General features: G+C 40.6%; 3 protein-coding genes and 1 pseudogene across 7 annotated transcripts in view; 2 read left to right on the forward strand and 2 right to left on the reverse strand.

Moving 5' to 3' along the window:
• The window catches only part of LOC108896747 (tissue factor), an 18,828-nt gene extending 12,077 nt beyond the window's left edge, over nucleotides 1-6,751 (reverse strand). For both annotated transcript variants that reach the window (XR_001963163.2, XM_018695986.2), the window contains exon 1: nucleotides 6,419-6,751. Coding sequence is in view for 1 of the 2 variants with exons in the window: in XM_018695986.2 (XP_018551502.1) it covers nucleotides 6,419-6,485 (67 nt within the window). In the remaining variant the exon portion in view is untranslated. The remainder of the gene's footprint in view (nucleotides 1-6,418) is intronic.
• A 25,014-nt stretch (nucleotides 6,752-31,765) lies between these two features.
• Nucleotides 31,766-92,975, forward strand: LOC108896748 (protein FAM110B). Of its 2 annotated transcripts, XM_018695987.1 has the most exons (6): nucleotides 31,766-31,896; nucleotides 63,404-63,486; nucleotides 67,713-67,865; nucleotides 73,973-74,646; nucleotides 82,903-83,315; nucleotides 85,725-92,975. In XM_018695987.1, exons 4-6 carry the CDS (start codon nucleotides 74,524-74,526, stop codon nucleotides 86,629-86,631), a joined length of 1,443 nt encoding a protein of 480 aa, XP_018551503.1. In that variant the 5' UTR covers nucleotides 31,766-31,896; nucleotides 63,404-63,486; nucleotides 67,713-67,865; nucleotides 73,973-74,523; the 3' UTR covers nucleotides 86,632-92,975. The 2 variants fall into 2 exon arrangements, with proteins under 2 accessions (XP_018551503.1, XP_018551504.1); XM_018695988.2 differs by lacking the exon at nucleotides 63,404-63,486 and having other exon boundaries at nucleotides 31,767-31,896.
• Nucleotides 92,976-97,097: 4,122 nt separating this feature from the next.
• Nucleotides 97,098-101,059, forward strand: LOC108896745 (ubiquitin-like-conjugating enzyme ATG10). 3 transcript variants are annotated; one of them, XM_051070204.1, is made up of 7 exons: nucleotides 97,098-97,381; nucleotides 98,017-98,123; nucleotides 98,213-98,365; nucleotides 98,661-98,847; nucleotides 99,490-99,587; nucleotides 99,719-99,769; nucleotides 100,069-100,087. In XM_051070204.1, exons 2-6 carry the CDS (start codon nucleotides 98,019-98,021, stop codon nucleotides 99,764-99,766), a joined length of 591 nt encoding a protein of 196 aa, XP_050926161.1. In that variant the 5' UTR covers nucleotides 97,098-97,381; nucleotides 98,017-98,018; the 3' UTR covers nucleotides 99,767-99,769; nucleotides 100,069-100,087. The 3 variants fall into 3 exon arrangements, with proteins under 3 accessions (XP_050926161.1, XP_018551493.1, XP_018551494.1); XM_018695977.2 differs by having other exon boundaries at nucleotides 97,100-97,597; nucleotides 99,672-99,769; nucleotides 100,069-101,059; XM_018695978.2 differs by having other exon boundaries at nucleotides 97,100-97,381; nucleotides 99,672-99,769; nucleotides 100,069-101,059.
• A 2,126-nt stretch (nucleotides 101,060-103,185) lies between these two features.
• LOC127142343 (uncharacterized) lies at nucleotides 103,186-107,506 on the reverse strand (annotated as a pseudogene).
• Between the last annotated feature and the right edge of the window lie 36,673 nt (nucleotides 107,507-144,179).

Here is a 144,179-nt window from a genome sequence, read left to right on the forward strand (position 1 = left end):
AGTTAAAATGTGGGAACAAATTGTATTTCATGCGCACATTTTGATTAATTTGTTTGCACATTTTGCTGTTCTGTTTGCACGTTTTACTGTTTCATTTGCACATTTAAAAAAAGGAGAAGGAGGACAGAAGGGACACTGGTGTTATAATGGTGATATGACGAGTTAAAAGTGGCTGAGAAAACTAAGCTATGACCAAGACACCAACTTTATGTCTGCAGTGTATCCACTTACACATTTTATAGCAGCGGGACAGTTATTGCATAACTGCTGCATTACTCGGTTGAGCCAAAGGGATAGAGCAAATGGTAGAATGAACTAGCTAACGTTAAACCAGATTTGTATTTGTATTTGGCATTTTTATCTGTCTGTCTCTACCAGCTCTCTGTATGTGTCAGTCCTCTGTCATTCGGGGCTGTGTCCACTGGGGCATCTTCTTCAGTAATGCTGTTGCTTGAGTTTTCATTAACATTTTCAGTCATCATTTTCTCTTTTTTCTCGGTCTCTGTTCCAGCCACATGATTGGTTTGGCGCAGCACTATTCTCATTATCATTGGCTTTTCATGCTGTCTGTCAAAACACAGGTGGAATGAGTTCTATCAACCATGTTTTATATGTATATCCAGGAAAAGTTACATCGCAATATACAGTGGGAGAAATAATTATTTGATTCCCCCTGCTGATTTTGTAAGTTTACTCCCCTTACAAAGACATGAACAGTCCATATTTTTTATGGTACGATTATTGTAAGAGAGAGAGCCAGAATATCAACAAAAAATCCATAAAGAAAAAAAACATTAAATAAAGGTTCTAAATTAATTTGTATTTGATTAAGTGAAATAAGTACAGTGGTGGAAAAAAGTTTTCGGACACCCTTAAAATTTTACACATTCTCAAATATTATCATAAAATATTTTGGGAAAAATCTGTTTGTGTTTCAAAAGGTGTGGCTGCATTAGACAGACACAAACAAATACAACCGATATTTTTTTACGTGTGTTGTTTAAAAGGAAAACTAACAAAACTAAATTCTTGACAATATTTCAATGTGTCAGTTCTCAACACTGTTGGTATCAAAGTCAACAAATAACAGAGAATGTGTTCAAAACTGAACAAAAAATAAACCATCACATCATCAAATTAATATTTAGTAGTCCTGCCATTAGCACGCAGTAGAGTTCTTATCCTGGCTGGCATGTTCTCCACGAGCCTTTCACACTGTTGAGGGGTAATCTTGTCCCATTCTTCTTGAATTACTGCTTTTAATTCTTCAAAATTCTTTGGTTTATGCTTTGAAACAGACCTTTTGATAATCCACCACAAATTTTCAATTGGTCTGTCCGGGGATTGAGCTGGCCACTCTAAGACCTGGATACAGTGCTCCTGCAGCCAAGTTCTACCTGCCCTGGATGTGTGGCAAGGGGCATTATCTTCTTGAAACATCCAGTTTTGACCTCAACGGAACAGTGCACATGCAGAAGGGAGCATGTGAGTTTCGAGAATGGCACAATACTTGGCAGAGTTCAATGTGCCATCACAGACAGTGAGATGACGGACTACTAGCAACACTTATGCATCCCCAAACCATGATACTGCCTCCAACATGCTTGACAGTAGGTACTGTACATGCTGGAGGTAATGTTTCGCCTGGCCTTCTGCGTACCCTCACATTATCAGGAGGAGGATAAAGCTGGAAATTGGACTCATCTGACCACAGAATCTTCTTCCACTTCCTGGCTGTCCAGTTCTTGTGTGCTTGGGCCCAATGACGCTGGGCTAACCTCTGTCCTTCATTGATCAGGGGCTTCTTGACAGCCTTGTAGGACCTCAAGCCATGATCTAAAAGTCAGCCACGTGCAGTGCAGGTGGAACACTGGACACCAGTTTGGTTTGACCACTGCTGCTGAAGCTCCTGTGATGTCATTCTGCGGTTTTCACAAATGCATGGATGTCCGAAAACGAGCTGAATACAAGAATAGCAAGAGAAGAACATAGCATAACACGGGTGATGCCAATAATACAGTAGTAGTAATGATAATAGTAATAATTAAAGTATTAACTGCTAACGTAGCACTAAAACTAATAGCAGTATAAGTGATTTCTAATTCTAGCAGCAGGTGTTGAGTGGAGTTGTAGGAGCAGCAGGAGACTTGTCATCACAGATCAGACTCTATAGCTCCAGAAGCAGAAATACCTGCAGAAAGTGACAGAAGAGGAGAGAGAGACGGAAGAGCACATCTAAATGTGCTTCTTCTTGAGCTACTCCTTGACATGCTGGAAGACCCATCCACGACCCATCTTCAGTGTTCTGGCTGAGGCCAGAAGTTTCTCATCCAAGATTCTATGGTACATGGCCCCGTTCATCAGCACCTCAATGCGGTGAGGTCATCCTATACCCTTAGCAGGGAAACACCCCCAAAGCAGAGTGTTTCCACCTTCATGTTTGTCAGTGGGGATGGTGTTCTTGGGGTCATAGTCAGCATTCTCTGCCTCCAAACACGGTGAGTTGAGTTGATATCAAAGAGCCCAATTTTGGTTTCATCTTACCACATCACATTCTCCCAAGCCTTCTCTGAATCATTCAGGTATTTATTGGCAAACTGCAGGATCTCAATCCATTACGGCGGAGTTTGTTACCAATTGTTTTCTTGGTGACTCCCAGCTCCCTTGAGATCATTAACAAGCTCCTCCCGTGTAATTCTGGGTTGATCCCTCACCTTTCTCAGAATCATCCTTACCCCATGAGGTAAGATCTTGCATGGAGCTCCATAGCGAGGACTGTTATCTTGTATTTCTTAATTATCGCACCAACAGTGGTCTCTTTCTCACCAAGCCTCTTTCTGATGGTCTTGTAGCCCATTCCAGCCTTGTGCAGGTCTACAATCTTGTCCCTGATGTCCTTTGACAGCTCTTTGGTCTTGCCAGAGATTAGGAGTACATTCCTCTCTCTCTTTGTTAAAATAAACCTACCATAAAAAACTATGGACTCCTCATGTCTTTGTAGGGGGGTAAACTTACAAAATCAGATAATCTCTCTCTCTTCTCATTTTATCACCCAGCCCTAGCCTTATCGACATTGCAGCAATCACCAGCCATGACTTGGTGGCTGGTGATTGGCTTGGTGTGACTAGAAGGATTAGTGTGCTGACTGATTTGGTTTTGGTTGGGGTTTGCCTATGAAAAAATATGAAAGCCGCACATGGAATAAGACAGTCTTCCCTGAAAAATATTTCAAAAGATCACATTTTTCTGACCTGCATAAAGACTATGATTTTAATATATTGTATTACCAAGGCAAAGGAGATGGCTTGGCAAAAAATTGATGATAGATTAAATGTGCAAGTTATAGTCAATTTGTTTTTGTTTTTTAATAAACAAACATTGTGATTACTAAATATCATAAGTCTATGTTGATGTTTAAAATTAATGATTGAAGTTGGCAATTATGGTGTCAGCTAGGCAGAACTGACATAACTACAATGCATTAGTTAACCTAATTCAGTGAAGTGTTTGAAGCCTCTCTGATGTAATAACTCTTTACCTATGTTCATTCTTCGCTGTTAAATCTCAATTAGAGCAATTTCAATAACCAAAAAAGAACATGGAAACAAGTGCAAATTAAGTATGCAAGCCTGTTACAGAATGGTAAGTAGCCTATAATAAAGTGTGATATCAGATACCATTCCCTAAAGTGCTCAGGAGCAACATATACTAGGCATTGTCTACTACTTTTCCTCAATAATTATTAATTACTATATGCCTCCTGGATCCCCTCACTGCCTGACCCACCTGTGAGTAGTTCTTATTAAAAAAAAATTAAAATTAAAATTAAAATTAAAAACTGTATTTTATGACTGACTTTCTTCTGCAACTGCAATATTCTATTTGCTGCCAGCATGTCAGGGCCCTTGATGAGGAAACTATTCCTGCTGTCACAGAAAGGCCAGAAGTAAGACCAAATTTTAAATGTTTGGGCGTGTCTGCATTCTTCAGATTTGGTAAGACTATACATCTTGCTGCAGGATATCACAGGGAACATTCTAGGAAGTCTCTCATCATCTTGCCTTATGCAAACCTCTGTGATAGTGCTAATGCTTGAAAAATTTGTTAATCATGGACAAAGCCAGGGCATTGTGGCTTTGATATTGGAAATCAAACCACTTCTATTGCAGATCATCTGATAGGAATAGATGGTGACTGTCAATAACGTGGCCCACCTTGCTTGGTGGAGCGCTAGCTTAAAAATCTAGTTATCTGACCATTTGTCTCACATTCCAGAAATATTATTATTCAACTTTGGGTGTGACATTGCCTAAACTTCAAATCTGGTTATGCATAGGCATTCAGCAGCTACATGTTAGTGCTATGACATATTTGGTTAGGAAAGAAAATAATATGTGTTTTTTTAATTCGTCTATCTGTGCTAATAAGGTAAAGGTCAAACACTACGTAAAGTAGTAAAGTACAGATGCTTCTCTGTGTAATGGCTGAAATTGAAATGGATATTAATGTGGACAACTGCCTGGGTAACAGGATTTAGATTCTGTTTTGGTCTGTTGAAAATTCTTAGAAACACAGCCAAATTTAGCTTGACCATTAGCCCACTGTAGAGCAGGCTAGTTCAGCATTGTAAGGTAACTTGGTTACAGAGCAGAGAATCCTATAAACCACAGTAATGGAACGGAATTCTTACTTAAATTAGCAAGATTTACCAAAATAAGCCAGGATTTTACTTCATCTGACTTGATGCAATAGAGCCCTGATGTAATCCAAGAGAGCAGCTATAAGGATGGATGAGTTGGGCTGCCCCCGCTGGCCAATCACACGTAAGTGGAGTGGGGCACTTAGATCCCTCACTCTCATACAACCCAAGGTAGGAACAGGAATAAAAATGTTGAAAGTGTGATTGTCTGTCTTTCTTTTCCATTTTTCTGTTCAACATTCCATAGATAGAAAATTGGAGAAAAAGTCAAAATCTTAATTATATATTAATTTGACAAATGTAATATACCTTTTTTGTTTGTTTGTTTTTTCTTCTATTATTTGTCTTATATATTGAGACCTCGACTGATAACATGAAGCAGGTGGTTTTCAGTACATCCATCTGAGTAGCATTTTGTTTGGTTCATTGGTTTCATCAACATTGCCATGTACAAATCAAATCCTGCCTCATGATTAGATAAATCCCATCAGAAAATATGCCTTGACTCCCACATTTTTAAAATACTTCCACAGAAAAACTGGAAAATGTTACAGCTTTATGCACAGCTCTGTAGAATTCTTGTTCCAGCGATCTCATTAGGTTCCTCACTTTTTAAATACAGTCAGCCAGACTCACTGCATCTATATTATTCGAGCATTATTTCCATTTCCAAGAAAAAGCCTATATGTATTTTCCCTGCAGTGTGTATTAGTCTAATTCTGAACCTGTAACATCTAATAGTTTTGTTTCATTTAATATACAAGTTCAGAATCTGTAACACCAAACTTGAAAATGATTAGCATCCTCCAAAATACAGAGCTTCTCTATGTTCATTCTCTCTTAGTGCGGCTCAGCTGTGAAATAAGTGGCATTACATTGAAACAGTCTTCCTCTGGCACATATTTTAAAATTCTGTATATTTGATGAGCCAAACTTCTTATTTACAAAGGTGGAGCCAAGGGGTGAGCAGTGGTGGCCATGGTAATGTCCACACAATGGAAAAAGGATAATCTGTGGAGTGCAGTGTCCAAAATTTGCATGGGGGCTATATCTACTGAGGACAACTGTCAACAGTGAGGTCTCCCATTGGCCTCCATTGTATTTGGATGAAGGCAGAAATCTCAATATTTCAAAACTTTGACAAATGAGAGAAAACTTTGTGGCATAGCTTTGTGTCTCATCTGACACAGGCCTACCTTTGTCTGAAATACTGTAACACCAGACATAGTTACATGTCATATAAACTCCAAACTTTGAAGATCTGGTTAAAGCTCTGAAAGGACTGAAAAGTACAGTGCAGAATTTTGCCATAAGCAAATATCTTCCCCTAACATCTGTACAGCACCATGCCATCCAGAAAGAGTGGACAAAATACAAATTTCTGTGGCAAATGTAAGTACTGGTCTGAGTCTGGCCACCAAAAAAAATAAAAAAACGAAAAAACTGAATGTTGTATGGTGGCCATCTTGTCTTTTGTACGCATTTGTACTGAATGTCTGCTATCAGTAATTATTTTTTTTTAATATCATGTCAATTCATAAAATTATTGGCAATTAGATTTTAATTTTAAAGCTAAACTAGAATTAATCATAAATTAGTAGTAATGTTAAAAGTAATGTGAACCACAAGGGAATGTTACATACATTTTAAACTAACACTAACTCTAACTCTATCTATCTATCTATCTGTCTTTCTGTCTGTCTAATCATGTGGTTTTACCTGCAGTAGTGGCGATCCAAGTAATCATACAGACTCCCAGATAAAGCACAGTTTTCAGAGATGCCATGTTAGTTCAATCCAAAAGCCTTCTTTCTTTGGTCTTCGATCGTGTTCAAACTATCTCACTCCAGGAAAAGTAGCAAATAGCGTCAGATGTTCCTCTGGGTTGAAGCTGTTCAAACTGAGTGTGGTTTCTGTTCAGCGGGACAGAGTGTGGGAACTGCAGTTGGGGGAACAGGGGGATTGTTTAGGGTTCCGCCTGCTTCTGCCTGCTGATCCCTCCTACTTGCCTGCCTGCTGATGGGGGTTTCTATAACAATTTGTTCTCTTCAAACTCCTCTCGATTAAGAATATGAATGACCATGGGCTGACACACTACACCCCTTTCAAACTTGCACATTGTTGCTCTGTGACTATTTAGTGTGTAAACCCATAGAAACGTGTAATTAGTTAACAGTAGTTACACCCACCCTGACAAGAAACAAATGGTTGATTCTTCCACTGTGGGAGGGGGATTCTCAGAACCATGCAAACACATGTGTTCAACTGTGTCTGGGTCTGAAAAGCAAAGCTTGGTGCTCTGTTGCCTTGACAGTTAATAGGCTTTGTCCCAGGTGGTCCAGTACAAGTAAGTCCAGCACTGGCTTATAGTTTACCAGGAAACTGGTGAAATCTTTTTCTAACCTCACACAGTTACATAAGAGACACAGTACATATGATATTATCTAGTCAGATATGGGATGTCAGTGCTTATTCATAGTAATGACCCTTCAGAAAGCTCTGCAGTTTCCCCCTCATTTTTAGTGTTTTTCAACTTGTTGTTTCAGGCTTCCCACAAACTCTGGTCTTACCAATCTGGTTATCGGCAGCAGCCTGCAACTCATGTCAGTGAAAAAGCTAAACATCAAGAAAGACACAGTTAGAGACTAGCTAGTGAAGAAAGTGGAGCATTTAGCAGCTAAAGAGCCAGATATATACCTCAGGTGTTGGTAGAGACAAAAACACAGCAAAAAAGAGAGTTAATATTGGCCTTAGATTAATCAGATGGACACAAACACCACTTCAAATGAACAATACTGTTATTGTGTGTCTGATGCATGGATGGACGCATGAATAGGCAACTGTTGTGGGTTGGGTGTGTTAACACCCCACAACATCATTTTCAGGTGGTAACATCTCGATCAGGTATAATATTAAAACCAGTAACTGGTATTAATCTTGTGGCTAATCAATTTCATCAGTGTTAATGTTGTGTGGGTTGTAGAAGTTGCCTTAATGTTGCTCCAATCTACAAAAATATTAAATCACTGGTACAAAATGTTCAACATAACATAACATTCAAGTGATAACGAAAAAATGAAAAAATTAGGGACAAACAATTTTTTGTTACTGAAATAATTTCCAGTAAGAGTTAAACCTTTTATTTATTTATGGACACTTAAACATTACATTAATGTTATGTTGTTTATTTGTATTCATCCCAGAAACATAAATGGAAATAATGATGATTTTTTTTTTTTTTTTTTGCATTTACTATATAAACCCACACTTTGTAGCTCTAAGTTAACTAATTCTGTCACAAATTTGAAATATTACTTTGAACTTTACCTGCCCTCTGCTCTCCATCTATAATCCCCATGGGACAGGAGAACAGGGAATGAAGCCAGGGAATGTGGGACTGAAGAAGAAGACCACAGCTAAAGCAGTGTGTATTTTGGAATCTTGTGGGAATCAGTGATGCCTGTTATTTCATCTGTTTAAGGTAATGGCATTTGGATCGATTGGAGAGCTGCAGTAAACTTGTGTAACCTATTTATACGGATATAATGGCATTGAGCAACTGCGTGGGAACATTGCAGCAATGTGTGTCATTTGGGGGAAACCTCCTGGTAGCAATTAGAAACCATGTGACTGTTCTTGTTGGGCCTTGCCTCCACAGACATACTCAGAAATGTGGAGAAACACACACAGAGACAGAATGAGACACTATGGATGTTTTACACTACCCTGTCCCCTAAAAATGATGTGTACACTATGAAGGAAAAAATGCCACAACATAAATGGGAAAACCTTTATACTAACAGTGAACAAACTGATCACTTCCAATGCCAAAATGTTCATATTAAACATATGTGCATTCATGGTCAACATTTCATTAATGCAATGTCTTCTAATAGCATAAAGCATCATTTATATTTTATATGGTTATCATCAGACAATTTAAGGCACTTGGTTATAATTGGAAAACGTTAACAAGATCTTTATTAAATATTTTCAAAAGTCTCTTTTGACTTAAATATAGCTAAATATCTGTAACCTGAGTAGCCTTAACCTAACAACAGGAGGGACACAGGCTATACAGTCATAATCCTGTGTTTTATACAAATATCACCAGCCCCCTCCATATGATATCAGACTTCCTGGACTGAGCATTGCAATTATGTTTCACCTAAATTAAAATAATAGAATAGAAATTGAATAGAAATGATTTTTTAAACTGGGGGTGACAATTCTGTGTCCACCTGCCTCACTGTGTTCAAGCTAACAAGTTTGTGTGTTTTGTGATATGATGCCCCTATTAGCAGGACTACATAATTTGCCAGTGATTTCCAAAACTCTTACAGTGATGAATTAACAATTCTAAGGGCTAGATTATGCTAGGAAATAACTAGCTTTTTTTACTGGCCCTCTCTGTGTTGCAGACCATGGGACTGGGCTCACTGGCCCTCATCAACCCAACCTGAGCCTCCCTTAATATGAAACAAACTAAATTATATCTACTGTCTAACTGTTTCAGCTTGTTTAAAAGCGACCTCAGCTACCCATGTCTCCACCTTCACCAGGACAGTGGGCGGTAGAAAGAATGTGAAGTTTCCCCAATTACTGTGACACAGATCAACAGTGTAAACTACTACCTTACATTTATGAAACCTGAAAGGTAGTAGTACTTACTCTACTGTAGTATTTTTTCTACAGCTTCTTTCAGTTTCACACTCTCAATCTTTCCATACTATTTGTCCACACTGCTAACAAGTGATTGCTGTATTCAGAGGTTAAATTGGGCCAGACTTCCCAGAGTTAAGTTACTTGCTCCTGCTTATGCATCAGCTGAAAAGTTACCCAACAACAGTGATTAACTGAAGCAATTCCATGATACAAAGTTTCTGATATTTTATTTTGTTTCATTTTAACATTATGATGGACAATTGGAGGTGTAACAAACTGCAGAAGTTTGCTATGTAATGATAAACAGCCGAAGTAATAATAAATGACATGAGGCTAGTAACAGCAATAAATGGTGGAGTACATACCAGATTTCTGCTTTTTTTCATTGGTCTACTTAAATGACCCCCCTAACATCAACATCTGGCAAACAGGTCATGGTCATGTGATACTGGAATATCATGAAAAGAAGCCAGTCACCCTATCACCACATGTCTGCTGTTTGTTGGTGGAGATGTCGGAGCTGAATAGGGCAGCAGAGAGGAGGGGCTGAACTCTATCCAGACTGTAAAATCATTCCAACACAGTGTGGGAGGACTTTACCCAGTCTTTTCTAAAACCTGAAAATAAATAATGCTGTATCAGATGCATCCCACTCCGACATTTTAAAGTAAATCAAATTATAAATACGTTTATTTATTGCATTACCATAGACAAAGTAAAGCTCATTAAATAAAAGTTATTGTGCTACAAAGGAAACAGAGTAACAGCTGGTTTAGATAAGTGAGGAATTTTATTGCTGATCGCTGAAGTTTTATCCTAAAGGCAAACATTTGGAGGAGTTTAATGTGGAACAATGTGGTCCAGAAAGTACAGTGCATCAAAAAAAGATATAATTACTGCTGCTACATCAGAATTAGGGTTCTTTAGTTTTTTTAACTCAGCAGACCGTTGTGGTTAAATGTGTTATACTCTGTGCAACAGGGGCGTGTCTAATGCACTTTTGGCTCTTTAATGGACAGGTTTATATGGTGCACCTGGAGCTCATGGATATGGGATGCTATGAGAAAGAATACATTATCTTATATTTTTTTGGGGCATGTTAGAGGTTGTGACAAATTTCCTGGCAAGAGCACATCGATGACTCTGTGTTTTCTGTGTGTGATAGTGTCCAATTTTATTTGCCATTTTAAAGGTATTCTAAATAAACATGTGGAGTTCCTTGTGTTACTTTGATCAGACTTGTTAAAAAGAAATGAGGCATGCAATGAACCTAGAAACCTTGTTATGAATTGTGACCATCATGACCAGTCAGTTGGTTGAAAAATGTGCGATAAAAGTGGAAGGCAAAAAAAACATGATCTATTACATCATCTATCATCTACTCCGAAGATGACTGGGACCGCCTCAATAAATATTAAACATGTTCAATAGTTATGATTGAAAATCCTGTTGGACGTGCTGCGGTAAGCGTATTTTGTCACTTCCGGTTACCTGTGTCTTGAGATTATCGTTTCTTACCGGTCTGTCTGAGATTAGATAATTTCTCTTACCAACGCAACATCTGTGTCTTTATCACCATTTAATCTGCACATTCACAGTAACAGTAGAAAGAATGTGGCGTTCCACCAAACTGGAGGAATCCCACTTAGCTTGGCAAGATAGTCTTAAAACAAATAAGAAGGCACCTCTGTAATACTAGAGGCGCCTATTACTCATCATTAATAGAGGATAATAAGAACAACCCCAAGTTTCTTTTCAGCACTGTAGCCAGGCTGACAGAGTCACAGCTCTATAGATCCATGCATCCCTATAACCCTCAGCAGCAATGATTTTATGAACATTTTTAATGTTAAAATTTCTACTATTACAGATGAAATTCATCACATCCTGCCTTCAACCAGCACTGATTTATGTCAAAACACAGGATCCATAGAATCAGCTGTGAAACCTAACTTAGACTGTTTTTCTCCCATCGACCTCCACCAGCTCACTTTAGCTATTTCAGCATCTAAACCTTCAACCTGTCTGTTAGACCCCATTCCAACTAGGCTTCTTAAGGAAACTCTGCCCTTAATTTGCTGTTCTGTATTAGATGTTAAATCTGTCCTTGTAATCAAACCTCTTCTAAAAAAGCCCACTCTTGATCCAGACATATTAGCCAGCTACAGACCTATATCTAACCTCCCCTTTCTTTCTAAGATCCTGGAGAAAGCAGTTGCAAAAAAGTTGTGTGATTTTCTACAAGATAATAGTTTATTCAAGGATTTTGAGTCAGGATTTAGATTGTATCATAGCACAGAGACAGCACTTGTAAAAGTTACAAATCACCTCCTAATTGAATCCGACAACAGACTTGTTTCTGTACTTGTCTTGTTAGATCTTAGTGCTGATTTTCATATGACTGACCATCACATCCTTGGCATTAAAGGTACCGCACTAAAGTCCTATCTATCTGATAGGCTTCAGTTCATGCATGTTAACAACAATTCTTTCATGTACACAAACGTTAGACATGGAGTTCCACAAGGGTCAATGCTTGGACCAATTCTCTTCACCTTGTATATGCTTCCCTTGGGCAACATCTTTTTTTTTTTTTTTAAATCTCAATTTATATTTGGTGCTGCTGTAATTTCCTGTTAAGGATCAATAAAGTATTATTTTATTCTATTCTATCAGGAATCCATAAACTTCCATTGTCATGCAGGCAATACACAGCTTTATCTGTCAATGAAGCCCAATGAAACCAATCATTTAGCCAAACTTCAGGCTTGTCTTAGGGACATTAACACTCAACAAGCAACTTTTTACATTCGAACTCAGACAAAACCAAAGTTATTGTACCTGGTCCCGAACACCTAAGAAATACATTTTCTAATGATGTAGTTCCATTAGATGGCATTGTCCTCGCCCCCAGCTCCACTGTAAAGAATCTGGGAGTCATCTTTGATCAGGATATGTCCTTTAACTCATATATAAAACAAACTTCTAGGACTGCCTTCTTTCACCTGCGTAATATCACCAAAATTAAACATTTTCTGTTTCAAAAAGATGCAGAAAAACTAGTCCATGCATTTGTTACTTCTAGGCTGGACTACTGTAATTCATTATTATCAGGCTGCCCCAACAAGTCTCTAAAGACTCTGCAGCTGATTCAAAATGCTGCAGCACGATTACTGACAGGAACTAGGAAAAGAGACCATATTTCTCCTGTGTTAGCCTCTCTACATTGGCTCCCAGTCAAATCCAGAGTAGAATTCAAAATCCTCCTCCTCACCTTAATGGTCAGGCACCATCTTACCTTAAAGATCTCATAGTCCCCTACAATCCCACTAGGACTCTGCACTCCCAGAATGCTGGTTTACTGGTGGTTCCCAGAGTTTCCAGGAGCAGAATGGGAGGAAGAGCCTTCAGTTATCAGGCTCCTCTACTGTGGAACCTTCTCCCAGTTTGGGTCCAGGAGGCAGACACCCTCTGTACCTTTAAGAGTAGGCTTAAAACTTTCCTCTTTGATAAAGCTTATAGTTAGGGTTGGCTCAGGCTTGAACCATCCCTTAGTTATGCTGCTTTAGGCCTAGACTGCCGGGAGATCTCCCATGATGCTCTCTCTCTCTCTCTCTCTCTCTCTCTCTCAAGTCAAGTCAAGTCAAGTCAGATTTTATTTATATAGCGCCAATTCACAACAGAAGTTATCTCGAGACGCTGTACATATAGAGCAGTCTAGACCGTACTCTTATCTTATAAGATTACAGAGAAAAACCAACAGATCCCACCATGAGCAAGCACTAGGCGACTGTGGCAAGGAAAAACTTCCTTTTAAGAGCAGAAACCTCGAGCAGAACCGGACTCAAGGTGGCGGCCATCTGCCTCGACCGGTTGGTTTAGACAGAAAGAGAGGGGGGGGAATGGGTAGGAGAAAGACAACATTGCACATACACAGACTAAGTCAAAGTGTAAATAGTAGTAGTAATAATAGTAATAATAATAATAGTAATAATTATTATTACAGCTAAAGAATATCAGTATAGATTCATATCCCATATTACATGTTACTAATTCAATATCTTCCCTTTCCCATAGTATTGTGCTCTTCTGTCTCTCCTCTATTGTCACTTTTTGCAGGTACCTCTGCCTCTGGAGCTGTAGAGTCTGTAGACTGTAGAAATTACTAGTATTGGTTCTAGTTTTATTGCTACTTTTGCAGTTATTACTTTAATTATCACTACTTTAATTACTACTACTGTATTATTGGTATCATTTTACATTTATTTTTTACATGGAATCCATGTTATGCTATGTTCTTCTTTCGCTATTATCTTGAGATGACTTTTGTTGGGGGGAACTCTGAGGAGAGCTGAGCATGCATCTTCTCATTGTATGTCACACAAAACTGAAATCTGACATTATTTGTTGTCATGTGTGTGTTCTTTCATATTTTAGAAATCAGGTAAGATTTTAAAAAACTTGTGTGTGCCAGGCTTTAGCAGAATATTCCAGATACCTCTCCCACTCTGCTTCAAGTTCCCTCTGGATGTCTGAGCTCCACACCTTATCTCTAAGGCTGAGCCTAGCCACCCTACAAAGGATACTAATTTATATCCGCTATCTCATTCTTTTGGTCACTACCCAAAGGTCATGACCATAGGTGAGCATTGGAACATAGACATTGACTGGTAAATTGAGAGCTCCTTCTTTACCACAACACTCCAGTACAACATCTGCATTGCTGCTGATACTGCACCAATCTGCCTGTCAGTCCAGCTCTGACAGCTCTGCCCTTCTCTTCACTCAAGTGTCCAAGACATACAGCTGCAAATCAATCACAAAATCAATCATTGATTTTTGGTCAAAGGTAATTTGGCACCCTTGTGCTCTAACATGGTATTTTGTATGGCCAATCTATGACTAGCACAGAGGTCCAATAGGTCCACATTGCCCAGGTTCAGATCAAGCCGGCTATTCCTTCCAATCATGCCATTCCAGGTTTCTCCATCATTGTCCATGTGTGCACTGAAGTCCTCCAGCAGAACTATAGTATCCCCACATGAAAGGCAGATACTCTACTCTGCTCTTTGGTGCATATGCATACACAACAGTCAGAGTCCTCCCCTTAGCAACTTCAAATTGAAGAGAGGTGACCCTCCTGTTCTCTGGGCAGAACTCTGGAAACGGACAGAGTCTAGCTCCTCTCCAGGAGTTTGGTTCCAGAACCCATGCTAGAACCAGTCTGCAATGTCAGGCATCAGTGTGCCTGGTTTCCCACCCTTGTCTGTAGTTTTTCTGGACTGAGCCCAACCTCATGGCTACAGGCCCAGCCACCAGACGCTCACCAATGAGCTCCCCTCCCAGGTTTAGTTCCAGTTTGGTTCAAAGGGGGCCCCGGTTTTCCTGACCCCCAGCCAGTTCTTTCCCAGTGATTCTCTATGGAAAAAGTGCTGGACATCCTCTGTTTGAGCATCATTTTATTTGTTTTGGCCAATAACAGATGAGCATGAAAAAAAAGTCCAGTAAATTGATATGAGAGATCCCTCCCTAAGGAGGACAGCAGGAGCCCACCCTTATCTGCTACCACTTCACAAAGACTGCTCTTTCCCTTCCTGCCTGCCCTGTAAGTGTCACTGTTGATGGAGTTAAATTGGAAATTAATGGATTTTTACAAGGAAGAGAGAAAATTTCACAAATGATACTCTGATTGGGAAATAGTTTGTTTCAACCAATTATTATAATATATATATTCTGATCTCCCTCTTGCTTCTGAAAAATAGCGGAGGAGCAATCTCCTCTGCCTCTATGGATGAGCCTCAGGGAAGTTGCTTGGCATAAAACTCTACTAGGGCACAGGCCCCCCACCGCTAATCGATGTGCCCCGCTAAATAGGGGTCTGGCGATGCAGATGATGAGCCTCCTCTGATGTTAATGTTTAGTAGGTAATAGTTACCATCTTAGTTTATTGTGCTTACATGCTAACATTTGTAAATTTGCACTAAACTGTAACTACAGCTCAAAGTGATGGGAATATCAATAGTTTTACAGGTCATTTGGTCATAAACCAAAGTATAGGACACATATATATTTGCCTTGATAATAGCATCAGCAAAATAATTGCAACTCATCCTGGGGATCTGAACCAAATCTCATGACAATTTATTCAATCGTCATTGAGATATTTTACTATGAATCATAAAATGTCAGTCTCACTGTGTCACTGGGAAAGAAGTTGGGAGATCACCAAAGTGACTGATCAAAGTGGTGGACCAGCTGGCCAAAATTACTCCCCACTGCTTGAGAAAAATGCTATATACATTATTAGGTGTAGATTGTAAAAATGTATTCTTTCAATGGCCACCAGGACATGCACTGAGCTCCAAACATGTTGCCTACAAATCTGCATATTTTTTTGCAGGAATCTAGTCTGTGCTGCTCTTGACTGAGCGTATACCTGTGGGATTTAAGAGGCACCTCAGCCTGCCGTATTACATGAGGGAAGGCAGATTCCAAAAAATTAGACAGCAAGTCTGGAGAAACTCAGACCTTTTATGAAAAGCCAGCACTGAATATCCTCCCGATCTTTGGGTGTGGAGAACTCTGTCAGTGATATTCATGCATGGAATGCCAGTTTCCTAGAAGTGTGCTGTATGGGAAGGCTCAGCATGCTTTCTCATAAGCATGATAAGTGTGTGGATCAACAATGTAGAATGGAAATTTAATAGCTGACTCACTCCAGCTTCCTGTTATATTTCACTCATGCTTTTGACTCAAACTCTGAATAACTGCACATATTTCTCAACATTAGTTTGGTTGCAGGAAATTGTTTTCAGCAACCATGTTGCATGTACAGATGACTTCACACAGTGACTCCCACTTCCAGTCACTGCTCTGTGGGATTTGGATGTTGTAACCTTGTAGTCATAAATGACTATCAGCTGCAGCATCTGTGGGATGCATCAGAACACGCCATAGCCACGCCCCACCCCACAACCCACAGGACCTGATTCTCTGCCAATGTCCTGTTTTGGGCAGGGCATGAGGGAACTACAAAATATTAGGTATTGAAAGGAAAATTATAGTTTCCATTAGTTATGGTAGTACTTGCCAACATAATTATGCTAACTAAAAATGATCCTTTTCTAATACTATCTTCAACTGTTGTTTACACAGAGCACAGAGTGTGTAAACAAGAGATGCATAAGCTATGGGAAATGCATAAGCTATTTCCCATTTATGAACATAGGAACACACATTCACATGACAGACAATGTGTATACCTGTCTCAAAACTCCAACCCTGGCATACAAACATTTTTTAGTCTGGGGATTAAGGACACAGATGTTAGTAGTAGTAAGTAATGAACTGAAGCTATATCATATATTATAGTAAGCCTTTTCAAAGGTTGAATTTCACATCACATCAAACCAACAATTCAGACCCAGAATTTTCTGTTGTGTTTGTGCTTGTAAGACACTAGTTGGGCCATAATCTTCTCTCTGTTTTGAAAGATACATACCAACTGAAAGCTGAACCATTGTGATTCATTAATAAACTATTATTTAACTATTGAGTATCTGTCATTGGCTCATCTCCCTTATTCCCAAATCCTCAGAGCTCAAAGAGAGGGTCGGCCTATAATGCTCATACTGGGTCCTGGTCAGCTGAGGGGCAGACACACTAAGAATGATGCCAGGACCCTCATATTTAACAGGGTGAAATATTAATCACTACAATCACACAAAGAGTACAGAAAATGATTTATAAATAATACACAATAAATAAAATCAGACTGAGGATATACTGTAAATAAGTATAGGAATTATTATGAAGTTTCTTACTGAGTGGGGTTTTTGGCATTTTTCTGATGATTAACCAAGTGTTATGAACATGAGATGTGGATGTGTTTTTTTTTTTTTTTTTTTTTTTTTTTTGCCAACTGTTTCTTCTGACAAAGCACAGAGGAGAGGTTAGAAGTAGTTGATGTCTGATGAGGTAAATCTGACAGAAATTTTCATTTATGATCATGGGAAATATTTAACAGTATATGGATATTTTTTCTAATAAATGACATCAGAGGATTTAGTTTTTATTTTCAGTTATCATCACAGAGTCTCAATTCTTCTTCAATTAAAATGAAGTTAATAGTTATTATGTATTTCTTAAGTGTGATAGATTCGTTTGTTCATTTGTTAGAAGCTCTGTTTTAAAACCAGAGTGAACAATAGCACAATAATGGGTAAGAATGATAAAGTTACATTTGACAATTCTGCTCAGGCTATTAGGTCTTTTCATTTGTGCATTTGTGATTCCGTCAGTATCACCCAGACCTATATGTATCTACCTGACACTAAAACTACAGTGCTAATAAAAAAAACTTTCTTTTCTTTTCTTTTTTTTAATTACATGAGTTTGCCCAGTTGACTAGGCAATTATATTAAGACTGTATTAATTCAAATAAAACATGTGTACTTTAAACTACAGGATGTATGATAGTTTGTAATAGTAGATGAAGGAGGAATTGGGTCTGTAAACCGTGAATAATATTTGACACAGACCTGTTGGTTTGTTTTCAAACTGTCTGATCATCTGACTGCTCATGTTTCAAAATAAGGCCATAGCTCATTCCAGACACAGAATTATCATATACTCAACTGTAATTTTTAAAATCTACATTATGACCTCATCACTCCCCATGAGGAAACAGTTTTACTTCTAGCCATGACCACTTTGGTAGCCTACTACTACTCCTAGCCACTTTATTATGTTTACACACACACACACACACACACGAAAGAGACAGAGACAGAGGGAGAGGGAGAGAGGGTAATAAGAAACCATCTCATGACTGCATCAGATAAACACAGATAAACATGACCTTAGTCAAGCCTGAGCCACCCAACCTAGATTCTCACACAGCATTTTTTGGATCTGTGCTATGCTCTTCAAGAGAGTCACGAAAGAAAGAAAGAAAGATTTAGCAAGCTGAAACTGAAAGTCCCTGAAGAGTTGAAACATTTGAGACCTTAACCTGACAACAGCCATTTTAATCAAATTTTAACTGTATGTATCTAGTAAGTATATATGTATCTATTTAAAATGTGGTGGAATTAAAAGTAAATATTAAAATAAAAATAAAATGTAATAAATTTGATTATTAAATAGCATGTACTCTGTATATTTTGACACTGAAGAAAGACTTTAGATCAGAAGTGGACAACTGACAAATGTATGACTGCATAATTAACATGTTAGCCAGGTTTATTCAGCTTTGTCCGATTCAGAGCCAGAAACATGAAAACAAGCTTTAGACTTCAGCACTTGTCTTAACATCAGTGGTGATAATTGTAAGGAATGTTGCATGATGTAGCCCACATACTGAATTTTTTTACGGCCACTCTACCATGTAAATACACTATGATCACAGCAAACAAGTGACTGCTTTATTTTACGGCCTACATGCCATGTATGTGCATGTGTAACGTGGAAGAGTTCCACTCACTTTATGTGTTGGGAGATTAGCTTCTGTGAGGCCTGTCGTTGTACCCAGTCTATCAAGATCAAGACAAAAGTGAAGGCTGACTGTCTTGTAAAGCTCACTTGGCTCACTTGAACATCCTTCATACCATGCAGCCATTGCAGTAGACCTATACCAGGATCCAGTCCCAGGTGAGTGGAATGAAGCAGCCTTTTGGGCCAATTGCATGTCGGGCCTTTGGATGCCCCAGGTATCAGATGAGGCAGCAAATTGTTCAGGGCATAAAAGCTCATGTGCTGCCAATGCTCTGGTGCCAGACACCACATGTTCATGTGTTGTATATGTGTAGATGATTAATGTATAGTTTGTAATGTATTGATGTATTTTTCTGTGCTACATTTGCAAATGCTATGATTCAATTTGTTTTTTTCAATGGTTTCAGTCTTTCGAACCGTTCATATGTCAACACTGGTCTTCCTTATTGTTAATTCTTTGCATATTCTGAGGAAGAAAACAAAGAAAAAGAAAACTCTGACTCTAATTTTCCAACTGCAATCTGCCCTCAGGGCAGTCAGGATGTTATTAAAGCTCAGCTCAGCTCTAAACAGTGCTCCATTCCAACTTCAACATGAGACATCTGCTCCACAGCATAAGAATAACAAGATGTATTATTGTTACATCACTGAGAAAAAAGTGTGTGAGCAGTGAACATACTTTCAGATCATGTTACACTCCATCCATTTAGTTATGCAAGAAACCTTCACCAAAAAGCATTCCTCCCTGTCTAACTGACCACAACATGATACAGAGATGCTTTTTTCATTACTTCTAAGATAGTGGCCCATATTTTTAAATGTCTGAGGATTGGATTTTAGAGTGCCCTAAATGACATAGATATAATTCAACCCAGATGCAAGACTGAAAAAAACTCTTCATATTATTATTTGGACCTTGCTGCCAAACTGAGTCATGAGGTTCATCTCCTGATATCTGTACAAAGAGCTCAGACAGATCCACAGGCTGTGAAAACAAAGCTCAGGTTAGAGATGAATCAGGGGACCCGTCATGACAGTACATGCACAAGGACTGAATTACACACAGCACAGAGACAAAGCCTATCAGCAAGAGCATGTCAGGCTGTTTCTCTATTTGCTGCTCTCTTGTGGCTGCTCAGTGAATTACTATGTTAGAATATCAGGCACACGTAAAATTCAAGTTTCAATTTAACTATCACTATCCTACACAAGATTGAATTAGGAAATTAAAGATGTTGTCCCTTTATGCTACTCACAAGAACAAACATTACATAAATGAATAAATAATTAGATTACATATTAAGTATTAGATTCTAGATTCTAATTTTCATTTTTATGCAGATGACTCTATACTGCTGTGTGTCAACTGTTGTATAGGCCACTGAATATTTGCAAAATGGTTTTACTCCCAAAATATCCTTCTTTAGCTGAAAATTGCTCTTATGGCAGATAAGACCAAACCTATGCTGTTTACTGGCTCTAGGAATAGACCACAAAATATCCCCTCAATCTTCGCTCTTAAGGGAGGTGAAACAGATTTGGTTAACTCTAAATGAATACCTGGGTATTTTGATTGATGACTCACTCTTAAGCCACATGTGCAGTACCTGGTGAAAAGCTGAGGCAAAAACTGTGTTTTTGTGTCTGAAACAAGTTGTGTTTCTCTTTTGATATTAAGAAGCAACTTGTTGCCCCCACTTTGACTATGATGTCTTGTACATGCATACCTCTGCTCAATGTCTTTGTATCCTTGACACATCTTATCATGCTTCCCTGAGGTTCATTACTAAATGTAAAGCTGTAACTCACCACTGTACATATCTGACTATGTACCTGAAATCTTGAAATGTGACACGCTTGTGCTTGTTTTTTGTTTCTACTGATTTTGTCTTTTGTTGTGTTTTCTGTTCACAGCTTGGGACCCTCCTGGGCAACCAGGAGAACAGAATGAAAACTATCCTTAGTCCCAGTAAAAGCTGTGTTGTACAGATCCATTATGATTATCTATGATGAAGTAGTCTGTAACCCTGTCAGTGTCTCAAAAGTTTTTTTCCCCCTTTGTTTGTTGTCCTTGCTCTTTTGATTCACCTTACTCACATCATTATGCTAGTAATTCAACAACCAGAGGCTCATACTCTATTAGATGCAAGTAAATTTTGCCATAATAATTTTAAAAAATCATTTGTGAAAACATTTTTCAAAGGAATTTGTTTTGTAAAACTGTTCTGACCCATTCATTTGCAATAACCTGTGTAATTTAAATCATGATCTTTCTTTAAACATATCCACATTGTTACTGTACCCAAACCTAACCAAACCTTTACCATAGCATTGTCATATCATAAACGATAACAGTTTATTTGTGGCATATCTTCTGCCCAAATTCAAGAAACACTCTTATGGTGTGTATCAGAGAGTATGGACACACAGTGGTCATTAGGGTTGGAGGACTTGTTGGGTCAGTGTAACATGATGAATCAAGTTACATTTCAGCTTCAATCAGGCTTACAACTTCCCTCTCCCTCTCTCTTTCTCTACACACACACACACGTGTATTGAACGTAGTGTAACCCTGTGAGCCTTCTTCATCGGGTAAGTGTGCCAGTGCCCCTTGGTTTCCATGGCTACCATAAAACCCTGTCACCACATTAATCTGGAGCTATATCCCCTGGCAGCAAGAATCATTTATGGAGGAGCAGTCATGGGCCATCTCTGTCTCTGTGTCTCTAACACACACAGAGAGAGAGAGAATGTCTGATGTGATGTATCTCACCTCCTAACCCCAGTTAGAAGTCTTGTTTTTTATTTGTTTTGTTGAAAACATCTGTGGCACACCGATGGCCCAGTCATGTTGTGCAGCCAAACACTGTTCAAACCAGAACTTTAATTTGAAATCGATTCATAATACCATTAATACCATTAATATGAAAAATGGAACCAAATCAATACTATTCATGTATTTTAAACCTTCATCAGGTAAGATACATACAAACAATACCATTCCCAGAGATTTATTCACAAAGGCAACAAAGGGTAATTTCACAGTCTTTAGTGGGTGATTATGAGGTATGAAATGTAAAAATGCCCAGTATGACTCATATAAACAAGAGCACATGCTGATACACATGGTCCTCTGCTGCTGCAGCCTTAATCCTGGATGCGAGCTTTGCGACTGCAACTTCTCAGATGAAAGCAGCGAGAGCAGTATGAATGCTGAACGAGCATCAACTCAACCCTGCCATGATGTTTGTGACAAGTAAGTAAATTATTTTACCGCTGTCAACTCTGCACAGCCGTAGCACATCACATGCTTTCTACAGCTAAAACTTCTGTCATGAACAAGGGCAGTTCTAGGAACCCCCTCCTAAATCACTAATTTTGCTGGTTAGCAATACATTTTTTTATTTCGTATAATAGAATGTGCTGTTTGCAAAAGGATTCATCCCCCTTTACTGTATAATTTCTGATAATTTAATGTGATTGCACTTCCTATTGATTAATATTATATCCACTGTATGTTTTAACACAGCAGAGTCTACTCTTTGTTGCACAGAAAATAGAATTTCTGTATGTGGATCCATGCACACACAGCACAAATGACTAGCTCGTATATATTCAGGGAGCTCGGTATGTGCTAATGCAATTATCTGGATGACTAAAGCTGGCCCTGGGTCAATGATCTTAATACACTAACACACACACACACACACACACACACACACACACACACACAGGAGCAGTGGTAGTTTCTATCACATCTACTGTCTTGGTAACAGGTCACTGACTGTTCAATACTGTTTGCGTATTCAGGTCCTGACTGCACCATGATAAAAATAATATCACCAAGGCTAAACAGAGAAAATTTTTTACTCTTCTAACAAAATACTAACAAAATTGTTAATTGTTACAACCCAAACATAATCTATATTGTAATATTAGTTATCAAAGTAAGGAACAACAATGGGACAAGCAAATGGTTAGGGCATACCATGTGGGCAAATATGCTCGGAGCAGCTGGTCCCTGGTTCAACTCCCTTTGCTGCATGTCATTTCCCTGCTCTCTCTCCCAGAACTTCCTGTCTATCTCTATATTCACTACCAATTAAAGGTCTTATATAGACGGATTAAGAGCTGAAAATGTATTTAATACTTATTTATTAATACCACCAGTGTGTGTAAGCATTCCTCTGGAAGCCAAGCAGAAACTCAACAGCTCAGCCCAGCTTTATGTCTACATTATATCAAGCTTATGCAGTTACCTCATCTTAGCAAGCAACATATCACTAACCAAATACTTTTGGTCGAAGCATCATGAGCTCACTGTACAAGTTCTGTACTCATCTTTCCCCCAGTCACTCATCCTCTATGCCACAGCCATTCACTGCTGCTTAAGGCTCAGCACTTTTATACTCAGTCAGCTCCAGATCCAGTTTTAGGTTAGTAGGAGCTATCTCAAGAGGGACTATGTGCTGTTTCTCTGAATCTATTCTGCTTTGCCAGTCCTCTCCCTGCCTTTAACTGCCCTGCATCAAACCTGTTCAAATGTTGCTTGCTGCTGGACTTGTTCACCCTCACATCCAGTGAGTTTACTACAAATTTAAGCACTTGGTTATGCCCCCAGGTTTATCACTCTTGAGATAGACTTATTTTACATCCTGATAAAGTGTGCATGACAGCCACGCAAATTCCATTTGCTACTGAAAACTGTGAGATATGGTTCATAAATGTTCATAAATTGTATCTTATCAGGTCTTTTGGTTTGCACTCCTTGTGTTATCGTACTTACTGGTTCACCACACTTGTAATGCTACTTGTGTTCTCAGTTTCACCTTTAATAATAATGATGAGACTGATAAAAATTTAGGAGGGTCCTAAAAAGGCTTGGAGCTGGGCCTGTCTTCTGTCTTTTGCCCACTGTGTGGGAGGTATGTGGGAATTCATCAGAGCATGATGTATGATGGAGGAAGATGCTGTGTGAGTGGATGTGATGAGATGTGAACCCAGCAACTACACTTTGCCATTGGTATGTATATTGCAATAAAAAAAAATTAAATAAAAAAGACAAAAAAAAAAAAAAACAGACACCTATTCTCTTGCTCTGATGTGGCCTGTAATAGCAGCAGGTGAGTCTGTCTGGAGCAACATCCACTGTGGCCTCGCATGGCTTTTACACTTTTACATTTTGGCTCTACAACAACTGTCTGCATGGCCTGATTTTGTGTGAGTCTTATGGATGCTGTGTTTGTAGCCTGGTCCTCCACCGTTGCTAGGAAACAGTGTGGGGGTTTGCCTACATGACAACACAGAGCCTCAGAAGCTGTGTAAGGGTGTGTGTGTGTGTGTGTGTGTGAGTGACTGTGTGGGTGGGTGGGTGAGTGTATTAGTGTCATGGTAGAGAAACAACACTGTCTTTCAGTGAAGTAGGCACGCACTTACAGACTCTCAACACGTTTCCCCCTCTCTTTCCTCCTCTCTATCTGTGGAGACCATCCTAACCACTTCAGGAGGTTAACATTTTTTAGGAGCAGTTTTGTTTCTCAGGTGTTTTTATCTTGAAGAAAACAATATATATAATAGCAATAATGGTTTCATAAATATATTTATTATTATATAATTCTTCTTTATGGGTGAATTCTCCTCCAGCTGCAAAGCATGTCCATGGAAATTATTGTTGATGTACTGAAATAAACAAATGGAACCTTGCCATAGCATCCAGCAGGTGTCCATATCCACTGACAGCTCAAAGTTGCCCACAAGGAGGTCAAGGAGCAGTGCACAGCATTGGGTTGTAAGTTAGGCTCTAGTGTTAAAATCCAGTCTTGGTCTTAAGCAGGGGTGTTCAAACATTTTATACCAGAGGCCACATGGAAATAAAATATAGTCCTTGGGCCATGAGTTTAAAGTTATTTGTGCTATACACTTATATATGCAGTAAAATTGTCTTATGTCTATTCAGTTTCACTCAGCAGTAATTATCTCTCCTAATGGGAACAGTGATGTTGGGCCTTGGACTGAAGAGTTGATGAAAAAGGTGATGCAAACAGGGTCATGCTCTTAACAATGACAGTTAAATCCTGAAAGTCCTGGTGAAAATCTGTGATTGGTGATTTGACCATAGTCACATATGTCCTCATTTTCGCCAGCATGTTGGTATTTGGGAAACTAGAGATAATTTCCCACCGAGTTTGGAAGTGTGCAGGAAGTGACAGCAAAACCTCTCAACAAATTATTTCATATATGCACAGATTTGCAACACAAGCCCAGTGAGATAAACTATAAAAGCATGATCTGCCAGTCACTCAGGGTTGCTCAGTTCAACAAGGCTGTGTTCTTTTTCCTTGGTACATTTTAGATGTCAGAGAATAGAATTGTTCCAGAGCTGTCCCACGACCAGGCCAGCACACATCTGAGTGATAGATTATGTTACTGTATTATTCAGTTTCAAATGGAAAGTCTAAAACAATGCAATTTCATGGCCTTTCCTCTAGACTCCCAAACTTAACTGCAGACCGGGGATGCCCTTCCATTCTGCTCACCTGTCATGCCTGCAGCAACAATCATTTGTAACGCCACACAATTTCTCCCATAGGAGATTGACTTTGGCTGTAAATGTCAGAACTGCTGGGAGGAGCAAAACACAGACTCACTAGACAGGTTGATGAAATGTAATGAAAAGTAACAGGCTTACTGCATGGTGCAGTTCCTAATTCACCGGGTCACCTGTTGCCAATTGTCATCCTGCACACCTGCTTCTCATTGAGCTTTTTTTTTCTCAGCAGTATAACAACCTCTGATCTTCACCCATCTAGTTACTACATTGCTCTGCTTGCCATGTGGTAACTCTCCAGGCTGCTTAGTTTTCTCTTGTTATCTCCAGCGAGCTTAGTGCTGTTGCGTACACGTCTCTCATGTGCCTTAGTCTCTGCCTGCTCCTGCTGAGTCATCTGTCTCATTGCCATTATCCACCATGCCACTCACCCTTACGCGTCTCCATTTCCCACTGCTACACCAAGTCAGTCGCCAATCTCCTTTTCCCAGATCATTCACCTGCTCCACACCATTCCCAGGCCTCCAAACCTCTCTGGCTACCATATATTTCTTGGCTCCCTTTTTTCTGCAGTCTGGCAGAAATATAATGCAGCAGTGTGTCCATCTATGCAGTAGAACTGTACTGTATGGTCTGGAATAGTACTTACAGACATAAGGTGATGCTAAGAATCCTGTCTTATTTGTGATGCCACAGTAAAGGTCGTCATGTAGATACAACCAGATTATTGCGTGATGAGGTGTCTTTGGTCTGAAATAATGGTACAGCACGGGTGGCACGGTGCTGCAGTGGTTAGCAGTGTTGCCTCACAGCAAGAAGGTTCTGGGCTCAAGACATTGTTTGCATGTTCTCCCTGTGCCTGCATGGGTTCTCCAAAGACAAAGATATGCAGGTTAGGTTAATTGGTGACTCTAAATTGCCTGTAGGTGTGAATGAGTGTGAATGGTTGTTTTTCTATATGTGTTGGGCCTGCGATAGACTGGCAATCTGTCCAAGGTGTACACCACCTCTCACCCAATGACAGCTGGGATGGTATAGCATGTATAATATCACTCCTGTCACTTTTATTCCAGGCTACCAATATGTTTGTATCATTGTTTTGAAGTGCCTGGGCTACCTGCTCTAAAAACAGGTCTGGGTCATACTCATCAGCATTGTCAGGATACCACTGGTGAGAGAGTTCTCTGGTATTAGTTTGTACTGCCTCCAGTTTGATCATCAACAGTCTCTGTCCCATCAGTCATCTCAATCAATTTATGGCAGCCACCTTCACCATGAACATGCCCTCTTGATTTAAACCAATGTCATTCTCTTTTTCAAGACAAGAGAGACCACGTAGTTCAATTTTATATAATCATATCCTAAATATCAGTATCCTCAATTACACATTGTTCACTATATAAAGATACCACATCATCTATTTTATCATATCAATCATTGTGATTATCCAGCCAAATCCAGAAATAATGTCTTCAGAAAGTCTTTGTCTGTAATATGGACCAAAGGTAATGAGCAAAACTGTGCAGCTACCTCTTTAGGTACTGTCATACAGGTAACATCATCAGTATTCACTTCACCATCCAAGACTTACCATTTTCTCTCTGCATCACAACCACAATTAACTGATGTACATTGTCTTTGGGAGGCATGATGAATTGCTACATATGGCAAACAACCATGTAGCAACAAATACAGTACTGTGCAAAAGGTTTTAGCACTAAAGGTGAAGTGAGGATGCTGTCAAAAAGAATCCCATTATTAATTTTTATTCATCAATTACCTCATGCCAAGTGCAGCAAACAGAAAAAACCTAAATCAGATCCCAGACTGACTCTGTGATGTTGAGATCAGGGATATGTGGGGGTTAGACCATTTATTGCAGGACTCCCTGTTCTTCTTGTCTCTGAGGAGAATTCTTTATGATGCTGACTGTGTGTTTGGACTTATTGTCCAGCTGCAGAATTAATCTGGGACTGATCAGACACCTCTCTGATGTTACTATAAAGGAGAGTAAAAACATTTTTGCCATGCTTAGGCCTGAAGCTAGGCTAAACCCCAAAAAGCAGACTCAGGACACGGGCACAGATAGGGTAAGGGAGTTTTGTGATCCCAAGGTTTATTGAAAGAGTAGGGTGGGGGTCAGAACTAGGCCAGGTGACGAAGGGAGGAAGTCCGGGTTGGCCATGTGCCCGGCTGAGGGACTGGGGAGAGCGCAGAGGCCAGCTGGGAGACCAGGGAGACCGGCAACCAGGAAGAGTCTGGAGGCAGGGGCGGACTACAGTGCTGGTACAGACAAGGCTGTGGCACAGGACAACAAACGACAGTGAATAACTTTCGCCAGGAAACAAATGTTACCACATGGGAAACTGTGATGATCTGGCAGCTTGTAGCTGGAGAACCGAGCTGATGAGGATCAGGTGAGACCAGCACAGCCATCATGCCCCTGCAGGGAAGGAAAAAAAAACAAAAAAAACACACACATACACACCACCCAAGGGGAAGCAGCCATAACAATTTTAAGTGCCTAAAACTTTTGCACAGTCTGGGCTGTTTTGCAGGAGGTACACCAGAGCCCAAATTTTTTTATAGCAGAATTTATTTTGATAAGTTTTTTTTATTGAAATAAAACTATAAAAAATAAAAAACTTTAAAAAGTAAACTATACAGGATACTTCTCCTAATCTCTTAATTCTCTAAAACTCGTCATATATATATATATATATATATATATATATATATATATATATATATCTCCAAAGGCTGATGAGTACAGTACTTTCCAGTGTCAAAAATTGTGAGGCATACTTGAATGACATAGTGGTTTATTCTTCCACCTGGTCAGATCATGTGGACACTTTGGAGGAAGCGTTCCACCGTTTAAAGGCTGCTTCTTTGACTCTGAACCTGGCCAAATGTGAGTTTGGTAAGGCTGTGGTCACATACCTGGCAAAGCAGGTGACAGGGACGGGTGCGTCTCCTGATGGCCAAGGTCCAGGCCATTCTGGATTTTCCGGTACAAGAAATGCGGCAGCAACTTCACTGTTTTTTGGGAATGTGCGGTTATTATCTTAGGTTCTGTAAAAACTTTGCCAGTGTAGTTGCGCCACTGAGTAGCTTGACAAACCCTTTCAGTCCATTTGTTTGGACAAGAGTGTGTGAGGACTGTCACAGCCCGGCTCGACAATTGCAACAAGAGAGGGAGACGGCACGAGTTGGCAGATTAAAACCAGCAATTTATTTTTACAAAAGGAAAATTAATCAACTTAGCCAAACACATGAACAACCAAACTAACAAAAAGAAAACGGCAGCTGCCACCACGGTCAGCCAGGACCAGGAACCATCCTCCGAGCCCCCATCGGACTCCAGACTGAGGGTTAATATAGGAAAGAGCACACACTGGGACAAGGTGTGGCTCAATCAGCTGATGACCCTCCACCCTACACCTACAGCAAGAAAGAAATGCAAAGGAAAACACAACAGGGACACCTAGTGTCCAGGTGGAGGAGTCCTCACAGTAAGCCTGTGCTGGTTGCACCTGATTTCACGTGTCCCTTTAAGGTGGAGGTGGATGCCAGTGCTCACGGTGCGGGTGCTGTTCTTTATCAGGATGATCATGGAATTGATCATCCTGTGTGTTACTATTTAAAGAATAAATAAATAAATTTAAAAAAGGAGGAAGCCCTGGCATTGCTCTGGGGCTTACAGCATTTTGAAGTTTATGTTGGTTTGAGCTCCACCCCAGTTCTTGTATACTCAGACCACAGTCCTCTTATTTTCCTGTCCCGCACGCATAACAACAGTGAGCATGCTGCATGTGTGTGAATTGTACATGGTATAAATAATTGCCTAAGAGCAGTTCAGGTAACTGTAGGGGTGAGAAGCCTTTTTTGTTGTAACCTGTTTTCTCCTGTTTATGTTAGGAAGTTAGGTAAGATATTTATGTTTGTTTTCTTTCACTGGTCCACATATGGTAGTGGAACTTCTAATAGATTGTTTTGTTTATTATTTTGGCTGTGCTCACCCTGACGCCAAGTTTACCTGTGTAGATAATAAATCACTGGTGTTTAGACTGAAACTCTGTTGTGGCACGAGTCATCTTTGGGAGCGGGGAAAAGGGAAAGTCACGTTTTGTGCTGTGCTCCGGTTTCCGCTAGGCTGGGCGTAACAGTAACCCAACCACCTATTGTCCTCCACAGCAACGCAGCCAACAAAGGCTCACCCCATTGGTAGGGGATACCATCATGTCACATGACATGTTAATAATCACAGGTACCCTTTTTGCGAGCTCCCCACAATTGTACACAATCCCCTGTATTTATGCACACACACTGTCACATGACACATCCACTGTGATGCATGAGACCCCCATCACATGCAGACACATGGAAGGTTTTCATTACTTTTAACTGGAGCACCTCAAACAATGAAAAATACAGCAGCACAAAAGTACATTAACTGTAAGCATAAACTTGGTCTATTTTTGAGAATAATTCATTTTCTGGTCCTTATCAAGTCCAAATCATGACATGAAAAACCAATACAGGGTGAAAAGGTAGGCTTATGCCATTGGTTAAAATGTTAAAATTCAGGAAATAATAATAGTAATAATAATAATAATCATAATAATAATAATAACAATAATGAATTTGGTATCGTCTCTGCAAATAATCAGAATGGAGATTTACTCATTTTTTGGGGGAGTATGTCAAGTTTGTTGTCACAAACACATCAGAAAACTGGGTTTGTAAACTAGAAAGCAGTATGGAGGCCAGTGACTGTGTTGCATGGGTGTATCCAGGCTGTGCTGAGGTGGCTACATTCTTATATCTTTTGCCTCAGTCTCTTTGGATGGAATTTGTGACTGAAATGGAAAAACACAGAAGTAACAGAGGCAACAAGCCATCATTGATAGCTAGTGCTGATAAGTAACCCTAACCCTACTCCCCTGACTGGCTGTTGCCTCAGAAAAAAGGAGAAAATAAGTGTGTCCACCCAAGTGTTATGTCTCCATTACTGCAGATTGAAGCTGGAGCCTATAAATACCTGTTACTACTGCAGAGTCCTTTTAAATGAATGCCAACTATACCCCTCCCCAGTGAAGACAAAAGTCAGATGCTAGTGGGTGATGATGGGATTTTTGTCTAGTTCAAAAGAGGCTAAAGACAAGACACGCACTGGCCCTTTAATGACTGGACCGCTCCATTCATATCCACAGGGGAGAACTGACTGGTTGACAATTACATGGACTCAAATTTCCGAAAAATACTAGGAGTCTCGGGGACCTACTGAAGAAAGTCACATACAGAGTCTGCATGTGAGAATATGAATGACTACAGCTGATGTGAAATGTTGTGAAATGTTGTAAAGGAGCACTCAGCCCCAGTCCGCTCTCCCGCCCAGCTGCATCTATCTGTGTCAGTGCAGAGAGTGAGCTGCATTAGGACAATGCTCACCGGAACATGTGACTTTTATCTTCAAAATAAGAGCCAGGACTCGATTTCTGGTTGTTAGACGTATCTCATGCAGATGGAAGAACATCTTCAAACATATGATTTATTCTGGAACTTGCCTGAAAGTAAGTATTTAAAATTTGCAGCAGGCTTTTTTTTTTTTTTTTTTTTTTTTTTTAAATAATAGCATATTTGGACCATACGATAAAACAGTATAAACATGATGCCATCAATAGGAGTAGGACACAATATAAATTTTGCAGGTTCTTACACTGAAACAACAAACAACAAGGGACACTGATTTCAAGTGGCTGACTTAATTTTATTTGGTTAAAATTTGCCAGGTAATGCACCAGCACTTGGGTCTACAACGGTTTTGGGCCCTCCACTTATTTCTCTATTATTTTATCTTGCCAGTATCGTAGAGCTACAGCATCTCTAGCACTGAATCTCCAGTATACATGGGGCAACTACTCTGAAATAGTAAGCAATAAGTAATTATAGTACTCTATGAGCCAAGTAATCTGCTCCATGTTGTCCTTGATATCATTCATTCACTAATTAAATAACAATACAGTGACTTAAAAGTTTTAAATCAGGTGCAGCATATAGCCTATTGACTCGATACATCTATGTTGCATTTCTAAGTTTAAGGTATTGTTATGGTGCACTGTGATGGACGGGGCCGCTTATACATAGCCTTACGCAGATTTTAAAATTTGTATGATGACAGTTCTAACATTAATAATAGTACCAGCAATAATATTATAAGTAACACTGATGTGAGACTTTTTCTCTGTTAGCAAAACCTTTGCCAATAGCCCGATATAAACGTAGGCAAAGTTATAGTAAGTCAGATTGAATCTTAAGCAACACCATTATTGTGGAAGCAGTGACCGGAAGTTGCAGCCTTGTTGCCGTGTGGTGTGACAGTAAAATTGTTGGCTGGGAACAGGATGCTGTCAGGCCGAATAGACGCACCGATCTAACGGAGAGAAACCGCAGCAGCATCCTTTGTTTTCTGGGGCTGGATATCCAGGTAAGGACGGCTAACTAGCTCAGTTGTACTGCTAAACTGGCTGCATGACATATTTATATTGACCGAAACGTTATTGACGCCGTTGACGTCACGTAGGACCTGTCTTTTTCTTCATTTCCAGTCATGTCGAAATATGGCTATTGTTTGGCATACTGTCAGTTAGGCAGCTACCAAGACCAAGCCATGTAATGCAAAATCTGTCCACTGAGCTTAAGAGGTGATGTTGGTGGTGGTTGTGTGGTAGCCTGTTGTGTCACACACACAGCACTCGTGAGTGTCGGTGTGACGGTACAGAGCTCGTTCCCAGCTCAGCAACACCACATTTTCGTGCCGTAGCGCATCCATGACTGCGCTGCTGTGGCGGTGGGGGTTTGGCAATGCATTGCACCACCACCAGCGCGCGCACGCATGCACTCACGCACACGCACGCACACAGGTGTAGCTAGTGTCGGTGTTATCTGCTAATGTGCAACTCCTGACACATGTCTGTTCTGCTCTTCCAATCTGTCTGCTGCAGATTGGAGCAGTTGCTTCTGTGGTGGACAGTGATGGGTAGATATTTACATTATCAGGTGTGTCTAATATCTTCAGGCTTTTAAAGTGCTTTGTTGACTTTCGTCTCCTGTGTCTCGTCATATGATCCTGTGTATATCCCACTGTTACATGAGGTGACAGTTCTCTTTGTATTTATATTGCGACTTAAGCCACCCGAAGACATTGCTGTACATAACTGCGTTCGTGTGTATCTTATCATGTCAGTTAACTGTGCTGTAGTGATACATACTTCCAAAGAAATGTTCCATAAAATCAGTACAAACCAGTTGACCCACAGCAAACATGGAGATTTTGGAGTCACTTGAGTTTTGGGCCCCAGGGCAGTTGCCTGCTTTGCCCAGCTAGTAATCCATGCATGGTGCCTGGTCTGAAAACTTGGACTGAATATTGGATCCAGCACTCCTCATGTTGCCTGTCCCAGAGTTAATGCAGAGCAGTATAGATAATATACACAGTGATCTCAGTTAAAAATTTCCTTGATAAGAAAATTAGAAACTTTAATAAATAATTTACATTAGGTACTAATAATCAACCACATCACAAAACAAAGGTATTTCTAAGCAGACTACCGTCAAAGAAATTTCAGTTCAAGGGAATTGTTAAGCTCTATACTCACAGAATTAGTGACTGTATATATGTTTTTAAAAGTGTTGCCATGTTTTGACCACATCAGCACACTGTTGTACATCATGCTCTATTAAACTGTCTGATTTGACTATTTTTGAGAGAGGTGGGACTGAGACCATGTATGACTGCATGAGTGACTAATTGGTCATGATCCCTAATGATTATACTATTGGAAAAATTGATTTGTGAATTGAATCACTGATGTGGCTCATTTATTTTACATTAAAGTAATGGTAGATAGTAGCCTACTACATACTGAGTAAGTACAGCCTTTGTGAAGTTGTTGATGCAGTATGTTTTTCACACAATATATCTTTTCCTTTTTTCAGTATTTCTCTTTCTGTTTTTTTATTGTAGCCTTTTCCACCATGGCACACTGTGTGCTTAAGGTAGTATCAGACAGTGATGCTCTGCACTGCTCTGATCGGCCCAGCAGATTGAGTTTTAAATACTCCAGATCATCCCTGCGTCCACTGGGCGTGAGGTGGGGTACACCCTGGATAGATATCCAGATCATATCCACACGAATGATCTGTGGTTTTGTGCTGATGCCTTTTCTGCTCTGTGAAGTTTACTGGACAAATTATGATGAGAATCTCATAATGTTTTTCTGTTAAAGTAAATCAGAGCTATCAGGAAAGTGTAACCTCTGCCTTCAAAATGACACACTTTACTAAAATGACACTGAAACTGGCCTAAAACAGATTTAATACGCAGATTAAGTTTGTATAAAATGTCAGAGGGGTCAGATGTTCTTGCTATGCTTAGGGATGAGGCAAAATTAACTGTTATCGTTGCATCCAGCCTCCCTACAACCCTAAAGGATAAGTGGTATAGGTAATGGATGTGTTCTACCGTATCCAACACCTAAACAGTGGGATACAGTTACTCTTTTGCCCTCTTCTAATTCAAATTTCAGTAGCTGTACACTGTGGTACATTGCAGTAATAGCTGTAGCAGTGTTTCCCCTAGGATCTTTTCAGTTGTGCTGTTATGTATGCATCCATGAGTGTCTTATGCCGGACCCGTATTTACATATATTGTATAAGAGCTGCTTAAAATGACGTTAGAATGGTTATAGATGAGGTTACTCATGTTCGCCTTGTTGTGAGTGTGTTAATTCACTGTGAGGTTTTGACACTTGAAGGGCTGTGGAGGCCCAGATAGCTGCAGTAATAAATGTCAAAGAATTAAATGCTTCAATGCAGAAAATTTCATTATTTTGAAAATACTGTATATAGCAATAGATGATAAATGTATTGTGTCAGAGTTTTAGACTTATTTGAAAATGCTAATAGAATTTGTGTATAGGACAAAGTTGCACCAGTTTAGTCAAAGTTTGCACTTCTTTGAAGCTGGCCCATACAATCGGGATATTGATGTAACCATTTTAATTCATTTGTGTACATTTGTGCGGGCAACATAAAAAATTGTGCTCTCACTGTTTTTCAGAAATGAATCATTACATCTTCAAGCATAGACTCAGAACATAGTTAATATCCAAATTACTGATTTACTTGCACATTGTTTGTGCATCAAAAGGAACATCTGTACTTAATTACTTCTCAAATTATGAGTGATATTAGATAAACTGATAACTTGAGAAATAATGAAGCACAGATGTTTGTTTTGCTTGCACACATTTACAAATGTATGAGACCACTTTAGAGTCATTTGGGCATTGATGGGGTGCGGACATAATAGACAGATGCTTCAAATTTTAGTTTTTAATTTCTCAGAAATGATTTGAGCACAAAGGTGCACAAATGAATTTAAATAGTTTTTTTCCATATCATATCTGCAATGGCATTAACGTGTAGTCTAACATTATTAACAACTAATCATGTAGCTTGGGTTTTAACTATCACTTGGCCATGGACATTCAGAAATGTTCACTTTTTTAAACATCACTTTTTTTTTTGTTCTTGTACTTCTGTCATATTTCTACTGCCTTTGCCAAAGAAGTTAACACAGCAAAATACATTCTTTTAGGAGAGGTAGGTAGGTTTACCTTGTTGCTGTATGCAGCTTGTCCTGAAGTTTAATTTTCTGGCTGCTGCTCATGCACACATAAACAGCCTATGCTGGACTGCTAAATGGTGACAAATATGTGCCTGTATTTGTTTGTGTGTGCTTGGTAGGATGCCCTTTGTTTCATACTAGCCCCAGTCAGCTTGAATTCATACACAGCTGAAACAGGAAGTGAGGAAGGTAGTTAAATTTGCATGAAAAGGTCTGTTTAAAGCAGGATTTCATTAACCTTATGTTTGTAAAAATACAGTACTGTGCAAAAAGTTTTAGGCACTTAAGATGTTTTTACTCTTATCCTTCATCAGTAGCATCAGAGAGGTGTCTGATCAGTCCCAGATTAAATCTGCAGCAGGACAATGAGTCCAATCACACAGTCAGCATCATAAAAAACTTTCCTCAGAGACAAGAAAAACAAGGAGTCCTGCAACAGATGGTCTGACCTCCACAGAGCCCTGATCTCAACATCATGGAGTCAGTCTGGGATTACATGAAGAGACAGAAGACACTGAGACAGCCTGAATCCACAGAAGAACTGAGGAAACTTCTCCAAGATGCTGGAACAAACTACCTAAGTACAGGTGTACTGAGGAGAACTGGAGCTGTTTTAAATGCAAAGGGCGGAGGGGAGTCATAGGAAATACTGATCTGATTTAGTTTTCTTCTGTTTACTGCACTTCGCTTGAGATTAATTAATCATAGGATTCTTTTTGACAGCATCCTCACTTTACCTTTAGTGCCTAAAACTTTGCACAGTACTGTACATTTTTCCATATAGTTCAGAAACCCTGGTTAAACCTACAATACATAATTTTTGTCTTTTGTCTGGAAATCAGTTGCAGCATCTCGTTTTAGCCGGTGCTGAATGTTGCCTTTACTGGTTAAAATGACGAATGTCGCTAGCAGTACATTATATCAGCTGTCACTAATTAATGTTGATTCTGTCAGCAATGTGATGACAGGACAAAATTAAACTTGTCTGTTGTCACTGTGTGTGCTCTCTACACATTCCTCTAGTTAAAGTTTTAAGGGAAGAATTATCTGTAACACCACTGTGACACCACTATAAAACCACAAATGAATTGAGTGTTTCTTTAGTTCCAACAAATCCAACAGAGTGAACCCTTCTTTCTTAAGGATCACGCCAGGTCAGTGTCAGGGGTACAACTCCCAACTGAACTTATTCACATCATACCAATAATTTTATCTTATAAACGTAATATTTTATCCATGACCTTCAACATTTGTATCTGTAATGAGTCATAAATATACAATTATTAAATAAATTCAGTTTGAAATAAGAAACAAAATAGAAATTTTGTATTCAAATAGATTAAATCATTTCACTTGTAAATGGTCCCTCATACCCTAAAGACAAATTATTTGATACATTTTCATTGTGTCCCCTAGGTTCTTTATTTGCTCATTGAAGCAACCTAGTTACAGAGTCCGGAAAAAGACATGGAATTTCACATGGGGGCCACATTGAGATCCGTGCTGACAGTGCACTGCTTCTGTCTGCAGTCTTGATGAGTAATGCTGGATAATTTAGTCCGGGCAAACACAAACAGTCCGGGTTTTTCCTGGCTCTGAGTGGAGCTTCAGCTTTAGGCCCAGAGCTGTAGGGCCCAGGAACAGTTTATTTGATCAATTTTATGCAGTACTGGGGGGTGAAATATTTTTCCAGTAGGCTATTGTTGCATTTGACAGGGTAATAAAGCACACCGTTTCCCCATATATAGATTTTGTTTGGGTGGTACATTGAAAAAGATTTTCACCTAAACAAATTCTGACTTTATAGAGATCTGTGTGGAAACAGCTAAAATTACAGACTGCTAAAGTGGTTTATGTGCAGTCATTCACTACAAATCTTAATGTTAATTACTCATCTTCATGTTAATTTTTTTCAGTTTCCAACACAAAGCAGCTTGCTCAAGAGTTTTTTAGAATCAAGTCAAGCAGTCAAGTTATTTACAAGGTCAATGATTTATTATTCTGTCCTGTTAGAAGATATACGTTTAAAATAGTAACAGAAAATGCAAACTGTGCAAAAATGATGCATCCTGGTTTTCAGCTATTATTGTTCAGGTGTTGACTACTTGATTATTTAATAAAATGGCATAATCACAGCTTCCCACAGTCCATATAGGCATCAAATATCCTGTTTTGTCCAGTCAACAGTCTAAAGATAAAAATAGACCAAAACAGCATATCTTTACATTTGAGAGGCTGAAACCAGAAATGATTTTTGTTCTTGACAATGATAACAAATTAACCAGCTCTCAAAAATGTTGATCGGTTTTCTGTTTGTTTTTTCTGTTGTGACTGACTAATAAATTTATTGATTCAACACTAATTACACCCCATTGACTCATATAGAGGATGACACAGCACTGAGGTTATGAAGTTGAAAGCATTCATCAGCTGCTGCATTTGTCTTGTTCACAGGACAACCCCCCTGAAAAAACCTAAAAAAGAAGAGGGATCAGTCTGCACAGGTTTTCATCAAAGTATAAAACTGAAAAAGTTACGTGATTCATAAATACCTACAATAATGACTGCTTTTCCTCTTGTCAGATTTATATCTTTTTAACCCTTTTGTGTACATTAGTCATATTGTGGCTGTTCAATGAGCATAGCTCCAAAGATGTTGGTATATTGATTAGAGTGAAACCTTGACCCACTCTGCTTTGTTAGTGCTGTCAGCTTTCACAGCAGAGCTCTGCATGCTCAGTTTGCATGGTGTTGTTTTCTGCAGTTAGTTTTCAGTATTTTTAGCTTTTCTCCTAGCTCTGCTGCAAATGGTCAGCTTAAGGGCCTAACCACTGTCTTGGCTGGAAATACTGTTCATCTATTCAGAAACCATATTAGATGAGCCATTGTAAGGAATCTCATTTCAAATAAAGAATAGGGCTGGGCGATATGTGAAAAAATCATATTGCAATGTGATTTTTCATATTGCTCGATATCAATATATATTACCATATTATTTTATATAGAAATAATTATTTTATTATTTCTGTTGAACTTAGATGTTTTTACTCCTAAGTGAGATGTGAAGATACCATAAGGTCAATTTTAGGGCTGCCCCCTAAATGTTGACTATTTGATGCCTCAGTCAGGAAGAGCCTGATTCAACTCACAGAAGTGAGTCAGCAGGTGACACTTTTTTTAGCTGCCTCACAGTTCACACAGAGAGCACAGCAGGAGCAACAGAGTGACAGGCTGTAAACTTTACAACTAGATCTTGAAATGACCAAACTAATTGTGGAGTTAGATACTGGAGTTAGACACAATGACAGCGTGAGAAAGGCAGTGTGAGTCGCTCTGATTCTCTGCGCTCTGGTGTCAGGTGAGAGCTGTATGCTGGTCGTGAGAACAGACACTGGCGTTATGACGGTGTTATGAGTTAAAAGCGGCTGAGAGAACTGCGCTATGACCAAGATGCCAACTTTATGTCTGCAGTGTCTCGGCTTTATATATTTTATAGCAGCCTCCCACCGCAGGACAGTTATTGCAAAACTACTGCATTATTATAAATTTGCAAAATACTCGGTTGAGCCAAAGGGAGAGAGAGAAAGAGGAGACAAAGAGAGCAAATGGTAGAACAAACTAGCTAACATTAAGCCACATTTGTATTTGTATTTTGTGTTTTCTATTGGTACAAATCCCAAATCCCCCCAGTTTTTATCAGTTGTGTCTGTCTCTACTGGCTCTCTGTACGTGTCAGTCCTCTGTCATTCAGGACTGTGTCCGCTGGGGCATCTTATTCAGTAACGCTATTGCTTGAGTTTTTGTTAACATTTTCTGTCATCATTTTATATATATATATATATATATATATATATATATATATATATATGTGTGTGTGTGTGTGTGTGTGTCTGTGTGTGTGTATATATGTATATATATGTGTATATATATATATATATATATATATATATATACAGTTGCAAGAAAAAGTATGTGAACCCTTATATATATATGTATATATATATATGTATATATATATCTGTATATGTATATGTATATGTATAATTTTGTTGGCTAAATTTACTGACCTTTGGCCTAACTCTGCATTGGTCATTATTTAATTCTTTTTGTAGATAATCATTGTTCTGCTGTACTGTACTGTATGAAACTCTACTGTTTCATACCTACTGAAATGTGACAGTTGCTTTAAACAGTACCAAATATATAACCCTGCCTACCTCATGTCCCTTTCTACTGAAGACATGTCAGAAAAGGGGTGATTTTATATTCAGGTATCTGTGGTTGTTTTTGCTGCCAAGTTAACCTCTGTGTTTTGATCACCCTACACATGGTTGGGAAAATCCTGATATCAGAGACTGATGCCGCAGGATCATCCTTTAGCTTTGACTTCTGGACAGGGATGTATGTTGTCCATGTTGTGAGTTAATAATGTTACATAAGGCAGATTTTTTCTGCAACATCTCCAGTACAGTGAGGACGCTGAGGCTGCAGAGAACATTTGCTCTTCACTGTATCTGCCATAGTTTACTTAAGCAGCTGCACTTATGGATTTTTCCACGAGATGAGAGTTACAGTGACATCATTGAAATTTTCTTGTGTTATATTACATTTCAGCAACTATTTCATGCATATCAATTATGTGTAATAACATGTAAATATTGAATTCATGTCGTGTGGTATGACTGCGTATAGCATGGTATTATATCAGTTTGTCTACTGTCAGCGATTATGTCATTTTGTTACACCATTCATACCATGGTATTTATCCCTGTAATATCTTTTAGTAAATTAGGCCATTGTGGACATTGTTACAAATCAATTAGCAAGACTTCGTTATTGGATTTGATTTTCTTGAAGGTTTACCTTGTCAAAATTCAAATGGGTGACAAAGTACAGTAAAAACCAGAAAAATGAGTGCAGGAACAGGATGACAATGGTCCCATTCATAGGGCTTGAGGGGTCACTGAATGGTTTTGATAAATATGAAAATGATATAAATACTAAATTGACTGCATTGTTTATATAACATCTTTTTTTATTATTTTTAGCATATTTTCTTGTTGTGTCAACCACTCAGTGCATTACACTACAAGTCACATTCATGCATACACGCATATAGTGCTTGTTCTACACATAGAGCACTCTTAACACACACACACTCACATACCAATGGTACAAGGATACGTTGGCACACAGACTGGAGGAGCAAGGGATTGAACTGCTGACCCTTTGATTAATGTGAATCCTTAACGTTCACCACAGATGAGGGAATATCTTCACAATCTCTAGTACATAGTAGCTATGGCTCAGGAGGTAGAGTGGGTTGCCCACGAATCCAATCCAAATTGCTCCTGATGGCATTGGATGAATGTGTGTGTATGTGTTAAGAGTGCTCTATATACACTGAACAAGCACTGTATTACTGTGTGTTTTGAATGGGTGAATGTGACTTGTAGTGTAAAGTGACATGTAGCTTTGAATAGTCAACATGATTAGGAAGGTGCTACATATGTGCAGTTCATTTACTGTTTACCAACACCTAAGACATTGGTTTTTCACCCACGTGTATTGATGTGTATCATGATATAAAGTTACATATACCATGATAAAGGACTATTTTCATTCATATTACTCATACCTTATGTCAACAATACAGTTAGGAAATACATTACATAGACATGTGATATATGTGTGTGTGTGTGTGTGTGTGTGTGTGTGATTTTAAAAGTGTTCAAAACTACTAGCTCTATTTGGTCATCAGTAGTAGCATTACAGACAGGGGACAAATAAATTTCAGTCTTTGTTGTTTTTATTATCATGATAGATCTGACCTGCAGAAAAATACAGATCATAATTTTGTTTAAATTAACTACAAATAAAAAGAGATCTGGCACCAACAGGAACATCCTATTTCCTAACATCCCATTACAGTGGGCTTTCTAATTAATGAGCCTGTATCATGTCTAAACTATAATGGTTACACCTTGCAAATGTATGTTGTACTGTCTAATTACAAATAATCACAGTTGGATTGTATTCAATCTGACCAGCATGTCTCTTTAGGTAAAGTAAGTGTTAGTATTTTTAGTCAGTGTGCAGTGGCTGCTACAAGTTTGGTTTAATTGTCACTATTGCTGTCAGCAGTCACACAACTATAGCGTGATTGCTGACAGAAGTCTTTGCTTTTTATTCTCTCTTGACATGTTTTCTTCTGTTTGTCCTTTGATGAGCTACTTTGATGAGATGCTTGCGGCTAGAAACATCCTTTTTTTTGAATGGGTTTCTTAAGTGAAGGAGCGAAACATGATGAATCATCATGAACATCTCAAAAAGAATATGGTCTACAAGACTGAAAACAGCTTGCCCAAACTTATTTACTTATATATTTCACACTTAAACATGGTAACAATAGCACCACCATATGGTGAAAAATGACCTAACAAATTTTGCAGAATATTTTGGCTAATATCTCAGCAACCATGGGGCAAAGAAGAAAAATTCCAGTGATGATGGATTCAGTGTATGATACTGAAGAGATTCATATAAGCCACGCCCATTTGCAAACATTTTCTGCAAGTTTGAATTTTTTGCTCAGCCTATTTTTGACTCCCTTTCTTCATTCTTCATCCAAGCTTTACCAAACTTGGTGCATTTTGAGATGTCACGTATCGTTTGTCCATGATTGGCTGACAAACTTTTCCGGGAGGCGTCAAATCAATTCAACCTGCTATGACTAAATGTACATAATTTGGCTCAACTGCACCTCCAAGTTTGATAGAGTTTCACCACTAGGCAGCCATTTTTACTGAATTGATTTTTAATAAATATGACTGGGATTTAAAAAAAGGTCTGAGAAAGGATAAAGGTTGTCAAATTAAAACTCTTTATTTTCATTACAGAAAAAAATGCTTTCTGTGCTGCTCCACCCACCCTCCAGTTGTTGCAGTTGACTGTCTAAGGGTGTGTGTATGTTTGTGTGTGTGTGTGTGTGCGTGTGGGTGTGCGCGCGCGCGCGGGAGGGGGGGGGGGGCGTTCGGGAGTCAGGGGTCAGGGGTGACTGGATTGAGGCCATCAATCAAATCCAATTCAGCTGGCTAACTGTCTGTCTGTGGCAGTCAGAACCTGGACTGGATTAATCTTTGTGTCACCTCTGATCTAGTTAGCAGTACCACACTCGCCCATCAGTCTGAAGTTTTATTCATGGAAAGGCATTATGCTTTGGACATGAAAACTCTGTTACCCTCTAAGTAGACCTAATGTCTAGCTCTGGAGAAAATCTCTGTTAACTTGTTTGTGTGAAGTATTTTGGTAGTATTGTCTCTTCCTTGTTTTTTTGTTTACGTCTCGTAGGGATTAGTCTCTGAACTGATCTTGGCACTACTTCCTTCGGCATTCCAGTAAGCATCACACAGCCCTGAAGCACACCACAGACCTAAATACCAAGCTGCTCCTTAAGGCCCACTCTGCTCTCTTCCTCATCCTTTTTTCTAGAGATGTCAGCCTCTGTCTTTCCCTGATTAAAGAAGAGGAAAGCAGTGTGAAACATCAGATCAGAAACTTGTCCTAAGCAATTAGGTGGAAGAGATTATCTTGTTTCAAGATGTTCAAAGATGTTTACTGAGAGTATTTATTTCTAAACACTAGGGATGTAATGGTATTGTTAAACTACCAATATCACAAGAACAAAAGTGTTGCGATACCATTGTGGACCTGGACATAATAAACGATAGGTCTTCTGTTCAAAACTGTAGTTTTGTTATGCCCGTGGTGGAGTAGAGCAAAGAGAAATGCAAACCACAGATACTGTATTCTAATCTTGTTACCAAGGTATTATCGTATTGTGAGATTTCATATTGTTAGATCCCTACTAAACGCCAGTGTTATTTGACTTGATTCTTCTTCAAGTTTTGCTGGTAAATAAAAAGCTGCCCTTGAGTAATATAGTGATTAAGGTTAAGTCTGTAAGATGTGACCTGTGGCTCTGTGGTAAACTCATTAGCTCAGGCAGACATCAGCTTAGCTCTTGTGCTTCTTACCTGAACCAGGGTTTTCCCAGATCTCCGCTGTCTGTTGAGAGCATCAAGGGATGCGGTCTCAACTTTTTCGTAAAGTTTTAGACCAAAGTTAATTGGATTTCTAAAGATTTCTCTTTAAATCCAGTTTCTCTTTTTTAGTCAGTTTTTTGACATCCATCTCTGAAGCCCGGCATGTCTGTATATGCATTTATACATGATACAATGCTAATGATGGGCTATCTAAGCTAACTTTTAGCTTTTTTGTAGGCCAAGGTGGACCTACTGATGCCATGGGCAACAATGTGTACTGTGATTCTGTGCTTTTGTATTCGCCAAGTTATCAAGTGCTTGATAACTGTGTGGAATTCCAGGAACTGCTCTTGCGGTGAGTCCACCTGTTTGAATATAGTTTGCAAAGCAATTGAGTATTTAATAACATAAATTGGTCTGTAGAAGCTTTTTTGTTTTAATGCAGACCAGATAATATTTTAGTCACATTGAAGTCGCATTGTTAGCTCTTACTGTACCAGACAGTTAATTAATAACCCATTTCTGGTTAAGTTGAAAATGTGTGCATATGACCACAGTTTTCAGCTGTTGAGGACTGAGCAGATTAAAGATTTCTCTGGTGTTTATGGAAGTTAGCCTCATTTGCCAGATTCTCCAGGCTTTTTAAATAGTTCTTCAGATTTTGTTTAGTCCCATTCATCATATGGTTTTTCATTCATGAAATCAAATCCAAACCTCAGAGATTTCTATACAGTATATTTCTAAATCTTAGATCTGTTCACATTTCACAATCACATTTTCCAGACTAACAAAAGACATTCCAAATCAGTGCACATGCCTCACTTTTATGTCAGATGTCTAGCCTTCAAGAGTTTATCCAAGCAAATGATCTACTTGGCTACTTGAGGACTTTACACACCAGGGGCAAGATGAATAAACAACACCAAAACGCTAAATAATCAACTGCAAATATACAGGAGCTGAAGCTCTACCATGCCCAGTTGATAGTTCGGATGTTACTTGCTGCAAGTGGTTCAAGTAGGGCTGCATGATAAGATGTCTACTTAATGGATATAGCGTTATCACAATGTACGGTTATTTTAAGAATGTAATTATTCATCTTGATATTTATCTGTTATAACTTAATAATTAATAATCCAGCTGGGTGAAATTCATTCTGAACTTTGTGAATTGAATCAAATCAAATTCAGAGATAAATGCTGATATTCAGCCCTAGGAATAAATAGCCACTCTCACAATCTGGCTCTTAAGACCATGACAAAATGAGAAATGGACTATAGATGTATAAACTGCAATTTAGGGATAACTCCTTGTTTGTAAAATTTTATAGCCTGTCATGCTTTCAATGAAACTGCTACAAAAAATAAAAATAAATAAAATAAAATAAATAAAGATAGATAACTAGGGGTATGAATATCAGGGTGCAACTCTAATATTTACTGATTGATGCTGCTACAATCAGCGTACAGTCAGCCTGCCAGTCTGTCAGACCTTGAACCAGGTGATTTTTTTTTCTTGCCTTTCTGTGTGCAAAACATCCACATTATTAAAATCCAAAGCTAATCATTTTCCATATGACAGATCTGGACATCATCTTGGTTCTCAGTTCATCCTTCATATGCCCCAACTTTAAAAGAAGTGCTGTGTGTCACAGTTTCAGTGTCCAATTATTTGCAAACTCACTGGATTGGAAAAATTAAAAGTTTATGATTTTGATGTTGTGAGCTGTTGTACTTGTGAGAAATCACACAGTTGTCAAGGGATATAGTTACTTGATCGAACTGGTGTCTATATCGCGCCGGGCCAGTAACCAGCATTTCAGTTTTGTCTGAGTTAAGAAGCAGGAAGTTTCGAGACATCCAGCTTTTAACAGAAGACAAGCAGATCTCTAGTTCCCTAATTTGAGCAGCATTGTCAGCCTTTATAGGCACATACAGCTGGGTATCATCAGCATAACAGTGAAAATTAATTCCATGACTCTGAATAATTTGGCCAAGAGGAGAAATATAGAGAGAAAAGCAGGGGGCCAAGAACAGAACCCTGGAGTACGCCATATTTCACATCAGAAAAGGCTGATATGGTGTTATTACCACAGACACACAGAGTTCTGTCAGATAAGTAATATTTTAACCAGCTGAGGGCCAGGCCAGAGATTCCAAATCCATTTTCATTCCATGAGTATACAGTGGTCTATAGTATCAAAGGCTGCACTAAGATCAAGTAAGAGGAGCAGGGAGGTGGAATCTGAATTCAGAGAGAGTAGAAGATCATTTACTACTTTAGCAAGTGCTGTTTCAGTAGAGTGAAAGGCCCTAAAGGCAGACCAAAAAGGTTAGAAAAGATTATTATCAGCTAAGTGAGCTGAAAGCTGCTGAGACACAACTTTTTCTAGTATTTTAGAGAAGAATAGAAGATTTGAAACAGGGTGATAGTTACTCAAAGACCCAGGATCAAGGTGTGGTTTCTTAAGTAAAGGTTTAACCACAGCTGTTTTGAAGCTAGAAGGAACAGTGCCAGTCGTCAACGATAGATTCACAATATTCAGCACTGGAGGGCCCAAGACTGGCCAGAGATCTTTGGAGAGTTTACCTGGTAAAGGGTCAAGAAGGCAAGTGGTGGGTTTAGAAGCTAGTACCAGCTTAGATAATGAATCAAGATATACAGTGTCAAAATTCATCAGAGCAGAAACTGTCTGAGACTCCATGTGATGCTCAGCTGGTTCTGCAGCAGATGCCGGAGAAAATGAACAGATTTTTAATCTAATCTCATCTATATTACTGCAGAAAAAAATCTGAAACTCATGAGCAGTAAAGGGCGAGCAGCTAGGAGCTTACTGCTTTTCAGCGAGTTTAGCCACAGTGTCAAAAAGAAATCTAGGTTTATGTTTACCACTATTGATTAAGTTTGAAAAATATGCTGCTCTGGCAGTAGACATTGTACGCTTATATTCCAGAACACCCTGGTGCCACTGGCGATACAGAGCTTCTGATTTTGATTTGTTGTGCTCTAATTTCCGGCAGGCTTGCTTCAGAGCATGTGTGTCATCTGTGAACCAGGGCGTAGACCTCTTTGACTGTCTTAACTTTAGTGGTGAGAGGTGCAACTGAATTGAGGAGAGTAGACAGGGTTGTATTTAAATCCCTGGTACAGTTTTCAACAGAACCTATTGCTGCAGTAAAAGGGGCCAGAACCTCTGGTAGTTGCTCACCAAGAACAGTTAAAGTTATGGGACATATGTGTCTGGTGGAAGATACATTTGAAAACATTTTAGGGTGACGGGGTAAAGTTGCATCAAATTTGATAAGAAAATGGTCAGATAACAGATGTGACAGGAGAGATAATCAGATTAGACACTTCTATCCCACGGGAAAGAATCAGGTCTAGAGTGTTACCACCACAGTGGGTTCATGTACAGACTGTGTGAACCCAAAAGTATCGATATGACTGGTCTATAGACCAGTCATATTGATACTTATAGATGAAGTATTAGTAGGAATGAGCCATCTAGTGTTTCTATTAGGAAATTTTGGTGGCCTTTTATTCAATGCTTTATGGGACATAGCACTATCACCAGTGGCAGGAGTGGTGATTTGTACAAGGGGGAGTGATTAGTATGGCGGGGAATGGAGACATTCTCAGTGCAGTAGATCAGGGTATCAGTCTGAGCATCTAAAGTCTGCAAATTTTCCTGGTTAGATTTATCATCTAAGCTAGTGGACTCCAAAACCGCACCACCTAAAGACCTAGCAGGTTCTCTAATCACCTGCGACCTGCCGAGCACTAGGGCCCTACTGTCAAACCCAACGTAAACACCTGTCTATATTCCTAGATAAAATAGCAGCGAAATAGCAGCTGCATCCTACCACTCCAGTAGGATGCAGGCCATCTACCTTCGGCAGGTCAGGGTGGCCCCAGAAAGAAGGCCAGTTATCCACAAAACTATATCCCTTCTCACTACAGTGATGAACCAGCCAGCAGTTCAGAGACGTTAATCTGCTGTACACCTCATCATTACCCTGCATGGGTAAAGGACCAGAGAAAACTAATCAATGCCGACACATCTTTCTGGCAAACTCCAAGCTAAACTAGCTTTGGTGACCTCATACTGCTTCATTCTAATATTATTGGTGCCGACATGAATCACAATGTTGCTATAGCTAGGTGTGGAATGTGCCTGAGCCCCCTGCGTGATGCCAGCATCCTAAGATTATCCTCTATGTCAGAAGCTCTGGCCCCAGGTAGCCAGTAAATATTGGCTGGCGAAGCTAACCTGACATTGCGAGTGATGGAGTCCCGTATGACTAGAATGCATTGTTTAGCCCTGTCAGCAGGAGCCGGGGAGACATGCTGGCGAACAGGACTACCAACAGGGCTAGCAAGAGGCATAAACCGGTTTGCAGTCGGGAGAGGCGACTGCATTATTTTTAAAGCACTTTACATTTGAGGGGAAATCTCAAAGTGCTATACAACAGACAATAGATTAAAAACAAATTAAAAACGGGCATAAAACATAAAGTAAGTAGCACTCCATTTAGTGTGCTTTCCTGAACAGAAAAGTCTCTAGCCGTTTTTGAAACAGTCCACAGTCTGTCTACGTCAAATTTGACCCCCAAATTGTAACAGAGGAAGAGAGGGTGATGGTGTGCCCAGAAATTTAGTGTCGCGATTTAGCGTCTCCCAGGGCCACATACTCAGCCCTGTGAAATCTGTGAAAGGGACCCAAACCATTCTGGAGCAGTGCCAGAAAGTCCAACTGTGCGCTGGAGATGGTGGAGGAGAATAATGTGGTCGACTGACTGACTGACTGAAGGCAGCTGTGAAATCCAGGAGGATGAGGAGTGATGAAGACCCCTGGTGAGGATATTGGTGACTCTGACCAGGGCTGTCTCTGAGGGCTGGAAACCAGATTGATTTATTTTTTTTTTTGAGGTAGTCCTGAAGCTGGACTGCGATAACCTTTTCCAAAATCTTTAACAGGAATGGTGAGAGACAGCTCGCGATGTGGGCAAATCCAGGGGTGGGAGGCTGGGGGCTGATAGTGAGGAGCAGATTGTGTTTACCTTGGTGGTGAAATGTGCAATGAAACTATTGCACTGCTCCTCTGTGGAATTATTGCAGGATTTGGAGTTTGAGCAGATGATTTATTATGGAAAAAAGTTGTTTAGAGTTGCCGAGACCATTATTGATTATGTTTAAGTAATATTGTGATCTGCCAATGGCAAGTGCTCTGCAGTAGTGTTTTTGGCTTGGTGTTTGGTAGAGGCTTGTAGTTTGTAGCAGCTAATGCTAGCCCAAGCCAAACACTGGCAAAGTGAATGCGAGCGGTTAACCGGCTACAGAGGTGATGATCCAGGAGATAGCACTGAAAGGCGGTCCACAGAAGATCTCAGATGCCATTTACAGAAAAGTCCAGTGGTGTTGATCAGTTTGGAGACCGATGATGGCCAACGCCGCTAATACAGTGCGGGTTAGCTCGACAGCAGCAGCCGGTAGGATTACTCCCAAGAACAGCAAATTGACAGCCGCTAGATGTTAAGGCTTTGTGTAAAGTTCAGAAAACACCTACTAGGGCACATCAAATAATCAAGCAACTTTCAAATAACTATCCAATGGCATGGAGAGGTGGCGAACAGTCAGCGCCTGCGTCCTCTCCCCACTGCGTTCCACAGTGTCCCCTGCCTCATCTGCCTCACAGCAAGACAAGACGAGAAATAAGGGAGACGTTGATTCATAAAGAAGACTGGAATGTGGTGTGATTTATGGTAAGGGATCTGGTTAATGCCTTGCAGATAGATGTAAAGATAAATGGGGAACAACCCTAGTCATGGTCTGTAGATCTGTAAGAGTCCAATCTCTTTTAGAGACCTTGCTTTAACTCTAATTTTTTCCTTGCAGAAGTGTTGTTCAGTGCCTCAAACCTTCCAAAATATTGGTCTAGTTCAGGGGTGTCAAACTCAATTGCACAGGGGGCCAAAATTCAAAACACAGTTTAGGTTGCGGGCCGAACAGGATAAACATTTATTGAACACACTAAAACTAAATGTTTTTGAACATAAATATGAATAAAAACAGACAGGAATATTATTCCGGAATAAATAAACTTAAACTTTAAATAACTTAAAATATTTTGCTCTCCATGAAAATATATCCTGTCAAAATTATACAAGTTAGAAATATGAACATGCTGCAAAAAACACCTGAAAAAATAAATAAAAATTGTGACACTGCTTGTGCTTTAACTAAACATTAAAATAACAAATCAAAACATTTTAATTTCTTTGCTTTTATGTCATTTTATTAGAGCTGGATGCTTGGCATCTTTTTTTGGCAACAAGTTCTTTTATGTTTGGTGTGAGGTCCTGTGTTGTGGAGATTCTCAGGATGGACTGCAGGTGCTTATCCGTGTGTGCTGTTTTGTTAGTCTTCATCACTGAGAAGAGCTTCTCACACAGATATGTGCTACCAAACGCACAAGGTTCAAGCCGCATGTAGACGGAGCTGGGGCATTGCTGCGGGAATGGAGTGAATAAACTGTGCGGGCACTGCAGTGTCGTACTTTGCCTTTAGTGTCCCATTACACTGCAGCTCAAACCGCTCCATCTGAATCTGCACAGGTGCAGTTTCCACGGCAAATGGGTTGCGAAACAACTCAAAGTTCTTTTTCTGTGCTTCAAAGTCACCAAAGCGCTGTGCGAACTCAGTGCGCAGATTGACGCGGGAAGTGTTCGGCAAGGCAACTGAAGCGCTGCATTATGGGATCGGTAGTTTATTGTGATATCAGTGCTTCATATCGCCGGGCCATTAATGACAATAATATAAAATGATCTCTAGTTCGTTCGTTGTGCTGTTTTCACAGGATGGAGTGGCAGCTTTGTAGTCAGTAAAGGCTTGAATGCCCTGCCACATCCGTCTGGTATTCATTGGGTCTTGGAAGATGTCCTGAGTTTTCTGACCATGAGCCTGCTTTGCAATCCTTATGGCACAATTTAGTTTTGCTCTCACTGTTTTGAGCAACGACATGTCACCTGATTTAAAACCATTGTTTCTTGACTTAAGCATTGCATGTACCTCATTTGTCATCCAGGGTTTCTCATTGGCTCATTCTCATTGACTCATTCTGTATGTAGGCCAACACAATCTGAGCATACTCCTCTATCTGTGTGTGTTGGTTTACAGTTGCATCGTCCTTGAACATGTCCCAATCAGTGCATTCAAAACAGTCCTGCAATGCTTCTATAGCTCCTGTGGGCCAGACTCTCACCTGCTTTGTGGTGGGTTTTTCCCGTATCAGCAGGGGCTTGTAGGTGGGGAGAAGCATCACAGAGAGATGGTCTGAAGAGCCAAGGTGGGGACGGGGTGCTGCCTTGAATGCCTTCTTGATGTTTTCATAGGCCAGGTCCAATGTGTTCTCTCCCCTGGTTGCAAAGGCCACACACTGGTGGAAATGAGGGAGAACTGTCTTCATAGTAGCCTGATTAAAGTCACCAGCTACAATGAAAACACCCCCCGGATGAGTATTTTTGAAGTCAGTGATGGAACGGTAGAGGACACTCAGGGCTTCTTTGGTATTTGCACTAGGGGGAATGTACACTGCTGTGATGGTGATAACAGTGAATTCCCTGGGCAGGTAGAAGGGCCTACACTTTACAGTCATAAATTCAGTGTCTACAGAGCAGTGACTCGAGACAACTGCAGCATCTTTGCACCAACTGTTGTTAGTGTAGACGCACACATCTTCACCTCAGGATTTACCGGTGAGAATGGTGGTCCTGTCTGACCAGAATGTTGTTAGCCCTACCAAGGCTTACAGTGTTGTCCGGTACAGATGAGTTGAGCCACGTCTCTGTCAGGATTATGACGCAGCAATTCCTTACTTCCGTGTTTGCTATTAAATCCAACTTCAGATAGTACAGTTTGTTCTCCAAGGAGCTGACATTCAAAAGCAGGATGGAGGGAAGTGGTTCTGTGGAAGTTAGCTTTTAGCCTAGCCTTTAGCCCTCTTCAACAGCCCCGCTTTCGCCTTCTGTCGCACCGCCTCCGTCTTCTCCGGTGATGGGTTGTGCTGATCGGAGACTTTGCTGCTTCGTAGGCCGCCAGGTGTAACTGGCGTAGCAATCTGAGGCTCCGTAGGCTATCCAGAGTGCTGGTGTCAACAGTACACAAACTGTGGTGGCTGCGTAATTCCAGTACTGTCCCTCGGTCATAAACAATCTTAGTGAATCTATACTTTGAGCTAACTATTAAGTTTTGTGGCATATCAATTGTACAAAGTTCAGTGTTATCAGGAGTCACTGTGGCCGCAGGTGATCATGTTGCTCCTCTGTGGCCACCATATTCTCATATGAAAAGGGCAAAACTGCCAGCCCACACTCAAATGTGATGATGCGTGTGAGCATAAGTGCGTCACACTAGAACCTTTTATGAAGTTCTCACAAATGTGTTGCATTTCCAGGTTGCTTTGCTTTCACCTTCTGTCCAGTTTATCACAAACCCACTCTGTGGGGTTAAACTCTGGAGACTGTGCTGGTCTTCCATCATTGGAAGCCACTGTCTGTTTTTTTTTCTTCTAATGTTTTGGCTCATTATCTTTCTGTAGGATGAAAACCTGACCAACTAGTCTGTCTTCCTTTGTTGCTTGCCTTTTTCTCACCATTCTGGTAGCAATATACAGAACTACTTTCCACCCTACAGTATTGTCTAATAATGCATCAGAGGATGTAGTAACACAATTTATTTCAACATTACTTTTGTGTGTAAGTAATCAACAAAACTTTGGGCACCTTTAGGAACTGTTTGTATTAACTTTCAAGACTTAAGGAAAGGTGTAAGTTTCTTAATCCCTGAAAAAGGCTTGTTTTCTTACATGATTTTTCAGTTTTAGTTTTTTCTGTTAACAGGAAGAATGGGGGTGTTCCAAAACTTCTGACCAGTAATGTTTTTTGAGGATCGATTAATTGTCTGATGAATGAAAACTGAGTTATGTTTGGGATATGTACTATTGAATATAGAGTGACAATGTAATGACATTTTATTTTTAAATTCTACCTAATTGGTTTGTCCAGAATTTATTGCTGGTTATTAACACTAGCCTTTTGGTTGCAAGGCTATCAGAGACCTTTGACAGTTGTTCCCGTCCTTGTTCCTTGCGTATCTTTTCTTATATTTAGACCAGTGTTTTGTTCCTTTATCTGGATTATTGAATGGATCTTAAATTAATTTCCTTAAGGACTATCTGGCACATTTTTTTTTAACTTTCTCAACTTGACCTTAGGTAATGTAAAAATTAATTATGTAGAACAGCTCAGTCTATGTCCTATATGTCCTATTATGTTCTGCTTTTTTGTTTTTTCAGTTTTTTTTTTTTTCTGTATTATTACCAACTTGCTGCACTCTGCCTTAATGGGGATCTCAGTGACTGGTAAATGTAATAATGCTGATCTCACACACACACACACACACACACACACACACACAGAGAGAGAGAGACTTTTCTCTGTCCAGAGTAGCCAGTAATAAGATTAGAAAATGGTAGAACAAACAGGGAGAGAGACAGAGGAATGGGGAAGTGACAGAGGGGTCATCTCTTTCCCATTCACAAGTGAAGCATACGACACCACAGCTAATAGTGGTGTTGTTGTGGTTGTTGTATTCTGGGCACACATGTACACACAATCTGTAGCTTTTTATATTCTGGTAGGTTATGAATTTCATATAGAGCTGTATACATGGACACTTCAGAAAATTGATACAACAGCTCTGTTTGGCTAAATTGATACAAAAATTGTTTTGAATCATATTTTTTCAATTCATCACAAATCAATACAGATTTGTATACTGTGTTTTGATACAATAACAAGAAACTCAGCTGTGCCCTACCACATGCCTCTAGCACCAGTCGAGTGTGTAGATGGTATAAATGTACGTTTTTGTGACTCACCCCTTATGTGGCTTAGGAAATCCAAAAAAATCACCTTGGACTGGCAGCACCATTAACCTCAAAAGTAGCATGGCTGCTGATTTTACAAGCCGTGTGACCTACGTCACATAATCAACTCTGGTCGATAATGGTCATGACAGGTTTTGGAAGCCGGGGAAAATTTCTGATCATGTGGACTTCATGTACACTTAGATGGTCCGTGTATCGTATTTTTCTCCTTAACTCTAGGAACCACCAGTAAACCAGCATTTTGGTAGTGGGATAATAGGGAACTGCAAGCTCTGAAAACAGATGCCAGCCTTGACGTCACACATCCACTGAACAGAATAACTCTTCTGAAATGTGCCACTGTGTGGCTGAAAACTACTAATAATTGTAGGAGACCTCTTATTTGAACCAGTTAAGGGGAGTTTTTCAGGGCATGAGTTGATAAAATAACGATGAGTTGAAAATAAACTAATGGATGAAGAGTAGATACTAACTAATGCACCCCTGGACAAACATTTTAATACCTATAGCTTAATCTTGTCTTTTGAAAATAGTTCAGCTGTTTGGGCAGACATGCATTCAGTGCATGTTTGTCCCTCATCAGAAACTTCACACCCCCACTTTCTTTGAATTGGCATGGGTCGACAATGGTATATATGAAGTGCTTTGTGGGACAGGTCTGGGATTGGTTTTGCATAGAGGCAGACAGTCTTGAGAGATAATCCTGTTTGCTTTGGTAACTATACTAATATGATTAAATAAAATCCTCTGTGGGGTAGGGCTGCACGATTAATCATATTAAAATTGCGATCTCAATTCAGAGCTCTATGTGATCTCATTTCTAAATGACAACGATGCATGAAGCCTTTTCTGCTGCATTTTCATCAGAGACACCCGCTGCATCAAAACGAATACTCCTATTTCCCTCAGCCAGTGAGAATGTGCCATTACACCATGTGATTCAGAGCAGCTTAAACTCAAATAAACCCAGTGAGAGCGAGTGAGTGACAGCGGCTAATGACAATGTGAGGTCAGACGTTGTGATAGGACAAATGAAAACGGCAAAATGAATCCAGAAGAAAACCCCGCTGATGGCACTGTTCTTGTGATGAAAAAAGATTAGCTAGTTCTACCATTTTCTCTTTTTCAATTCTTTCTCTCTGTCTTGGCGGGCCGCTGCTACAAAATGTATATAGCGAAAACACTGCAGACAGACACTGTCAGCCGGTTTTAACTTGTCTTATCAACAGTAGTTTCCATTTTAGATGTGCGGATTCTCGTGGCGGGCATGCAGCTGTCAGCAGCTGTCACCTGACACTGGAGCGGAGAGAATCAGAGCGAGTCACACTGCCTGGATTGTCGTTCTGTCCTTTGTTTTCATGAAGTATCTTAGTTTTGTGGTCTGTCACACTGTTGCTTCTGCAGTGCTCTGTGTGTGAATTCTGAGGCAGCTAAAAAAAAAGAATAACGACTCGTCCACTGACATTCTGTGAGTCATATCAGGGTACTCCTTACTATTGTATCGAATAGTCGACATTTCGAGGGCAGCCTTAGAACCTTACACAATTTATTGCCATTACCTGACAAGCTCCCATAGACACAAGGAAATTACAGACTCAATCAGCTGCCATTTAGCCAAACATTCAATTCAGTTCAATTTAATCTTATTTATATAGCGCTGAATCACAATAAAAGTTATCTCAAGGCATTTTTCATATAGAGCAGGTCTAGACTGTACTCTTTAAGCTATGGCCTGTCCTATATCAGGCACCATTATATTTTCTGTTCCGCTTCCTCTTGTATCGGGTAAATTAGTGCAAAAAACATGCTGAAAAAAATTGTGAGAGAGAATCGTGATCTCAATTCTCAGCAAAAAATTGTGATTCTCATTTTTTCCAGAATTGTGCAGCCCTATATATAGTGGAGCACTTTAAATAAGACATGTCAAGCTCACCCAGCAACAAGAACAGTAAGATGGCAGTGTGCTATGATGCAACATTGTCTCTTTTTGTCTTTATTTATATTTTAAACATTAAAAATTAACTTGTGTTGTAACTTAAAAAAAAGTAAATTAAACAAAAACCAAAGCAGTTTGTGAAAGGTATTTCCTGCCTGGGATTTTGCACCTACAGTCCAGAACTTTACTTTCCACTGTGCTTAGGGGCATAGTGTCTTTAAATAAGTAGGGAACTGCATTTGTTATATCCCTGTTTCTTCACAATTGCTTCTCATACATGGCAATGGACGCAAAAGTTGACATGATAGGTTTTTGTTTTGGTACTGCCCTGCTAGTCCTGCTAAAGCTTGGTGTGGACAGACACATTTTCATCCTCTTTCTGTGGTCGTGGGGATGAAACCTTTTCAGATGATAAAAAAAGATTTGTTGTGTATTCCATCTTTGTTGGTACTGACGGCAACATGTTTTGCAGGCCATCTTAATCTGGGCTTCATCACTTTTAAGGTAACCAGACCACATCCATATAATGGGGTGGTCTGTTCTGAGGATAGCGTTCTCTACTCTCACTGTGACTGTCATCGGTTCCACTCATGTTTCTTACTCGTCTACCAACGGTACTTTATGACAGGAAATGGCTGTGTACTTTGATGTGGAAGTGGAAAACTGCTGCCTGACTGGCTATTTTGCATTAATACCTGCCTTGTGATGGGCTGTTAAAATTTAATGCCCAAATTGAATAAAAATGCCCTATGCTTATCGTCTTAATCAACATACATTTTATTGTGATCCCAGAACAATATTGTTTTATCACCCAGCTCTGTGGCCATCTATATCAAACAATGAGCTTGATCAATAAAGGTACTTAAAATTATTTGCAACATCTACATATTTTCTAAAAATCTAATTTTGGGGAACTTCACTGAATGATGTAGGTTTTATAACCAATGATATGAAATTAGCAATACTTAACAAATAAATTCACCTAGCTGCAGCACCACAGGGGTCCTCAGGGGTCCTTTTGATGATATCACAGATTGCCACATGGCTATAAGATTTTGATAATAATTTTAAAATGGCTTCTTTGTCTTGTTACACTTAATGACTTCTAACGAACTGTGAATCTGAGACAAAAGTCCCCTGGTTATTTCAATACTTAAGACAACAAGACATTGTCTGTTTAATAACACTCATTCAGGCACGCTGGGAAAAATATACACTTTTACTCAATATTTTATGTGTTTATTTAAGGGTGTAATGGTAAAATTGAAGTGTGGACCATTACACTGCATGACAATTTTGACTATCTGTAGTTTTATTTAATGTGTTAGTATGTATATAAAGTCACTTATGTAAATTCAATTTGATGTGTATACAAAAATGGGTGCATCACATTTTTGACCCATATTAAAGATGTGGATGAAAGACACAGAACAGAGAAAGGAGATAAAGACCAGGAGAGAGCTCAAATAAAATAAAATTCCAACATGAGAAGAGACTGAATTTCAGTAGACACACAGTTGAGGAAACTGTGTCCTATAGGAGCAGCTACAGGTTTTTTCCTGGCTCAGACTGAGTTAGAAGTGGTTTCATCCTGAACATGTGTACTGTGCCTTCCCACTGGTCGAGCAAACACTTTTTACAAGCTACATATTTTAGTTCTAATACTACAAGGATGCATGAGGAGGTTTTAAAAAATAAAAAATGGCAGGATGAAATGTTCTGCCTCTGGTTGTGAAATGTGTAGATGAAAACAATGGCTTAAATACACTGTTCCACTACGCTGTAAGAGGGCGACGTTTTGCTGGTGTTAAATGTTTAAATGAAAACAAATGTTGCTGTTCAAAAGTGATGTTAAAATAACATAATGCTGGCTTTGCTTTAATATTCTTCTAATGACTTGGGAACTCTTGGGAATACCCTTGCCTCGTCTTACCATCCAACTCTTATCCTGTCAATAGTTGGTCCCTTCCACTTTTTGTGGTTCTACACTACTTTCAAACTGACAAATTTACCGCATCTTATTAGAGACAAATGTTTAAATATTCAATTATTACTTTTTAACTGCCAGTAATAACAGGGGTCCAGATGTACTTTTCTACTAGTAGTACTAGCGATCCCTACTGAAAATGTCACACTTTTTGTGAGTGTTTTTTTTTTTTGTTTTGTTTTTTTTTGCATGCCATGAAAAATCATAATTACAAAATAACAATGGTTGAACAAGACTTATAGTGAAGAGATTTTATCACTGATTTGTTCATCCTCCCAAAGTCAAGATAAAGCCATAGGGCTATGTATCATCAGGATTTCATCCTTATCTTACCAGGACCCTTATCAGTCTGACTTATACTGTTACTGTATGATTTGTTTGTTTTGTTTTCAGAAAGAAATTCAGAACAAGAATAGATATACAGTTGCAAGAAAAAGTATGTGAACCCTTTGGAATTTCAGGGTTTTCTGCAACCATTTCTCCTAAAATGTGATCTGATCTTCATCTAAGTCAAGGGTATTGACAAATATAATGTGCCTAAAATAATAACACAAAAAAGAATTCTGACCTTTCATGTTTTTATTGAGAGCAACCATAAAAACCTCATAGTGCAAGTGGAAAAAGTATGTGAACCCTTGAATGAACTCAAAAAAGCTAATTGGAGTCAGGTGTTAGCATACCTGGAGTCTTGTTAAGAAAATAAGTTTGGAGGTGTGGACTAGAGCTACTTTGACTGATAAAAACCACTCAAACTTTTTGACTTTAGTCATCACAAGAAGAATACGCTTATGTGAGCCATGCCTCGCCAAAACGTTTTCAGAGGATCTACGATCATTGTTGAATTGTTGATTTACATAAAGCTGGAAAGAGTTATAAAATCATTTCAAAGACTTTAGAAATTCACCAGTCTACAGTTAGGCAAACAATCTACAAATGGAGACACTTTGGGACTGTGGTTACTCTACCGAGACGTGGGCGCCCAGTCAAAATGACCCCAAGAGCACAAGAAGACTGATCAGTGAGGTAAAGAAACAACCCTGAGTGACAGCCAAAGATTTGAAGGCATCATTGGAGCTGGCTAACATCTGTGTTCATGAGTCTACAGTACATAAAACATTGAACAAGCAGGGTGTCTATGGCAGGACACCACAAAGGAAGCCGCTGCTTACTAAAAAGAACATTGCTGCTCGCAAGTTTACGAAAGAGCACATTGACACTCCACAGTGGTATTGGCAAAATGTTTTGTGGACTGCATATCATCATGAAAACATCATCCCAACCGTAAAGTATGGTGGAGGAAACATCATGATTTGGGCCTGCTTTGCTGCATCAGGGCCTGGCCAGCTTGCAATCATTGAGGAGAAGATGAATTCCCAAGTGTATCAAAAAATTATTCAGCATAATGTGAGAATGTCAGCTGAAACTCTGTAGAAGTTGGGTGATGCAACAGGACAATGAGCCAAAACACTAGAGCAATTCCACAACAGAATGGCTTCAGAACAACAAAATCCACCTTTTGGAGTAGCCAAGTCAGAGCCCAGACCTCAATCCAATAGAGATGCTATTGAATGATTTGAAGAGAGCCGTATACATGAGACGTCCAAAGAATATGACAGAGCTAAAGCAGTTCTGCCAGGAAGAATGGGCTAAAATTCCTCCTGAATGATGTGCAGGTCTGATCTGATACAGGAAGTGCCTGGTTGAGGTTATTGCTGCCAAGGGGAGGTCAACCAGCTATTAATTCCAAGGGTTCACTTTCTTTTTCCACTACCATTTTGAATGTTGAATGAGTCTGTTCAATAAAGACATGAAAGATAAAAAAAAATTTGTGTTATTATTTTAGGCACATTATATTTGTCAATATCCTTGACTTAGATGAAGATCAGATCACATTTTAGGAGAAATGAATGCAGAAAACCCTGAAATTCCAAAGGGTTCACATACTTTTTCTTGCAACTGTATATATAATATATTTTAATTTGATTTGATCTTAAATAGAACTAAATACTGTTACTAGAGCAGCAACAGCGATGTTAACAACAGCAAAGTTAGTATAACTCAACATTTTACCAGAGAGAAATCTAAAATGTTAATAAAAAGAATAACATTCCTGACTTCAAAATACTGCCTGAAGGAACACAAACATCAGTCAGTATCAGCCCCTCCCTCTGTCCTCTCTTCTCCTCTCCCTGCTGACGTGATTCTCTGTCTGCAGTTAAGTTTTAATTAGCCTTTTACTTTTTGTTGCATCTACACTTAGATGGGTAGTTGTTGTCAACTCAAATTAACTGAACTTTACCTGGTTCACTGTGTCCATCTCAGCCTCTCTGCTCAGCTGATTGCTCTGGGCTGTGGATGTGTGTGTTGCATGCACTGATATGCAGGCCTGCCCTGGGTAGAGAACGGAGGTCAGAGAAAACAGCGCAACCAGAAATGATTTAAAAACAATATGTGGCAGGCAATGTTGATACTGAGGTGGGCAAAAATAAATAAATGTTCAGGAAACACAAGCCCTGTCCTGAGAATGGGTGCTCCCATTTGAAACATTTAGTTGCACTGTCTCACAAAATGTGACTAAATGGTTGCAGTCTGATGCCCTGACTAATCAGGAGTGGCGTTCACTGGTTGGACATATGCCTGGGTGCAACGTTATGCCCAACTTAGAAATTAAAGTTATGACCAACAACTATAACACTATTTAGACTTAAGCACTGTGTGTTGTACCTGGGTGTAAGTTTTACGCTTAGTATGGAACAGGTCTAAGTTAGAAAGTCAGACTAGTATCCAACAATGGAAGAAAATATTGATCACACAAGATGAAAGGAGGAAAAACAACAATGGCAGCTCTTCTTGTTTACAGAAAAAATAACTAAAGGGCATTAAGAGGAAAAAGCTTCTCTTGTCAGTAACATGGATTTAAAAGTGTTGTGATATCTTTTAGCTCATTGTTGTGGTTTATAGGCATTAAACAACTGTTTTGATATCTTCCAGTCCAAATTATGATAATACCACAGCTGTTCTTACTAAGGTCTATGGCCTCCACTAAAACACCGACACTGGCAGAACCTCAGTCGTAGAATTACTGGATCACAGTGCTGCATTTGACAGTCAGCCACAACATATTACTCGACCAGCTAGAAATCTGGGACTTTCAGGCACAGTCCTAAACTGGTGTGAAACCTATTTAAAGGACAGGAGCTACTTTGTGTCTATAGGTAATTACAAATCTGAGCAGACAAAAATGACATGGAGCTCCCCAAGGCTCCATTCTGGGACCTCTTTTGTTCAACATCAACAACAACAAGAAGGTCCCACTAGCTCAGTTTACAGAAAAAACAAAACAAGTTACCATAATTATGCAGATGACAAACAAATTTACATATCTATATCACCAGGGGATTATAATGCCATACAAAGCCTGAGTAAGTGCATTAAACAGATAAACAACATGATATGACAGAATTTCCTTCTGTTAAACAGAGATAAAACTAAAGTAGAGCTGGGTGAAAAAATGATAATGCCAATGATTAATGAGAATAGCACTGCGCCAAACTAATCACGTGGCTGGTCAGGTTAGGTTGACGCACACAGCAAACAGTGCAGGAGTAAGCACACATGCTAATGTTTTGGATAATGCAACCGTGCACAGTAGTATGTAAGGAGTAGGAGTGAGATAAAATAAAATGACAACATATTATCCTCAGATAAGATTCAAAAAGTAGATCATATCACTCCAGTTCTCAGATCTTAACACAGGCTTTTTGCCTGCCAGAGAATTGATTTCAAAATACTGCTGTTGGTTTATAAAGCACTGAATGGTTTAGGGCCAGAATATATTTCTGATGTGCTGCCAGACCTTTCAGGTCATTTGGGACAGGTCTGCTTTCTGTCCCCAGTGTCAAAACTAAATATTTAGAAGCAGCCTTCATTTTCTATGCTCTACACATCTGTAAGAAACTCCCAGAAAACTGCAGGCCTGCTACAACTCTCAGTTCCTTAAAATAAGGGCTGAAGACCTCTCTGTTCACCATTGCGTTCATTAATAATAATAAGTAATCACTATTTCTTCTCTAGTTTTGTGTTTTTTCCATTTAAATCTTTTTAATTTATATCTAAATGCTTTTGATATATTTTTATATTGCTTAAACATGATGCCTTCATATGCAAAGTGCTTTGCATATGATATAGAATGTGTTGTTGAATAGTGCTGTACAAATAAGCTTGCATTGCCTTCCCTTACAGTATATAGTATTGGCTATTTACCATGACCAAATTCTCTCCCCAACCTTAACCAAGTGGTAACGCCTTTAACTTTAAGGGTATGGGAGATTTGTTTCAGTTAAACTACTTCTTTATCTAATAACAAATATAAGACAAATAAAAAAGAGAAAAGGGCAGTTAAGTCTTTACTGTTTGCTGATGGACAAAAGGTATACTCTTTAATTCAAATCTGTTTGATAGAATTCAGGGGCAAAGGGCAATTTAAGGAAGGTGAGTTTGAAAAAAAAGGTACACATAAAAAGCTCATGTGCACATGAAAACAATCAAAAAACACATTTAAGAAAGAGCTCTGACAGTCCAGTGCTATGCACTGTCTTCCACAACAGAATAGCATTCCAAGTGTCTACAGACAATATCTATCTGATATGCCACGAGGAAATAACACATACTAAAAACAAACAAACTAACTTTTGAAAACAACTTTGAATGTTGAGATATTTTTCCTCCTGGTCAAAGTCCAAATATCTGTTCTCCACTTGCAAAGCGCACTACCAGAACTAACCTGTTACCCAAAATGATCTCTAAATCAAATCAAGACATGATCTTCCATGAGCTGCTGCTGGGCACTGTTGCCAAAAGCTCTGAGTTGTTAACTGCCAAAGCCAATAAATAAATAAAAAAACAAATTACATAAATGAAAATAGTGATACATGCAGATTGTGAAGGCAGAGACACCCTCCATGTTTTCGTATAATTATATCGACATATGTTTCCACCTGCTCAGACTAGCTCACTGGCAGAGGATCACACGTCGACTTCTCCAAAATTGTGCATATGACCCACAGCTGGCACAGCATGGATAGCGTTATTAATTTAAATATCCAGACATACAGTAACTGACTGTGGGGCTTTTCTAAACACCAGCCTTAGAAAACTCATTTACTGTTTGTTTAATGACACTGTATACTGACAGTTAGGAGATATTTTACTTTCTCTATGTTAGGTGATTGAGGATGGATGTTCATTGGTGTGTGAAGCATGCAGAGGAGGAGCAGAGCAGAGTTCAAATGGATGAATTAATCTATATGTACATGGTTTTCACAACTATAACCAGCAGCATTTTTATGCTAACAACTGTGGCACCAGTATACATCAGCTGTCTGTCTTCTACACAGGTTTTCATTGTTGCCAGTTTTGATTATGATTTTATTATTGACAAAACAGCATATTGAGGGACTTGCCAGACAAATACTGCATTTTTTTTTATTAGGGATAACTTTAAATACTGTCTAATACTGTCTACAACAAATAATGAATTATTCATTAAATAATATGAATGGGCTCATTCATAGAGATGCTTTCTTATAAATTCAGCACTAAATGCAATACAGTGATTTATTTATTTCTTAATGTAAATAACTTTTGTGCTGACATTGCTGCTCTAACATTATAGTTGTCTGTTTCTTGTCTTCTTACTGCATGTCACTCTGTTTCTTGGCATCCAGTATCAGCTAGTTGTTGTGTTGCTGTACCTGTACCTTTTCAGTCATAAGTCTGCAGTGAAAAGTACTGTAGGACTACACTACAGTACAGTAATAAGATCACAGACACATTTTAATGGACTCCATGCCACTCACAGATGCCACCTGGTGGTTGTTGGTACACACATTTCCTGAGTGTCAGAAGTAAAATGCAAATTAACTTAAGTGGCTCCCTGCTAGTACTGCAGTAATGATTCCATGATGATGTACATTGTATCAGATGGATTGCATCCAAACTTGAGTTTAAATCACAATAAGAATCAACGTTAACAAACAATGAAAAAGTTGCAAACGGGTTTCCTATTGCCACTGACTTAGTATTACCTGAGGATTTGACTGAGGAGTTAAGCCTCATGTCCATACATTTACAGTGAAACATAATAGGTGTCACCTGATGCATTAATACTTTAATACATAAATTTTTCAGGTGCTCATTCCATGTGTAGACATTTATTAGTAGGATAAGCCCCTTGAGATATATTATCTCATTTTCAAGGGGGTCTTTACACAAAAAATACGATAAATATGACAAATCAGCATGAATACACTTATACATACATGTGGTTCTGCTTCAGTCATAAACACTTTGCTTCATCTTTAAACCTCAAATTTTTATTTTACTTTCAGATGGACATGGCAGATTCACAAGGGATTAAGAAAACAGATGACCTCTGCAGTTATTACAAATCACATGACAACTCCAACCTCAGGTAATCTAACCTCAGGGAAATAGGGCTTGGGTTATAATCACAAGTCATTGAAAGGTCACTAGGTTAATTTATAGGGATGTAGACAGAAACAAACTAAACCCTGCAGCAACAACAATAATTCATACACACTGTCTTACAGCCAGTGTACACAGGAGCCAGTTCTGTCTTTGCTTCTAGAACTATTCTAGCTTCTGTGTATATATGTGTTTGTGTCTACTGGATCTGTGTCTGGATCATCACAAGTGTGACTCTTTTCCCTACTCTGGGAAATAGCAGGTCTATTTTTGCAGAAGCAGCAGCTCTGAGGCGTGAAAGTGACTTATTCACACATAAGAAATGTGTCTGCCAAATAAGAGATGCTCCATTTTTGAAACACCTCCTTGGTTTAATGTCTTACCTTTCTGTGGTGATGTAGAAGTGTATACTGCAGGGTGTGTCAGTGCATCGTGACATCACTATTAGTGATTATAGGTGCAGGGGACCTAAACCAGCTTCTCAGTCCTCTCTTTCAATCTTAAAATATAAAAAATCTGATCTGTCAGTTTCTTTTATGTTCCCCACATGAATTTGTCCTTGTGGAAATTGGCCACAAGGACTACAATCTCCATCAGGTCTGCCCTTATAAAGTCAATGATTCATATCATTAATTGAGAAGCCCATAAGGTAAAACTGAAGACTTAAAACCACAGTCAAACTTTGGAAGAGAAAATGAAGGTGAAGAGTGAAATGATTATAATGTGATGTTAACAATCATTTCTGTTTTCAGTCTGACCTCCAGTAATGTTGCCCTGTACTTGTTGGCCAGCCTTAAGAGTAATCGGGTGATGGTTAGGTTGTTCCCAGCACCTTGAGAACCCAGTATGCTGGGTCAGCTGTCACAGTTTCTCCCCACTGTGATGTTGAAGTTGTTGAGTATGATCAGGTTATTCAAAGCACCCAGTACAACTTTTCTTTGTCTCTTTTTACGATAGGTCTTAACTGCTAGCTGCAGCCAGTCAGTGTGTAGGACAAGCAGTGTTTAGGAGTCTTTTTCTGGTTCCCCTGCTAAGGTGAGCAGTGCTGTCCTGTAACGGTCTGCTCAGTCGCCTGGGATGCTACCAGACTTGACTGCTGCCTACATGCAAGTTTGGAGCTATGACTCTAGTAAGCACTATCTGTCATTACACCTCTCCTGTCGCTACAGGACTTGTATCACCACAGGATTTGTACTGTAGGCAACATTTAGGGAGTCCTACATCACTTAAGGATTTCATCCATCAGCTACCCCCCACATGGCTGATGTTACTATATAGCGTTTAGTAGTCACATGTGAGGGTTTAGTGCAGGTGGGGTCCAAAGGTAAATAAGCTGTCTGAGGACATGGATATCCCTTTACACCAGATACACTACCTTCTCATTTACATCCCATACATCCCCTGTCATTCCTCAGTTCTTTGGTTAGTTGAGTAGTCATTGACATTTATATATAGATATTAATTTGATTAGTAAATTTGCTTTTTTGGACAGTATCAGAAAATGGCTGCAGTTCCAGAGCTGAAATACTGTACTACATTACAGAGAGGAACATTTTAAAAGTGCTTGCATGAAGTGAGCATATTAATGTCACCAGCAAAAGTAATTTTGAATGTGCCAGAACAACCAACAAAGAAAATGTTAGCGCTAGAACAAGCAGGTATGTTAAGTAACTAATGCAATGTTACTTATATGTTTGAGGTCAGCTAATGGGGTCATCCTTTACCTTCTCAAAATAATCCCACACTTTCATTTTCCTTCTCCTTTCATACATGTGTTAGGAAAAGTGATGTTATTGCTGCTGTCATTGCAGTACCTCTCTGTGTCCCATTTTTATCTTATTACTAAAGACGATACCAGCCTCTTGGAAGAGAAGTGAAATGTTCTCAAGTATATACAACCAAGTCCAGTTGCACTTTCAAATCCAACTGTTCTTGGATTAACATGAACTGGAAGACTGAGAATCTTTATAGTCTTCCCAGCAAATACAAAAACTCCATCCGAGGGAAAGTAGGTAAAATTAGCTTTCTAAAAATGTTGTTTTGTTGGGTACCTTCCACACCTTTGGGTAGCCTGATAACAGACATATTCTTCCTCCTAGCCTAGTTTTTGAGGCTGTCAGTTTGTTCAACTAAGTTCTGCATCTCAGAGCATTTGAATCTACCGGTGAGCTCAGTCTGAAGCCTCCTCCGCCACTGGTCTGTCTTTGGCCTGCTTCTCTGTAAATAATTATTTGTATGCTCTGGTACTTCTTTTGACATACTGCTGTAGACTAAAGAATGGGAGGTACAGTGCTGATGACAGTATAGTACAGTAGAAGAACCACTGCTGTTTGTGTGTTTCTGCTGTGTACTGTAGTGCAGCAGGTTATTTAGTGTGACTCCAGCACCCACTAAGTGACCATCTGGACCACTAAGCTCTTACACAGAGAGGCACCACATGTACACTAATGAAGAACCAATCCATTCTGGGCCAAGTGGTGATGTCACCAAATAAAATAAGTAGAGAATAATAATGATAAAAATGATTAAAGGAGGAAAAGAATCGCAATGACCACAACTAGAGGGGAAACCAGACAGGGGGCATTTTTCAATACCAAGTACACCACGTTTGGACTCCCACATTTCTTTTTCAGGGTAAAGAGGGAATTAACAGTGAGTATAGTAAAAGATACACTTGATATCCAAACTGTAGTGTATATTAAAAATCAGATGAAATTTCATATTATCCGCACTGCTTCTGTTCATTTTCATTTGTACTGTATATATTTATATACTTGTTTTTTATTGAAATGTGGTAAACATTTGCTCTCTAATGAGAATGAATGCAAATGTATTCATATAAATAGTTTTTGTGTTATGCTGAACTTCTGTCATTTTTCTCTTTTTCATAAATAGTGTTTTTTACATTACAGTACATTATTTCTGATACTTTGTTTTCACTATACCTTGCCTACAATTCTGAAAAATACATTATTCATGGAATTTTTACAGTCTTTGCTCTTTACTGGCCCCTTTACAGTTCAGTGCACTTCCCCACACCCTACATGTCAAGTCTCATGTTTTACCTGTAACATTAAGTCATAAATCCCTTTTGCACCAAGATCACACAATGTTGATTAAGAATTTAAGAATTCCCTCGAATATGCCATCTTGGGTTGTTAACACAGAACCACATAAAGGAGGCTTAATGCCAACCCAGTGTGTGTGATTTTATACAGCATGCCAGAATCAGAGGCGTGACGTGTAACATAGTAGCCTTAGCATCGGTAGGTGTCTGTTCTGCGATGCCGACATGTCCTTTTATACACATGACAACCTCCCATGCTGGCTTAAAGGTGCAGCATTCCACCTCCATATCACTTTAGACAGAACAGCGAGGCAGAATAACAGCACAATATTCTTGTCTTTGTTCATTATCTCATTATCTGTTATGTGAAAACATCACATGCCTACACAGTCAGTGAAATCAAAAGTGTGTGTCGTGATCACAGTTCTGTCATAAACTGGCTGCTGACAGCTGAAGAATCAAGCAAAAAGAATGGTAGCGCAATGGAGGTTGTAGACATTCTCTGGTTCAAACCTGACTTTGTTCAGCTCAACACTGAAGCAGAGAACAGAAAACAATTGCTCTGCTCTTCCTTGTGCATGTCTCAGTTTGTACACGTTTACAGCTTCTCATACTATTATCCTTGTATTACTCTTTGAACAGTGATACAGCTTCAAAAAATCCAATGGTTCGACTGACAAACTGAGATTCAACTTGACTTCTTGAGTGATGATTGGAATCATGGGCGTTTAGGGGACAGCACTAAATAACAAATTTTATTAAGGTTTACCTAAGGTTTTAGCAGCATTTATTTTGCAAGGACACATGAAAGAATCTTTCAGTGTCACTTTCTGGTGTCACCATTGATTTTGTTTCCTAGGATTTAGGATAGCAACAGGCATCTTAAAGGATTTTTATTTTGCGACACACTGTGACTGATTTTGGGGCCTTGAAAACTGGTTTCCTGCTCTGAGACACTGCATAAATACAAGCCAAAATCTGTGACAAGCAACCAGATTATCTTCTCTAGTGTTGTTTTTGGCTTTTTTCCCCCTTTTTTGCCTAGTTTCTCTGATGTGTCTACATTTTTCTCCCTGGATTTTCTTGCTGTTCCTATAAAGTGAACTTTCTCAATGCATTGTCATTTTTGTTTCTTTCACTGACAGCTGTGACTCCAACTGACAACCTCCAGCACCTGGAAGAGAAGGGGAACACATCCAGTTCTGACAGCCAATAGCAAAATCTTGGAGCCTAGCATAGGAGGAGCCAGTAGGCTGAATCACTTCTGTGGCACTAACCAATAGGACTACTTCAAACTGGTAAAACCTTTTCTTATATGACAAAGGGGGAGATGCCCTCCCTGTTTCTCTGTAATAACTACTGTTGAAAGAAAAGAAAATGTTGCACAGTCAAGCTTTGAACAGTCAAGCCTAAAGTAAATGAAAGAAGTGAAGGTAAACAAACCATTGGTGTGTGAATGTATGTGAATGTGACAGAGCAGTCTATATACATATAAAACAAGTGCTGTATGAATGTGTGTGTGAATGGGTGAATGTAAGCTGTACTGTGAAGGGCCTTGAGTGATCAACATGGCTAGAAAAGCGCTCTATAAGTGCAGTCTGTTTACCACATTTATTTTCAGTCCATAAGAAGAAATTAACTGCAAGGTTTTTTCTTTTGAGTTTTAGCTTTGTAACCATGAGCATACAAAATAACCTTCTAGTACTGAATAAGCAATGCCCATCCAAATGTTTCTTCTAATTTCATCCATTTGTAGGTTGGTCAACATTTGTGTTGACCAACAGACCTTTTGACCAAAAACTGAAACAGGAACTAACTAAATGGATTCAGTTACTAAATCAGTATGTAATTCATGAAAAGCAACATTTTGTGCTTTTCAACATAATACAGAGTCCTCAGGTTGTTCTTTGTAATGGCTGTGTTATTTGTGATGGAAAAAAGTTGTGCAGTAGTAGTAAAGGGAAACTGTATCTCACTCTTTTTCAGATTAGTTGTCTATAAGATTTGAGCTTCGCTTTTTTTCTCTTTTTTCTCAGATTTTCCCATGATGTCAAGCAAAAGGACAATAAGTTTGAAAGTAGGCCTTAAAATTCTTCCACAGGTACACCTCCAATTGACTCAGACGTTGTCAGTTAGCCTATCAGAATCTTCTAAAGCCTTGACAAAACTTTTTTCAAGTTGTTTCAAGGCACTGACATCAAGCTAAGTGTATGTAAATGTATGACTTCAACTGTATCTGTCACTATAAAAAACACAAAATCAAATTCAAAACAAGATCAAGAAATCTCTATCAAGATTTCTAAACCTTTTTAACTCTGTGTGAATGAATGCTGCACATAAGTTGTAGCAAGGGCCATCAGAGGGTACTACCCACTGGAGCAGGGAATTTTTGCAAAGCTAGAACTATTGCCCAGGGGCTAACCCTAACCTGTACACATTATAGTGTAACAAGTTCCCAGATTTGTGGAAATGTTGGCAAAGGGCCATAAGACTAACCAGTATGATAGCAAACTTTCTTGTACTCATCCTTTAACCTTTTGCATCAGTGTATGCGTGATTCAATGCCTATACAGTGGAAGTTTAAAACTGCAACTCTGTAATACAAACATAGCATGAACAACATTTTGTGATAATTGATATATGTAGTGGGACATTTTACAGTGCTGTCAACTTTTTTGAACTGATATTTCACATTACACCTTAACAGGTGTAACTAATAACATCAATAATGGCTACACTCCATTTAGCTGAACCATGTCCAGGGTCCTGGTACTGTGTTAGCTGACTCATTGGAATAACAAACACCTGTGCTTTCCCTGCTTTGACATGTCAAAATGTCTGGTGTGAAAAGGTCTGTAAGCAGAAAACTATAAATATTCATATAGAAAGAGATCACTTCACTCGGCTGAATGAAGTATATCAGTTATTCCTCAGTACCTGTCTGTTGATAATAATGTAATAGTACAACAGCATATTGTCCAGGCTTGTGTCTGTGCTCACCCAGGTCATTCTAGTGGAAACTCCACTTTGAAAGTTAACACTGAAGTATGATGAACACTGGTGGGAATGTGGAGTGCACTTGGTCCTAGTTGGTTTCCCAGCAGTACTCTGCTGCCTCTGCTCAACGTGGGGCTAACACAGGAAATAGAACAAGCTAGAGGGTTTCTGTATGTGTATGTTTGTGTGTTTTCTGTTGTTTCTTGACTGTATCCCCAGAGGTGATAACATTGGAGAGAGACCTAAAACAAGAACAAAGAGAGGAAGTGGAGAATGGAGGAGAGAGACACTAAAATTACACTTTATACAAGTTCTAGATGCTGACTATGTGATTAACCACGTCATTCCGATATACATTTGCAAGTGACCCTTAGGAATTATCTGCCTTTACGTATAAATTTATTTTAAGATATTCATCTTCATTGAAGTTACAATAATGAACAAACACAAGCTTTTTGAACTAATAATGCACAAATGACTGCATTGTTCTTGTACATATAGAATACATCATTCAAACATTCACAGTGTAGTGTAGGTTGGGAAATCTAATTGGAGTCAGGAGTCAGGAGCCTGGAGTCCAGTCCACCAGACTGGAGGTGTGGGGCTACTCCCCCTAAAAGTGGACACCCAGCTAAGATGACTCCAGATACATAATGCAGTGAGGTAAAAATGAAGCCCAGAGTAACAGCTAAAGGCTTAAAGGAATCATTGGAGCTCATTATCTCTGTTCATGAGTGTACCACACACAGACCAAGATCACAGTGTACCTGGAATTTGCACGTTGACACTCAACAACATTACTGCAAAAATGTTTTGTGGATTGATTAAACTGATGCTGAATTGTTTGGGGAGAACATGCAGCACTATGTATGATGTAAAAAGGGCACTGTACACTAATGTGAAAACATTATCCCAACTGTGAAGTTTGGTGAAGGGAGCATCATGATTTGGGGCTGCCTTGCTTCCTGTGGTGTAATGTAATGGTGGCTGTCCACCAACTGAAGCACAGTAGAAGAATGATGCAGCAGGACAGTGATTGTAAACACAATTTACTACAGAATAACTTCAAACAAAGAAAATACACTTTCTGGAGTCAGAGCCCAGTTCTAAACCCAACAGAGATGCTGTGGAATGAGCTCAGAGAGCTCTTCACACCAGATATCCAAGGAATATGACTGAGCTTAAGCAGTTCCATTGGAAGAATGATCCAAAATTCAAAATTAATGTTGTTTCTGATCCACAGACACTGGAAGAACTTATTTGAGGTTGTTGCTGCCAAAGGAGCTTTGAGTTTTTAAATTCAAGGGTTTACTCACTTAGATCTTGTTGAGGAGCCCAGTTTCAGATGGGATGAAACTATTCTTGTGACCAGGGTGGGAGGGATCAGCCATGATCTTTCTTGCCCTCCTCAGGGTCCTGGACATGTCAGACATGTGTTTTCCCAACTTCACATGCTGCCTCCTGTCCGACAGGAAGTCAGTGATCCACCTGCAGATGGAGTCAGCCTTGCTCAGCTGGGAGAGCTTGTCCTGTAGCAGTGCTGGAATGATGGTGTTGAAGGCAGAGCTGAAGTCCACAAACAGGATCCTGGCATAAGTTCCTGGGGAGTCCAGGTGCTGCAGGAAGGAGTAGAGGGCCATGTTGACTGTGTCGTCTACAGACCTTTTGGCTCTGTAGACAAATGGCAGGGGGTCCAGGAGTGGGGCGGTGATGGCTTTGAGGTGGGACTGCACAAGGCGCTCAAATGACTTCATTACCACAGAGGTTAGGGTGACGGGGCTGTAGTCATTAAGTCCTGTGATTCTTGGTTTATTAGGGACAAGGATGAAGGTGGAGGCCTTGAAGCAGGCTGGCACATGCCATGTCTCCAGTGAGGTGTTAAAGATGTCCATGAACACTGGAGCCAGCTGATCACTGCAGTGCTTCAGGGTGGATGGAGTGAGTCTGGCCCGGCTGCCTTGTGGGGGTTCTGTCTCTTAAAGAGTCAGATTAGGTTAAGGTTAGGGAGAGATGGTTTTGGTTGGTTTGGAGTTTGGTTCTCTCCGGGTACTACAGCTTCTTCCCACAGTCCAAAGACATTAATTGGTGTAAATGGTGACTCTCTCTGAGTGTGAATGGTTGTTTGTCTATATATGTTGGCCCTGTGATGGACTGACAATCTGTTCAGGGTGTACCCTGTCTCTCTCGCCCAGTGTCAGCTGGAATAGGCTACAGCCCAGCTGTGACCCTTACAGACAATGGTATAGATAATGGATGGGTGGATGGATGTTGTGTCTAGGGTTACAAAGTCTATTGGAAACTATGATGGTACTGTGTACAGGCAGGCGTGGATACAGTGCACCATTTAATATCAAAAAATATTTGGAGGTTTGATTGAAAATAGATGTGTACATTAAGATAAACACCCCCACATTGTTTTGTAGCCTTAGCAACATGGGCATTGGTAAACACGGGTGGAATACACCAACTAGGTGGTGTAGAGGGCTTCACAGGTCCAAAATGAAATGGACCTATAGAAAACTCACTCAAATATAGATTCAGTATCAAGCCTACAAGGCAGACTTTACATGCACATTAATACTGGGTGTAAAAAATACCTCTCTTGTTTATTACACTGACAAATAAACTGCAGATAAAAAAAAGTTGAACCTTACTCAGCTTTTGCCATAGTGTCATACAGCAATGCACTGCATTGATCAATCCAATTTGTGAAAGAATAGATTCTTGGTAGATTACTCCTTAAAGTAAATTTTTAATGCAGGGGCTGTTTCTGATCTGAATGTCCAAGAGTGTATAGCCTATGTGAAAGACTGCATGCTAACACCGGTTTCCTGTGAGCTAAGAGCTGATATGTGCTAATTAGTGCTACATACAAAGTACAGCTGAGGCTAAGCTGTACTAAGCACTTGGGCAGCACTAAGTCCTAACTAATCAGAGTAGTGACCAGAGAATTGTGGATTTATATGCAGCCTTCTGTCATCTTTTAACAAATACCACCACTGAGGTGCCCTTGAACAAAACACTGACATCCTTGCTGCTCCAGTGGAGATGCTTAGTGACCATAGAGTGGTTGAGTGGGCAGCTCCCAGTGGGAACATGGGATGTTCTGTGATTTCTTTATTAACTATCAGGCACTTTGTGTTAATTTCACTTTGTCTTTACATAGTGGTACCTTGTAGCATGAATTGCACAGCCAATAGATGCTATGTGTGTGTGTGTGTGTGCAAATTATAGCAAATTATATGGTGTGTTTATATACTGTGTGTGTCTCTGCTTGCACACTAGGGGTGTAAATCACAAGTCTCATTATGATAGGATATTATATCGGTTCAATGGACAATGATTCAATGTTTGCCAATATCACAAAGTCTGTTATGATACGATTTCGATTTGATTTGATTCACGAGCCAGTGATCAATATGAGACGGTATCACCTGCTGATTTAACACCATCACTTCTATTCATATCAGTTCACAAAACAGCAACTAAAATATCACTTGACATTTTTATTCCTGAGCTCAACCAGACATTTAAATGAAAAATCTACTCTTTTAATGAAAGTATTCACTTTAAAGAGCCGCATTCTGTTATACTGAGCTTTGAGGAAAACTGAAAAACTTTAAATTCCTGTTTTGATATTGTGTAAACCTCAATCCTATGTGGAATCTCAAACAAAATATTTTTAGAACTTATTGATAATAACTAAGGTAGTACAGACTTCCTGTATCATAGCTACACACTACACCTTTGGATAAAGGCTACATTCTTCATCATCAAATCACCACTCATACAACTTTTACAAATGATAATATTGTAACAAACTGTGATGTTATGTGTTATGTTAGTGTTTGGTTAGCGAAGAAACTTTATTCAGACTGTTAAATTACTGTTATTCCTTGGTTAATGAACATATTGTCAGCTTAGACATAGTGAAGCCTGTCTGTCATGTCAGCTGCCTGTAATTGGCTGGACGGGCTTTGGGTTTTTCCACAGAAAAGGGGGCTTAAAGTGAGTCAATGTAAGTCTAGCACAGAGAAAAGGTTTGGGGGTTTTGTTATTTTTGTCAGCATTTGCTATGGCCCACAGTAGGCTGTGCTTATTGTGCTTAAGTTGATGATGAAAACCAGCTGACATCTCCACACTTGCTTGGCGAGGGACGTTACAATATGTATGATGTCTGATCGATGTTTTTATTTTGGATCGGTGCTATGGGATCATTGATCATTGAATCAATGTATTGATGTAGATCAATATATCATTAGACCCCTACTGTATACATACTATTATTTAAGTGTAATGTATATGTGTGTTCCAGCTATTCTTGATATTGTTGCAAGGTGCATGTCTAGTCTTACAGTGATCTCGTTGGCTATTTCTTTCCTGTCTCTTTTTTGTTTGCTGATTTCAGGTCATGTGGTGAACTGCAGAGAGAGCTGAAGCGACAGTGGAGAGGTGACAGGGCTTTCCTTTCACCACCATCTTCTGCTTTTCCTTGGGCCCTGTGGAAGCACTTATCCAAACTAGTGCAGTGAAACACACTCAGCACTCTTTTACCTCCTTTCCATTCTGTCACTGCACTTATTCTCTCTTTTTCTATCCATCTATCTGTCCACCGTGCTTGATGAATAACTCAGAACCTAAGCTCTCTCTCTTTCAGTAAAGACCCAGTGAAGGCTCTGTTGTTTAGGCTTCAGAGCTGCTAAAAGAAATAGATCATCCTACTCAAACAATGCATCAGTATATTTGACTACAGTACCTCACCTGCCATCCAGCTCAGAGTCTGGCTCAGTCGGAGGGTCCCATAGGCCATGTGGAGGGTCAAGGGCTTCATCTCTCTCTAGACTTTCTCTTCTCCACCTTGTGTCTTCATGTTTTGGGGGTCCTCCAGTGCCCCTGCCCTCTGTCGACCCCCCCGCACCTGCTGCCACCACGGCCGGCCACCCCAGTCGCCTTGTTGCCATGCCGACAGAGACACTGGCTCCAGCCCTGCCAGATAGCAAGGCCGCTGGCCCTGCAACACCTTTCAGTTCTGCTGTACCTCTCCGCATCCTCAACAAGGGCCCTGACTACTTCAGGAGACAGGTACTGTTAACATTACTCTGTGGAATCTTGTGTGTGTGTGTGTGTGTGTATACACATATACAACATATACAGTATAGTCCTATACAATTAAATCTTACATTGAACTGAAAAACCTAGGGCATCAGCCCATTTCACACCTAGGCCTTCACTGGTGTCCTATCTGAATTAATCCACTTCTTTATACTGTCATTATGATGTCACAGCTATAGAAACCATCAACAATATACAGAAACACAGTGTAACAGAACTTTGCATAGACAGGCATGTCATGTAGCCAAACGAAATGCCATTACTGAAGCAATACTATAAAGACCCAATTAACACAATTCAGTAGGTCTCCAAACACCACAGCCACAGCTGAGCCATAGACATCATCTCCAGCAGAAGCAGCAATATTGACTAATAAAATGACAAAAACCTAAACAATAAAGTATAGACAAAATGCATTTTACCCACAAAACTGATGATTATTTATAGACAAATAAAAAAAACTTTTTCTGTTGAGCGGACATTCTCAACACTAAAGCAAATTAAAACTTGTATGAGAAATACGACTGAGCAGGATCGACTTTCAGCTTTAGCCTCCATAGCAATAGAAAAGGACTTATTGTTGGAACTGAAACGCACAGATAACCTCTACAACAGAGCCATTGAACTCCTCCTCATCGTCCAGCCATTGTGAGAGTTGAGAAGACAGCTATTAAATCTATACTAAAGTGTTTTAGCTTGCACTAGTAGCTATAGATGCAGTTTACTAGCCCTGACCATGAAAATGTTTATGTTAGCGAAGCCCTGCTAGATGGCCCTGGCCTCACCAATTTGAAATCTGATTGGTTAAAGGATCTACAAGGCAACAGTTTCATTGCCATTCATTTTAAATTACCAGGGCCTGCGCTGTTGATTCTGAAGGCCCCAAGGCAGATTTCTGTTAACTTGGCAACACAGGGCTGAAATCTGATTAGATAAAAGCTCTTACATAAACAGACTGTTTTGGAAGCAACGTAACCAAGAGAAAATGAAATGAGATGAAGACAATAGAGTATTGGAAACAATTTAATACATATAGTATTTATGGGAAGAAACAGATATATAAAAATAGAATTCAGTGATTGTTACAGTGTTTGGACTAGATAAGTGTGACCACATGGGGGCGACCCGTTAGGCAAATGGTTAGAGTGCACACCATATGGGCGTATGCCCTGAGCAGCTGGTCCCTGGTGCGACTACTGGCCAGCCAGACCTTACGCTGCATGTCTTTCCCAAGCTCTTTTCCCTCATTTCCTGTCTCTATCAAATAAAAGCCAGAAATGCCCAAAACAATAACTTTAAATGAAAGCTGCAAGCAGCTTTGAATGGGCCCTTGCACTCTGCGCCCGTTGGGGGACCCACAGCCGCGGGATTGTCACAGCTCATGTGACATGGTTCTGCAACTGCGTGACTGCTAAACACAGAACAAATGGGTCAAAAGTCAATCACTGTGCCCATCAGTTGCACAGTTCCATCATGGGCAAATGCAGCCATGTGCAAAGATAGACCCTAAGAGGGGTTTAAGCCTCTGCCGTTTTGCCCTCAGACTTGACAAGTACCCCTCTTTTTTCACATGGATGAAACAGACCTCTTATCAAACCTATGAAATGTGGGGCAGATTTGACAAAGTGTGTTTGAGTTACATCAACTTCCTCATTCATGGCACAGTACATCCAAATTTGAGGTCCCGCCATGGCCACACCCAGTGACAACAGGTAAAGCTTTTGATAACTTTAAATCACATATGTCTTAAGACAAGTTAAGTTCAAACTCATCATCCCCAAATGGCAAAAAACAAGCAAAATTTGTGCATTAAAATCAAAATGGCTGACTTCTTGTAGGTTTTAGGCCATGATTTCAAGAGACTTTTTAGTGCATCAGGGTATGTTACACGTGTGCTGAATTTTGTCCACTTAGGACACACTAAGCCCAATGGCAAGGGGTTTTTGAAAATTTCCGGGGGCACTATTGAGCCATTTTGCCACTCTCATGAGCAAGACCCATATAGATGTCTGCATGGTGGGACTCCTATCAAATATGTCAAGTTTGGGCCAGATTGGACATTGTATATCTGAGTTACCACCCCATGGAGATGCATCGAATCTGCCGCACTGCTACAGGATGCTACAGACATGCCCTTCAAATAAACCTCACAATTTTTACAATAAGGCATCATGAGGGTTTAAGGCTTTCCTGGCCACATTTGATGGATCTGTGGGAGGCTGTGGTTCAGGAGGTGGAGCGGGCGAACACCAAGCAGAACGCCAAATCGCCCCCGATGTGTGTGTATGAATGTGTTAGAGCACTGTGTATGTACAATGGCAAGAAAAAGTATGTGAACCTTTTGGAATCTCATGGTTTTCTTTTGGAATCTCATAAAATGTGATCTGATCTTCATCTAAGTCAAGGGTATTGACAAATATAATGTTCCTAAAATAATAACACAAAAAAAATTCTGACCTTTCATGTTTTTATTGAGAGCAACCATAAAAACCTCATAGTGCTAGTGGAAAAAGTATGCGAACCCTTGAATTAATGACCTCAAAAAAGCTAATCAGAGTCAAGTGTTAGCATACCTGGAGTCTTGTTAAGAAAATGAGTCTGGGGGTATGGACTAGAGCTACTTTGACTAATAAAAACCACTCAAACTTTTTGAGTTTGCTCTGCACAAGAAGAATACACTTATGTGAGCCATGCCTCGCCAAAAAGAGCTTTCAGAGGATCTACGATCAAGAATTGTTGATTTACATAAAGCTGGATGTGGTTATAAAGTAATTTCAAAGACTTAAGAAATTCACCAGTCACCAGTTAGGCAAACAATCTACAAATGGAGACGCTTTGAGACTGTGGCTACTCTACCAAGAAGTGGGCACCCAGTCAAAATGACCCCAAGAGCAAGACTCATCAGTGAGGTAAAGAAACAGCCCCGAGTGACAGCCAAAGATTTGAAGGCATCATTGGAGCTGGCTAACATCTGTGTTCATGAGTCTACTGTACGTAAAACACTGAACAAGCAGGGTGTCTATGGCAGGACACCATGAAGGAAGCTTACTAAAATAAATAATATTTAATAAACTCTTGTCTACATCTGTCTAAGTCTAAGTCTAAAAAGAACATCTCTGCATGCCTGAAGTTTGCGAAAGAGCACATTGACACTCCACAGTGGTATTGGCAAAATGTTTTGTGGACTGATGAAACTAAGATTGAATGATTTGGAAAGAACATGCAGCACTACATCTGGTGTAAAAAGGGCACCGCATATCATCATGAAAACATCATCCAGGGTGTCTATGGCAGGACACCACAAAGGAAGCCGCTGCTTACTAAAAAGAACATTGCTGCTCGCAAGTTTACGAAAGAGCACATTGACACTCCACAGTGGTATTGGCAAAATGTTTTGTGGACTGCATATCATCATGAAAACATCATCCCAACCGTAAAGTATGGTGGAGGAAACATCATGATTTGGGCCTGCTTTGCTGCATCAGGGCCTGGCCAGCTTGCAATCATTGAGGGGAAGATGAATTCCCAAGTGTATCAAAAAATTCTTCAGCATAATGTGAGAATGTCAGCTGAAACTCTGTACAACTTGGGTGATGCAACAGGACAATGATCCGAAACACCGGAGCAAGTCCACAACAGAATGGCTTCAGGAAAATGAAATCCACCTTTTGGAGTGGCCAAGTCAGAGCCCAGACCTCAATCCAATAGAGATGCTACGGAATGATTTGAAGAGAGCCATACACATGAGACATCCAAAGAATATGACAGAGCTAAAGCAGTTCTGCCAGGAAGAATGGGCTAAAATTCCTCCTGAACAATGTGCAGGTCTGATCTGATACAGGAAGTGCCTGGTTGAGGTTATTGCTGCCAAGGGGGGGGGGGGGTCAACCAGCTATTAATTCCAAGGGTACACTTATGTTTTCCACTACCATTTTGAATGTTGAATGAATGTGTTCAATAAAGACATGAAAGATCAAAAAAAGGCACATTATATTTGTCAATACCCTTGACTTAGATGAAGATCAGATCACATTTTATGACAAATTAATGCAGAAAACCATGAAACTCCAAAAGGTTCACATACTATTTCTTGCCACTGTATATGTGTGTCTGAATGGGTGAATGTGATGTAGTGTGAAGCGCTTTGAGTGGTCAATCCGACTAGAAAAGCACTACCTAAGTACAGTCCATTTACCATCTGGTAAGCCCCAGTAGGAGAAGTACATCAAAATAAAAAAAATGTGATTTCCTGTTGCCAGTAGCAAGTGCTATGTTTATAATTGAATATTGGCATATAGATGTTCTCAGGCCAGGACCCTTGTCAAATTTGTGAAGTTTGGTGCAGATCGGACAATGTATGCATGAGTTATATTAACCTCCTGGTTCAAAAATTCACCACTGCACCACAGACACGCCCTTCAACGGACCGCCTCAATTTTCAAATGAGGCATCATGAAGGCCTTAAGTCTATCCTGACTAAATTTGGGGCAACCTGCTAATAACAGTACTTCAAAGTATAAAATAATAAATATGTCATTTCCCTTGGCCAGTAGGTGGTGCTAAATCTTTATGTGAATATTAACGTGGGTTATTATCGAATGTGTGAAATTTGGGATTGATTGGATGATTGGAAGTATGTTTAAGTTACAGCAACTTAAATGCAACCTCCTGTTTCATGGCAAGACATTGAAATTTGAGGTTGCGCCATGGTCACGTTGGTGAAAACTCAAGCTTTTGATAACTTTTAATCAGAAAGGTCTAAAAAGTAAACTGACCAAGTTTGAGATCAATATGATAAAATTTCTAGAAGGAGTTTGTTCAAATACAATGTGTGTAGATAGGGAAAATGAGCAAAATTTGCATATTCAAATCAAATTGGCCAACTTCTTGCACGTTTAAAGACCATGATTTGTGCATCTCCGCATGTTACATGAGCCTGCCAACTTTCGTCCACCTAGGACAAACTAAGCCCAATGGGGAGGGGCTTTTGAATGTCTCCAGGGGGCGCTATAGAACCACTTTGCACCAAACCTCTAATTTCAGTATATTTAGGTGATTCATTTGCTAGAATAATAATAATCAGAGCAATTCCAACAGGACCATTGCATGCTTCATGGTAGGGCCTTAAAAGCATGGCTATATGGTGGCAATGAGAGGGAAGGTGATTAAGGATCAGTAAGTGTCAGAGCCATGATCTAGGATTAAACACAGAGCATCTGTGAATACATCAGGAAGAGTGCCTCAGGCTGTCAGACATGTAGAGGAGAATGAGGAGGAATTCAAAATATTGTGGAAGATCAAGGAAGTGGCTGACATCAAGAAATCATACCAGTGGTTAAAAAAGGTTGGCCTGAGTGATAACACAGAGGCTCTGATCATGACAGCACAAGAACAGGCCTTAAGCAGCAGATAAAGGCTGGGGTCTACTAAAGCAGGTAGGACCTAAGGTGCAGGCTGTGCAAAGATGCCCTTAGACAGTCCAGCACAAAGTAGTGGGATGTAAGATGCAAGCTGGGACAGTATACATTTAGAGGCATAACCAAATGGCTGGGATAGTGTACAGGAACATCTGTGCCAAGTATGAATTAGATGTCCCCAAGTCCTAATGGGACATACCACTGAAAATGGTTTAGAACAACAGAGCTAAGATGAGGAGCAGACAAGGAGCAGAGGAGGGCAGTAGGGATAGATGTGGCAATTGCAGCAGACAGTAACGTCAAACAGAAGGAGCACAAGAAAAAAAGAGAATACCACAGCTGCAAGAACAACTGGAACAGATTGGGGCTGAATAATTTTGGGAAAATATCTGATTTTTATGACAGATATTGTGAGTGCGATTTGATTTCTAATATAATTTTTTAAGTCAATCTTCTGTCCAGTATTCACTACATACATGTAAAACGTGATAAAACATTACCATTTAAGAGATCACAGAAGCATTAACTGCTCTATGTACTAATCCAAGAATGAGAATGAAAATATACAAAACATGGTATAAGAACATACACATACACTGTATGGGATTTGTCCCAGTAGAAAATACAAAATAGAAATACAAATCTAACTTAATGTCAGCTTCTTCATTCTACCCCTTTCTCTTCTCTTTTTGTCTCTTCTTTCTCTCGCTCCCTAACAGCTCAAAGTTTTATTTTGCAATACTGCAGACATGAAGTTGAATGAGACTGAATTTCTTATGCAGTCAGAGTTGACTCCATCCCAAAATATACAACCATCTCCTTGGATTCACTGGCATGCCACAAGTGGCACTCAGTGGCCTACCCCTGTCTTCACATTAAAATGCATGTATTTGAGCCCTACCTGACTGATTGGATCCATGCATGTTCTCCTCATGTCCCCAGTGGCCACTGTCCATAGACTTGCAGGTTTAAGTAAGAATCTAGAATCTAGGGCATGACAGTGGTTGGTATGTCTGTCATGGGCAAATCCCATGCCTGCTGTTAAGTAGGGTGTACACAGCTAGGGGTCATACAATTCTATTTTTAATTCCATTTTGCTGCCAGGTCGATTATTGTCACTGGTTGAGCTAATATCACTGTGGCACTACTTTTCCCCAGTATTGTGAGTGCTAATCTTCAAGATTACCATTAGCTAATGCTAATGCTAAAATATGAGCATGGTAAGATAGTATTACTTCCCATTCAAATCATTTCAGCCTGTTGTGCCTGGCAGAGGCAAAGACGGATTACAGCTAGTGACAAGAATACACACACACACACACTGGGTTAATTTCAAGTCACTTTTTGCAATGATCTTGTTTTACAGAATGCTGTCTCGGTCCAACTGCTAAACCAGAACAGGAAGGTTGCATACACATTAGTAGAGAGGAGAACCTGGAGTATACCATTTGTAAGATGAATTGGAGGGGAAATTTTGTTTGGAGGCAGAAATGTTTTTATTTAGGCCACAATAACGATGCGAAAAGGACATTTCTGTCAGGATAGTTTGTGAAATGTTGTTATATATATGCACAGAAGAATTCACCTGTTAGTATGGCATCTGTTGAGTTGATTGATTTCTAAGCACTGTGATTTGACCCGTGGGCAGGGCTTCCAGTATGCATTCAGGGTAATTGCAGTCCTTCTAGAGAATGCAGATTGTGTCTGGTAATGGCAAGTGCCAAAGCCCTATGGACAGGGCCTAGCGTTGGTTATTTCTGTTTGTTTCATTTGAGTTATGATATTGTGCAGAGTTTTGTGTTTCATTTTATTTATTTGCCTTTTTTTCTATAACTCACATATGCTCACCTGCACTTTGCACCTGACTGGTGATGTTAGTAAACACAGCACCAGGGGAAGAATTTTGAGTCAGTGCATCCTTCTTCTGCCACTGGGTCAATTCTTACACTGTCCACAAGTTTTAGCTGTGATAGGTTTGCAACCCTGCCACTGTCCTGATATAGTAAGATAACAGCAAAGAGTAAAGTGCAAATAATTAACAGAATAGAGTAAAAGAGTAAAATAAGTTTAATAAATGAGCAGGCTCAACATTTATGTTCACCTTATTGCACATTGGAGACAATGAAATCACACAGTATAGTTTACATTTTTTGCACAAGAGTGGATTTGTCAGTTTTGGTGTGAATGGCCTGTTGCAGTGTTGATTGTAAAGTCTGACAGTAGCAGGAAGGATGGACCTTCACTATCTCTGCCTCACACACCATGGCAGCCTGTCACTAAAGTAGCTGCTCACTGCAGAGTATCCTGCATTGAGTGGGACATGATGTTATTTTAGCTTCTTTCTCCTACCACCTCCACTGAGTCAAGGGGGCATCCCAGAACAGAACTCTCCTTCGTAACCAGTCTGCTAAGTTCATTCCTCTCTGCAGACCACTTCAGAGAAGATGGCTGGTGCCGCCAGAAGATCAACAAGACTGTCCCCTGCACTCAAAAAGACCCGAGTCAGCTCTGTCCTTTCTTATATGGTACATTTGTATTCTCAGATGAGTCTAGCTTGATTTTTCCTCCTCAATGTCCATTCCAGGGATGTTCATTGACATAGTGGAGTGTTTGCACCTGCGGAAGTCCACACCAGTTCTTTGGTTTTCTCTGGAGAAGGCTCTGCCGGCTGTAGCATGTTGGCTTTGCTCTAAGCCTGGATACATCTGAGTGGATAGGATAGATGTGTATAGAAAATGGATGAGATGTGTATAGAAAATGGATAAGAGATGTATTCATTAACATTTATTATGTTTAATCTGTGTCTCAGGTGGAACCTAACCCAAAGCGCCTCAGTGCTGTTGAGAGACTAGAAGCTGACAAAGCCAAGTATGTCAAGAGCCAGGAAGTTATCAACGCCAAGCAGGAGCCAATCAAACCACCTGTGCTGGCGAAGCCTCCTGTCGGCCACACCCTCCTGTCCAAGAGAGGCTCTGGGATTGGTGGTGGAGGAAATGGAGGCGGGATACCATTTAAAGCATCCAATAACAATGCCAAGTCAGACACATGTGCAACAGGCAGCGGCAGCAGCAAACGGGAGAATTTAAACCTGGAGATCCTAAAGAATCTGCTAAACTCATCATCCTCTTCAGGAGCGGGATCTGAAGGACTAGGAAGTGGTGCTAAGAGTGCCGTGCTGATGAGGTCATCAGGGGGAATGGCCAGGAGTTGGACACCATCAGGGTAAACTCATATGCCTTTAACATTTAAGCAATGATTCAGTTCGATTCAGTTTCATTTATATTGCGCCAAATCACAACAGAATTTATCTCAAGGCACTTTTCATATAGGGCAGGTCTAGACCATACTCTTTAGATTATTATATTTACAGAGAGAGACCCAACAGTTCCCACCATGAGCAGCACTAGGTGACAGTAGAGAGGAAAAACTTCCTTTTAAGAGGCAGAAACCTCGAGCAGAACCAGACTCAGGGTGGGCGGCCATCTGGGGTGAGAAAGAGAGTGGGGTGGGGGTGGGGGGGTAATAGCTACAGTAGCTACAATAGATTCCCTGTAAAAATGTAAAGTGGTCAATAATCAATAATACAAAAGCAGTAATAATAGTTATGACAATTAAAGTCATAAATGCAATGGTAACACTAATAAAAGAAGCAATATGAATAATTTCTAAATATAACAGCAGGTGTTGAGTGGGGTTGTAGGAGCAGCAGGAGGCTTGTCATCACAAATGAGATTCTACAGCTCCTGATTCTACTGCAGAAAGTAACAGAAGAGAAGAGAGAGCACAAGAGCACAAAACTACGTGAGAGGGAAGATATCGAGTTACTAACATGTATTCATGGGATATGAATCCATACCGAGAGAGAGAGAGAAGCTCAGTGCATCATGGAAAATCCCCCAGCAGTCTAGGCTAAGGGATTATGACCCGTTTTTTTTGTTCAAGCACACATACTGCACATTGGTCACCTAGACCAATGGTTCCCAACCTTTTTTTCTCGAAGCCCCCCCCAGTGTGTCCAAGACAAGCCAGGCTGCCCCAGCCCCAACCCCTGCCCACAAACACACCAGAAGAATAAAAAGAATAATTACAAACTTTTATTTTCGAAAATAAATTTACAAGAAATAAATGTTTAGCTCTCACAACTCTTATTGTGAGAGCTAAACATTTAACTTAAACAGTTTTCCATTAACAACCTAACAGTGGGTACACACACCTTCTTCCATAAGGAATAAAGATATATTTTCAGAGATGTATCAGCACCTAGGCCAATACATACAGCTCTGTCCAAGATCTCCTTCAGACAATTAACTAAAATGGGAAATCTGTTGCATATTGACATGCTCGTTATGTCAACACAGGTTCTGACACAGCTATACACCTGTTTATCTGCAATCATTACAATAACTACAAACAGTTATAGCAATAAACAAATTAGTCCTTGGGTTTTTACTCTGTGCCAGTCTGTTCATTCATAAACTAATGACCACCTTGGGCTTGCATACCTCTGACCAGGGATGCGATGTCAGGTGTGATGGTTGTGACAGTTGATAGGGTGTTATTGAGGTCTTCTGAAAGTTTTTTTACTGGCCAATGCTTGGCGATGTAGCATGTAGCAGGTATCAGGGACCTTTTCCTTCAAGCGGCTGTTAAATCCCTTGTTTTTGCCCATCATCGCTGCTGCCCTGTCAGTGCAACATGCAACTAGGTTTTCATAGAGCAGATTGTTGGATGAGACATAGGAGTCCACAGTCAAAAGTATATCCTGGCCTGTTGTTGCTAGATTTGTAGACATGTATTGTCTTGTTTCAAGTCATCACCATCAATATACTGCACATAAACGGTGAGCAATTTAATATGCACAAATATAGTTTTGATAACCTCACAACCTCAGAGCAGACAAAGCTCTGTGCATCTCCTGTGATCTCTTGTGCCCCCCTGAATATCATGGTCTAGGTCCATGGTTCCCAATGGACCTAGACCATGATATTCTCGCATTTAGGGTTCAGGTTTTCCCAGGAAAACTGGGAGTTCTAGTCATTAACTAAAATGGGTTTAAAAGACAAAAACTGTGGATCATAATAATGATAGTAATATATTGTGTAATATTATTTTTAGTAATGCAGTGAACGCTGTACAAAAGAAGTCATAAAATTCTGCCCTGTAAAAAAAATAAATAAAAGGAACAACAAAGCAGTAAAAAAAATTGTAAAGTTGCCTGTACTCTGCACAAAGCAGCATCACTTGTCTTTACAGCCACAACAATAAAAGTTAGTTAGTTAGTAGGGGGTGGATTTTGTCCAACCTTGACTGTCTGTGTGGGTGATTTCAGAGCTGACTGCTTAAAATTTTCCTCAGCAGTAGTAGTAGAGTTGTAAGAGCACTGACAGTGTCAGTAGTCGTGGGGTGCCCATGTGCATTTTTTGAATTTGTGAACAGCATGTCCAAGCTAAAAAGTTATTAAGCTGCTTCTTATGTTAGCAAGTAAGCAAGTGTAGGGAAGTACAGTTTTTGGGTTCAGCCTATGTTCCCTGTCCACACTCTCCAAATCAGCCATAATTCCAAACCAGTCGTAGTCTGCCTACCTCATTCTACTGCAATACATTTATAAAATTTTCTGTTTTCTACTCCTAGGATGCCATTAACATACCGATCTACAATGACGCTTAATGAGCAACCACCAGACTCCGCTCCTAGTCCAAGCACCTCACACTCCCTCCGATCCTTCTCCCATTCCCTGAAGGTCCCTCCAATCAGCAGTGAAGGACGTCGCAGTCCACATCAGGGAGGAAACCTCAACCTCAGTAGGCGAGTCCTGGATGAGAGAGGTGAAGGAGGGGTTATTGATCGCTCTCACTCCCCACTACCACCTCTGCTCACTTCCCACTCCTCCTCCGACCTCCTGCGACTGTGCAATGGCAAACCACTCCGCACAGCCCGATCCAGCAGCTCCTCAGCTCCACCCCTCCCTCCAAAACCCAACCCTGCCTCCCTCCCTCCTCCAGCACTGTCCTTATCATTGCCTCCTCCTCGTCCAACTCCATCTCCCTCACCCTGTGACAACACCACTCCTCAATCAATACCTTGTGATTTCGGAGATCCTTCCAATACTTCAGCTGATCCCAACCTAGAGCTTGAATTAGGTTCATCTGTGGCTCGTCGCTCCTCCCTACATAGATCCAAATCAGACCTGTCAGACCGGTACGCCCGTGCCGGAGCTGACGTGGAACGTTTTTTTAACTACTGTGGCCTTGACCCCGAGGAGCTGGAGGCAGTCGGTCCGGAGAACTTTGCACGAGCCAACTCAGACATCGTCAGCCTGAACTTCCGATCAGCTTCTATGATCTCCTCCGACTGTGATCGATCACGGCATTCCTCCAATGATGGGCTGTCAGATGGGGATGAGGGTGAGGATGAGGAGGAGGAGGCTGGGGAGCGTGTTCCATATGGCATCTCAGCTGTGGAGCGAAATGCAAGAGTCATTAAGTGGCTGTACAGCATCAAACAAGCAAAAGAGACACAAAAAGTGTCACATGTTTAGGAAAAGCACTACACACAAACTGCTCCATGTTTTAAAATTGATAGATGAACCAGAGTTTCTCGAGGCTGTGATCCTGGAGCTGAACTGAAAATTTGTGAAAATGAATAGATGGATGAATGAATGGATGGAAGGGAAAGTCTGACAGGTCTAACAAACTAGGTGAAAAAACAAACAAATGTTTGTTTAGAAATTAATGAAGATATGAGGAAATGGACTTAATCCTCTTTGGTCTAGAATAACATGAACACTAACAACAGAAAAGAAAGAAATGTAATGGATTGATATGAACAAAATGTTCAGTCTGGAGAAACAAATAAAGACAGGACACGTATGTAAACTAACTGTTTCTCTATGGACATGGCATAAACTGACAGACATACTCTGACAGTTTGCAAAATGCACTACAGCTGTTCAAGGACCCATAAAGTGACGGCCTCATTTACAAAGGATTACAGGCCTTTCTCACAGAATACATTTTGACTTGTCAGACAGGTTTAACTAACTTTCTGTTAAGGTGTAGCCTGGTTTCAAGACCTCTGAATCTTTGCCTGTATCTGATCTGTGCAGCAAATTAAACAGGCCTGTTTCTTTTCTCATTCACAACTGTTTCCCCAGTAGGAGAAACAGTAGGAGAAACAGTTGTCCAGTTAATATATTTGAAGTGGAATTATGAATAAGGATGTCATCTTCCTACATACAGTGCCCTCAGAAAGTGTTCAATCCCCTTCACCTGTTGCACATTTTTTAAATTAATAATTACAAAGTGAAAACTGTTATGAGGAATTTTTGCAAATTAAAAATCAAAAACTGAAAGCTCTCATTTACAAAAGTATACAGACTCTTAATTCAGTCCTTTGTAGAAGCTGCTTACTGACCAAGGCCCTTCTTGCTTGGTTACTCAATTTGACAGGATAGTCACCAATAGGAAGAGTCCTTGTGGTTCCAAAGTTCTTTCATTTCCCAGTTATATAGAGATTACATATATAGAGATTACACTTCACTAGGTGCGCCAGGAAAAAAAAACAAATTTAACAAACTTAAAGACACAGGTAAAAGACATCTCACATGTGTGTCTCAGAGTCAGTGTGGATTGAATGTAATAATAGAGTAGTGTAATAGATCAGAGTAATGGTGCAATTACTCTGCTCTAGTACAAGGCAGTTGTACATTCGTTAGACCATGAAATAGAGCCACCATTGACATTAGTAGTTCCACCAGTGCTTTTCCTGCAATGACAACTCAAAATGTCCAGTTTGAAAAATGATTCTGTAATAGTCAATATGTGATCACAGTGTTTTTGTCTCTGTTTAAACAAACTTTGGAAAGGTCCTCACATCTTGCTAAACAGATACTGAACTCTATCTGTCAAGAACTAGAAATCACTTTGGAAAGTCAGTGATGCTGTTACAGTGTGTGACCATAATGAGTCCAGCTCAGTGAAGCTACTTGATATTCATTATAGGTGACATTTAATTGAATAATTGATCAATTCAGCACTTACTTAGGTCACAAAGACTCATTTGATTATTAATGAATCAAGTAGTTTACTATGACACTGCAAAATGTTGAGAAACTCATTAAACATATGGTAGTAAGCTAGCTGACATTAAATTTTAGCTCCTGTTAAGCTAGATATTGTAATTAAGTGAAGGCCTGAGTCACTGAGTGACAAAGGAAACAGAGGACATTGACACTGAGTGGTATGGACAGATAAACAGATAATATAAAATATAGTCTCTCAAGCCTATTTACCCATACAGCATTAAGGTTACACTATTATATCTTTACGCTGATAGGCCTGTGTGGGCCTTTATTAACAAATGTCGCATCAACCTGTTCATGTCAACCAACAAAACATTGCATTGGAGAGTTTTAGTGTCCTGTGATGGGACATGGTTATTCAAAGCCTGTTCTACACTGATGAGAAATTTGGTCAAATGGTTAAATGTACTAAATATTGTATAAGGTTTAATGGATCACTACTCGCACAACTGTATTTTATTATTTAACTTCAGTCCATCAACTCCATCTAAACGATTAAGTGTCTGTGGTACAAACCACAGGATTCTGTGATAGTAGATGTGTGATTTTAGCATGAATTTTAAAGATAAACTACTATTAAATGTATATGATCCATTAGCCTCTTTAACAAGTCTGCATGGTGGACTTTATATGAGATGTCTATCACTTTACACATTCAACATTTGGATTGGCCCCCTTCGTCCTGTTACATTTGCCATTATACGTGATTTTCTTTTAAGGTTCAGCAGTTGTATTGATATTATACAGTTGCCATTTGAAAGACAGTAATTTTCATCTTGCAAGAGTCATGATTTTAATTGCAGTATTAATTATTATCATCAATCATAATTAATGATTTAACAAGCTATAAAAACTCTGTTTAAAACTGTTGATGACAGGTTTATTCTGCAGGAACTAATGAACTTTAGTTCTGTGAGTTTACCAAAGTGCTAAATGAAACTCATGGCTGTTGTCTGATCATTCTGCTCTCTGCATGCTATTTTGTGTATGTAAGAAGGTGTCCTTGATTAAGATGCAACAGTCTTTATGATTTTTATGTTTGGTCGACTATGTCTTAACATTCTTCAAAAAGCCAACACTCCACAAGAGTATGAGTTTTCCAACAAATGATCTAGGTGATGGCATCATGTAATTTTCAGACAAATTGAAGTTGGGTTGTCAAGTGGAGTTGCATCTTTATTTCATGGGTCCACTTGTGGTGATGGTAAATTACCAGTCTCTCAGAACTCACAGAAACGGGTAATTCATTCCATAAAGCTTGTACACATATTACATATCCCATCACTTCTTCACTTATTAGGTAGTGAAATGTCATACCTACATGCACAAGCAAATCTGCAAAACAGTTCAAAAGTTAAAGAACCAGAGAATCCCTGAGTATGTCCCACAAGTGATGACCTTTACAAGGATAGCTACCCTCAACAAAGATGATCATTGGCCGTCTTGGGTAAAATGAATAATGCCACAAGCATTTTCTAGCAATAATGTTGCAGGACACCAAACCTCTCCTTTCAAAATAACATTCAAATTAACATCAGTAATTATGACCACCAGGCACTATACACTTACCTTGGAAGCAATACAAGTTAAGCTGTCTGTTCACTATTACAGGATGTATTGGAGTACAGGATAGTGTAGGAGGGTGGAAGGGAGACTGTGGTTGTGTTATTTGTCAGTGTTCTCTCCAAATGCATTTTAAGGTTTTTATAGTTGCTTGTACTGTAGATCACATCCTGCAAACACACACACGCAGAAGGAACTCCAGCAGAGCTTCTGCATTATGTCAAAGAACACTGTAGGCTGCATTCATCATGAACACCTTGTTGATGTCATCACCTCTGCTTTCTCTGAAAATCTGAGTCCTCAAAGCCAGCCACAGGAAGAAACCTGTTGCTTTAAAAGCCCTTATGTGTTCTCTGATAATTAAGGGGGTTGGATTACCTAGTACACCTCCACCCTCACTCTTGTTATTTGTTTAGGAGTTTGCAAGTCGCTGACATGTCTTAAGGCCCAAAGCCATATTGGTATGAATGCAGTGCCGAAGTCAGCATCTACCAGTTGTCATTGTGTCTGTCTACCCTGCCTTCTCCCTTCACTTCACTTCCAACAACAGCAACACCCTGCAGGGCTAATATGTTGTCTCAGACAAAACATATGGAAACACCAACATTTGAGGCAGCTGTGGTCTCTCTGATGTTGACAGGTATATAACTCGGAATACATATATTGATGACATCATGTGTAGGACAGAGCGGGATACGTCACATTTTAGTTGAATTTTTTTCCTCAGATTTAAGCTAGCTGTTTTAACACCTCTAGCACACATTTGCAGAAAGTTATCCAATTTTAATGCAAACAAGCCACATTGACGATTCTGGTTGCTCAAACCACTTCAGGACATTGTGTGAGACTTTCTAACGGATGTTGAAAATGTGTAAATGCATCTGTCTCTCCAAGAGGCATACATTATTTTCACTGACACCCAAATGTTACCATGGTAGTAAGCATTCTTTGGAAATAAACACATATATAGTCTTCCCGTGATGGATGGTTGTCAGTTGCCAAGCAAAAGTGTTGTTACTCAGCTGCTACATTGTACAAATTAATCATCTTCTTATAAAAGTGTACATATGGTCTATATATAAACAACTTTGTTTTATTGGTGCTGACATAATGAAACACCCAAACTTCACTATCCCGTACAGGAATAAATACCTTTTAAGGTGACCATATGAACAGAAAGGTCTCATGCTTTAGCCACTAAAGAAACTCAATATCCAGTAGCTTTTAGGCCAGTTTAGCTCAGTCAGAATTTTGCTAAGCAATTCCTTAGTATGTCATGGGATTTTAGTCTTTGGTCATGCAGCAAATTTATTGTACAAGTATTTGATGTACTGAAGCTATGGTCATTAACCATTTTTGTTGGAAAAATGCTCCTAAGTACAAGTAGACACCCTGTAGCTGGTTCCATTTAGTGCTGGTATGTTCAAGTGTTTTTAACTCTTGGAAGGTACTGGGTGCTGACCTCTAAATTATATATATTTAAGAATATCAAGTTTCCCAGTTTTATTATGGGCCTTTCAGGCCACAAAACTACAGGACTAACATGGTGTATCGGTAATGACTATAAGGAAAACAAAATAATTATCTCCAAAACTACATAAAACTGTTAACAGTGAAAAAACCAGGGGAGTATACATGAACAAAAGCAGCAAAACACACATTAAATGTTCAGTATTTCACCTGTATATTGACGCAGACTTCCTTATAGTATTTCCTTTAACACACAGTCTGCATCATAAATGACCATGTTTGCCATGTTACAAACCAGCTGTTACATTGCTTGCCCCCCAGAGTACCTGAACTTGGATTTACCACCATCTCCTGTGCAGAGCTGACCTCTTAGTTAATGAACTCATCCCCATAGCAGAGAGACCACAGTGAAACAAAAGCAGAACCCTACAATGGTTGCACATTTAGTTACAGGTCAGTTACAAGTTCCTGGAGTGTAAAAGGTTTCGATTTGTACAACTCATCACATCTCTCTCTCTGTTATAGCAGATTTTTTTCACTGCCTTTGAATAGTGGTCTGAAGCATACTTAAATTTTCGTTGGTCACTGTAATTATTTGTCCTGCACATGCTAACACTGAAGTTATCCCTTACTACTGTGACTACTACCATGTCAAAATGTTTCCTAAACCTCAGCTGAAGTTAATATGATGTTTTAGCAATCTGTGTTCACCAAGTCACTGTGAGAATCATTGTCTGGGAAGCGGTATGTAGGTTTGTTTAACAAGCAAACACTGTCAATTGAAACACAAAGGGAAGATGCTCACTTGAAAGGTCTATCCCAGGCTGTTAAAGCCTCTGATTAACTTCATCCACAACAACAGTGTAGTAACGCTACTGAGGTTATAATTTCATGGCCAGTAATGACAGGAAGAATAAACTCTGTGACCACTAAATAGTAAACTTACATACATAACATACATATGGGCATGTGAATACTGTATCCAGACACACCTAATAGAATACTCAAGTGCAGTCTTAATTAGAGAGGCACATAAGTCTTCAAATGTCTAGAATGCACAGGGATCATGACCCACCACCAGCGCTCACAAACAAGTAGACTATCTTAAATGAGAGAAATGACATGTTATAGCAAAACTGCATTGTTGGAATTGTAGGAAATTTCAGTTTTCTTCTTACAGTGGAAGTGAAGGTAAGCCTTCTGGGAGAAAGACCTTGCCCTGTCTCCTCGCTCTGAACTCAGGGCTGAACTAGCATGTTCCTGTTGAACACCCTGACCTGTCACCCCAGTCCCTACAACCAGACCCCAGGAAACCCTGCTGCTTCTCACTGTCAGCATTAGTGAAGACAATATTGTATTGTTCTGGCAGCATCATCATGTTTCAGTGTCACTTCTGTCTACATGGTGTGTGTGTTCTTTTTCATCTTGGATTGACAGATAGAGTTCTTCTGTGGTACTTGCTTTGTTTTACTTTTTCTTCTATGTGTAAATGCTGTAAGAAATGTATATATTTGATTTAAAAAGCAATGTGTTTGATTTTTTTTTTTTGTTTTGTTTTGTTTATGTGTAACAAAAGGTTCTGAACAAAAATCAGCTTTTGCTCTCCATTCAGTACAGAACTGTCTGATCAAACTGGGCAGGATTGTTTCAGAGACTTAGTGTTTACTGTGTTTTTTGGTGTGGAAACTTTTTCATTTTGATTGATTGAAAAAAAACATGTTAATGTTTAGTTTCTTTTGCATTATTTCAATAAATGTCTTTGTTTGCCATTTCTTGCCACTGAAGTTTTTAAAGTGAAACTGACCAGCAGCCATTGTGACCACTAAAGGTGTTGAATGACAACGTGATAAGTGCAGTTCTGCTACATTACACAGTTGCCACCACAGATCTGGTTGATTCAACAGTGAGTTTTACCCTAAGCTGCCAAACTAAATATCATATCAGCATTATCCCCTCAACTGATGGTCCAAACACTATAAATGGACAAAAAACAGCTTTTGTCCATCAAAATTATTTAGCCTGCGTATATTCTGTGTGCATTATCAAAAATCACTACATCAGTAAATGCCAAGTCCACAAGTCTATAACATTTGGACATTTGGATTCAGGCACAGCTGGGGCTTAAGGTTGTGGAATGGTTATGGATTGAAGGATCTTGTGATGCACTCTGGCACAAAGAGAACTGTTACTGTAGTTTTACAGCTGCCTGTGTGCAGGGTTTCTACTGGTTGTTTCCCCCAATTTTAAAATTCATAATGTTTGAAAGTATACCACATTTGACTACCATGAAGTAGTAGTAATATGCTAATTTTAGTTCTTTCACAGCCAATTCAAAGTATCCTGTTAACAAATTAACAACAAGTTTATGCCTGTCTGTCTCCACAGTGAAATGTCTGTCGATCAAATCATAACTACTCATAAAAGCTAAACAACAAATCCAAAGATAGACTGATGAAGTGAATGACAGACTCCAACCTATATGAAGTAGCTCTTCCCTTAGGTTTGAGGGCAGCAAATATTATCCATTTTCTTAATGGATAATGGAATGAATGGAAGTTTTATAAATGTCTATCTGTGAAATATTCCTCATAACCAACTCTTACGGCGTATTTTTTTTTCAGCATGCTTCTCCTTTAGTTTCTGTGTAGAGGGGCAGTTAATGAGTCAATTTTTCACATTTATGTTGTTGGTCCAAACATCAGTAAAGTCTTTGGCCTGTTTGATATTTCTTAAGTGATTACATCATCCACATTGGAAGTATCCTTGGAGTTGATGTCTTCAAAGCACTCTTAGTGGCAGGGTCACACTGGCAGTTCATATTTATTTATTTTATCTTAATTTGTGAAACATCAGCATCAAAACAAGTAACAGGGCTTCTCACAAACAGTAGGGTTTTTTCATCTTTTTTGCAATAAATTAGATCTGTTAGCTTGCTTGGCTCTAACTGCCACCTCTGTGACAGTACTTGATTTATAATCTCAATTAAAAAAACAAACTTTCAGCTGATTTTAAATCATGATCAGTCTTGGCCACATGTTCTTTGGTGCAGGAATTGGTCTTATGGTATGTTGTCTACAAGTTTTCTAGGATTATAGCTATTTCCTGAGTGAGATATTGTGATCAGTCTTATTCTGGGACACCAAAATATAAATATTAGTCACAACATTAAAACCTGTTATCGTTTTTAATGTTGTACCTGAAGATTGGTGGAAAGATTAAAACCTGTATGTGGTTTTGATGTTGTGGCTGATTACTCAATAATGAGCTGCAAGAATGCAGATGTGGTCTGTACATCAGAGTTTAACATGAATTTGTCACAATCCTGTTTTTTGCAAGAACCCCAGTGCAGACTTAAGCACACACTACACAGCCTCTTAAGGTCTAGAGTCCTTAATGACAATTTAGTTTCACAACAAACAGATGAGAGCTTGTCCAGTGGTGAGGGATTATTCAGGGAGGTCTTTAGCTTATGGTATTGACATTGAACATGTTACAGTCTACCCACAGAATCCCGTTCTATCAGATCACTTTTTAATCACTTTCGAATTCATATTGCTAGATTATGTATTACCAGCCAAAAACATCCTGACTAGAAATATTTCGATAATACAGTAGCTAAATTCAAGAAAATGATTCCCACTAATTTAGGTCCAGTGCCTCATCTTAATTTAGCAGAAGCTACTCCCTCCCAGCTTGATCATCTTGTTGCAGACTCACTACGTACTACTCTATACTCCATCGCCCCCCCTAAAAATGAGAACAATAAAGAGAAAGAGGCAAGCTGCATGGTTCAACTCCCAAACCCGTACACTGAAACAAACAGCACATAGGTTTGAAAGAGTGTGGCGTTCCACCAAACTGGAAGCCTGGCCCAGCCACTTAAAAAAGCCCACTCTAGATCCAGACATATTAGCCAATTACAGACCAATATCTAACCTCCCCTTTCTTTCCAAAATCCTAGAGAAAGCAGTTGCAAAACAGCTGTGCGACTTTCAACAGAATAATAGTTTATTTGAGGTTTTTCAGTCAGGATTTAGGCTGTATCACAGCACAGAGACAGCACTTGTAAAAGTTACAAACGACCTCCTGATAGCATCAGACAACGGACTTGTTTCTGTACTTGTCTTGTTAGATCTCAGTGCTGCTTCTGATACGATTGACCATCACATCCTTTTACAGAGACTGGAGCACTTTATTGGTATTAAAGGAACTGCACTAAACTGGTTTAAGTTCTATCTATCTGATAGGCTTCAGTTTGTACATGTTAACAACTACTCCTCCATATACACAAAAGTTAGACATGGAGTTCCACAAGGGTCAGTGCTTGGACCAATCCTCTTCACTCTGTATATGCTTTCCTTGGGCAATATTATCAGGAAACACTATAAATTTCCATTGTTATGCAGATGATACACAGCTTTATCTGTCAATGAAGCCTGTCAGCTAGCCAAACTCCAGGCTTGTCTTAGGGACATTAAAACCTGGATGACAAGCGTTGTCATGTCTATGTTTTGAGTCTCTCTGTGGACATTTTGCCCCTCATTGTGTACAATTTTATCCTCTTTGTGGACACTTATTTTCACTTGCCTCTTAGTGTGTAGGTTTCGAGTCTAATGTGTGTTTTTAGTCTGAGTGTCTGTCAACATTATGAGTCTCTGTGGGTATAAAGTGAAAATATCACTCATTTCTAATCTAATAATGTCTTTAGATAATCCAATGTGTCTGAATTATCAACATGATTTACTGTCATGGTTTAATCTTTCTGTAGTTCCTGCAATGCCTTCTAACATTTTTGCATTCTGGTTTTTAATCAACCCCTCTACTTCTTGTTGAACAGACATACTACAGTATGATTCTATAGATACATTTTGATTTATTGCTGGAACCAAATAGCTCCTCTGTTTTAAAGATATTCTTTGTCTTTCCTGTGCTTCACTCATGCCTTCCCAAGAAATATCCTCAGCATCATTCGTTAGGGTTGGTTATTTAGCAGTTATGATAAGTAATTTGAATACACTATGTCCAAAAGAGCAGTCTGGAGAATTTTAGAGAACACTAAGATATCTGAAGAAAAAAGATGATTTTTGGATATATAGTATCTATGGTGAGATGTCAATCCCATGATTGCTTCATGTATTATAGGTTATAGGGAAACCATGGACAGCCTCAGGCATCGCCCTGATGAGGACAAAATAGCCAAAAACGTGGTGAATACTGTATGGTGTTATGGTGAAGAGGTGTGCAGCATGCTTGAAATTTGGTGGAGTTGCACTGAGGTGTGCACTAGTCTGCACGTCACTGTGTGTGCCCTCTCAAAAGAAAAAAACTGAAGATCCAAATGTGAAGCAGAGCTGAGCATGTTGCTAAAACACTGGATATATTTACAGCAGGGGGTAATGAAAAGTGAGTGAATGATGTTAGTGCCTGTGGGAATGGTAGCTGTTATACACTGAATCCATTGGTTGACAATAAAGGAGCATAAAGCAACAGAGCCAGAGGGCTGAGAATATCTTCCTCCTCCTCCTCCTGACTGCAATTCTCAGTGCTCTACAGTGCTGTGGAGCTGCTGTGTGCTGCCATCTGGCGGCGCTCAAGACAAACAACAGGACTACCACTAATGAAGGACAGACTGTTTCAGACTGAGAGGGTGTTCTGAAGCCTCTCAGCGTGAGTCTGATGCACGGGTGTGTAATACATCCATAGTCTGATGTCTGACTGAGCGTTGTAATCAGCAGAAAACGGTACTAATCACGTGATCTCAAGACCCGGAAGAGAAACTGGATCCATGGCCTGCATGTTTTTTTCCCCAACCCGAGGTACGCGAGGACCCGCCCCTACTCCTCTGATTGGCTAGTACTCATTACGTTTGTTTTGTTGGTTGGTTAGGTTTTAAAGCACGAGGAATGATGATTGGGTTAGGTTAAGAATATCAGCGTATGCCAATCGGAGGCAGGGTAGAGGCAGGTCCTCGCGAGTGGGAAAAATAAATAACACGGCATGATTCTTTTTTTCCCCCCAAGTAGGAAGCAGGCGAAGTATATACGAGCACCCGCTGGATCTGAACAGGGTTTTTTGTTGGTCCGACTCTTCGATTGTGTGATCCAGGAGAGGACCTGGGGTAAAGCTGGTGGAGAGTAACATCCGTGTCCTCAAAACCATCAGTGGCAGATAAAGAGTATGTGTGACTAATGACTGTATTCTGCTGTATTATTTCCACTTGTCATACGGCAAAAGAAGGCTCGTTTATCACTGAGAAGTTGCTGTGAGATGGTGCCTCGCTGTTTCCATGTCTGATTAAACATTGTGGCGGAAGTAAAGTGTCTTTTAAGAGTCTTGAAAAAATCAGACTGTGGATTTTTTGCGTTTGGCTAACGGGGATCCTCTAGCGGAGGTGAGAAGACAGTTGGGGGATGGTCAGACACGTTACAGGATTCCCACAGATACGCACAGTCTACAGATAAACATTCAACCACAACATTAAAACCAGTTGCCGGTTTTTGGCCGCCCTGCTAAGAAGAGAAACACTCTCATCTTCCCCCCTTGCTTGCCTCCTCCTCCTCTCATTGCATCTCCCCTCACTCCTCTCTCCTCATCTCCTTCTCATGTCACCCTGCCTCTGCTTCATTGCCTTTCCTCATCTCCCTGTCTCCTCTCTCCTTTCTGGTTCTCATCTTCACCTTGTCTTCTCTGAATCTGTCTCCTCATCCCCTCTCTTCTCATCTCACTGTACTACATTCAGAGGAAATATTATATTTTTTAACCACACTAAACTGGCACAAACTTGGTTTACCCTCCACCATGTTCTTACAGAGATGAGCTTGTGTGTACTGGAGGAGGAGACCTTTCGTCACTGCTGTCGGCTCATCCTGCAGCAGTCAGAGCAGCTGAGAGATGGCTGGAGCTGGGAATCTGTCCAGGTGAGGAGGTCTGGGCTAGTGTAGACAGAGCCTGAGAGCCTGCTGCAGTCTATGACTGTGGTTAATGGGAGTTTGTGCTCTGGGTTCAGGGTTCACAGGAGGGCTACCTAAGGAAGACTGCTCTCAGGTCAGCTGTCATTAATTCAAGCCCAGTGGGGGACCAGGTAGAATCCAGTTCAGAGTCAGGGCCCCAAACGTCCTGTCAGTCCTGGCCTGATCTGCAGCAACATAAAAAGGAACAGGTGAATAACTGAACATGCCAACAGTCATATCAAACGCATATTTTCCAACTGTACCTTTCCTATCACTGAATGTCAGTTATTTATCATTTCCTTTAATCTCCAGTTGTGTAAAAATCAACCTTTAAAAGAAATATTTAATCAATGATCTGCACACACCTCTCTACCTTCAGAAATCAGAAAGTGTCATTTCCTAAATGAAGGATTATTCCAGTCTTCTGATTTGAAGCAGCAACAGATGACAGTACCAGACTGACCTGCTGAACGTACTGATCCACTGTCTTCTCTTCCTCCACAGTCTGTTCTTGTTGCCTCAGCTGGTGCTGACAGCATCCAAGGTGACATAGATGATGAAGATGATGATGCAGATGAGGGGGTCTGTACGGTGTCTGAGGGTAGCAGCCAGGTGCTCCAGTATGAGTATCACATCCTGTACTCATGCAGCTACAGTACTCCTGTTCTCTATTTCAGAGCCTTCACTCTGGGTTAGTTACATGTGAAACAGTCAGTGACACTGACTGTCACATACACACACTGTTACACTGACCATGTGTTTGGGATATGACTATTTACAGATGATGTTTGATGTGGATGATGACGGTCTGTGAGACTGTGTTTTACTTAGCCGCCAGTCTGGAACATACTTTCAGACTGTCAGACTGACGTTATACTCAGATGCTCACATTAAATGTTAAGGAAGTAGTTCTGTAAGGAATGAAAAAAGAGGCTTGAAAGAGAAGTTGAAACCTTGCTTACTAACTCACCTTCACGCAGCTAACCACTCATTGTGCAAAGTGGGCGTGATGTCATGGAATACCTCCATGAAAATACCTTAATATCTCTGGACAAGTTGATGAAAACAACAATAGTTTGCTTTTTATTTGAAATGTTTGGAAATGTTCTCAAAATTTGTGTGATATTTGTAGGGGAAACCTGTACATCACACTTTACTTTGAAAACATTTTTATAGATTCTAATATCAGACAAATGATTTCATTGATTTCTTCTGAAGTAAGAGCAGTAGAAGAGGGTCTGTATACCTCTGCATATTTCAGCCATCAGTATGTTATGAGGATGCCCTGTATGATATTTTGCTGCTGCTGCTTTCTCATGTGTCACTGTGTCAGAGGGGAGGAGCCTGTCATTACAGGAGGTGTGGAGCTCTGTTCATTCAAACTTCAGTTTTCGACTTCAGAACAGTCCTCTCAATACAATCACTCAGCAGGTAAAACCAGGAAAGATTCGACCATCAGCTTTATTATCATTATCCTCCTCCTTGAAGTTCCACTGAGATTTGGTCTCTGTGCAGGAGCATCCACTGCTGGGTCAGCCTTTTTTTATGCTCCATCCCTGTAGAACAGAGGAGTTCATGAGGCCTGTGCTGCAGGTGGCTCAGGACCATAACAGGTAGGGTCACTGTGGAATTCACTCATTAAAAAAACTGTGGAGGACCACTGACATGAAGTTGATTCATGCTGCTTCATTTCTTTAGTGTTACACTGGACATCAGGCCCTTCAATTAACTATTTGAATTTGTATGTTTAAACAAGTTTTGCACCTAGTTTCACACAACAGACATAATATCAGCATCAGTTTGCTGAGATCACATGCTGCCACTTACCTCATATAGTATTTTTATATACCTGTCATGTTCTTAGTGCTTATTTTCTGTGTGTGTGTGTGTGTGTCTGTCGCTTTCTGGACAGGCCAGTGAACTACGTGTTGACATGGCTCAGCGTGGTCGGTCCCATGGTGGGTCTGGATGTCCCTCTGATGTACACTACCTCCCACTACTAGCTCCATCTTGCAGCCTCATTCAGCAGCACCAAACCAGACTGAGCCTGCATGTGCTCTGCTTCTCTCTGTCAGCATTACTGTGGGGTCTCTGCATTCTTGAGTATCAAATAGGCAAATAGGGCAACTGCCCCAGTCCCCAGACCTTCAGAGGACCCATCCATCCATTATCTATACCGCTTATTTGTTAATGGTCACGGGGGCTGGAACCTATCCTAGCTGACCATTGGGTGAGAGGCAGGGTACACCCTGGACAGATTGCCAGTCCATCATAGGGCCAACATATATCGACAAACAACTGTTCACACTCACATTCACACCTACAAGCAATTTAGAGTCACCAGTTAACATGCATGTCTTTGGACTGTGGAAGGAAGCTGGAGTACCTGGAGAGAACCCACGCAGGCACAGGGAGAACATGGAAACTCCACACAGAAAAGCCCCAGCACCCGGGCTCAAACCCAGAACCTTCTTGCGACAGTGCACCACTCTGTGCTGCTCAGAGGATCCAGTTTTTGTTAATTTAATTGCAAATGTATTTGACAATAATTGAAAACACAGTAAAAACTGAAATAGTAATAATGGCCTTGCAGAGGTTCAGCATTTTTGCCTGATCTTGAGGCCATGTTTTTCAGAAGGCCCCTGTGTCAAAACCTCATTTTAATTTTATTATTCCTGCCAATAAAACATACATGGTGCATTTTGTAAAACAAATTAGTATTTAATGAAATCATTACCAACATAAAGCAAAACTACTGCAGGATGTGTTTAGTGGATGTTAGTAATACGTCTCCATTTGGAGCTTTTAAAGACATTGAGAAATGTTAGCATGATGCTAAATGTGTCTATTTTATTTACTTAATGTAAACTGAAAACATCTGACAATAAATTATTTTTACCACACCCGTATAATTTGTTTGTACTATATGTTGAGGATATACACTATACAGCCTCTAGTTAGAGAGCCGTAAACTGGCTTTGACTGTGATTGTTAGGCATGATAAATGATATTTTGAATGTTCTTGGTTACTTACCATAAGTGTTATTGAAGCATTATTTACATGAACAGTTAAATGTGTGAGCACTTTAACATTTAGTTCTCATAGATGATACCCTTAAGACTATATGTTGTACAACTAAGGAAGAGACTTGAGATATTTGAATTGAGATGAAGATTTAAGTCAGTGTTATATGCAATGTGTGCATTTTCTGACATTTATTATCCCTTTTGATGCATCTGAAAATGAATGGTGTTGAATGAAAAAAAAAACTGTTTGACCTTGCTTATAGGTCAGGTTTTTATTGGTGGACGGAACAGTCTGAGGATTGGGGACATCGGTCCCAGTCATGACGGATGGCGAGCTAACCCAGCAGAGGACGGATCAACACCAAAGAGATACAACACATGCACACAATACACTCACATAACACGTCCAAGGATCCCTGGGAATCAGGTGAACTGAAATAACCACACACCTGCAACAGACTTTTTTTTTTTTTTTTAATTAAAGGGCCCCAGCGGACTATTTTTTTTGTTTGGTGTGCACACTTTTTTTTTTTTTCTTTTCCGTACAGCCTGTAAAACCAAGGTGGCTACTCAAGTTTCATTCCTGTGTCTACCTCTTCGTTGTTGCTCTTCATTGTGGCTCCTAAAGAATTTAGAATTTTCTGATTGTAGCCCAACCTACAACTTGCTTTAAAATACTGTAATTCACTTTTACACGGCTAAAAGGGGTTACACTTAGACTTAGATGGACTTTATTGATCCCTTTGGGATGACTCCCTCGGGGAAATTACGTTTCCAGCAGCAAATACAGACAGAACACATGACACAGGGCAGTACAACAACAGTTTGCAAACGAAAGACAGGGTAGCATGCAGGACAGTTAGCAAATGACACAGAATATAAATAGAATAGCAAAAGAATATAAATAGAATAGAATTAAGGGTGATTTAAGATAAAAATGCTGAGTATACTGGACTTTGTATGGCATTGACATAAATAAATATAAATATGCTGAACTGTATATTACTTGAGTGTCCAGGTGGGTTATTGCACTTTAAGGAGGGCTACCACTCCCTTCTGTCCTCCATACCCTACCCTATCTCCTCCTCCCCCCAAGTGAGGAGTTGTAGAGCATGATGGCATGGTGGACAAAGGAGTTCTTTAGTCTGTTAGTCCTACACTTGGGCAGGAGCAGTCTCTCGCTGAACAGGCTCCTCTGGTTGCTGATGACAGTGTGCAGAGGGTGGCTGGCATTGTCCATAATATCCAACAGTTTGTCCAGTGTCCTCATCTCTGCCACCGTCACCAGAGAGTCCAGCTTCATGCCGACCACAGAGCCGGCCCGCCTGATCAGTTTCTCCAGTCTGTACGTGTCCTTCCTGGATATGCTGCCCCCCCAGCACACCACAGTGTAAAAGAGGACACTGGCAACCACAGACTGGTAGAACATCCACAGCAGTTTGCTGCAGATGTTGAAAGACCGCAGTCTCCTTAGGAAGTACAGCCTGCTTTGTGTCTTCCCATACAGGTGGCTGGTGTGTGTTGTCCAGTCCAGTTTATTGTCCAACCACAGCCCGAGGTATTTGTAGGAGTCCACAGCCTCCACCTCGGCTCCCTCTAACAGGACTGGTCGCGGTCTTGGTCTGGACCTCCCAAAGTCAATGACCAGCTCCTTCGTCTTAGAGGTGTTGAGCTGTAGGTGGTTAGTGTGGCACCATGCAGCAAAGTCCCCCACCAGTCTCCAATACTCCTCTCTGTCATCCCTGATGCACCCAACAATGGCTGTGTCATTGGCGTACTTCTGTATGTGACACAGCTCCGAGTTGTAACAGAAGTCTGAGGTGTACAGGGTGAAGAGAAGAGGGGCCAGCACTGTGCCCTGGGGGCTCCAGTGCTGCTGACCACAGTGTCAGTAGTTGTGGTGTATGGGGGGAGGTGTGTGGAGGGAAGGAGAGATGGCTGTGGTGAGGGTGGGGGTGGGGGAGACAAGGGCTGGTTGAACCTATTGAAGAAGTCGTTCAGTTCATTTGCCCTCTCCATTGTCCTCACACAGTGTTTCACCTCCTGCTGTGCTGCCTTCATGGCCTCCCACGTTAGCATCCGGTATGAGGTGGTTTAGCCATGTCCCCGTAAAGATGAACAAGCTGCTCTCACGGTAGATCCGCTGGTTGTTCAGTGCAGATAGCTCGTCGATCTTGTTCGGCAGCGAGTTCACATTCCCCATGATTACGGAGGGAATCGATGGTTTGTAGCGCCTCCGTTTCTCCACAAGCTCAGCCTTTCGCTTGGCCCTGGCCTTGCAGCCCCTGGGTCTCCTCCTCAGCTCCGTTGGGATGGGGTGTCGTATCCCGGCTCGGCCTTTTGTGCGCAGAGCCAGCAGATCCTCTCATGAATAAGTGATGAAACTGGCTCTTGGTTGCATTTTAAAGTTAAAAATATCCATAGGATATATATAAGCACACCGTCTCTTCACAAGAAGAATAAGAAAAGTTGAGGGAAAAAGGTTAAAAGAGCTAAAAAGAGCTAAAAACTACAGAGCTACTGGAGAGGCAGCCGTCTCCCACAGCACCAGACTACTATACTTCTCACCCATCTTTGTGTGTCTCTGTAGGCCTGCAGGTACCCAGATCTGAATGCAGCATCCCGTGTTCTGAGGAGGGACCTGACCTTGCTGGTGAAGCTTTTTGGTTGGGGAGCACTTTAACAGTTTTTGTATCCAATACACTCTCAGCACAAATATTTATATATGAAGGACGGCTGATGTGTGTCCTTCCAGGTCCATCTCCTCAGCAAAAATTTCCCAGGCTGTGTCTTCAAAGCAGTCCAGGGCTGAGGTAGGTTCCTTAGTCCATACTTTGACTGCCTTTGTGGATGGTCTCTGTCCACAGCTGAGTGGTTTGTATGCTGGGATGAGGGACAGGGACAGATGGTCTGAGAGTCCCAGATGTGGCAGAGGGCTGGCCTTGTAGGCATGTGAGATGTTGCAGTAAACTTGGTCTAAAGTGTTCTTTTCTCTTGTCGGGAAGTTTACATATTTGTGGAATTTAGGCAGGACAGACTTCAGGTTGGCATGGTTGAAGTCTCCTGCTGCTATAACAATGCTATCTGGCTGTACCGACAGATGTTGGCTGATGGACTGGACACTTGAACACACCTTCTTACTCAGTGGTTTTTTTCTTGCCTTCTTAATGTGTTTGAGACCATCAGTTGTGTTGTGCAGAACTAGGGTTAATACACAGTTCTATACCAAGAATAGCCCTATTCTACTACTGTACTAATCCATATTATGGCAAGAACCACTAAACTAAGAAATGAGAGACAACAGTCCATTGTTGCTTTAAGACATGAAGGTCAGTCAATCTGGAAATTTAAAGAACTTTGAATGTATCCTCAAGTGTAGTCACAAAAACCATCAAACACTATGATGAAGTTCTCATGAGGTGCACCCCAGGAAAGGAAGACCAAGAGTTTCCTCTGCTGCAGAAGTTCATTAGAGTTACCAGACTCAGAAACTGCACATTAACAACATATCAGATTAGAGCCCACATAAATGCTTCACAGAGTTCAAGTAGTGGACACATTTCAACATCAGCTGTTCGGGAGACTGCATAAATCAGGTATTCATGGTTGAATTGCTGCAAAGAAGCCACAGGTGCCATGCACTTGTGGAGTGGTTGTTTGGTTTCGTCTATGTACAGGTCTAAGCATTCCTCCTTGCATTGTACAGCGTACACAAGGTTACTCAACTTGTGCTTGGGAGTCTTGTCCTTAGGATGAACCAGTCTCTGTCTAAGGGTGTTACCAGGTCTGAAATGCACCGGGATGTTATGTTTGGAGAAAATTCTTTTGAATTTCTCTGACAGTCCTGTTACATGAGGTATGATGAAGTTATGTCTTTTCTCCTGTTCCTCACTGGTTGATGTCTGTGGTTTTTCTCTACGTTTTTTCACAGGCTTGATGAAGGCCCAGTTGGGGCAACCACATGTTTTAAATGCTGTCCTGAGGTGTCTGTGTTCTTCTTCTTTTCCATCTGCTTTGGAGGGAATGTTCTGTGCCTGTTGGTGTACAGTCCTGATCGCACCAAGTTTGTGTTCCAGGGAGTGGTGGGAGTCAGAGTAGGTACTGGTCTGTGTGTGTGGGTTTAAATGACTTAAATGTTGAGGCTACCATCATCCTCAGTGAGCACAGCACAATCCAGAAAAGGTAACGTATGGTCCTTGGTCTCTTCTCTGGTGAACTTCCACTGCGTTGTTATGTTCAGTGAAGGCCTCTACTTCTTGAGTTTTGATTTTTACTCAGGTGTCATCCACATACCTAAACCAGTGGCTGGGAATTGTTCCTCTGAAAATGCTCAGAGTTTTTTTTTTTCAACCTCTTCCATGTAGATGTTGGCCACAATAGGTGACACAGGGGAGCCCATGGCACATCCATGCTTTTGTCTGAAAAAAACTGTTGTTATACTTAAAATAGGTGGTGGTAAAGCAGAGGTCTAGTAGGGTGCAGGTCTGGTCTGGCATGAAGTTGGTTCTGCTGTGTAGGGAGTTATCCTGTTGTAGATGCTTCCTGACCATCTCCACTACCTCGGCTGTGGGTATGCAGGTGGAAAGGGAGGTGACATCAAAAGACACCATGGTTTCGTCTGGAGCTAGTTTGAGCTTCTTGACCTTGTTGGTGAAATCCATCGAGTTTTGGATGTGATGAGGGGTGTTGCTAAAATGGTGGCAAGGTACTTGGCAATGTTGTATGTAGCCGAGTTGATACTGCTCACAATGGGTCTGAGTAGGGCTCCCTCTTTGTGTATCTTCAGGTGGTTCCTAACATGAAGGTTGGAGGAGGAGGTGTGAGTGTGTGGGGGTGCTTTGTTGGTGACACTGTTGGTGATTTATTCAAAATTCAAGGTACACTTAACCAACATGGCTACCACAGCATTCTGCAGATATTTGTCATCCTATCTGGTTTGCACTTAGTGGGACCATCATTTGTTTTTCAACAGGACAATGACCCATATTACTATGTTTATATACTCTATGAGCACAGTCACATCTGATACACATCTTTCCCCCTGAAGAAACCCAATCTTGTTGACTTCTTAAAGCCTCTCATGCATTCAGCTATTGCCAATTAAAACACACTTCCAGCCAAATCAAAGACATTACATTAGTGTTACCTAACCTGCTAACACACAATACATGAATACTGTGTTTGTGTTTTAACCCAAAACTAAAATATCAGAGCACTTTCACTCACAGTTTTTTGGACACATACCTCTGACCAAATGAAACATGATTATTTCAGACTGTCCTTGTGAACTGGGTGGATAGTGACATGCTGTCAAAAGTTGTTGTTCTGGATGAGTTCTGTTGTGTTTTTTACAGGTGGTTGAACAAGTTAGTTGTGTTGTTTTGCAGCACAGACAATCTCATGCTTTCATGCTTAGGTCTTGCTTAACATCACTTGGCCTAAATCCATATTACTTCTACATAATTAATGGATGATGATCAGTTTTGAGACACTAGCTCTTTGCCCTCTACTCCAGAAATCAGGTTTTCATTTTGCCCATCTGTTCTGTTTTCTTTGTCTTCTACTCTGACATGCTAGCACACAGAAGCGGTGGCTGGCCGTTAGTTTAGGAAGGATCTGCTGCTGTGAGCAGAGCGAGCATTTCAAACATCAATATCATAGCTGATTATTTAATGGTTGGAAGCCAAAATCACAATCGCAATCAAAATTTGATTAATTGTGCAGCTCTAACTACAAAGTTAATATAATCCTGAACAATAATTTAGCTCTTTCAGATGGCAATGTTAGTGTTACCAGTTTACTTGTTGCTAAAAAGTATTTGTGGAAGATGTTTCTTTTGATAAATAACATTAAATACTTTTATACTATATATATATACTTTGATGGTAATTCCTCTGATTGTTCTTCTGGAGACTTTGCAGTTGAGTGTACAGCTTGACCCAGCACCAAATTAAAACTGCCAGTTTGATACTATGGCTGATCAGTCGGCCACATCAGGAATATTCATATCAGCAGCATCTCTAAGAGATGAAATTGTTCAAGATCTCAACTCTAATTCATTTACAGGAAGTGAACACCTTTGTCATATTATGTTGATGAGAATGACTGGGATGCATACTTGGATTTTATGTCATGATGTTGGATTTATGGAAATCACATAACACTATAAATAGCTGCTGAGGTTTTCAGTGTTTCAGTTTCTCATTATTTCTACACTGGGAGTGGAAGCCTCCTCTATTATATCTCAGTCTAATATACACTGTTTGCCGTTGTTGAGAGGCACAGAGAACTGCTACTTACTCTGGAAGGGTCAGACTCATCATTCCCCGAAAACATTCTGGAAGCTGAGAAAGATATTGAAAGCCTTGGCTTGGATTGTGACAGTGACAATGTCACTCGCTTGATGAGGCTCTACAAATCTGCTGGACATTGTAGTAGTTTTTCAATGAGACTAAGGGAGCTATTCAGCAAAAATGGGCCTGGGTCCTCATCCACGTGTATTTGGCCCATAGTTAATTTAAAATCAAGGAAATTTTTTGGAAGAGATTATATTATTTCATGTGTTAAAGCAATGTAACCAAAAGTAATATGTATGTAGCTTGTAAGCTATTGCCCGTTTTAAGTTGACCATGTTGGAGGGGAAAAGTTCTTTCTATGTTGGCCACTTGATAAGTAGTTTTTGGATGTAAGAACAGAACTGTTTGTATATTATGAACCCACAGCATCACATTTAGACTATATGCTGTAGTTGTTTTTCCACTTAATTGTGTGAATATTTGTTATTAATTAATGATAATACTTTATTGTTCTATTGAACTGTTCTTAGCCTAATCATGCCATAATTGATCAGTTAATGAATGGAAAATATTATAAAAGTGCAATTCCCTCAATTTGCAGTAACCATCTAAATATGTAGTGATTTATTACAAAATGTGGAGAAATATATCCATGGTTTTAACTGAAGTGTCTGTTTTACCTGGGATCCTGTTGCCTAATCACAATACAACAAGGGAACATGCTGGAGCAGTTGCACATATTAACATCTTTTACTAGGGTGTGTGAGAGTTGTCCAGTTGTCCATATAAGTGTAGTTGTGTGCGTGAGCATTTCAGTAGTGTGTATGAAAACAATTTACTAGTGTGTTTAAGAACATTTTGTTATCACATGTGAGAGCATTTCAAATACTGTTTGTGAGAACATTTCAGTAGTGCATGTGAGAGCATTGAGGATTTCATTTGTGTATGTGAGCACATTTCATATGTGTGTGTGTGAGAGTACTGAGCATTTCAGTAGTGTGTATGAGCATGTCATTTTTCAGTTGTTTGTGTGAGTGCGTTTCAGTTGTGTATTTAAGAGTTTTTTACTTGTATGTGTGAGTATTCAGTATAGGATGTAAAACTTTAGTTTCATATGTTCACAAAGTACACATTCACCCCATTCACACACACATTCATACAGCACCTCTATACAATAGTGCTTTCTAGCACAGACACACACATTCACACACTGATGAAAAACATCGGAGGCAACTTGGTGGTGGGCGACTGCTCTACCTCCTGAGCCACAGCTGCCCCGTTAGCATGGAATGTACAGTTGCAAACAGACAAATGTCACTTTTAAACATGCTATTCTCAGTGTTTCAAAAATGATATTTTCAGTGTTCTGTGGTGTAGTAAAATGAAGCAGTAAAATGAGAGGCATCATTCATCTTACTTGCATATATACTGTAAAATCAAAGCTTCAGTGAAAGTCACTTCAAGGGTTGAGGAGAACTGAAACGATCTGGGGTACAAAGTGTCTGTGGTTTACTGTGTCAGCAGCACTAGTCAGGTTGCCACTGGCAAATGTTGTCATTTTATATATATTATTAATTATGTAATCAAAGGAATAATGTAAACTATTTTTGTATTTTTATTTAAAAGTCAGCCTCTGCTATCAAAGACCAAATTCAGAAATCAGATGCAAAGGGAAAACAAATAGCTTTGTCTGATATAGTTTTATGGACTTGCACAGTGTATTGTCATCTTTGTGTACTCTGTTTTTAAAATATGATCTGGGGCATGTTGCTCCACAACAACCTGTTTTTTCTTTTTGTAGCTCTGGCAATTAGGTAGGACGACACTTTACTCAGGACTCCCACAACATGCAGGATGCAGCTCACATGATGGAAAAAGGTAAGTGGGAGGGACATTAGCCTAGTTACCAAGGCTATCAAAAAGCAGCCTGTGGTGTGTTACATGACCACTGTCTTCAGAGAATCCTTCATCTCTTCCCTTGTCCTGGAACCTACACCTGCTGAATTTGCAAACTGGAATCTCAACGTGGGCACATAATACCAGGTGTAAAGGCCTATGATCAAATATTCATATGTAGTTCATCAATGTTCTCTCTTTACATATGGATAATATGTACAAAGCACAACTGCATCCTGTTAACAGTGCATCTGGGTTTAGCTGAACCTGTCCAAGAAGGCATTTGTAACCATAATTCCTGAATGAAGAGAATTCCAAGCAGTCTGAAAACTGTCTGAGTGTGTTTTGAGGCAGCCAAGGGCAGAATTCCACACTGCCCCTGACCCTTATTAGCAGGCCAGAAAGGTTAAGCAGTTTCTTTGTTGTTTTTCACCCCTTATACAGCAGGTCATTCTAATCCCTGCAGGTTTAAGTTACACTCCAAGGAAACAGGGGGAGGCTGCAGGTCATGGAGGAATCCAATATGTCTTAAAGGGACAAGCAGATATCATGAGCCTGTCAGGGTGTCAGTTCTGAGCTCTGGGCTTTTCTTTTGTAGTTCTGTTGTGTTTGTTCTATTTCCTGTTTTATTTTGTAATCACTGACCTCCCTCTTGTTTCAGGTGTCTTGTCTTCCCCTTCCTTCTGTGCTCCCTCCTCCTGGTGATTACCTACCCTGCCCTAATGTGGTTCACCTGTGTTTCATTGTCTGCCCTGCCCCTGTGTATTTAGTGTCTGTGTCTCCCTGCACTCCCTGCCAGTTCGTCTCTACCAGACCTACCAGCCTTTGTGAAGAAACCTGTTCTCTAGCAGCCATAGGTTTTGACCCTCGCCTGTGTTTTTTGACCTTGCCTCAGCTCTAGTCCTTTTTGTACCGTTGCTTTCTCTGTTTGCCCTCCTGTGTACCGACCTCGTTTGATTAAAGGACCTTGATTTTGGTAACTCTGCCTCTGCCACCTGTTTGCGCCTGTGTCCACATTGCTACGCCCTGACATTACGAACTGGCCATCATGGACACAGCAGACAGCGCGGCAGTGCGAGCAGCCCTCGTTAACCAGGGCAAACTAATCGGCCAGCAAGCTGAGCAGCTGGGTTGTCTGCAGCAGGGGTTGGTCGATATCACCAGTCGGACGGAGCGGCAAATGGCCTCGTTCAGTGAGCAGATGAGCCAGATAGCCCAGCAGATACAATGGCTTCTTCCAGTGTCTCCGCCTCGCAACCCAGTACCAGCTGTTGCCCCCTCAACTCCTACACCACCTCCATCAGGATTCGCCTCCTTGACTCCGCCGGAGAGGTTCTCTGGCGACTCGGGCGATTGCCGCCCGTTTCTGACTCAGTGCGGTCTGCATTTCGAGCTCCAGCCAGCCCGCTTCCCCACGGACCGGGCTGAGGTGGCCTTCATCATCTCCCGACTCTCTGGCCGGGCTGAGGTCTGGGCCACGGCGGAGTGGGCGCCCCACTCCACCATCTGTGACTCACTTCAGGCCTTCTCCAACACATTGGTCCAGATCTTCCAGCAGACCCGGCCGGGGAGGGAGGCAGCCCGGTCCCTGATGGAACTAAGACAGGGGGGGCGTAGGGTGGCGGACTACGCCATAGAGTTCAGAACATTGGCCACAGACAGTGAGTGGAATCCAGCGGCTCTGTTCGACGCTTTTATTCATGGCCTTTCGGAGCAGCTAAAGGACCAGCTTGCCCCCTTGGAGCTACCCCCAACCCTCGAGGAGCTTATAGCTCTTACGATTAAGATAGACAATAGACTCTTTGACAGAGAGATGGAGCGGCTCAGAGCCACTCTCGCAGTCCCTCGGCAGAGGGCTAAACCCAGGGACCCTGCTGCCACTCACCTGTCCTCTCCCTCTCCCACAGGCACTTCTCCACCCGGGGCCGAGGAGCCGATGCAGCTAGGTCGGAGCCGGCTCACACCTGCTGAGCGGGAGCGGCGGATGCGGTTGGGTGAGTGTCTCTACTGTGGTCAGAGGGGTCACCTGGTAAGGGAGTGTCAGTTGCGCCCAAAGAGACTCAGACTCAGGGACTGAGCAAGATGCTGAGCTGGCCAGGCAGGCAGGCGTCCAGCTCGAGTCACTTCCCCAGCCTATTTACGGTCACATCCCTTAATGGTCGCCTCGTCTCCACTGTTAAGTTTTGTTCAGAGCCTGTGCACCTTATTACCTCAGGAAACCATCACGAGCACGCCCGGTTTTTCATTTTTTCTTCACCCCACAACCCTGTAGTTCTTGGTCACCCCTGGTTAATTCAGCATAACCCCGTCATCGATTGGCCCTACAGTCGGATCACTGACTGGAGTGATCACTGTCACGCCGCCTGCCTGCGTTCAGCTCAGGTCCCCTCAGGTGACTCTTCTGGCTCTGTGGAGACGCCGCCCTCACCTGACCTATCCAAAGTTCCCTCTGAATATCACAACCTAGCTGCTGTTTTCAGTAAGACCGGAGCTCTTTCTTTGCCACCTCATCGACCCTATGACTGCGCCATCGACCTCCTGCCTGGGGCCACTTTGCCCAAGGCCAGGCTGTATAGCCTGTCCAGGCCGGAACGGGAGGCGATGGAGCAGTACATTTCTGACTCCCTGAGCTCCGGCATAATTCGGCCCTCATCCTCACCTGTGGGTTCTGGATTTTTTTTTTGTGGGTAAGAAGGACGGTACCCTCCGTCCCTGCATTGACTATCGTGGGTTAAATGATATTACCATCAAGGACAAATATCCACTACCACTTATGAATTCGGCCTTTGAAGCATTGCAGGGGGCCCGGGTCTTTACCAAACTTGATCTCAGAAATGCTTACCATTTAGTCCGCGTTCGTGCTGGGGACGAATGGAAAACAGCATTCAACACTCCTCTAGGGCATTTTGAATACTTGGTCATGCCCTTTGGCCTAACTAACGCCCCTGCAGTGTTTCAGAGGCTGATCAATGATGTTTTACGTGATTTTTTGCACCGATTTGTGTTTGTCTACCTGGACGATATTTTGGTGTTTTCCCGGAGCATTGCCGAGCATCGGCGGCATGTTCGGTTGGTGCTCCAACGGCTGCTGGAGAACAGGTTATTTGTAAAGGCTGAGAAATGTGAATTTCACTCCCCTTCTGTTTCTTTTCTAGGTTTTGTTGTGGCGGAGGGGGAGTTGAGACCTGACCCAGCCAAGGTGAGAGCTGTCACAGATTGGCCCATCCCAGTTAACTGCAAACAGCTCCAGCGATTCTTAGGCTTTGCCAATTTCCTGTGCCGGTTCATCCGCAATTATAGTGTTGTGGCAGTCCCGCTGACAGGTCTCACATCCCCCTCCGTTTGGTCAGCCGAAGCAGACGCCGCTTTTCGCCGACTGAAGTTATTGTTTACCTCCGCGCCTGTTTTGGTTCAGCCGGACCCCTCCAACCAGTTCATTGTTGAGGTGGACGCCTCAGATTCAGGAGTTGGGGCCGTCCTCTCTCAGAGGTCCAGTAAGGACAATAAGCTGCACCCTTGTGCATTTTTCTCCCGCCGGCTAATGCCGGCAGAACAAAATTATGATGTTGGCAATAAGGAACTCCTGGCTATTAAGTTAGCCCTCGAGGAGTGGAGACACTGGTTGGAGAGGGCTGCACAGCCCTTTGTAGTTTGGACAGACCACAAGAATTTGGCCTACATCCAAAATGCAAAGCGGCTGAACTCAAGGCAGGCGCGGTGGGCCTTGTTTTTTGGTCATTTTCAGTTCACTATTTCCTACCGCCCTGGCTCTAAGAACATCAAGCCTGATGCCCTGTCTAGACAGTTCGAGCCAGCAGAGTCCCAGCCAGGTGCTGAGCACATTGTACCCCCCCTCCTGTGTGCTCGGTGCACTCACCTGGCAACTTGTGGAGGAGATCCGGAACACCCAGGCACTAGAGCCTGATCCAGGTGGGGGCCCCCCTAACAAACTGTATGTTCCCAGGTCCACCCGCACAAAGGTCCTACAATGGGCTCATGCCACTCGCCTTACCTGCCACCCTGGAGCCCACCGGACTGAATCTTTTCTTCGCCGTCGTTTCTGGTGGCCTGGCATGGCCAAGGACACCAAGGAGTTTGTGGCCTGCCCAACCTGCTCCCAGTGCAAGGCTGGCAACAGGCCGCCGGCCGGAGAGTTACAGCCACTCCCTGTGCCAGGTCGGCCATGGTCCCACATCGCCCTGGACTTTGTTACAGGTTTGCCTCCCTCTAAAGGGTAAGACAGTTATTTTAACTGTTGTAGATCGTTTTTCCAAAGCTGCGCAGTTCATTGCGCTTAATAAACTTCCCTCAGCCTTTGAAACTGCCCAACTGATGATTAAGCATGTGTTCTGGTTGCATGGACTGCCTAAAGACATTGTCTCAGATCGTGGACCACAGTTCATCTCCCAGGTCTGGCAGGCCTTCTGCTCGGCGTTTGGAACCACAGCCAGCCTCTCCTCAGGGTTCCACCCCCAGACTAATGGCCAGGCCGAAAGGACCAACCAGGACCTGGAGGCCGCCCTCCGCTGTGTCTGCGCCTGCCGCCAGTCCTCCTGGAGCACCGACTTACCCTGGGTGGAGTATGCGCACAATTCCCTCACTTCCTCTGCCTCTGGTTTGTCTCCATTTGAGTGTTCCCTAGGGTACCAACCACCCTTGTTCTCTGAAGAGGAGGCTGAGGTAGCTGTGCCGTCGGTTCAACACCACTACCGGCGGTGCAGGCGCATCTGGAGGGAGGCCCGGGCTGCCCTGCTCCGTTCGTCTGCTTCCAACAAGAGGCTGGCTGACCGGCACCGCTCTGTGGCACCCACCTACACTGAAGGTCAGTCCGTATGGCTCTCCACCACCAACATCAAGCTCCGCACAGAGTCCAAGAAACTGTCTCCCAGATTCATCGGTCCCTTTGAAATCATAAAAGTAATCAACCCAGTAGCTGTCAAGCTCCGGCTCCCCAGATCCATGAGGATCCACCTAGTCTTCCACATCTCCCAGCTAAAGCCACATGTCACCAGCCCCCTGCAGACCGCCTCAGTGCCACCTCCACGGCTCATCGACGGTCAGCCAGCCTACACCGTCCGCAGACTCCTAGATGTCAGACGACGGGGCAGGGGCTTCCAGTATCTGGTTGACTGGCTAGGATATGGCCCTGAGGAGAGGTCTTGGGTACCCATGTCCCAGATCCTGGACGACACTCTCATCCGGGACTTCCACCGACGTCATCCGGATAAGCCAGGAAGTGCGCCAGGAGGCGCACGTTGAGGAGGGGGTACTGTCAGGGTGTCAGTTCTGAGCCAGGGCTTTTCTTTTGTAGTTCTGTTGTGTTTTGTTCTATTTCCTGTTTATTTTGTAATCACTGACCTCCTTCTTGTTTCAGGTGTCTTGTCTTCCCCTTCCTTCTGTGCTCCCTCCTCCTGGTGATTACCTACCCTGCCCTAATGTGGTTCACCTGTGTCTCATTGTCTGCCCTGCCCCTGTGTATTTAGTGTCTGTGTCTCCCTGCACTCCCTGCCAGTTCGTCTTGTGCCTCTACCAGACCTACCAGCCTTTGTGAAGAAACCCGTTCTCTAGCAGCCATAGGTTTTGACCCTCACCTGTGTTTTTTGACCTTGCCTCAGCTCTAGTCCTTTTTGTACTGTTGCTTTCTCTGTTTGCCCTCCTGTGTACCGACCTTGTTTGATTAAAGGACCTTGATTTTGGTAACTCTGCCTCTGCCACCTGTTTGCGCCTGTGTCCACATTGCTACGCCCTGACAGAGCCAGCCAAGGAAATCACATAATTGAGAGTTTGTTTAGCCTGATTTAGCACAAGGGGTGGAAGTTATGTCAAGTGTTCACTTAAGACAATTGCTGAGCATGTTTCCAAATTCATAGAAAGCAACCAGCTCTTATATATATGTTATCTTATATGACTATAGCAAAACCAATGTGTATATGTGTGTGTGTAGGAGAGCGAGAGGAGACAGAGAGGGGTAAAGTAACTGTCTGTTACTATGGCAACACCTGGGCAGAGACCCAAAGGTGAAAAGAGGGGGGAGATGAGGAGATGAAAGGGACAAAAAGTAAATGAATGAAGAAGAGAGGAAGAAAAGAGGAAGAGAGGTGAGGAGAAACAAGAAAAGGTTGAAAGAGAAAAGCAGCATCCATTCATCTTTTTAGAGAAAAAGGAGACAATAAAAGAAATGAGCAGAAGACAGACTAAAAAGAAAGTGAGTGTAAAAGGAGAGGCTTGAAAGTGTACGAGAGAACATAGGAAGACAAAATGAAACAAAAATAAAATGGAAAAAAGTAGAAGAGGAAATAAGAGAAAAAGAGATGGGAAAATGCTTTTTAGAAAAGAAGTAAAGAGGCAAAGAGAGAAGAAAAGAGATAAGTTGACAAAGGAGGTAAGGGAAGTGCAGAACTGTACTGTGATGAAATAATCTCAACTCAGAGGTCCCCAAACTGATTTTTTAGGGAAAAAGCTCCAAAAGACAGAGAGGCACACACAAATACCCAGCACAGCACAATGTCCATCTCGTTTATTGATCCCTCTTAATTAGGAAAACATTTAGAGTATTTGAGATGAAGTTATATCCATTTTTTTCTTTTCTGTCTCAAGTGAAGACCAAGGCATCTAATTTCAGTCTCCTTGATTCAGTAATATCATACCATAGTACATAAACAAGTGGAAGAAATGTTCCTGAAAGTACTGTGATAAAGGGGTCTGAAATGAGTTACTTTGGTTAGGACAGTTTTGTTTGAGGATAAAATCAGTTCCAAATGTTTTCCAGAAGGGTCTTTGTCTCAGGGGTTTGTGCAACATATTGTCTGACTGAATATAAAAGCAGGTCATATAGTCTACCTGCTGTGGATGCTGACTGGAAGGTGGGGTGGAGAGCATGCTGCCCTCTTGTTTGTGTGTGTGTGTGTGTGTGTGTGTGCGTGTTTGGGGAGAGGGCGGTTCCTGTATTATTGACTGCATGACTGTCACAGCTTCTAACTCACCTACCTGTAATGTATAAGAAATCCTGGCCACCAAATTTTGAAACATAGGCACTGCACACTTGACTCCAACATGCTCATTAATCCATGTAAATCAGTGAACATCAACTTGTGGCCTGCAGGCCACAACTGGCCAACTTGCCAGAGCTTTCCATCCAGCCCCCCAGAATATTCAGAAATAGCCTAGTGAGGAGGAAAAAGTATGTTCCTATATTTATTTTGTTTAAATAAAATGAAATAAACACCCTCTGAAAAGTAGCTTGTGCCGTAGCCTGCCTTCAATCAAAAATGACGATAAACTTGTTGCTCTCTTTTAACATTTCTTTTATTGTTTCACATGCTCATTTTATCTATAGTTGTTTTTCACAAATGTCCTTGCTTGAGTGCCCTTGGGCAAATGTAGTTGATGACCCCTGATGTAAATAAAGCACTTAAAGCCTCTGTTCTTTACAACCTATAATCTACAGTTGTTAGATGAACTTTAATAAAGTAAAAGAAAAAAAATATATAAAAAATATAAAAATTTAAATATAAAAATTATATATAATATAAAAATTTATAGTCTGCAAATATTCATATAGCAGCACTCAGCATGCATTATATTCCTCTAGTGGATGCCCACAAAATGTATATCTTCTTATTTTATTCAGGGTAAGACAACAGACTGTAATGAAATCTAATCTCTAGTGTATGAATTCTTTAACATTTGTTATAATGATTAGATTTAGTGTTTTATAGATAATAAAAAAGGACTCTATGAATGTAATTGAAAATTGAAAAAATGACTGAATGAATGAATGAGTGAAAATGAACGAATCAATTGTCCAGTGACAAATATTACTGAACAAAATTTCCTTTGAAAATGTATAGATTCACTCTACAGCTGTGGGGAAAATATCCTAAAAGCTTTTTGTTTAATATTTATTCATGTATAACACACAAAAGTATTTTTGGTTTGTGGGTGCCTTTCAAAGTTGTAATAAGTTAATAAATAAAATAATAACAAATGTGATTTGAGGGAGGAGTCAGTATTAGGAATGTTATGAGGCGAGGGGCAGAATGACTGAAGGTTCCTCCCTGTAGTAGTTAAGCAGGCTGATGGTGTGGTGAGTGGCAGAAGAGTATCTAAGAGTGCGGGAGGGTGAGCAGATATGAATAAATTCAGACAGATACAAGGGTTATAACGGTCCTTAAAGGTGAGAAGCAGAATCAAAAGAGAAGCAGTTAATATGGTATGTTACAGGGAGCCAGTGAAGTTGCTGGAGAACAGGAGTGATTTGTTCTATAAGACTTGCGAGGATGGCTGAAGAGGGTAGAATTACAGAAGGCAATATGGGATGTAATCAGGGTGTGAATATGAATAGCAGTGCTGTTAGGTGTAAGCGATGAACAAAGGCAATTAATATTGTGCAGATGAAAGTATACAGACCAAGTAATTGTCAATGCGCGGTTCAAAAGGAAATGTGCTGTCCAAGATGACACCAAGATTCTTAAACTGAGGGGAGGGGGGAACTAATCTGAAACATGGAGAACCTCAGTTTTACCACCATAGACTTTTAGAAAGTTGAATGAGAACCAGGATTTAATTTACCGCAAGCAATTAGAAAAGGAAGTGGGTGGGAGAAAGTAGAAAGTTTGGTGGATAAATAGATCTGGGTGTCATCTGTTTAACAGTTAACTGAACACCAAATTTCCTGAAAATTTAATTCAGAAGTAATAGGTAAATAATAAATAGGAGGGGAGGCAAAGCAGAACCCTGGGAACACCAATAGTTAGAGGACTGGGATCTAAGATTTTTAAACTGAACAAATGGAAAGAGAGATATGATCTGAACTAAGCAAGAGAGGTGCCAGTAATTGTGAGAGAAACTAATCTTTCTAGGAGGATGTTATGTGATAGGTATCAGAGGCTACATTCAAATAATAGCTCAGGTTTGGCCGTCACTTACATTTTATCAATCTTTAAGATGCTCCCCCTTGGTAAAATCATCCACTGCCACAGTCTGCAGTTCCACTGTTATGCAGACAACACCCAGTTGTACCTCAGTTTATTACCATCCGCTCAGCTCCCTCCACTGTCCCTCATCAACTGCATCCACAAAATAAAAACCTGGATAACCACCAACCTTCTCAAACTTAACAGCAATAAAACTGAGCTCATGGTTGTGGCTCCCAAAGCGCTGCTCCAGAGGATTGGCAATCTTCTCCTCCATGTGGATGGCTGCTCCATTTCTCCTTCCTCAGAGGCTCGTAGCCTGGGTGTCATCCTTGACTCTACCCTGTCCTTTAAGTCACACATTAAATCTGTCACCAAATCTGCCTTACATCACCTGAAAAATATCTCCTGACTCTGTCCCTCACTCTCAGACTCTGTGGCTCTCAGACCCTCATTCATGCCTTCATCACCTCCCAGTTGGACTGCTGTAATGGAGTGCTGTTTGGAGTCCCCAAGAAAGCCCTTGACAGGCTTCAGTACGTGCAAAACTCAGCTGCCAGGGTTCTAACCCACACCTATCATCTACAAACTCCTCCTGCTTGTCTATAAATCGCTCCACAACCTCGCTCCACAGTACCTTTTGGACCTTCTCCACCAACATACCCCTTCATGGAACCTGCGGTCCTCTGACTCATGCCTTCTATCTATTCCCCGCACAAAAACGCTATCCTTTGGGGATAGAGCCTTCAGTGTGGCAGCCCCCACCCTCTGGAACTCTCTTCCAATGGAGATTCGCCATGCTACATCTTTGGTTACTTTTAAGTCTGCTCTAAAAGTCACTTATTCACCCAGGCCTTTGGCACTTAGTCTTTTTTTGTTTGTTATTTGTGTGGACATTGTCTATGTAAAGCGTCCTTGGGTCTTCTGAAAGGCGCTATATAAATTTAAGATAATATTATTATTATTATTATTATTTTTATGTATCTGATTTGAAGGCCCCCCAAAAAAAGCACAGACCCCCAAACCCTTAACTTCCTGCCATCATACACTTGTTCCACTTGACAACACCACATTTGCTAGCCATAAATTATATAAGTAGCTGTGGTTGCCATGGATCTTGATATCATATACCAATGACAATAATTTACTCAGTGCTCCATTTGAGTGCAATCGCAATGAAACTGCATAAAAATTAAACACAGAACTGAGAAATACATCGTGATCCACACTTAGAATTATGTTCGATTCATTGTTGCACTGATAAAGCAACAGACCATAATAAGGCTTCATACACTTTCCATCACAGCTAAATAGTGACCTTTGTCCCATGTATGTATCAGTACAGAACAGGGGCCCCACAGTGACTGTAAAGCTGAAAAGCAGTAATTGGCCTGATTCCCCACTTAAGGCTCTCAACATAGTTTGAGGATCAGGATTATAAGAAATGTTAATTCTAATTCTAACATTTGAACAATTCATGCCTGGAGTCTCTGTATTTGTTGTTAATTGATGTGGGCCCAGTTTAATACAGCAAGAGTGACACAAGCTAATGAATGCCTGACACTTGACTGATTTTCTGATTGTCACAAGGAATGATTTCTCACAGGTAACAGTTGTTTTTGGACTTATAACAGAACACCTTGGCCTTGGTTGCCAGCTCCTCTTTACTCCTCCCAAACCTTGTTTCTTCTCAGAGCTTCCCATTGTCCTGTCTGCTCTGCCTGTACACACACTTTTGACTCCTTGTCAGCCCTGCAGTGTCCTGGGCTGCAGTCAAATAGTCAAAAAACCTCCTTTCCCAAACACTTTTCTTTGACCTCAGTGGAAAACATCATGAGATCAAGGAAAGACACAAAGGTGGACTGATAAGGAATTAGGAAAAGAGAACTGCGGTATTTAGAGAATCTGACTGCACTTATAAAGTTGATTTAAAAAAAACTAGTCTAACACATGGAAGATGCACAGTGACAGACTCAGTGCTGTAGGCTACAATTCAATAAGATTTCCTGTCCAACACTAATAATAACATGAAAGGAATATACAAGTTGAGAAAGTTAAGCCTTTAAAATAACAATGAAAAAAGAATTGGAATTTAAGTATAGAATTTTTAGTTTTTTGTGACTTTAAGTTGTTTTGGATCACAAACATGAAACAGGAGCTCTGTCATGTCCACATGTACGAGGCTCTGCCGTGGTGTAAACACTGCTGCAAGGAACTGTGGGACGGTATTCTCTCCTTTCCTTTCATAAAGGAAGGACCAGCATATCCTATGCTAACGGAAATAAGATAGGAAGCAATGAAGCTCCTTCCTTTAACATTTAGAGAATTCAGCTCTTATCATGGCCGCCACTCAGATATTTCTGGGTCATTTCACTCATTTAGGAACCTTCCTATGCAAAAACTATTCGACCACAGCCCTAGTCTCTCCCCACCTACACCTCGCTCCATAATCAACCTAGACTATATATAAAAAGTCACATGATGAAGTTATGATTAACCATGTGAGAATGCAACAAATGAAAAGAATCAAATCAGCAGCTACAGCAGAGAGGATGCTGCTGATTTAATGCACTACCCGCCAACTACGGCATATGTTACAAATCAAACTGCCATGTTGAGCATGACCAAGAGGTTCATGCTGGGTCTGGTTGATTGTGAATACTGGTGGGGGATCCATAATTTGTGACTTTTATGTTTACTTCTGCAGTCAGTGAAGTGTACACCACCTTTCTGCTGTTTTTTGACAATCCCGTCATGGCCTATTTTCAATGAAATCCCACTACATGTAGGCCTGGTAGCATAAAGATGTTCTTTTATTTAAGTTTTATCAAATATCTATATTATCACCACATAAATTTTTCCCTCTTTCCCTTCCCCTTTTTAAAAGCATAATGCAGTAACATTTACTCAGAGTACAATTTTCCTGGTTTCTACCTTTGTTTCTTGCTCCGAGTGTTTGGATTACTTGTTTCTGAATTTCTGTCACCTGTAACATTCTGCTCACCTCTCATCTATCATTTTTTCCACCCATCTACCTGTAAGTCTGTTTATTTAAATCAAATAGCAACAGCATCAGCCTGTCTTATGTTTGCATTTGGGTCCAATACAAACCTGAATGAAACAATATGAACTGTCCAAGAAATGGACCCAGCAGATAATACTTTCAAAGCTGAACCTTATGAACTGTCAGACACTCTAATGCTCCTTTATCACAAATGGTTAAGAGACATGACTTGACTTACTAGCCTTCAGCATGCACCCTAGGTGGCTGGCTTCCAGCATGCCAGCCTTCAGCTTGCAGCCCAACCTGTTCCCCAGTTAATGTGGCTCAGGTTTGTTAGTCTGCAACCTTCTAGCACCTGTCCTGTGCTGGCTAGTTTGTGGTTTTCTCCTGTTCCCAAGCTGACTAACCTCCTGTCTGATCCTTACCCTGAAGACGACCCTGAGTAGTCCACTTTCCAGGTGAATTCCTTTGGGTGACTCCATTTGGGGTGATGCTTGATGCGTTCCTAAGTTCCTGCCTGTCATTTTGTCTATTTCTGATTTGGGGTCATCAAAGATGCTCCCAGTTCCTACTCAGTGGTCTGGCCAACACCTACTCCTGATCTCCAGTTGGCTGCCTGGTCAAAACCTGCTCCTGATTTCTGGTCAGCCGGAGATTTAGCCAGTTATTGTTTAATAATATTTGTTTCATCTTGTCAACATCTTGTCTTCTTCATGAACATGAAAAAAAACATTGTTGAATATATTTCATCACAATTTACATTATACATTATTACTACTGGACTCAAACACAGCTCTAGCTTGTTCTTTTACCTCATCTCTGTATTTTATGACCACATTCATAAGCCTGAGATTTTCCACTCAATTTGAAACATTTATATTTACTTACAGGAGTGTTGAACAATTGTTTGGTTGAATCGTGGGTTTTGTGTGATGCTGGCTGAGATGAAGTTAATTGCTGTTTGTAAAGCAGAAAAATTGTATTCTTTTCCTTTAATACAATGCTGATATTCTCTTCATCCATCCATTATCTATACTGATTATTAGTTAAGGGTCGCGGGGGGGCTGGAGCCTATCCCAGCTGTCACTGGGAGAGAGGCGGGGTACACCCTGTGCAGATCGCCAGTCCATCGCAGGGCCAACACATGTAGACAAACAACCATTCACATTCACACCTACGGGCAATTTAGAGTCATGCATGTCTTTGGACTGTGGGAGGAAGCCGGAGTACCTGGAGAGAACCCACGAGAACCCATAGGTAACAATAGTATGATATACAGTAGCTGATACATCATAGTTATGCAGAATTATTCTGCAGTTTTGTATTTTTTAAGGAGAGATCAGATTAGAAATATTTTCCATGGCTCAGCTATAAGGCCAGTCTTAGACATGTGCCATGATGGTGAGGTTTTCAAGCGTATACTTCTCTGTGCTAAATTCAGGGTTCAAGTTATAATCTGAGCTTTGTGGTGGTTTCTAAAATAACTATAACTAACTATTAAAATAACATTGGGACATAAATAAATAAATAAACAATGTACAAAGTAGGGTGCACAGCTGGTTGACTCTTTGCTTGGCTATAGGTATGGTGAGAAAACTCTCAAGGCAGTTGTTGACATAGAAGCTCTGCTGTGCGGAGTGCAGCACTTTAGGAGGGGCGTCTTGGTGATTATGAGTATGTTGCTGCAGCGCAAAGATGGCACAGCATGGGCTGCTTGTTGTGCCGAATGGTAGCACCTGCTATTCGTATCTGGTGGGTCTTCACAGCGCATGTCTCTCCAGGTGAATCAAAGGAGTGTCTTTCCTCAGGTAGTAGGCGGATTTGACCGGTGCACTCCTTCCACTTTGAACTCCTGTGTTTTTGTTTCCTAGTCCTCCCAAGTGCGAATGACCATTTTCTCATTTTAGAATGGCAGAACATCGAGTTCCCATAACCTTTCGACGTTCCGGAACAGGAGGTCATCTGGGGTGGTGACTGAAGTGAAAAGGCACTGTTGCACCAAAGTTTGCGCTGGTGCACATCTTTCTGTGCCCTGCAGGGCCCATCCCAGGCCAGTGTGGATGGCTATGGGTCTACCGTTGGACCCTCTGCGGGTTGGTTCAGCAGCAGTAATAAGATGCACATGATCTGAGCTGAGCAACACTAGTAGCCGTACCTTATAGAATGACTATAGTGGTATTCCTCGCAGGTGAGAATGTCATCTTTTATGCATCTGTATGGGGTAGGTTTGCTCCACTAGATCTAGACCTGCTGCGGTAAATGCTCCCTGCACTTTGTACTGCTTCCATGGGTTGCTTTGGGGGGAGATCTCAAAGTTTACCATTGAACCCTGGAGGTGTGGGACATCTGTTGGCAAGATCATAGTCTGTTGTGTTCCATCATCTCATACAGCAAAGGTTTCTACCAAATTAGAACTGTTGTGCAGCAGTACAGGAACCACCTTCAGGAGCACTTTGCTGGATGTTATACTGGGTGTCATGTAGACTCGACTCTTGAGGCTCTTGACTGTAGGTTGGTGGAACGACACTGAGCAACACTGTGGAACACTTGGAGGTGGATGTCAGGTTTCTTGAGGTCGCAAGAGCACATGCGAATTTCCAACAGCGCTTCCCCTCTGTTATCCACCTGTCCAGCTCTGCTATTGGATGTGCTTTACATCAGTCTGCCAGCGACTGATGTAATATTTTCTGCTGTCACAGAAAAGGTAGTATACTTTAAATGGTTTCTTGCCACTAGATGCCGTGGATTTACTGGGGGTGCTAGGTTTGATGGACTCTGTCCCATGATACACGGCTATACTCTGACCCCTTTGCTCTCAAGTGAGATTTTCTCCTTCCCATTACTGGCAGGTTTCTCAAGTTGATAACACTATACTAGTCTGTTTGACAGCCACTGCTGCTGAGCTTTGAGGAGAGCAGCATACTGACTAAGAGATGGACTCTGAGAGCGAAGCTCTGGAAGGTGGTGTGTCCCCAGACTTCAGGTCAGGTGCAGTGAGAATAGCTGTGATTTCGCTCTGGGCTAGCTGGTGTGGCTGACCATAGTGAAGCTGTAATGCTTGCATGGCTGCTGTGTATGGGAATGGATCATGTCGGCATGCTTGGCCTATGTCGGCATGCTTTGCCTCAGGAAGCTTGAGGTGTTCAAGGAGCACATGGTACTTGTATTTTTCTGTCAGTACAGGATAAGGCTCAAGCAGGTTGTCTAGGGCCAACTTCAGGTTAGCGAACTCCCTCTCACTGTCTGCAGTTAAATCTGGGATTTGGGGTTTTTTGGCACACCATATGGAGAATGTTTGCAGACCAGAGTTGTGTGGGGTTATAGTCTGGCTCACTGGGAACTGTGCAGCTCCCCCCTAGCTGTACCAAGCAGGCAGGGACTGGTTTTATGGGATGCTGTTGGGCTGAGGTTGGCTTCACCATGCCTGATGACATGGTTGACTGGGGGGAGCTTGGGTGCTGTGGAGAGGCTGGATGTATTTGTGTGAATGCATATTTCCCCCTTTCACTTCCTACTGTGAGGGTGCAGTCTCTCAGCTCAGCTTCTCCCTCTGATGTGAAATCACGTTTGCTGTTGTGTGTCCTCCAGAGTGGGACTCCATGTTGTGTATCTGCTTCTCTGCTGGCAGGGAATGGCTTGGAGAGTGGACCCAGGAAGGGGGCGGAGAGGTGACTGTATTTGTATTTGAGCGTGTGTGGTATTCTTTACATTGAGATTCTCCTCTTTCTCCTCTTCTTCTCATAGGGAATGATGTAATGTGCTTCAACAGCTCCAGGTGACAATGTTGTCGACATTAATATTGACAGAATTTGATGGTGACTCGGGCTATTTCCGCTCTTTCCTCTTTTTCGGTCCTGAATATGAATTCAATGAGCTGCCTGAGTGTTGTGGTGCTCAGTGGGTGACCTGTGCTAGAGCTGCGTGAGGCTCCACTTGCCCTTAGATGAAAGGCTGTATCTGCTTGACCACTGTCTGTCCACTGTCCGCTGCTCCTCTCTGCTCCTCATGCTCCCTGTCGTCAGGGCGAGAGGGCAGGTCTATGAGGGTTGTAGGCAAGGATGTAGTCTTCCAGGTGCTTGAGTGTGTGGTGCCGCCTCGCAACATCCCTCTCTCATACATCTGTTGAATATTCTTCGGATTAGATATTCTGCAGCAGTCAATAATCTGGCTCGAAGGACCTTTGTTGAGGAGTGAGACCTCTGATGCTGATTTGGCACTAACTGACCACTGCAGGGCCCTGGTCAGAGAGCGCAGGAGTCATCAGATAGAGTTCAGGGGATTTTACTGAATCTCTCATGTGGGACAACGATGCATTATACATAGCAGAGCAGAGCAGTTTCTGTAAATATACAACAATAATAAAGACCTTAATCCTTGTGTACAGTCAGAAATGAACAGCATTAAATAAGCATTCCACTGTAAATAAAGATGTATTTATGTCGATATCAAATCGTTAACAATATTGTAATTAGCTACTTTAATCCTGTATATAACCAACATGTAAACTGAGAGCTAACTGCTGCAAGTCAAACCAGTTAGCTAGTAACGATGCTAACTCGCGGTTGTGCTAACGATTAAAACGGACATTTAAGCACGCACTGGGAGCTGGTTATCACAGTCAGAACAGGTAAGTAACTTGAAGACGCAAGTTTGACATCGTTACTTACATCGTCAGTGACTGGCACCAGCACCATTGTGAATATGACGCGAAAACAGGACGTAACGACATAAACCCCTTTCACAATAAAACGTCTGCTACAGAATAAAAGCAGTAATACAAACGCACATAAGCTTGAAGAATTCTTAACACACATTACATTGAAAAATGCATTATTTGTGATTAAAATAATAGTTGTTGATTATGTGTTAGCAACTCCCACATATGAATGATTTTAGCTCCCACTGGCTCCAACATAACTAAACCTCAGGTTAAATCAGTACACTCAGTTGAATGGAGGCAGTATTTGCGATAATAAAATAAAAAAGAAGAAGCTACTGTGATACCATTTGTATGTATATGTGTGTGCACACCTTCTAGTAAAAAGAGACAACAGAGGCAAAGGTCGCAAACAGAGAGCAGACTGATAAGACATGGACCACCAACAACATCTAAAGAGTGCCACCCAAAACAATGGTCATTATGAGAGATATCGTAATAGACTTGATCATCAATGTTCAACAATGTTGTTATTGTTTTAAAGTATGTTTTCTTTAATGTCACTAATCACTACATCTAAACAGTGTGTGAATCTTTGATGACAATGCTATGACCAGGTAGAGACCATTTTGCAGTGGTCCCCAAATCACCCCAACCATGTCTTCATCACCCCAGCCACATTGGTGCATCAACATGTTGATGCTAAACCATGAGTATTCAGTAGTCATACCTACATTACATCACATATTACTTTAATCTCTGTCTCCCTCTCTGTGGATAGATTTTTTTCACCACAATAGCATCACAGCCATGCAGGGTACGGACATGAAAAAATACACTTGTGTAGTTAGGATCAAAATGAAGGCCAAGTTTGCAGAAGGGTGTGGGTCCAATCTGTGAATATTGGGCACTCGTGCAATAATATACACATGGATTGGACCACATTTTGCCACGATGACACACACACACAAACATAGTCACATCTACATTCAGGACTGTAACTACAATTTTGAAAATACTGAAGTCACATATCATTTCTTTTGTTCTGCTCCTCCTGTCTTTTGACAAACCAGATGGAAGGACTAAATCACTGAAGGAGCTCCAGGTAGGGGACAAGGTGCTGGCTGCTGACAATCAAGGAAATCTTGTTCTCAGTGACTTTCTTATGTTCATGGATCAGGACCAACAGACTGTGCGAGAGTTCTATGTCCTGGAAACCGATGAGCCACGGCACAGACTAACACTGACTCCAGCTCACCTTGTCTTTGTTATGAACAACAATACCAACAGCGGTGACATTAGGGCCATGTTCTCTACTAATGTAAAACTAGGACAGCAGCTTCTTGTTTTTGGGAATGAACAGCCAGACCACCTAATCCCTGCAAGAGTGTCAAGAGTTTATGTGGAGCAGTATGAAGGGTCTTATGCACCTGTAACATCTCATGGGACCATCATAGTTGACCAGGTTTTGGCATCCTGCTATGCGGTGGTTGAGGATCATGATCTTGCACACTAGGTTTTCACCTTCCATTTTAGTGGAACATTCTGACATTTTGGGAAGTCTTATTGTATGGTGACGATGTCTGGAATCTGTTAAAACAATCAATTTATATTTCCTCTGTGTGTGTCAATTACAGTAACATATCCAATGATAAGTGCAAAACCCCAGGTTGAGCCCCAGCTTTGCATAACTGAACACTGTTGTCTTAACAATCTCTGATTAATGAGTTTGATCCAGTGGAGTAAACAGGGAGTGATTTTTCTTCCTTTAACCCAGTAATAGTTTGAGCTGCACTGTCACAGAATCACAACATGCAATTTGGCAATGACTGAAACAGGCAGTTAGAATACGTCAAATATTTTATTACACATCTCCCATGGGCATATTAATGCCATAGACAATATGTTTTGAAACACATTTGGAGTAACAGAAAGTCAGGCTCCATATTCTTCCTTCCTTCCTTCACACAACCCATAGATTTTCCACTGACGTCATCTTAAAGGGTAACACAGCAGTGGCTGCCACAAAGAAGATGCACAGATGAGATTAAATGACTTCTGTTGTAAGAGTATGAGTGTCAAATATAATCTACTCATATCTGCAGAATATCTGAGTCTAATGTGATCATGTAATGTTTATCACTACACTGAAGTGCTGTCCAGGAAAAGTCAAAGGATCAATGGGCTTTCAGTGGGACTTCCTTGTTTAAATAAAGGCATGATGCACTGTCAGTGACACGGACAGACACTTTGCTATTTGATGTTTCCCCATGTGTCTGTTTATTTGACATGAACGTTATGTAAGCCATAGCTTTGTAGTTGTTCTAACTGATAACTGACACCGGAATCCTGGAATGAAAAGTGAAATTATATAGAGAGATTTATTTATTTATTTATTTCTGTATTACTGAGAAAATGTTTGTTAATGGTCTATGTGATATATGAAAATATTAAATTTGTCAATGTTTTTCAGTCTAAGGGCCAATTATATGATTGTAGCAGGATAAGCATCATCCTTGCTCCTAGCGGAGGTGAATGGACCACCTCTCGTTCACTTCCGTTTGTTAGCCAACCAGCATTCCGGGGCACCTTATAAAGGGACGAGATCCTGCCCCCCTGCTCGTTGGTCCCGAGACCGCTTTCCGGGTTGTCTCGGTTCCATCTCCGGTCACCTCTGGAGCAGCTAATCGAGTTGCGGCTTTGTGCCTAGTGCAGTGTCATGTAGACGGTCCACTTTTAATTTTTAATTTTCATTTTCTTCTTTTGTTTGGTCTTATTGTCTAAGTGTTATGGGGGTTATTTTCTGATTGGTGATGTGTTCCAGTCCCATTGTGTTATTTCATTTTCCCTTAAATGAAATAACAGGACAGGTTTGTCAAGCCTGAGCCAACCCTAACTATAAGCTTTATCAAAGAGGAACGTTTTAACCCGACTCTTAAAGATACAGAGGGTGTCTGCTTCCCGAACTGAAACTGGGAGAAGGTTCCACAGTAGAGGAGCCTGATAACTGAAGGCTCTGCCTCCCATTTGACTCTTAGAAACTCTGGGAACCACCAGTAAACCAGCATTCTGGGAGTGCAGAGTCCTAGTGGGATTGTAGGGGACTATGAGATCTTTAAGGTAAGATGGAGCCTGACCATTAAGGGCTTTGTATGTGAGGAGGAGGATTTTGAATTCTACTCTGGATTTGACTGGGAGCCAATGTAGAGAGGCTAACACAGGAGAAATATGGTCTCTTTTCCTAGTTCCTGTCAGTAATCGTGCTGCAGCATTTTGAATCAGCTGCAGAGTCTTTAGAGACTTGTTGGGGCAGCCTGATAATAATGAATTACAGTAGTCCAGCCTGGAAGTAACAAATGCATGGACTAGTTTTTCTGCATCCTTTTGAGACAGAAAATGTCTCATTTTGGTGATATTACACAGGTGAAAGAAGGCAGTCCTAGAAGTTTGCTTTAAATATGAGTTAAAGGACATATCTTGATGAAAGATGACTCCCAGATTCTTTACAGTGGAGCTGGAAGCCAGGGCAATGCCGTCTAATGGAACTACATCATTAGCCGGTGTGTCGCTGAGCGGGGAGTATCTGTTTGAAATGTGAACTGGGTAGTGGTCGGCAGTGGGCTTCTGCTTACGACTACGCCCATCCTTACGAACAGTCACCCAGCTAGCCTGTTTTCCCGGCTGCTTGGGAACTGCTGGAGGAATGCTAACAGGAGCTACGCTAGGCTGCTCCACACTGGCTACAGGGGGCTGTTTAGCATGAGCTGCTGAATTGGATTCCATGGTGCGGAGCCAGGACTCTAATTCGCTAAGCCTCGCCTCGAGTACAGCAAACAGACTACTTTTATTACATATATAACATTACACATACCATTATCATTAAATGAGGCAGAGGTGTAACTGAACATCTGACACACAGAGCAAGAGAAGGCAGGAGAGGGAGAAGGAGAGCGAGAGGCCATGGCTGAGAGTTCAGCTAAATCAGTAGCAGAAGATAGCGTGAATTAATAAAGTAGCGCACAGAAAGTGGAGAGTTGAGGGTGATTTAGCAACTACTGTTACTGTGAATGTGCAGATTAAATTGGTGATAGAGTCAGAGATGTAATGTTGATAAAGAGAAAGTTTCTAGTCTGAGACAGGTAGGCAAGAAACGATGAACACCAAACACCGGTAACAGCATGTCAGCACAAAACACGAGAAAGACTCATTTTAGTGCTTCATTTACTTATCCGTAATAAAAAAAAATTTTTTCCAACTGGAATCATTTGTAGGACAGACCTACCGTCTTATATTTCTCTGGGTGAAATTCCCAGAGTGGCGTTGTCTGGCTTCTTTTTACTCACAGTCCCCCTCAGTATTTCTAGATTTACATGGATGGATATAAAGTATGACATCAATAAATTAGATTTTTATACACAGTTTATCTCAAACTAATCAGTGGCCTGAAGAAACATTTGGCAATCATTGCTTCATTTGGGTATAGCTTCACAGGCAGACAGTGAAAAACTGGCATTTAATAATAATAGAGTAAAACCAAGAAATTTTAAACTTTCTTTTTTTTTCAACAGCAGCTAGGGTGACATGATTTTTAGCTGTGTGTAAAACAACTCTTTTCATATACATCAGTACGAAGTGTTGACACTTTGGCTTTTTACTTACCTCTTACTTACTAGTATTTCTAGTAGTAATATAAATCAAACATTAAATGACACACAAAACCTGGACCGATGGCATAGTTTTCTTGTACAGTGGAGAGCCTCTGTGTCCCAAACACAGAATATTATTAGTACTGACTGCAATATATCCAAAGGGTTTTCTCTGTCAAGACAATGTATGCACCAGATGTTCTCACATACTACCCAATGGGATTCTATTGCATACTTAAAAATGAAAGCATTTACAGTTTTGGGTCTAGAGACAAAGGAGCAGCAGGTGCCATGTCCTCATTCTCCACTGAGTCCTTCCTGATTGACAGTGTTTTTTAACATCACTTTATCCTGCTGGACAAACTATACATTCCTGTGTCTGGCAAGTCCCAGTCCTACACAGGAAGCCTAGGATCTTAAGAATGAATCCCCAGCAGCTCCATAGCATAGTGCTTATGTAGGAGTGCTATTATGTGAGGGAGGTAAGATTCCACGATTTACACTTTAGAGTTGTATTGCCATTTCAACTTGATAATCTCCAAAATTGAGTCGTTATCAAGTTTTTACATAGTTTTTTGTGGCAGTTATTTAATGTACTTCACTTTTCTTGTTCTCATTCTCTATTGCTGTATAGCATGACACAGACTGATTAATCAATACATACATACATACATAGATACATACATACATAAATGCATACATACTGATAGACAATAGACAATAGGTCTTGATCGATACGTTTTTTTTCATGGCCTATACCAATACTGATCGTTAGTAATCATAGAGACTTATAACTGATATTTGGAGCTAGTATACATTTTCAGTAAAAATGAAACTATTTGTGTCAACATTTGGTTTCAAAGTTAAATGAAATTTTTAATAAATAAATAAATAAAATATCTGCCTAAATTTTAAAAAGTAAAAATAAATAAAACCAGTAGAGCTGCCTCCTAAAAGACTAGTTGGTGCATTAGTCAAGAAGTCCCTGATTCAACTCAAAAATATCAGTCGACAAATGATGGATGGAGGTAAGTAGAGACTTAAAACAGAGGCCAGAGCAACACCAGAGTGCATCCGACAGTGCAAGGCCGGGCAGAGCAACTTGTTTCTTTTGGCCACTCCGGTACTCTCAGCTCTGGTGTCAGGTGAGTTCTGCCTGCTGAGAGCTGCATGCTCATCACAGGAATGTGCACAGCTAAAGCAGAAAGTAACGTAACTCTGTGGAGCTGTAACTGAGCTGTGAACAAGGCACCAACTTTATGTGCCACATTTTGTAGCGGTGGCTACAATAGACTTCGCTGAAGATGCAATCACTCGGAACAGACAAGGGTGGTGAGCAAAGAAACTTTCATTAATTATCTTGTTATAGCTATTTTTTACAACTTATTTTCTACTCCTGTCTGTTTAAGGGCTAGTACAGCTTTTGATGACAGAGATCTGATATTTAGTAATCCACATTTAACTATTTTATTTTGCTGTACATTTGCATTGGCTGTGTTGATTTTTATAAGATTATTGTGGCCAGCTCCTATTCTGCTAGCCTTGGGCAGACACAGTCTCTGTGGGGTATCGGGGGGTGACTGCTTTAATTGAGACACAGAGCATGTAGGACTGCAACTCTGTCTCCTGGCCTGAACTCTGGATTATCAGGATTTTGGCTTCCTAATAAACTCTGTCAGATTTCTAGATATGAGAGATACTCAGTCCGAAGTGGGATGAATGCCATTGTCCTAATCAGACCAGGTCTCCCCCAGAGGCTCTTCCAATTACCTACAAAGCCCTCATTGTTGTGTGATGACATGCAGCTATACATGTCATCACTGGTCAGATTGGGCAGGGGACCAGAAAAAACTATGGTGTCCGACATTGTCTTTGCAAAGTTACACACTGACTCCACATTAACTTTAGTGACCTCCGACTGGCATAGTCGGGTGTCATTAGTGCAATAACGTGAATAATGATTTTACCATATTTCCAATTATCTTTAGTCAGCAGCTTTAAATATGATTCTATGTCATCTGCTGTGGCCCCAAGAATGCTCCAAACCACGCCGAAGTATCCTTGGGAAAGATACTGAACTCCATGTTGCCCCCAATGTGTGTATCATCGGTGTGTGAAATAGAAAAGCTAGAAAAGCGCTATATAAGTACAAGTTGATTTACCATTTACCAATCATCAGTTGGCTTCTCAGCAGGTGTGTTGCTAAATTGGGAGTATCTATTTGTAACGTGAACTGGATGGTGATCAACAGTGGGCTTTTGCTTACGACGAGAATAGTCACCCAGTAAGCCTGACTTCCTGGCTGCGCAGGAGCTACGGGGGGAAGGCTAGCAGGAGCTACGGGCATTAGCACAGCATTAACTCATGAACTGTCAGATGTAGAATACAAATTCTTTGGAAGCCACTGATCAATCCTGATTCCTCAATATACACCATCCCCATGTAATGTCAAACACATTATACGCTGCTTTTTCTACATGTTCCATCCTATGTTTACCAAACTGGCAGCAGCCTACCACGCACAACATCGCTGCTCAACATATGGCCACATGGCTATGTCACCCTTCAAATCACAGAGGTGATAATGAACAGATGGACAGATAGATAATTCCCACACTTAAAGCCATTTTGATGCATCAGGTTCATGAAGAGACTTTCTCAGTGTGAAATCTATACAATGGCTAACCACTGGTCAGAGAATACCATGGCTGTTCATCTTAGATTCAACCTGACTGGTGTAGCTCATACTATCTTTCATAAAAACCCTAGGCCTGCTCAGTGGAGCAGAAGGCACCAGAATTTCATCAGCAGTAGTGACCCAAGAAAACAAATGTGTAAAAATGAACAGGGGAGGAGGTCACCTGTCACAACAGGCCTGGGGTAAGGCATTATCAGAAAAACTGCTCACTCTGTTTCTCTTGACCCACACAACATGCCTTGGACATCAGCATGACACCTGATCCAGGTGCCAGATTCTAATGCTTGGAAGACTAGAAGAATGAACTGCACCTCCGTCATTTTAACTCTATTCCTAATGATCCCAGACAAGAATTTACTCTAGACTTTTTGTTTTGTTTTGTTTATTTATACATTTTTTATGGCCAATAGATCCGTTAATATTCAAGAATTCCTTCCATATAGAGCAAATGAGGCAGTGATATTCCAGCAACTCCTGTGTTCTGCTCAGTAAAATTACTGTTCACACTGTATATTAATGTCACACTACAGACTATTTATCTGGCATATTTTCCACTTGACATTTTGGCTGGTGATGTTTTCATCTGCACAGATCCAGACTGGGGTTTAATAGCCCTGGGGGAAGTCAGTATTTTGGAGCTTGCATTAGGCCCACGTAGTCAATGGTCACTGAGAGATAACCCTCTTCAGTGAGGAGACACTCCAGCCACGAGCCTTAAGGTCTTTTGACATACAGTGTGGCGCGAATATAGAACGCGAAAATGTGAGATACTTTCCCACGAATATGCAGAAACTGAAGTTCCACTGTCACCCATTGCAGACATTTTTTATGATGTTGGTGGGACAATTTGAAGTCGTGTTCAGCATGCACTTGAGGAGGCAGAGACCAACTACTGGGATCCTTTGACCCAGAGCAGTCTCCGACAGCCTATGTGATTCTGATGCCTTTATTTGTGGTGCAAAAGCTCAGAAAAATTGACCTCCTTTTGAAAAAAAAAAAAATCATTGCTTTTCATCATCGCATAGTATTTGCATTCTGTGTGAAAGCAGTAATAACAAAAACAACAGCTTGACCTAAGAGTAGTTGAACAGTGCCCAAGTGACCAACCCAGACATTGTACTAGTTAGGAAGTGGATGGACTAAGTGAGGTGCTGGCCACCATAGGCTGATGTAGAGCTCAGAGGAGAAGGAGGAAAGATGAGGTCTTGCTGAGGAAATTTTACTGCACCGAATGGAATATTTTCTACCTGCAGATCCTGCTGCCCCATGTGTACCACACCTCTGTGATGGAACAGATACACAATGGCCGCTTTGGTATGGAGAGGACTGCACTGATTGCCTCTGAGTAGGTACAAACCCCCACAGTGACCAAAGTACCAACTTTGAATCAACTGTGTTTCAGGGAATGTGTCAACTGCTCAGAATTGAAAGGATATGGACCATCTCAATTCACCCAAGACAGCCAAGTGAAATGCTTTAATGCCAGTCTACTGAAAATATTGGCTACCACTGCTGAGTGTGATGATTCCATATACAGTTATGGCTTATTGTACAACCAAACACAGCTTCATAGGCCTGACACCCAACATGATGCTCTTTGGGTGTGATATAATTGAGCCTATCAGCCTGATTGCTAGTTTACCAGGTGGTATGGGAGGCTCTTGGAAGATCTATCAAGCATGCCAAACAATAGCTTGACAGGAACAAGAACTTGTCAAGTCTAATACAGAGTTGTGCAGTATAACACTTGATTAAAGGCACCAAGAGAGTGAAGAATAAAATAACTACCTGTGAGGGACCCTACCTTATCGTGAGTCTACAGGGGGCTTAGGTCAAAGGTCATCTCAACACATCAGATTTTCCTGACAGCCTTGTTCAGCCTCAGCTGGATGGGGAGTAGTGTTATCAGTCCAGCCTTCCTCCATTAGGGTGGTGGCCTTGTGGGAAACCTGTATGGGTGTGATGTTGAACTACAGTACCTTGATGAACTTCAAGGTATTGTTGGAATCTCCCTCGTGCCTGAATGAAGAAAAAATGCTATTGCAGTTGCAGTGAAGATACATGCTACAAGCAGAGGCGGCTAGATTTGCGCCCCGGGCAAACCACCCCCCCCTCCCACACACACCAATATACTATATTAATAATATATTATATTATTTGTATTATATATATTCTTAAATACAAAGACGTAACTAGAACAAAGAAAAAACAAGTTCAATAAATAAAATACAGTATATAAATTGTACATGCTTGAAAAATCCCTGAAGAAAGCAAAAAAAAGGCAACTCTATATATATAATCTTAAATAAGCTGGAAGCAGTTTGTGTTGTGTGGCCTGGCGTCAGTCTATCCCTCACCCCCCTCCCCCTTGCCTCTGCGGACACACACAACCTGTATGACTCTCAGCAGCAAGTTGACGTGACAATGAAGGCGCCCCAGCGCCCACTCCACTAACTTAACATGGAAATGAGCGGTAGTCTAGAAAACTGGCGAGTTTTGTTTTGAGTTTAGTTTTTTTGTTTGTTTTTTTGAGGGCGCTCGCCCTCGTGCTCCCTCACATAGATTGCGCCCTGGGCGGTCGCCCACATTGCCCATAGCAAAAACCGGCCCTGGCTACAAGTAGTGAGTTATAAACGTCAGTGAAAATGTGTCCAGATACGCTCAGGGTTGTAGTAAAAAAAACTGTTGGAAGGCTGAGTCGTGTTTAGGGGTGTAAGTCACAAATTTAATTGCGATATGATATTATATTGATTCTATGGACAACAATTCGATGTGTGCCGAGATCTGCTACTATATGATTTCGATTCAATTCAATTCAGGAGCCAGCGATTGATATGAGATAATATCATATGCTGATTTAACACAGTCACTTCCATTCATATCAAATCACAAACAGCAGCTAAAATATAATTTCACATTTTTATTCCTGAGCTCAACCAGACATCTAAATGAAAAACAATCTTCTCTTTTTATAAAAATAGATGAATCCTGTTCACTATAAAGTTACACGTTCTAATATATTGAGTTTTAAATTTTTCACATTCTACTGAGAGAATACTAAATTTCTATTTGTATACATTAAAGCAGGATATTGTGTAAACATAATCTTAGGGCCAGTATTTCCTTCTCTCTCCCTCTCTCTCTCTCTCTGATGGACGGTATAATAAAATTAAATCAGTCGTGCCTTTTATTGTGGCCATTACCAGAAGCTGGGCTGCAGTAGCAGCATGCTACTGCATGCTGGTGGTGTGATCACACACACACTCACCTGCTGCAGCAGCTCAGAGGCAGATGCCCAGCTGAACACTGTGGACAGATTATGGATTATGTTAACTACACCATATTTTGAGTATTGAACTGCTGGAGCTCTAAAACATAATAAACATTATAGTGTCATAATCGCACCTGACTCTCCTTCACCTCCTTGCGCTGGAAGAGCCAGTGCACTGGGCCTTACGTGGAACAGCGCCACAGAGTAGCCACAGTATCAGGTGAAGGGGAGTACGGTGCAGTTGTGACACTTAGTTTTATAATGTTAGATAGCTGTGTGTGAGCTGCACGAGTTACCTGAGGTAGACGCACAGGTAAAGCAGTGTGGCCCAGTTTGCAGACTGATTTACATTCTCATAATGAATGTCAAATTAAGGTACGCTACTATTTAATTAATGTAAGTACTCTAACTAATGTTGTCTTGCTAGCTAACAATCATCTTAACTGACATTTAAAGTAGGTGCAGTGCACTTCATGCTTAGGAGTGAAAGCCTGTCTGTTGTCATGATTCTCTAGATATACACTTATCACTTATCATATGAATTAAGTAAAATGTGAGCACATTTTACTATTTCGTGCACACATTTCATGACCACTCCAGAGCTCCATAGCTTACCATGGCACCGACCACATTTTGAGGTCCGGATACATACTACATTTGCAGGGGTGTGTGTGTGTGCATTAGTAAGAGAGAAGCTTCACCTCAGGGCTTTCTGCCTGTACCCTTGTAGTGGACTGAGACAAGCGGCAGATGGTGCTGTTTACCAGTGATCTATGCTGAGGCTGGAACTGATCCTCCTGCGGTGGTAGACAAGACATGCCACAAAGGTCAGCTAATAAATACCTTTGGGTGGTTGTTATGAAAGATGTTGAGAAGGTAATATTCAAGAATTCTGCAGTCATGGAAAATATTAACATGATACATGCACCTCACTAGAAGGTCTACAAAGGCATGGACCCTAATAACAGTTGTGTTCTCTGCCTTACCCAGTGCTCATAACACAATCAAAAATATGTTGAGATTCAATTTTACTTCAATTCAATTTTATTTATATAGCACCATATCACAACAAAATCATCTCAAGGCACTTTTCATAAAGAGCAGGTCTAGACCATACTCTTTAAAATAGATATTTACAGAGAGAGACCCAACAGATCCCACCATGAGCAGCACTAGGTGACAGTGGCAAAGAAAAACTTCTTTTAAGAGGCAGAAACCTCGAGCAGAACCAGACTCAGTGTGGGCCATCTGCCTTGACTGGTTGGGGTGAGAAAGAGGGACAGAGTGGGGTAGAAAATAGCAACAGGAGAACATAGCATAATGCAGATTCCATGTAAAAATGTAAAGGGGTATCAATAATATTGAAGAGGTAATAGTAATGACAATTAAAGTAAAATGCAATAATAACAGTAATAGAAGAAGCAGTATGAATAATTTCAAAATAAAACAGCAGGTGTTGAGTGGGGTTGTAGGAGCAGCAGGAGACTTGTTATCACAGATCAGACTACAGCTCTGGACGCAGAAATATTTGCAGAAAGTGACAGAAGAGGTGAGAGAGAGACAAAAGAGCACAAAACTGCAGGAAAAAGAAGATATCGAGTTAGTAACATGTAATATGGGATATGAATCCATACTGAGAGAGAGAGAGGAGCTCAGTGCATCATGGAAATTCCCCTGGCAGTCTAGGCCTATAGCAGCGCAAAGGATCGTTCAAGCAAATCTAAGCCAACCCTAACTATAAGCTTTATCAAACGGAAAGTTTTAAGCCTACTCTTGAAAGTGCAGAGGGTGTCTGACCCAGACTGGCCCAGACTGGGAGGAGTTTCCACAGTAGAGGAGCCTGATAGCTGAAACCACAGCAAACCAGCATTCTGGGAACGCAATGTTCTAGTGGGATTGTAGGGAACTATAAGCTCTTTAAGATGACGATAAGATGATGATGCCTGACCATTAAGGGCTTTGTAGGTGAGGAGGATTCCAGATTTGACTGGCAGCCAATGTAGAGAGGCTAACACAGGAGAAATATGGTCTTTTTTCTAGTTCCTGTCAGTAATCGTGCTGCAGCATTCTGGATCAACTGCAGTGTCTTTAGAGACTTGCTGATACATAGCATGCTGTAAAATACTATATAGTATTTTCCAACTGGATCAGGTTCCTAGCCTTGTTTGAGTTCCTGATCTTATATCACTATCTGTTTTTAAATGACACATGGTGGAGTATAGATTTTTGTACCTACCCAACAGTCCTGTGTCCTTGATGATTATAAGTCACTGACATAAACCTTTACCACGTATTATACAAGAAGTAGTTTCAACCAAGCAATCTGATTGGTCAACAAGACATTTAGAATGTACTCAAATCAAACACCAGGCAGCAATACTAAGCCTTGATGCCAAGAAGGCTTTTGATCGGGTTAATTGGGAGTTTCTATTCCAATTATTGGACAGATTTGGATTTCATCAAATTTTTCTCAAAACTATTAAAGCACTTTATAATAAACCAAAAGCCAGAACAATAATATCACGGGTATTAAAATATTAGACTGAGAATACAAGATTTCTTTATTTGCTGATGACGTTTTAATTAGTTTGTCAAACCCTGAAAATTAAATTCTGGAATTATTATCATGCTTAGATGCTTTTGGCTCGGTCTCAGGCTATAAAGTGAACATCCAAAAGACCCAAATACTAAACTTCAATTACAATCCTAGCCAAAACATTACCTCTAAGATTCAACTAAAATGGATTTAGAACATATGAAGTATCTGGGAGTCAACATTCCAAAAGATCTATCAAACTTATACAACTTAAATTTTGATCTATTAAATAAGAAATTAAAGGAAGATATAAAGAGATGGAATCTTATTCCAATATTAAGTTTTGAATCTCGGGATTGAATCGATAAAAATGAACATCTTGCCAAGGATATTATATCTATTCCAGACCCTCCCAATTGAAATTAATGATAAACAATTCAATGAATGGGATAATCATTATCACGTTACATTTGGCAGGGGGAAAAAAATCGAGAATAAGGTTCCAAACTCTTCAAGTGTCAAAACATAAGGGTGGACTGGCTCTTCCCTGCCTAAAAGATTACTATATATCAGCCCAGCTAAGGATTCTGTACTGTTGGTGCGTCTCAGATTACAAAGCAAGATGGAAGGAAATTGAAGAAAACATATCTGGGAAGACGCCAATTCAAGCAAGAATAGGGGATAAAAGACTAAGTAAATGCTTGATGGGAACAGGAAATAAATGGATCAACTTATCTCTGAAAACATGGTTAAATGTTATCACTAGACTTGATATGTTAGAAGAGGTAAAGATCCTGAGATGGTGCGGCTATGATCTTGACTTGTGCCCCAAATAAGATGGATGCCAACTATAGGGGATGGGTTAGCCGGGGTCTCTCCTCATATGTACCTTGTTCAACCAGGCAACACTGAGAGCTTTCAGATGTTGAAAAGACTACATGGTCTCACAATAGTGACTTTTTTAGATTTCTTCAGGTACACCACCACCTAAACAGCACTATGTTAAAAAGTCAAAAGGCGTTTGAAAATAGTTTATTGAAGTGTTTATCAGTCCTTATAGGACAGATTCCATGCTTAAAGTCATCTCTAGACTTTATAGAGGCCTACAGGAAATAAAAATAGTGAATACCACATATATAAAACAAAAATGGGACAGGGAAACCAACAGCTGCCTTTTAGAAGATACCTGGATAAAATACTGTGAATTTTAGTGGAAGATATCATGGTCAAGATCTTTTGGCTGGAAATGTCTCATTAGGTATTTCATTATACCTGCTCAGCATGGCTACCATACAGGATCTTCCAGCTGCTGGAGGTTGTGTCGTTCTCAGGAAGCCAATCACTACCATTTGTTCTGGGCCTGTCTAAAAATAAATATTTTCTGGCGCAAGGTTTATTCAGAACTAGTAACTATATTTGGAACTGACATTACATTTAACTGGGACGAACTTCTTTTTGGGCTTGTACACTCAGGTAATGTAAGTGTGAAAAATAAATATTTATTTGGAATACTGAGTCTAGCTGCTAGGAAAGCAATTACAAAGAAATGGCTCAAGCCAGACATCCTATCTATAGATGAATGGTATGATATTATTTACGATATATATGTAATGGAAAGAATTGCTTTTTCAATGAGGCTTCAGCAATCTAAATTCAATGACATCTGGAAGCTGTGGCAAATGTACATTCCCCTGAAACGCCCTTCTTTTGTTTAAGTTTCTTTTCTATATCAAGTCGTACTTGATTGGTTAAGTACACTGCTGTAATAATGTGACAGAAAACACCCCATGTTCATGTTGTGTTACTTCATAAAATGCTTTGTAAAAGGATAAACAATAAATAACAAAAAAAAAAAAAAAGAATGTACTGAAATCAGCATGACAGCACGCCTTACTCATCACTAAAAATTACTCCACCATATACATTTTACTTGTTGGTAATAGTTGTATAATTGCAACATTACACTCAAGGCTGTGCTTTAATGTCATTTGGGAAATCCTGAGGTGTCTGAGATGACAGTTTATATTGTTAAGGTGGATATGGTACAAACGTTTTCCCGTCAAACAAATGTATTTTAGAACAATCCCATCCCATGTGATGGCTAGGTCTTGTTTTAGAGCCATGTTCAGATTGATCCACTCCCATCTCTGCATGTTTGATATAAGCTACAACCAGCAGTTGGTTAGTTTAGCTTAGCATAAGCCATTACTACAAACAGGGGAAACAGCCTGGCTCTGTCCAAAGGTAAGTAAACCCACCAGCAGCTCTGAAGCTCACAGATTAATAGGTTATATCTTCTGCACAAAAACCCAAAATTTTTTAAAGAGGTAACTATGTCTTGGCTGGAATAATAACTTCCAGGAATCTCAGCTGGTTGCCTCGCAACTGGTCAGTGGTATTACAAGTACTCAGCTATAATTTCCCACCACTGAGACACCACAGCATATCCTTTGTACTTGTTTACTTTGTGACATTTCCCCAGTTTAAAATTTACAGCATCATCTTTAATATTTTTTACTCCATCAGATACTGTCTGAGATGTTTTTACTGTTGATTAACAGTTACAATAATAGACTTGCATTTCATATAGTTTTATGACTAGCTTGTCAGATATTACAGTTGCTACAGTTAGGGCCACCTACACTGGGAGAACACCAGATCAGTTGTTCTAGGCTCCTGGGTAAAGGGTGGCCAAAATGGCCCTCTAAAATAAACTACAGAAATAATTTGTCAAAAAATACATAATACATGAAGACTTTACATTTTATTTGTAAATCATATAAAAATGTTTTTTTATCTTCCTAATTTTCCTTGAAATCATGGTTAAAAACAAAAAACAAAAATTTTACTTTTACTAATAAAAAATATATATAATATTGTCTGTCAAATGTATCCATATACTTTGGCAAAGATGGCAAAATGTCAACCCAGGACCAACCATTCAAAAAATATGTGAATTGTTGAGGAATGTGTCAATCACGTTGCACCTACAGCTGTCTATGCATCGCATACACTTCTGAATGGTAAGTTAAGCTTTATATGCTCTCTCTTGTTGAAACAGCTGATGATATAATGTTCTTGCACACATTTCACATGTATGTGTTAGAGTCGTGGTTAGAAAGTAGAAAGTGGTTTATAGGAGAAATTTGGTATTATTTCATTTGAGGAAATAAAAATGGATTATTGGTCATGAATCTGCTGTAAAGAACCAGATTATTTTGCAGACCTGTTTGTTGTTTATTTATATATGGATCCACACAATTGATACATTTTGTATCATGTATACTTAATAATAATAGTGTTGTTGACACTAAAATATTGTGTTTTGTATATGTCATTATTGGCTTTTGTGTGTTGTTGCTGGTATGATACAATACAAATGTTGCCTTTTGGACATCATACTTTCTCAGGCATGAGCAAGATACATGACAAGCCTGACTGCATTTGACAGTCCATCTAATCCATGACTTCCCTCAAAATCCCCATTCTAACACTACAGTGGTTGCTAAAGGGCTTCATTTTCACACTAAATTACTTTCTAATGCTACTGGCCATCAGCACTCCTTCCAGTCTTTAACAGGCTCTGATGCATCCTGCAGGAAACATGGAGGAGACTTTGACCCAACTGAGAGGATCTTCCTGCCATCAGCAGGTTTCTCTCTACAGGATGCTGGCAGATGATGGAAAAAGCCCTTCAACTGACACGGAACAACACAGATGGGCCAGATCCCATCTCAGCACTCTCCATCCTCCCATATCCCCACAGCTCTCCTCCTTCCTCTGTTTGTCCCCTCTCCTCATCTGTTTTGCTCTGTTCTATCATTCTTGCTCCCTCAATCCCTACTCTAAAGATTGAGATTTATGATGCTTACAATTAAACTATTTTATTTATATTCCAGTGTCCCTGATTAGCACAAATTATGAAAAATGAAGGTCTTGTTACCATGTATTGACCGCATCATCATATATGTTGCAATATGATAATTTTTGTCACACCATGGCCATGTCATTGTTTCTATCTACAATTATACAAGGTGAAGAACATGAAGGTCAGTATTTAGAAAACTACCTGAAAACTGTCGGCAGAACCATATCTGGGAACAGTAACGTCATTTATGTTAACTGAGAACCTGCAGTCAAAGCAGCATGCTTGTCTTGAAGACCTCATTTCTTTACACACAGAAAGCTTTTCAGTGCTTTACAATAGCCTGCTGCCTACTGTACTTTGAAGAGCTTTCTGTGTGTGTGTCTGTATGTGTGTGTATGCGGAGGTGTGTTCCTTTGACCTTGATAAGCTACATATGGCCTACCACTTTTTTATACAGTGAGCCCCCACCCAGGCTTAATGGACAGCCCTGGAGTATACAGCCCCCCCCCAAACACACACACACACACACACACACACACACACACACTTATGCATATGCAGTATATATCCTGACCTCAACCTTATTTTATACAGAAACATCCTTTCTATGACAGATTGTTGTAAAACATATTCAAAATTTTGCCTATATTGATCTGCAGTAGCATCAAAACAGAAAAGTAATTATAGACAAACAGAGAATAAAAATAAAAATAAATAAATAAATAAGTAACATAAAGCTGGGCCCCTGGTGAGCTTTTCAAAATGGCAGCACAGAGCAAAAAATTCTCTCAAATAAAAAAACAAATAAATTAAAAAAAACTCCACCACAGTAAGAAATAAAATGAGCTAGAATGAATGTCGTTAGAGGAAAGAAAGATTCAGGGTAAAAAAAAAAAAACAACCAGGGAAAAGAAACATCAAATGACACCAAAGCCAGCAGGTAGGATGGAGTCTGACAGCTAGGAGGGGACATTACCTCTAAAGCTATCTGAAACTGAGTGAGTAATATACAAAACCCGAAAAGTCAAGCAGGAACTAATGAAATTCATAAACAACTTTCAGGAATTCAATTTCAAAACAGAGATAAAGCAAAAGTTACAAAGTGGGATTTCTGAGTATGTATGAGGTTAACCCAAGCAGAGCAACGGGTGGAAGGTGACAGCTAACATGTGGTGACCAGTGTCCTGGTTTGTCCAGGATTGTCCTGGT

The sequence above is a fragment of the Lates calcarifer genome, linkage group LG4 (assembly GCF_001640805.2).
Source record: "Lates calcarifer isolate ASB-BC8 linkage group LG4, TLL_Latcal_v3, whole genome shotgun sequence".
Lineage (NCBI taxonomy): Eukaryota > Metazoa > Chordata > Actinopteri > Centropomidae > Lates > Lates calcarifer.

Coding starts and splice junctions, on each gene's coding strand:
- LOC108896748 (XM_018695987.1), top strand. CDS start 74,524: ATGCCGACAGAGACACTGGCTCCAGCCCTGCCAGATAGCAAGGCCGCT. Junction 74,647..82,902: donor CTGACTACTTCAGGAGACAG/GTACTGTTAACA, acceptor TCTGTGTCTCAG/GTGGAACCTAACCCAAAGCG. Junction 83,316..85,724: donor AGGAGTTGGACACCATCAGG/GTAAACTCATAT, acceptor TTCTACTCCTAG/GATGCCATTAACATACCGAT.
- LOC108896745 (XM_018695977.2), top strand. CDS start 98,019: ATGAGCTTGTGTGTACTGGAGGAGGAGACCTTTCGTCACTGCTGTCGG. Junction 98,124..98,212: donor GGAGCTGGGAATCTGTCCAG/GTGAGGAGGTCT, acceptor CTCTGGGTTCAG/GGTTCACAGGAGGGCTACCT. Junction 98,366..98,660: donor AGCAACATAAAAAGGAACAG/GTGAATAACTGA, acceptor CTTCCTCCACAG/TCTGTTCTTGTTGCCTCAGC.